We start from the raw sequence: 103,595 nt of genomic DNA on the forward strand, positions 1-103,595 counted from the left end.
ACAAGGATCATGTCGCAATGACTTCAACCTACCAAGTGGCATCCATGCTACTGGCAAAGGGCAACTATTTGTAGTGGATTGTGGAAACGCCCGCATTCAGGTGACTGATCTCCAGAAGAATGTTGTGCAGCAGGTGTCTCCTACGGGATCCGAAAGGTCTTCCCGCATCTGCAACTACTTTGACGTGGCTGTGAACTCAAAAGGCCTCATAGCCCTGACCTGTGCTGCTGAGCGAGCTGTGTTGGTGTTCAGCCGTCATGGACGCCTCCTGCAAACGTTTGGAGGGACATTGATTGGTTCCACCAATGAAGACCTGGATGCTCCCAGAGGGGTGACTGTTATCCGTCAAGATGAGTTCTTGGTCGCTGACATCAAGCGTGGCACCCTAACTTCCCTCAAACTGGACCCTAAAACCGGGGCCAGATTGGAGCGCACGGTGGTGACAGGGTACCACAGACCCTACCTAGTGGCCGCCTGTCTCACGACTGGGCTCATGGCGGTATCTGAACGAGGAAATGAGACTGGACGCGTCCCATGCATCCGGGTCCTGGAGCCCGGCTGGAACACTATTCGAATCCTCGGGGTGTGTTCTGGCTTGGGGCCTGTTCTGACCTGCCCTTGGGGTCTCTGCATTGACAACGATGGGGACGTCCTGGTGGCAGACTGGGGCAAGCAGCACTACCGTGTTCTTCTCTACCCAGCTCAAGGTGTTGGCTGGCCACTGGTGAATGACAGCCTGAGTTGCCCAAGGGGCCTGGCGCTGCTCCCTGATGGCCACATGGTCGTGTCAGACAGCATGAATCATTGTATAAAGATCTACCGCTACAAGTGAACCACAGAGAGTGTCGTAGGCGGAAATAAACCAACACAGAGTTAAGACTAGATATGATACGGCGAGAGGGTTAAATTTGTAATAGCAGGGAGTATAATATTATTTTTCAAGTTTCTTTGAGTATAATTTGCAGCCTTTACCTCGGACCATTGATGAGATTTTGATTGGTAATGGTACTATGCTTATTTCATTATGGTAATGAGTAGCAGATTAGTACAAATTATTTTCATTACATCCATTTGGTAAAAAAGATTACAAGTAGTGTATCAAAGTACTAATGCATGCTTTTGAATTATTTGAGTGTTTGTACTGTACTTTTTCTCAATTGAGCTACAGTAAAGCATGGTAGCCCATAATGCTGTGGGCCTGAATGATATACAATATCATTTTGTGAATTATGCCAAATTTGCAAAACATTTTATTAATCAATAAACATTTTTTTAATCAATAATAAATACAAATTTGAAAGGCATAATCTATCAGTGGATCAAACAATGTATTTACTATAAAGCTTGAGAGGGGCTTAATGATTGTTGTACTATACATTTCTCTGAATAAAAACAATTAAACTTTGATTTAATTTAAATTGTGCAAGATTATGTTGTTACTGGGACTATTGCCAACCACACCTACCCTAGAAGGTTGGTTTTGGGCTTTTAGGTATTTCTCTTGTTTTTCCAAAGTGTGTACTAAAAAAGTTTAACCAGAAAGATCAATAATTTCATTTGAAATACAGATAGACAGAGATTGTGAACCTTGCTCATAGCCTCATTTTGCAACAACTAAAATTCCAATGTACACACACACACAAACGCACACACAGTTACCCAACTTGTCCACCCACACAAATTTCCGGATAAAAGCACGGGCTTTCCACAGCAACAGCTCCGTTCCACATTGAGACTCCACACCCGAGGACTTCATCAGGACTGTACAGCATGGAGCTGCTCACCAAAACTCTGTTTCTGTGCTTAGCACTTGCCCTCACCAATGGAGGACCTGTGTGAGTATTAATGAACTCTTCAATCTTGAAATGAATCCACGCTCTAAATAGGTAAATCATGTCAGGAGGCTCTAGTTCTAATTCTAATCTCGAGATGCTTCACTTGACACATCATGTGTGTGTTTCAAATCTGTGCAGATATTTTATAAATATCTATAAGGGGGTACAAATAAAGTATAGCTTGTAATATAATGAAAACCAAAACAATACATCTGTGAAGGGCTCTTTCAGAGAGAGTGGGTTTTAGTTTCATTGTATCACATTAAACTATATGGTTTATCCGTTATTTTGCACCCGCTTTGTAACTGATTTGGATCATTCATATTTTTCTGTATTTTCTCTTCAGCAGAAATGTGCAAGTCACTGTGCATTCATGTACATGTTGCGTTCACTCTATTTGCTGGCTCACAAAGGTCACCAGCTGGATCAATACAAGAGTGCAAAGTCATTGCATAACTTTGGGGGCGTGTCACTGATTGACCCCCCCCTATCATAGTGAAGCAACGATTTTTGGAAATGAAATGTGATACTATGCTGAACTACAGAAAAATAAGGATCTTTTTTTATCATCCACAGGCCGCCACATGATGCACCAGTAAATGGTGAGATTTTAATAAACACATTAAATCATAACCCTGCTTTCTCACAGGAATGATCCTTTCTCTCTAATGATACACGTGTTCTGTATTAGCCAGTATTTCCGTTGCACTAAGATAACGGTTACAAGTGTTGTCACCTCCATGTTTAGATGCTGCTCTACCAGACCGGTGTGAAGGCATTGAGTTTGACGCCATCACTCCTGACGAGAAAGGAAACACTTTCTTCTTCAAAGGTGTGAAATATTTTTCTAAATATTTTTTTTCTTTTGGAGTTATTGTCTTTATCCATTACCCTTTTGAACCAGGTTGTGTGTCAAATACACTAAGCACCGAAACCAACCCCTTATAACCAACCACACAGGGGGAGCTCTGATCTTAACAGGAAGGAAACACTAGTAAACGGGGGAACCGACTTCGACATAACACCGGTACCGCGGGACGTTGTTCACGCGTCAACAAACACATGAAAAGGACAAGTTTAACACGTCTTTATGCACACCTACTGAACGGGGAGAGGCTCAACACCGAGCAAATAAACAAGCGCGCCGCAGAAAACGTGCTAACGATGCGCGAAGGTGTGAAGACAACGTTGTTACGTCATGCTAGCCGCCCCACAATATGTCACTGTGAGTCTCACAAGCTGAGACTCTACACAGACGAATCAACTTCGCTTTCAACAGCCAGAAACATTAAAGATGTCCTACCTTCACTGTTTTGTGTTCGAGGGCGAATCCGTACTGCTAATGGCTAACGTGGCTCCAATGTCTCCTCGTCAGTTTTGATATTCATATTCATAAATTATTGTTTTTCAAAACAAAAACAGTTGCTTTTAGATGACATTTTAAAACTTATATTGACATATGCATTACATTAGATGAGATTTACAATTACCTGAGAACATTTCAAATGGCAGATTGTACCCGAATGTACCAAAGTGGACCAATTTGTAGATTCCGCCTTAACATGCCTCTACTAAAACCTCTCCATCTTTACTATGATTCACTTTTAGTTCATTAGTTTATCATCATTAAACGATGGCATCATTCCAAACGGATACACCCCATAAGAGTGTGCAGTTTTTATTAGCGATAAATGAAATAGTTAAATAATGCTGCGTCCTATCTTCATTTAATCTCATATGTACTGATGCTTACATATCTGCAGAAATATCACAAGTGTTGCCTTCATTGTGATGCCAAGATGATTGAAAAATCTTTTGAGGCATGTCATTTTCATGCAAGGGCCCGAGCCAGAGGCCCAAACTGAATATATATCGATTGCATTGCAAACTAATTATGTTTCCCTTCAGGCAGCCACTTGTGGATGGGCTTCCACGGGGCGGTCCAGCTTGCCAATGAGTCCTTCAAGGAGCTTGATGACCTCCATCACATCGGCCACGTAGATGCTGCCTTCCGCATGCACAACGTGGAGAACCCAGACGACCACGACCACATCTACTTCTTTCTGGTATGGTCCCAGAGGTGCTTTTGCTTTTCCCAGCTCCAAAACGATGTCTCTGTACCCACACGTTTGCTGATGTTACCCCACAGGATGATAAGGTGTTCAGCTATTACAACCACACTCTGGAGGACGGCTATCCCAAAGAGATCCAGGAGGACTTCCCGGGAGTCCCCTCGCATCTGGATGCTGCCGTGGAGTGTCCCAAAGGGGAGTGCATGGCCGACTCGGTTTTGTTCTTCAAGGGTAGGTTGGACTTCACTGTAAGATATTACTCACACTAAATCATGTTCAAATTAAAAGGAACGCATGATGGGATTAGTTGATTATTTCAGGATTATAGTAAGATCATGCTCCCCCTAGTGGATGGAAAATAGCTGAAATACATACTTTTAGTCAAATGTATGCAGCTTACCTGCAGTATATCTAACAGGTAGTCTAGCAAATATACACTAAAAGGTTTTACAGTTTTAGGAATTCAAGCATATTAATCCAAGATGGAGGTAAGACATATGCTAACAAATTGGTGTCAAAAGAACTGTCTCATATTAGGCTACTTTAAATAGAGAAATAATTCCTAAAACGCATGATTCCCCCCACAGGACATGATGTACATGTGTATGATATCAACACAAAGACAGTGAAGACCAAGACGTGGCCCCACCTGCCCGTCTGCACCTCCGCTCTACGCTGGCTGGAGCACTACTACTGTTTCCACGGACACAACTTCACCAGGTTCAACCCGGTGACCGGGGTGGTGAGTGGCGCCTACCCCAAGGACGCCCGCCACTACTTCATGAAGTGCCCCGACTATGGTGGGTTTGGTCTCTCTCGGTTTGGTTCGAATGATTTTTTAAAAAGCTATTGTCGGGTAATCGTGTAACCGCCTGTGTTTGACTGCAGGTCATGGAGGTGACTATGAAGTCCCAAAATGCAGTGAGGTCAAATTGAATGCCATCACCACTGATGATGCAGGAAAAAGTTATTCATTTGCAGGTAAAGTAAAAAAAAAAGAAGAAAAATAGTAGTCTTTAAAGAAATAGTTCCAACATTTTGGGAAATAGAGGCTTATTTGTTTTCTTGCTGAGAGTTAGAGGTATGAAGCTATAACCAGGATGCTATTAGCTTAGCTTAGCATAAATACTGGAAGCAGAAACTGCTTGTCTTGATTACTAAGCTTTAGCTTTAATATTAAGCTTTAGAGCTACTGGCTAAAGAAGCATTCTTTTTAACTTTGGCAAAGCTAGATGTTGACCCCTTTATGCTAAGCTATAGCTAATCCTCTGCTGTCTCTAGCTATATACTTAACGCACATGTATGAGAGTGTTATCAATCTTCTCGTCTCACTTCCTGTCATCTTACTTAAGTAAAAAAGCGTATCTCCCAATATGCCAAACTATTTCTTTTGCCTTTTTTTTCCACGATTGATCATTTCTTTCAAGCTTACTGTAAAGCTTTCACAAGACTTCAGTCCCATCTGCTTAGGCCCTGTGTACATGCGTCTGGACACCCGTCATGAGGGCCTTCATGCCTTCCCAATCACCAGGGCGTGGAAGGAGATGACCAACGGCGTGGATGCCGCCTTTTCCTACAATGACAACATGTACTTAATTAAGGTAGACTTTTAAATAACCAGCTAAACGTCTATGTGTGTGTGTGTGTGTGTGTGTGTGTGTGTTGACGTTAATACTAAATGACCTCATGTACTGCCAAACCCCTGCAGGATGATCACATTTACATCTATAAAACAGCAGCTCATTACACCCTGATTGATGGCTACCCTAAAACCCTGAAGGAGGAGCTAGGCATAGAAGGACATGTGGACGCCGCCTTTGTCTGTCCCGATCAACACACAGTATATGTAATCCAAGGTACAGTTTCATTTTGTGAATTTTTCGGGTTATTTTGAATGTCTCTTGAGGTATGGCTTAGCAGAAAAGTTTTGCTAAAAATAAAGTACGCATCTATTTCTTCCAACAGGAAGGATGATGAGCGACGTGGACCTTAGCGCCACACCCAGGACCGTGAACATGCCTGTGCCCTTGCCCATGTCCGACATCGACGCCACTCTGTGCAATGCGGATGGAATTTATCTGTTCAAGGGCTCTAACTATTACCGCTACGTGACCCCCATGATACTGGCTATGAGCAGGATGACCCCTCAACCTCTCCCTGTTACCAACGCCATGTTGGGATGTCAGGATTAGTAGTTTCTCAGTCCAACTAGAGAGTGGAATAGAGAACTACATGTGTAAACTTTTCATAAATCCCCCTCCCATGCATCGTGGAGTTAGAGTTGTTTGATGAATAAAATTAGTGGGGAATTTTACTGCATTTTGTGTGTGTTTTTTTCACTTAACTAAAAAGCAAATAATGAGTACTTAAAGTAACTTATAATCACTTTAAAATAGCATCGTAACAGTGATGTAATGTGTTATTAAAAGATTACAAATGTCAGTGAGTGAGCACCAATTATCAAGTATTACGATACTTCATTAGCAATGCTTTATAATGTGTGCTTTGTGAATATATGAGTGCTTATAACTGTAGTGGGCTATGAGCAGATTATAACGCATTAAAATGATGTTCAGAATGCATCACAGTAATGGTCATAGGAAATGTTACTGAATAGAATTTGTGTTATTGGTTTGGGTGTGAATCAAAAACAATAATGAACAAAATCCAATATATATTTATGAGGTGATGACAGAGTTTGTCCACTAGAGGACCTACTGTACAAATGAATGCAGACACGTTCTCTTCATTTACTTGTGTTTCCTGCAGTGAACTGAGCCCTGTGAATCAATTCACAAGCAGTATGCTGCAAAAGACAAGCAATTCGTGGAGAACTCTCCATTCGGAACACTTGAAGAGGAGGCTGGTGGGACTTTTCACTGTTTTTTCAATCAGATGCAGTGAAAAGGTCTGCAGGCGGGTGTGAGGCTCCACCTTTTAGAGGAATTTGCTGGTGGCCAAAACTTAAGTTTTTCACAGGAAAAGCAGCTGGATGAGAACAACCAGAGCGACAAAGACATGCCTCCTTCACTTAACAAGGTTGAGTAGTGGTGTAAAACATGAAGAGGCCTCACAGTCGTGCAACCTGAGAGTGAAGCACTCGTCCAGCTGAGCCACGACAGAATCCCTGACAGATTTGCTCTCGATAAAAATAAAAAAAACAGAAAAATGTTTTATAGTTTTTAATGCTATCATCTGCATATCTGTCATTGTTCTGGGTCTTTATAATTTGTCTAAAAAAAATGATAATCTTCAAATGCAAATTAATGTGAATTTAAATTTAAACCCTCCACAAGTCCACAACGTTTATGTCTCAAAATGGTGGGTGTTAGAGACATATATTTGGTTTTGATTACAAATCATGTTATTTGATTTATTTGTATGCTCTAAAGACTTCTCCTTTACCATATGAATGGATGTTATATTTATATTCGAAATAATGCTTTTCTTTGGGAATTATTTATATTAAGCTGATGATCAGCTGGTGTAAGAGGAAGGGGCAGGACCGAGTCTCAGGTTTAATTGTGTTATCTAGAACGGGACATCGGCACAGTCTTTGACCTCACGTTAGAACTCACGTTAAACTTATGATTTCGTTAAGTTTGATAAAAAGGGAAAATAAATCAACAAAATGATGGAAATGGAATCAACATCTCGAGAGTCATTATTTGAGCCTTGTAACGTGTGAATCCATAAACGGAGTCCCGTAACGTGGCACAGAATAGGACAGGATCAAGGAGCAGGCCACCACAGTGGGTATTTAATTTTTGAATAATCATTATTAAAATAAAAACAGCTATTTTCCCAACTGTCCGGGCTCATATTGGACCATATGGACATGTACGCAGCAGCCTGCAAGAGTCCAGAGGTCGGACGGCATTAGCAGGCATTCAAGGCCTTTTCACTCCCTGGAGAGCTTTTTTGTTCAGCTAAAATCCCTGGGACTTTCAGTGAGCATAAAGGAAGTGCTGGCCTCAGCAAAGCTTAATGGGCGAGGCCATGAGCTCATGAGCTCACACACACACACACACACGCACACGCACACACGCAGGCATAGCAGACAGTCCGTGTTTTCATCGCACACACAGAGCTATCACGTAATATCAATATGTGGCGCTGGTCTGATTCCATAATATATTTATATATATATATATATATATATATATATATATATACATATATTTACTGGTTAGCCTATATGGTAAGAAGAAATCCAAATGTCCTAAATGGAAATGATTCATCCCCTGGGGAGCATGAATCTGATAAATAAATAAAATCCCAATCTGCATGTTAGGTTTTGAGTACATTTTAGCTGGACGTTGGTAACAGTTGGCAGGAAAGGGCACAGGGTCACCAAGAACTTTCTTCCTCTGGGGACCATGAATAGCTGCGGAAAACACAATCACAATCGGCAAACATCACAACTGTAGATGTCTAAATGGCAAACAGCGTCAAATCTAACTCTTAAAAGGAGAGAGAAAATCCAAAAAGAAAAACGCCGACCACGGCAGGAAACAGTTATTGGTACAAAAAAAGTTTATTCAGTAACAGTTCTGTAAACATCTGAGGTAAATGAACATTTACATCAACATGTTCCTTAACAAAAAGGTTCAGACGCAAGGCACTTGTCTTCAAAGACGGTCGCTTTACAACAGGAGTGATAGCGGGCGTCGCTCCCCGGCTTGTTGGGGTGCCATGGAAATCCCATCACACAACGTCTGTTTTCCATCGCGGGATTTATAATTTAGATTCATGGCACATCCGTGGTGTGAAAGTTGGAATAGCCAAAAGTCTCTCAATCGATATTCAGGACAGAAAAGAACAATTACTTCAGTTTCATTTTGTGTCCCAAGTCTAATTTGATAGTGTTATTACCATAAATAAACAAAAATATGTTAATATCCTTCCTCCAAGGACACCCTTTTTTCTTTTCCATTTATAATATCTTCATATCCTCAGAACAGTGGCCTATAACTAACTGTGCAACTCTTTATCTACATATCAAAGGTACTAAGAACAGCTTGGTACAACAAGGTTATGAAAAACATTTTCAGCAATAGGAATAAATCAAATGAACCTTGTTCTCTTTTAGAGACGACGCTCGACGCAACGTCTTATTTTAAGTGTTTATTTTAGTCGTCCTTTCCTAGACCCTTTCCCAGATTCATGAAAGCAACGTTAAACTGAATGTGTGGGTGGAGCCATGATTGATACGCATAATCTCTTTAGTAAATTCCTTAATGTATTGTGATATCTTTGGCACAAATATCTTTGGTTTGTTAAATATGTTTTATTAAAATCGTATACAGCACAGCGAATATTTTCAAGAAGAAAAAAAATGGATTATGTGCTTCAGCAGCTGTCGTGTGCTGAAGTTGTTTATTGGCACCTCAGTTTGATCCGAGACATGTAAACATCGTCATCAAACAGCAACGAACCAGTTAGTGGTTCATCCGATCTTTCGTAAATGTGTTGTACTCGAGTACAAATCTGCATCCTGGCTTGAATTTGTCGCCGCATGTGTCATTTGGTTTGTACGAGTTAAATGGTTGCATTCATGACAAGTTGGAAATCGTACATTTTCAAATGAGCCCTTCTAAAAAAAATACAGCTCGACACGCCACTGACCCCGATGCCAAAACTCAAATCATAGCGTAGCTTCATAGCACAACGGAGGGAAGAGACCACGCAGGGATCAAACGTCACAGACTTCTTCCACATTCCTTTCCCGTTGGGATGTTAGATGTTGTAAAAAATGTAATCTCTCTAACGTTACCGCAGAAATAAGGAGGGAGCCAACTCCTCTTTGTGGACCGTTAGCTAGTTAGCTAGCGTTTTGTTAAGATTAGCTAACTTAAGATGTGACCACATACAATGTAACGTGTCTGTAAAGCCAGTGAGACCAATGTCGTGTTGCTTCAAAATAAATCTTAGAGAACAGACGCAGCCTATCGAAGTATGAAAGGGAAGGGGAACGTTCTGCCAAGTTCCAAGCTATGTCTCGGCGCCAGAGGGGCCTTTTCGAATCTGTCGTGGTACCGATTCAATCAGATGGATAAGTTAAAGGAATAGTTTAATACCCCAACAGGAGACAGTCAGCGTTGCTAAGCATAAGGAATGGAAAACATCCACCAAACTATTCCTTGAACAATGTTATAATTAAAAACATTGAGGATACCAGTTTTGATGATGTGCAATCATTAACAACATTAATACAATATGCAATAAGCAGTTAAGACGTTAGCCTCTGTGCTAATATTGAGCTACCTTAATTTACATCGGCCATAGCTGTAATACTCCAAACTTTGTATTCACTACTCAGCTGATTCACACTTTCCAAGTTGCCATGAATGCAGATGAGCAAAGTTCCCATTGTATAGATTAATTTAAAAGTCTGACATCTGACTCATGCAGCATGACTATTTTTTTCTTATGAGAATGAACCCTAGACGATGTCACGGGTCATTTACCTGGTGGTAAACAGTTTAACTCGACCTGAGCACGACTACGAAAAACACGGAGACCGTGAGATGTGGCTTGGAAAAAAAAGCTAAAATAAGGAGAATTTGAGTTAAAATTTTTGCTCGCTGTGTTCAAATGCTAATTGAGGCACATGTGATATAAACACTTTTCTAGTATCCTCGTAGTATTATTTCAAGTATAATCAACTCATATTCTGATTAGAGAGAAATGCAAAGAGATACAAATCCCTAACACTGTTTGCCCCAAACCACTCCCCCTTTGTTGACAAGCTCAAAAGGGTGCATTCTTATTCCTGAATAAAAACATTTATAATTTGATTTTAATGAATTAAACTTGCTGGGGAGGGAATTCGTAACCGCCATTTTCTGCTTTTGGTTATTGTTGGCAGGAATTAATGAGAAGAACAGGAAAAGTGAACATTCCTATGTGGGATGTCTGTTAAGAACTGACAGAGAAATAAAAGTTAGCACTTTTTTTTGGTGATCATATTGCTTTCTTTCTTTTTTTCAAAATAAAAATCTACTGTATAACCTACAGCTAGCCTAGAAAAGGAACTGAGAGTCCTCCTATACAGAAGTCCACAGTTCTGTAACACACTGCAAACACAAGCATCAGAAAGAAGCCGTACTGATTCTTTATGCTCTGTTCAAGCTGCAGTGCTACTGTAAAGGTAGTTTAAGCCCTTGATCGTGTATTCTTTTATTAAACTACCTCAAGTCTTCTAACACTGGAGTTTTGCATAAAGTGACCGGTGGGGCCAATGTCAGAAAACAAACGCTAAAGCACTTTGGATTTTCTCGGTAAAAGTTGCCATAAATTTGCAGCTTGACCAGAAACTAACTTTTAAGCTAGTTCTGTATAACATCCTGTGGTGCATATCAATACTATCAATCATGATATATATTTACATATTTATATACTTTATATAGCTTACCCTGATCCAGAGATGTCATTTTGTAAACACTGAAACAAGATGAAGGTCACACACACACACACACACACACACACACACACACACACACACACACACGCACATACACACACTCACACACACAGCCTGTGAAGCCTAAGGACTATGTCTCAGGGTGGGACTGCTTTATCTGTCACTGCATCCCTCTCTTCATTGAAACTACAGACTGGCTGAGTGCCGGACGCGCACACGGACAGACTCAACGCAACGCCATGGACTGTTCAGCTCCATCATCACGTCACAAAGAAAAATTAATTGAAAATAAACCTCTCCTCGGATGTCTCCCGGCAAAGAAATTAAAGATAAATGGAAATAAAAGAATATAGCATTGCTGCCTCAATGCTCCCAAACTTAGTTAGTCCAATCAATAGCATCACAATAACCTTTCCCTATTTGTCTATATATATATATATATATATATATATATATATATATATATATATATATATATATATATATGTGTGTGTGAGTATGTGTACACATTTGTGACTCACTATATACCTATCCTGTCCTTATCCAAAGCAAAGTGAGAGTTTGGCCAGTACAGTCAGTGGTATCTAACCGTGAATTACCATATTTCCAAAGAATTCAAACTATTCCACAAAAGGTCGTATGGCGCCAGAGCCACGAGTTGATTAGCTTAGCATAAACACTGTAGGCACAGGGGAAACAGCGAGCCTTTTTGTATTTTTATTACTTTTTTTGTAAGTTTCAATAGGCTTCCTTCCCCTCCTGTACATATCCATTGGGCTTTATTATTGTATGTCTTTGTAAATGTATTTTTTTCTTTCGTACCAACTCCATTTTATTCCAGTTGGATACGAATGAACATGATGCTTTTAAATGTTGGGAAATGTTGGATGGAGTCGGATCTCCTGTGTGCACGGCCGACTCTCCACTGTTCTTCGAAATGACTCCAGATGTGTTGCGAGGAGATTTCTGCAGCGCCCCTCATATGGGTCTAGGAGCTCACGTCTGGCCAAACTCTTGCTAACCCTACATCTAGTTCATAATGAATTAGATTAAAATAAGCCGCCACCTCCAGCTGAACGTGGTCGTGCTTTGCTCGTCTTCCTCGCAGGAATGTCTTTTGCTGGAGGACATGCGTGCGTGTGGTGCATGTGGGGGAAAAAAAGAATGCTTGTGTAGGTTTCCTGTGTGTACACTGCACGTCTGCATGGTTGTGTAAATGTGTGAGTGTGTGTGTGTTTTAGCTACACCGCCAGGTCGTCGGGGCGAGCTCGGGTGCCACCGCTCTTGCTGGGCCGACTTGGCTTCAGGACTTCTCTCGCGGCGGAAGCAGGAGGCGGATGCATCTCCGCCCTGGTAACCACGGTGAAGTCGTCATGGGGGGCCATAGAAGGTGACGTGTTTTCCTCATCCACCGCCTCATCCACCGCCTCCTCCGGTGCGAGCGGGGAAAGAGGGGTGTGACGAGGAAGCGTAGGAAACGTGGAGTGTTGCTCCCCTTGTGGAAGTGGTGGGGAGGTCTCCACGTGAGGAGAGGAGGAGGCGGAGTAGGGAGGAGAGGGAAGAGGAGGAGGGTAGGAGGAGGAGGAGGAGGAAGAAGAAGAGTTTTTTCCTTCCAGGTTGTGGAGCTCCAGCGCCATGTTGCTCCAGTTCTGCTCCATTGCCATCACCTGCTCGTGGCTCCCGACACTCACTTTCTCACCGTAAAAAGAAGTGGGCAGCGCCTCGAACAGGTAGTCATCTGTGTGGAACAACGGGGCATCCATCTTGAATCTGGCGGGCATAGAGGCGGCATTTAAGGACATCACTGCTGGGGGGGATACAGTCGGAGTGTAGGCTCCTCCCTCTTCTGCCCCAACCCCCACCACGGTCACGTACGCCGGCAAACAGTCCAGCGCTGGCGGAGAGGTCTGCTCAGGGATCGTCTCCGCGTCCCCAGGCTTGTCCCCATTCGGCAGCGGCGACTCACCGCCGGGGGCGAACTCATTGGTGACCCCCTGCTTGACTTTCTTCCAGCCCAGGTGGTAGATCTCCAGCAGGTTGAGGAGCAGGGAGACACAGGCAACCACCAGCATGAAGATGATGAAGATTGTCTTTTCAGTGGGCCTGCAACATCAAACGAACAAAACCACATTCACAAATGCATTAATAGAGAAGGTATCAAGAAAAACCATAACAGAGGAAATGCTACATCATTTTACACACGTAATGCTTGATGTTTTGAATAGGAGGGATATCGAGGGATTGCCTCCACGCAGCTCTCCACATGGCGGCCAGCAGCTAACGTTGCTAACAACACAAACAGTGCAAACAGAGCTAACAGTGTCCACCTGAGGACGCTTCCATGGCAGGTCTAGGACAGCGCTATCAGGGGTAACCACGAAGAGCGGCGGTGGTTAACTCGCCAGTGGGGCACACACACAGGGACACACAAACATAAAGTCCTACAGTCTAACCTGGAGATGAAGCAGTCCACAGTATTGGGGCAGGGCCAGCGGCCACATTTATAGAGCGGCCTCAGGTGGAAGCCGTAGAGGAAGTACTGTCCCAGGATGAAGCCCACCTCAAACAGAGTCTTGAAGATGATGTTGAAGATGTAGGTCCTCAGCAACGCCCCGCGGATGCGGATCTTCCCGTGCTCGTCGCGAATCGGCGGCTTCTCCTTCTTCCCGCCACCTCCTCTCGCTCCGTTGTGATAGAGGGGATCGTGGTCCTCCTGGTGCCTCCCGGCCTTTCTGAGCTCCTCCTCCCTCTCCCGCCTCTTCTCCTCCATGCGGACGATGTGCAGCACATGGCCCAGGTAGATGAGGGTGGGCGTGGAGACAAAGATGATCTGCAGCACCCAGAAGCGGATGTGGGAGATGGGAAAGGCCTCGTCGTAGCAGACGTTCTCGCAACCGGGCTGCTGCGTGTTACAAGTAAAGTCGGACTGCTCGTCGCCCCAAACCTCCTCGGCTGCTGCGCCCAGCACCAAGATGCGGAAGATGAAGAGGACGGTCAGCCAAACCTGGAGGGGAAGGATTCAAAGACGCAGTCAATCCAGATGGAGACAGACAAATGGGAAAAGGTCTCAGCTGCTTTGCTTGGGGGGCCATTCAGGTTTCTAAAGATTGTGTGAGAAGGAGGTAAACTTGATGTCATATCATTTCATATTTATGAAGTTAATCCGTCACCTTTCCAATCACAGTGGAGTGTTCTTGAGCATTCTCCAACAGCCGCCCCAGAAAGCTCCAGTCACCCATGCTTCACTCAATTTTCTAGCCTGGAAAGGGAAACAAGAGTCTGTGATGAAGAATGCTGGAAGCCCCAGTGAAGAGGGGCAGAAGTGAGAGTAGAGCAGGAGTACTGTCTGAGGAAAGAAACAGAGACCAGAGATGCATAGGGAATGAAAACGTCTGTATTTCTCTCATGAAAAGACCAAAACCAATGCGCTAGTTGGCCTCTCAATACTCTGCTCTCTGTTGCCGCACACTGAAGATATATAACGTTTCAAAAATGGGTCACATAAATACTCTTAGTGTCATTTTAACACCTGGACACTTGAGCTTTTTAGCAAATATCTCTCAAACCAAAATAAATTGGAACTATTTTCAGGGTGGACTAATACACATTTGGGGCGCTGAGACTAATTACTGCAGAGAAATATGCTACTAGGCTAAAAAGGCTTTCCAGTAATAGAACAGGGCAGAGGTGACAACAAAAAGTATTAAATAATAAGAAAAGGGACTTACTACAATATTGTTGTATTGTCAGTGACAAATCCATCGACCAGAGATCAGAAGAAAAACTATATCTGGAAAGAAGAGACAAAATCAAATTTATACATCCTTTTCAAACAGAAATCAAAAAAAAAAATCAACATTTACTGTCAAATTTCATACACATGGATTAAATCTCACCACTGTCAGTTCATCGTACGACACTACCAAACCTCACGTACATGGGTTCATGTTCTGTGACTCTCTGCCGACCAAAATGAAGACGTTGCATTAAAACCCGCACCCATTCATGACTCCTAAAATATAGGGAGGACAATATGGTTGTGGGGTTTTTCCGAGGGAGCTCTCGAACAGAACTATAAACTGTATCTGTGCATATGCATCTGTAAAAATTGGTGCATGCAGATGCACATGCGTTTTTTTGTGTGTGTACTAGTGTATGCGTGTGTGCGCACCGCAGAGCTGGCTGGCTGGTGGACAAAGGCCGGCCATCTGTGGGAAGTGAAAGAGTGGATAACAGGTCGTCCCAGTTGAATGCCGGACTCATCACATCCCAGGAATGCTGAGGAGGGCAAATGTTTGCCTGGGATCGACTGATATGTACGCACACACAAAGTTGCGGTCACCACACACTACGCCACTGAAGACTTATTTCATCTCTATAAACTTCTATGTATTATTTTTCCCTCACACAACGTAGATCAGCAGTCTGAGAAAGCCCTGAAAGTCCATAAAGGAAATGTAATGGTCCTAATAAAAAGGTGTATTCTGTCACATTGGACCCTTTATACAATAAACGTTTCAGAATCTACTTTCACAAATTCATACATTTGGCAAAATAGAAGTCCACAAACTTTTCCTTGACTTCTCCGAACTGCACAGCCGAGCGAAGAGGGAATAATACTCTCATTAAATAAACGAATAGACTAAGTACTGTAACTGTCTCCTTATACGCCAATGTAACAGCGTCCGAGTACATGTACATGATGTGTTGACGTGATGAAATACCATCTGTCAAGACAGACAATAGAGAAGCTCCCAGATGGACATTGTCCTGGCCGCCGTGTGCTTTTGATGGATCAGAGGTCTTTGTTCTAAAACAGCCCAAACAGTTAACTCTTGGCCTGCCGCGTGCACCCTGAAAACAGTTTTAAGATAGGCGGACATCGGCAATGTTCACAAGAATAAGCACAATTTTGGATATTTCCTCAACCATAAATATGATAAATCCGTTAGATTAACCAAGGCAAATTTACATATGACCGATGTTGAATCTGCGAGGAGTTATGCTACGGACAGATCCTCAAGTGGGCAAGGAAACAAAGAGCGTGCACATAGTGTGTAAAAGTGCATAAAATGCCTAGAGGTAAATAAAGGTGCATACAGTGTATTTTGGTAACGATGCATAAAGGTGCGCGGGTGCATTGAGTGTCACAGAGGTGACTTAAAGAGTAAATATATAGTCAGTGTAAAAAGTGTGCAATGCCACTAATGTAAATAAAGACGCTGAATATTTGTACAAAAAAATTAATAAAAAGGGAAGTCCATGTTTTGGCTCCCAAGAAATGAACATCCATTGAAAAAAAAGCATCCCAGAATAAACAGAGAGCAGCAGTGTGCTATGATGGACATTGGTTTTAAGTACAGCCTACATATTCAAAATACAGTATCATATAAAAAATAATAAAAAGGACATACGTGTACTATATTCAACACTTCCAGTTTTGATGCAAAGTCGGAATCGTTGACACTTTACCAACCTGTTTGAATAAAGAAAATAACGAGCAAACAGACACTTTAAGAGAATAGGGTGGCTGGTAATGATTATTATATCGTACAACACACCCTATTTTACTGTGCAGGATGTGTTTTTAATGATAAATAGTAATAAGTATCAACTTTTAGACCAGTATCAAGCCTCTGTTATAAAAAAAAAACACCCTACTAATTGATGAAATATTAGCGGCTTCCTGTCTGCCCATCTTTTCCACAGGGAAGTGAACGCAGCACGAGAGGTGCTCATAATCCAGCAGGTGGAAGGATGATAATCCCTCCTCTTCCCTCCCACTGCAGCCACACGCCGCAGCCACAGCTTCCACCCCACCTGCTTACCGCTCTCCTCTAAAACACGGCTCTCTCCCGGCGGCGCGCTCCTTCCCTCGCTTCCTTTCCTCCCTCTCCTTTCTTTTACTCCCGCGGGTGGGCTCCGGGCGAGCGGGAGAGGAGTTGGTGAGATTAGTGGGAGGGAGAGAGACACAGAGACAGAGCGAGAGAGAGAGAGAGAGAGCGAGAGCGAGAGCGAGAGAGAGAGAGGACAAAACGACACGAGGCTAGTCTAGTCCCCCAAAAAAAGGGCGCGTGTGGAACCTGTCTCGCGGAGGCGAAGCGCAGCGGCTGCGTCCCGCGTGGCCAAGGCCACGCGCCACTGTCACACATTGGTGTCCGCGTGCCTGGGGGCGCACGAGGGGGTGGTGTGGGGGCCAAGGTACGCGCTTGTATGCGCAAGTTTGTGTATGTGCAGGTCGGGGCAGGGGGACCAGGCGACTCCATCTCATCACTCACGAGCCAGATGAAATACTCTTTCAAACTAACACTACTACTACTAGTGTACTACTACCAAAACTACTATAAAACACGTAGAATCAAAAGAATTTATCATTGAAGTTTTTTATTTAACTTTTTTTTTTAAATTCTGACTTTCATTACTTCTGTATGTAGGCAGTATAAGTGGCATTGGTAATATAAATACCTCATATTTTGCAGTAGCCTATCTGACGTTAAGTCGTGCAGGAAATATGCAGTAATTGTAAAATACAAATGACAAAACCAAAATCAGCCTAGCATTACAGTTAGCATGTCTTTCAACACTTTACTTCTCCTTAAGTAGGCTATCAAGGGTTTTCGTTGTGAGAAGACCACAAACTATTTCACCATGGTAACGTGGTCTCCTCTTCAACATTCAAACATTCCTGTATACTTTGTGTCAGTGACCTGAGTTGGGGGGGCACCATGGACCAGTCAGTCAAAGGCGATGCAGTCACTGCTGGCAACCGGCAGAGGTCAATACAGGAGATCACTTGATGCAGCTGTTGTACATGTGTTGTATTGTTGCCTCCATTTCTTTCCTTTTTCGTCAAAATAGTTTAAATTATTTTATGTTTAATTCAATTTAATTAGTTAATAAAATAATGATTATTACTGTTGTTAAATCATACTATTTGATGAGCATGCAATTAAGATAGGTACATTAAGTAGGAAATGGTGAGTGCATTTATGTTTAATTAATTTTGTAAGTATTGATTCAGAGTATTGTAGAGTTGTCGTGGATTTTATATATACACTTGCACCTGTAAATAAAGTCAATGTCTTAAATGAATACATACAGAAAGATTTGAAATTAATAAGGTATATTATGAAGAATATTCTGGAGGAATGTATTGTAAATTATGTATTGTAAATATTGTAAGATGATCACTGTTTTATTATTGTAACTGTTGGTTTGTAACTGTTACATTTCAAACATCATAGGTCTCATGGAAAATGTTCACTTCTTGAGTTGTATTTACACATGTTGTGGATCATGTGTACCACTTGTAAATAGTCCGTTTCTAAAGTCTTTTAACTGCATGTGTCGTCCACCTTGTTCCTGCTTCCTCAGGTTGAGACAAGGGACTTCTAGTTTGTCCTGTTCTGCGTCCTCTCTCGGCTGGATTTCCTGCATGTTTTCCTCTCCTTTTGACTACAGAAACTCCTGAAAAGGAAGAAGTTGTGGCTTAAGGACTTTCTGCACTTCAATAACTTCGATAAAGGATGAAAGACCTCAAATTTGAATTAATCACCTGAATGTCTGACTGATTAATACCTCTACCTATTGACAGCCTTAGCAACAAGATATACAAGTTCAGCCATGTTAAGGACCATGCAGATAGAGGAGGTAGTGGCCATGAAGACGGTAAAGATGGTTTTCTCGGTGGGACGGGAGATGAAGCAGTCCACCAGATTAGGACACGGCCACTGGTCACACTGCACCAGCCGTGGCATCTGAAAACCATCGTAGACCACATAGAGGGCATACCTGGAGAGACAAAGACACATACTGTGTGCAGATAGGCAACATGTTATGAATGTACCAACCCAGCAACATGGCAGACATGCAGATCATCGTACATGAAACCTCCTTCAAACAGCAACCGGAACACCAGGCTGCAGGCGTACGTCCACCAGAGGGCACCAGCGATTGGAAGTCTCCTTCTCTTTAGAGTCTCCAGATCTTCCTCCTGGCCTTTGCTGCTGAGGAAACCAGTGCTACCAGAATCCTGTCAAACAACATGATATGACTAAATAAAACTAAACAAGATACAACATACAATGTGTTACAACATGACAAGACAAGATAAAGCAAGACAGAAGATAAAGTGCAGCACGGCAAGATAGAGCATGACGCGACACGACAAGATATGACCTGATAGAGCATGACATGACAAGATAAAATATGACACGATAAAGATAAAGCAATTCAATTCAATTCAGTTTATTTTGTATAGCCCAATATCACAAATTACAAATTTGCCTCAGAGGGCTTTACAATCTGTACACATACGACATCCCTGTCCCAGGACCTCACATCGGATCAGGAAAAACTCCCCAAAAATAACCTTTGACAGGGAAAAAAGGGAAGAAACCTTCAGGAGAGCAACAGAGGAGGATCCCTCTCCCCGGATGGACAGAAGCAATAGATGTCATGTGTACAGAATGAACAGCATTTACAAAGTTACATAAACACATTACATGAATATGACAATGTATATAGCAAGACAGACATAACAAGATAAAGTACAGCACGGCAAGAAAGAGCATGACGCGACAAGATAGAGCACGACGCGACACGACAAGATAGAGCACGACACAACAAGATAGAGCATGACGCGACAAGATAGAGCATGACGCGACACAACAAGATAGAGCACGACACGACAAGATAGAGCACGACGCGACAAGATAGAGCACGACGCGACACAACAAGATAGAGCACGACGCGACAAGATAGAGCACGGCACGACACGACAAGATAGAGCACGACACAACAAGATAGAGCACGACACAACAAGATAGAGCACGACGCGACACAACAAGATAGAGCACGACGCGACAAGATAGAGCACGACACGACAAGATAGAGCACGACACGACAAGATAGAGCACGACACGACAAGATAGAGGACGACACGACAAGATAGAGCACGACACGACAAGATAGAGCACGACACGACAAGATAGAGCACGACACAACAAGATAGAGCATGACGCGACAAGATAGAGCACGACGCGACAAGATAGAGCACGGCACGACACGACAAGATAGAGCACGACACAACAAGATAGAGCACGACACGACACAACAAGATAGAGCACGACGCGACACAACAAGATAGAGCACGACGCGACACAACAAGATAGAGCACGACGCGACAAGATAGAGCACGACGCGACAAGATAGAGCACGACAAGATAGAGCACAACACGACAAGATAGAGCACGACGCGACACAACAAGATAGAGTACGACGCGACAAGATAGAGCACGACAAGATAGAGCACGACAAGATAGAGCACGACGCGACACAACAAGATAGAGCATGACACGACAAGATAGAGCACGACGCGACACAACAAGATAGAGCACGACGCGACAAGATAGAGCACGACGCGACAAGATAGAGCACGACACGACAAGATAGAGCACGACACGACAAGATAGAGCACGACACGACAAGATAGAGCATGACGCGACACAACAAGATAGAGCATGACACGACAAGATAGAGCACGACGCGACAAGATAGAGCACGACGCGACAAGATAGAGCACGACGCGACAAGATAGAGCACGACACGACAAGATAGAGCACGACACGACAAGATAGAGCACGACACGACAAGATAGAGCACGACACGACAAGATAGAGCACGACGCGACACAACAAGATAGAGCACGACACGACAAGATAGAGCACGACACAACAAGATAGAAGCATTTATGCTTTTGCCTATATCCTATTGTATGTAATGATTGACTGAATAAAAACACAAAATACAAGATAAATTGAGACATGACAATACACAGCAAACCATGACAAGATAAGGCAAGCCATGACATGACAAGATAAAAGAGAAAGGATGAGAAAAGACAAGACCAGTGAAGACAAAACAAGACAGGACATTATATGACATGATATTACTTGACATGACAAGATAAAACAAGACACATCACAACCTAAAAAGACATGACGGGACATGGCATAACCTGGCACGCCCCGACAGGACCAGGTTTGTCTGCAGACAAGTGAAACCATACACACACACCTGCAGGAGCCTCTTCTTGTCGCTGTGGTTCCGATAGGCCACATACGTTGCAACGAGGAGCGTTGGCGTGGAGACAAAGACCAGCTGAAGACACCATAGACGGATGTGGGAGACAGGGAAGAACTGATCGTAGCAGACGTTTTCACAGCCGGGCTGAAACACAGAGGCGGACACGCAACAATGAAAATATAACAGTTACTTTATCGATGTTGTAGTCACATCTAAATAACAGGACTATGACTATATGACATGTACACGATGACGCCACTGACCGGGGGGTCCTACCTGTAGTGTGTTACAGGTGAAGTCAGACTGCTCGTCGCCCCAGACGCTCTCAGCAGCGACCACCAGCACCATGACCCGGAAAATAAATAGCACTGAGAGCCAGACTTTACCCAGGCTGGTGGAGTGGCGGCTCGCCCCGACTAACTCAGCGTACAGAGCAGGCCAAGACATCCTGAGGACACAGTCAGAAACATGGGAATGACAGCACAATAATACGATGCCAGTTGCCGGGAGAAGAGCGGAGTTTTGTACCAGGTTTGGCTGGTTTCCTTGTTCTGTACCAGGGGAGGCAGTGGCAACGGATGAAAGCCGAGAGGGGCGACAAAACAAAAGGGAAGTTTGATACAAGAAGAGGATGAAAAGGAATGAAAGTGAGAGGAGGAAGAGCGAAGGGCCGGCGCAAGAATTCATGTGAACTGATGATCCTCTCTGCCCACTGTGGACTGTACTGAACTGAGCCCACTCCTCTAAAGACACACTGAGCACACTGTACCACCCCACACTACTACACTACTATGGTTCTCACTGAGCATCACCAGTCACCCCGAACCATAGATTAATTTATTGATTATTGATGAGAGAAGGTAAAAGCTTTTATTGTCTAAAATTCCTATTCCAAAACCAATCCGTCTTTATGCAATTTATGTAAAGAAAATATAATGTCATGTTCTCACCTTGTGTCTGCAGAGTCAGGTTGTTTGCAGGAAAATATTCCACATGGTCCTTTTCTGCACAAACAAACAGCTCACTGTCCCACCACCTGTGGCATAATGTTAGTCAAATAGAATGTTATCGGGTCTAATATACTGAGCAAAACACAAACCTGGAGCTCCTCCTTCCTTCCCATTAATTAAAAGATTAGCTCCCAGTGTCAAGACAGCTAAAATAATATGAGGTGACTTCCTGTGGGCACTTTCAAAATAAAATCTCACAGTGGCAAACCTGTTGCAAAGGTTTTTGGAGTAGTTTTGTGGAGCACACAAATATGACGAGCAAAGAGAAAGAGTTGTAACAATTTCACCCCAATGCAAAGTCACTGATAATAAACCACTATTGGGAAATACGCTGTTTGTCACTCTAAAATACTAATGGGATTGTTTTTGTGTGATATCCTGAGTTTCAGTCACAAACACGGCTCTCTGTGCGGCTCTGCTCCAAAAAACGCCGGTTCCTACAATTTCCACTTTGCATGTCTTTCAATTGACCTTCGTTAGTCTAGTTAATGGTTTCGGTGAAAAAACAGCCAAGAGAACTCTTTTTACGTTTTCTCCTTTGAAAAGCTCTGCCAGAGCCTCTTGGAAAAGTGTGCGTTTATATATATATATATATATATATATATATATATATATATATATATATGTGTGTGTGTGTCTGTGTGTGTGTGCGTGTGTGCGTGTGTGTGTGTGTGGGATTGGGAATGTAACAGGATACAGGTAGTGACCTTTCAGAGCCAGACCATCACTTGGCAGTGGTCCGCCTGCGGGACAGTGTAGCTCTGTGTGCTGCTAATGACTGTGACCGATGAGCGCTTCCCTCTGTTTGTTGAAGTGTGGGAGCAAAACCAACTTCCCCTTTTTACACTGAGGATGCTCACGAAACTGAGACGGAAACTTTTTGAGGAAGCTGTGACAAGCACATTCAGCTTGAGCTCCAATGTTGGGATAGGTTTGAAGACATAGGTGTCTATCAGTTTTCTATAAATAATGAAGCTAGAGTTGCACACACATTGTAGTTAGTCTCCTCTGCAGTCTGGCCCTGCAGAATGAGCAGCAATGATCTCGAGAGGCAGGAAAACATACTGGGCTGAGACAAGACAGGGCGTCTGTGTTTCTAATGGTCATTATGGGAATTACAGTGGCACTTATTCCTGATGCATATCGATGAATGGGTATCAGTGTCAGGGCCGGACTCAAAGACCCACTGTTTGATCTCTGTCAGGACAGACAGAGAACGGGCAGACGGATCGTTTCAAGCGGGTCAGTGCCATCCATTCTTTGGGGAGGTGGTGCTGGTGGTGCTTGTGGGGGTCACACACAGTGAATGAGTAGGGAGGGAGAGAGAGAGAGAGAGAGAGAGAGAGAGGTGAAACAGAGTTGATTGTTAGATTAGCTTCTGATTAGCTCACCAGCAAGAGAACAGAAGGGGCCAGTGTCAGGATGCGTGCACGCACATACACTGTACTACACTCACATATAAGTTACCCAGAAAGCTACACACACACACACACACACACACACACACACACACACACACACACACAGAGTAATGAAGTAGGGGGAGAGCAGCATGTGACTGTGAGTAACGTAGGTGGACTTGGCGGACTGATCCTGGACCAACCAGAATGAAAGTCTGCAAGACATCCTGATGATTTATGTTACTTCCATATTTTTTTGTTTTTCACTTTTTAGTAACATTAAACAGCTTCACGTGATGTTTCTGTTCTACAATGAGATGTGATGAATGATGTTGATCGTAAAAGGGTATGATTATGTTACAATGCACCGGAAACATTAGGCAAACAACGATACGTACTTGACTTAGGCCTTAACCAAGAACTGTATATCTTTGCCATGTGCACTGCGATGCATAAGACCCTCCGAATCACTAGGGAGCGATAAAGTCGTCGACGGACGACGTCAGCTAAAACGACACCGGAAACGGAAACGACTCCGTTCTCATTCTGTTGCTGCAGCTACGATTAGATATCCGAGCAAGGCGGTTGAAGCTATCGCCGACACCTTCGTGCATTAATCAATTTGTGAAAATAATAACAATGGCCCTTGAATCGCGGATTACGCAGGAAGAAATCAAGAAGGAGCCAGAGAAGCCGATTGACCGAGAGAAGGTACGTTAGCTTGTTTACCGTATGAGCTCGAAGCGAACCGGGCAAGCTAGGTTAGCTCTGGCTGCTACGCTAACACCTCGGAGGCTTTTTGACATACGTTAATTATCTATAAACATTAGACCATAAGTCACCCCGTATTGCAGTTTTATTTTGTTATGTTACGTTATGCGCTGGTCAGAAGTAAGCAAAAAAAAACTTGGCCTCTACTGCGTGCTTTTGCTAACTTGCTAGTGCTAGTCTATGGAGCTATCTTAGCATGAATATTCCTCGTCCACCTAACGTTACATAGAAATACATTTTGTAGTTTAGTTATTAAATTGCTTACTTCGAGGTGTTGATAACATTGTTTGACTCACCACTTCCCGCGCGAAATGGAAAACTGTCAATTAAATATTTCGACAAAACAAAAACAAAAATCACTTTTTAAAAAAAAATGTTTCTGTGTAGACACTCAAAACCTGCTAAATGCAACTTCGACAAGATATAAAAACTAGCGGATTCGTCATTTATCCGATTTAAATAAACATTTTAAATTAAGTGTTAGGTTTTTAATGCCAAGCAATACATTCCTGGTTTTATTTGTAATTTGCCTCAGCTCAGTTGTCCACGCTTCGAGTTTGTGTAGTGGCCCCAATAATTAAAGGGAAACCTCAGTGACTGTCACGAGACACTGGTGGGGTTTAGATGACTGGTCCCTTTCCACAGGTGTTTCTGATAAATTGTTCATTAATTTGTCGACGGACTGAGCTGTCCATTAACTATTCTTTAGTACACTATGTACATGCATTCATGTACTACATACATTAGTAGGCTACTATCACGACTACTAACCAATTCCAACACGCATTGAGTTATTATCCAACTTAACTGTATGTTACCACTCAAAATGTCGCATGCTGTAGATACTCGGTGTGACCAGTAAGGGGCGCCAGACTTTTGTGGCGCCACTACTGTAGCTTTCAAAATAAGACTTTCAAAACACCCAGGTGGGATCCAAGTGTTGTATCCATTTCCATGTTTCTGTTTATTGGCTTCACATCAAGTGCCACCAAAGTTAATTACCTGAAGGAACCAATATTCTATTTTAAGAAAACAAATACAAATCATTCATATTTATTAGATGTCCTGTCAATATTGTCTATTGCCGGCTGTTCTGCATACTCTACTTTTTCTTAATACCCACATGTTTGATGCTTATTTTTGCTGCAGACCTGCCCCCTTCTGCTGCGTGTTTTCACCACCAACAGTGGCCGACACCACAGAGCAGACGAATTTGCCCGTGGTAACGTTCCCTCCAGCGAGCTGCAGATATACACATGGTGAGGCCGCAAACATTTTGTGTTGTCTGTGTCAATCCAGTATTTGCCTGCGTTTTAGGCAGAGTTTATTGAATGAGGGGAAAGCTCCTTGGTCAGGAACTAATTTGTGTGTGTATTTATTTCAGGATGGATGCTACTCTGAAGGAGCTGACCAGCCTGGTGAAGGAAGTGTATCCAGAAGCCAGAAAAAAGGGGACCCACTTCAGCTTTGCCATCGTCTTCCCCGACCCCAGAGGGAAAGTGTACAGGTCAGCATCACACTACAACAGCACTGGTTGGCAGGCCTCTTGCTTATTTTGTGGGGAATTTGTGTGCACTGTATATTGAAACAAGTCCCCCCCACCTTTACAGGTTGAAAGATATCGGCAACACTGTATCCGGCAGGAAGGGCGCGGATGACTCCATGACGTTGCAGTCTCAGCGCTTCCAGATCGGAGACTATCTGGACATAGCTATCACACCACCCAACAGAGCCCCGCCCCTTAACACACGCATGAGGCCCTTCTGAACATAACCGCTGACACGTAAACCGACACACATCAAGCGTATTGGGTTTTTTTCCATTCTTTTTTTTTTCTTCAATTACATCATCTTGGATGTTTTTTGCCTCATTTTATAACATGTGACATGTAATAAAGTTGTAATTTTTTTCCAAAGTTTCTGCCCTTTCTTTGTAACATTATGTGAGATTGTATTTGGAATGTAGTCTTTTTTTTATTTATTCGGTGATATTATTTATTGAGAGAAAACATCTGATTTGGTTACATTCAAGATGGGCCAGAACTTTACATAATGAGTCAGAATTTCTGGTGACATGTCTGTGATGTTTTAAATTATCATGGTTGATATGAAACACAAATTACTTCAGTTCTATATCAAATTGAAGGACGGCTAAAGATAGTTTAAGAAAACATACAAAATAAAATACTTTTTTTCAATACTTGAAGCCAAAAAAAACACCAATATGAATTTAAAATGGGACTGAAATGCCTTTCCAGAAAATATTATTTGCATTTAGTGCTGTTGTACAGTAAGGAGAACTTTTATTTCGATAGTTATAACCGGATGTTGAATGTCCGGCGGCGCATGCGTAGTGCCACATACGGACAGCCAACGAAGCAAACAGCCGATATAGCCGACTGTTAGCTAACGAAAGCTGCCGTTTACACACACTTTAACACATACGGTGCAATGTTTCGTAGAAAGCTGACGGCGCTAGATTATCACAACCCCGGTGGATTCGACTGTACAGGTGAGACGAAACTCGTCCAGGTGTTCACTAACGTGGTTAAGAGTTAAGCGTGGAGCCCGGTGTCCCGTCACTGGAGAACTATTCATTAAACAGCAGATTCAAGCTACTTTTTTGGACACGAGATTAAAAAAACCAACATGTTTATGTGTTTTTAATGCGCCACACTTATTCGGCAGTGTTGTTAAATAGAATGTCAGTGTGTCCATTTTATTTCAACATTTTTAACGTCATATTTTGTGACTTCAAGATGAGCAGTTTAGCTAGAAAACACCACAGAACAAAGTGCATTTGATGTGAACGTGCTAACTCCGACTTCGGGCTCCTTCCTGGGCTGCACACACGTGAACCTCCGGTACTCTCAAGTCACGGTAGCCGGTGACGCTCTGCTGAAGAAGGCTCGCTTTGGTGTGAGTTGACCACTTTGTACTCTCCGCGCAGATGAGACGCAGTACAGGAACTGCGTGGTGTGGCTGGAGGACCAGAAGATCCGGCACTACAAGATCGAGGACCGAGGAAACCTGAGGAACATCCCGAGCTCCGACTGGCCCTCAGCATACCAGAAGGTTGACCCCACTTATTTCTTAGTCTATTGGTAACCTCAGACTTGTAGAACCCCCTCGATTATAAACAAATTAGTAATTGTTGTTGCTCGATTTGCTCGTCCACGATTCAAAGTGTGTTTTCTTCTTGTGTGCAGTACCTGCAGGATCTGAACTGTCCCTTCGGGGTTCAGGAGAAGCAGGAGTCGGTGGACTGGTTACTGGGCCTGGCTGTACGGTATGAATACGGAGACAATGGTGAGTAGTAGTGTGTGTGAGTGTACATGTACTGTAAAGCTGTGAGCAGTGCCCACTACTACGCTGCAATACAACCGATGACCACTAGATGGAGACACTGTAAAAAGAATATGTTTTACAATGATGCTCAGTCAAGTTCATTCTTTCACAGACACTGTTGCAAAGCATGTGGAAGAAAACCCAATATGTTATATTCCTGTGTTCTCCAACACATGACACGCTAATGCACTTGATGTTTGTCCTCAGTGGACAAGTATAAGAACTGCGAGCCGCTGGCCGCCTCCAGCAACAGCGACAAAGCGGTGGACCCTCTCCTCAACCTCGACAGTGAGTAGGGAAACACTTCTCAGCCCGTCCCCGCGCACATTCCTTTTCCTTTTCGGTTTCTGCATCTTTTTTTCAAGGTGAAAGATGATATCGTCCCTTTGTGTTTTTTTTATTTATAGGTAGTTCTCCAGATTTCAAAGCAGGAGTGACGGCTCTGGTCAACATCCTAAAGATCCAACGGCATGACGACTACCTGGTCATGCTCAAGGTGTGCTCACACGCTGTGCATGTGTCTTAAACCTCTTGGCATTATGTAGTTATCTTTATAGGGATTTGTCATACTAACCGGTGAGTGTGTGTTTTCATGTGCTCACGGCCAGGCCATTCGTATTCTGATCCAGGAGAGGCTTTCTCCAGAAGCCATCACCAAAGCCAGCCAGAGCGTAGAGGTGTTGTAACGAATGATATCTAGAGATCTCTCTCTGCGTTACGAGAAAACCTGACATGTGTGTGACGCTGTTTGTGTTGCTGTGTGTCCCAGGGTATCCCGGTAGCTTTAGACAAGCACACCTTGGGCTTCGACACCGGAGGTGAGTGCGGGGCCGGGTCGGGAACCCTTCGGCACGCCGAGTGCACAAACGCGTCCGCTAAAACCTAAAAAGTGTCTCCTCAGATGCCACTCTGAACGAAGCGGCCCAGATCCTGCGCCTGCTGCACATCGAGGAGCTGAGGGAGCTCCAGACCCGGATCAACGAGGCCATCGTGGCCGTCCAAGCCATCATAGCCAACCCAAAGACGGACCACAGGCTGGGCAAAGTCGGCAGATGAGAAGAGTGAGGATGACGAAGGGAGGAGGAAAGGGGGAGGGACTGAACCAGCGGGAGTTTTAATTTGATTTTGTTGGACATTCATGAGTTTGTATTTGTTCTGCATGAGATCAGCCTGATGAGATGTGGGGAGGTTTTTGGTGCAAATGCAAACAGATTTTTGATTTAATTGCATTTCAGCACTCATTTCGGCTGGCAGGTGAAGTTTCGCTCTTCAGACTGAGGTCTTACCTTCCGCTCACAATCTCTCCCTCCACAGAAAAGCTTCTGAAATACTCAAATGGACAGTTATATTTGTATCTTTTGTTTCCAGAGCAAACAGAAGGAATAATGTGTTATTTAGAACCGGTTTACGTTTGACGCTGTGTGGGTGAATCTATAAATGCAGCCGAGCAGATGTGGTCTCCTGTGCTTCTTTTGCGTTCCTCTATGGAGCCTCTTCAAAGCAGCGCCACGACAAGTACCAAATCACATTTTATTGTTATAAATATCACATCTTATAAAAGATTTGAAAAGTAGTAGTAGTTAAATGGTGGATGTGGTACGATCTGACTGGGAGTCCGATTAAACGAGTTCAGTCTCTTAAACAACGGCAATGATTTCCCACCCGGAACATTTTTATGTAATAAACAAAAAAAAAACTTTGGAGAATTCACTTATTTGCGAGAGTTAAATGAAAAACGGTCGCTCCCACTAAAGAAAGCAAGTTACACATTTCCCCCGAAGCACTTTACACTAATCCTTTTGACCTGTTTTTATTTGTGTGTATCCATTCTGATCGCAAAACCACAATGAGAGTGAACGTAAAAGCAGATGTGGCCAGATGAACAGATCTTCAGGTCATTCTTCTTTGGCAGAAAACCAACATTAATTAATTGTTCTGTAGCTTTAAAATCGCTAGAAAAAAAAAAAAAACGCAACACAAAAAACTGGCGTACAAAAATACAGTAGAAAAAAAAATGAGGTATAAAACAAATTTACAAAACATTATTTGGGGGTTATATCTTTACGGTGAGATACTTGGGGTCAGGGTGAGTGGAGGGGTTGTAAATTTGCTCTGAAGGTGGATCTGGCAACAGGAAGTCCTTTTTCTTTCTTTCTGAGGGACCCTGAAGAAGGCACTTTGTTTAAGGCGGTCGCCCCAGAAGTTTAGCACCAAAGGACCCTGCAGCTGCTGGTCTGTCGTCAGTGGCTCCCTGAGACACACAAGCAGACATTTAGAGGACAAAATGTCACGTTTCACTTGGCGTTCCATAGTTTTTTGCGTTCTGTTTACGGCTCCGGCTGGAAATGAGGAGTTTCAGGTCAGATTCTCTCTTCCTGTGTGAATCCACACTGACAGGATGAGAGCTCACGTGTGCTAATGACAGAACAAACAGAGCGTCCGTCCTGAACCAAAGCCCAGCACTTAACCTGAGGACTCTCCCCGTAAAGGCTGTGTGTGTGTGTGTGTGTGTGTGTGTGTGTTCAACAATAACATCCTTTAAGCCTCTCACGACCGGCTCCCAAACCCCCTAACAAGAGTGTTTTAGAGCCGTCATCACAGCCACAATTACGCCGGCTCCTTTGAAGCTGTTATTAAAGCGCGAGGCCTCAGATGAGTGAGAGGTGACGCTCCGCTCGCCGCCGCCGCCGCTCTGACCGGACCACGTGCTGTCGTAAGCGGGCTTTTACGCTCTCCGACGGCGACCATCTGTCAAGGTGCTACTTTAGGGATCATCCTGTGTTTAGAGGGGCGACTTTGTACTTTAAAGGGGTTTTAATACGAAGCCTCCGCGGACGTCGACACATCAAACATGACGCAACGCTTAAAATATAGGTAGCGAGTCAAAGACAGCTGTGTAATCATTGTTCTCCTGTGTTTCACACACGGGAAGCCAGCTGTGTGATGACTGCTTGGTGGGCGCAGGCGAAGAAAGGCAAAAACGTGGGCTTCAGCCAATCACAAAGTCGACCACTATTCATCAATGCAGTCTAAAAATATATTTAGCACTACTTGTATTGTGACCGTATCATCCTTGAGACACGTCTCTTGACAGATAGAAATACTCTGCTTTGAACTGTCTGATTCAAAAGATTTATAAAAAAACATGAAATCTATTTCTCCCTCACAGAAAACCCCTGAATCTATTTGCATATTGTATGAATGTATAATAGTTCAAACTTGCACATCGCTACGTCCTGAAGTGCATTTTTTACACGTTGGCTGTGGCCCCTGAATGCACCCTTTTGTTGACACTAGCGTGCTGCTTTGGTGTAATGTTTATTAATTACATTTCCATAAGACGCCACATCCCTGTGTAGGGTTAACTGTGTGCTTCCTTCAGGGGTTAAGGGGACATCTGGTGGGAGTTGACTGATGCAATGACATCACCGCGCACAAGCTGGTACACCTTGAAGTCAGTGTGTGTGTTGTTACACAGAGCTTGAATTACACGTGACAGTGGGTGGTTGCTATGGCGATGCCGTACAGATGAGAGCGCTGGTCGGGCAGGTACTCGTCAGTGATTTGGCCGCTGTCTTTGCTCACCGCGATCACTCCGTCCCTACGAGACACAGAGGGACACACACTGAGGACTGGGGGGAAGGCGGGATTGGCTCATTGATCGGTGATCAGAAGTAAAACGACAGGGAGGGCAGAAAGGCGGCTACCTCCTCCAGTCAGTGTAGTAGAAGTGGTTCCTGTAGTAGACCATGCTGAACGGGTAGTTGAGGCTGGGGTGGACCACTCTTCGGCCCGAACCGTCTGGGGATACGCACTCTAAGCGCTTTGTACCTGGAGAAAAGAAAGACGTGTATATGAAGTGGCAGTTGGGGGGGGGGGGGGGGGGGGGGGGGGGTGTTATAGGGGGTAAAAGTGACCGGTGTTTACCTGCGTCAGCCCAGCAGACTTGTCCAGAAGAAGAGTCGTACGTGAGAGCGTTCGGCAAACCGATGCCGTCAGACACTACCACCTTGCGGTTCTGTCCGTCCACCGATGCACTCTCGATCTTCGGAGCCTCTCGGTTCCAATCCGTCCAGTACAGAGTACTGGAGAGACAAACGGGTGGGGGGGTTACAGAGAGCGTTATTTGCATCATCCTGGCCAGCGGACAAGTGAACCTATTTTTGCAGCTGCGTGTCCTTTTGCATCCTTTTTTGGAACTCATCGCAGCAATCTGGCTAATTTAATGAGACAAGAGACACACACACACACACACACACACACACACACACATACCTACACGCACACAAGTGGGTATGTAAGGCACAAGGGCACAGGGCTCGAGGGACCATCTGCCTGATGCTGATGAGGTCACAGTCAGGTTACTCTGAGCAACATGACCTCTGACCCCGGGCTCATCTGAATACATCAGGAAGTAGAATAGTCACATTCTTCCCTTTCAAGCAAACTTTCTGAATCAAAATCAAATCGTATTTTATCGTTTGCAACATTTCAAAACTGCGCTCAGCGGGACGATAGCGGCACTCCGGGCGCAGTGTGTGTGTGTGGGCTGCTGATGACGGCCTTTCGTCTGTAGATGATGGTGTGCAGGTGGGCAGTCCGCTGGGAACTACAAGTAATACACACCACATGAGCAATCAACACACATACACACACACACACCATGTGTTTATGAGTCTGTAGTGATGAAGGTACAGGCGAGCAGATGTTGGCGTAGAAGACATTTGTGCACATGCTTTTATAATGTGTGTGCGCTTACTTTTTAATACGTTTCTATCTCTCTGTGTGTGTGTGTGTGTGTGTGTGTGTGAGAAACAGCAACATGTGCATGCTCAGAAAACCCAGAGCACATGCTTCATAATAAGTGTACCCGGTGATTACCTTTAGGACTTGGCTTTTTTTCCAGAACACACACACACACACACACACATACAGAAAATACACTTTTAAACTGTCAAACCGATAATGCGTGGTTTGATGATTTGTGCTTTTGCTGCTATGTTTAATCATTTGTATCGAACACACACACACACACTTGATTATACCATTAGTTGCGATGATGAAAAGCAGATGTTGTTGCTGGAGGGCTGACGAATGACGGCCTCATTGTGTGTGTGTGTGTGTGTGTGTGTGTGTGTGTGAGTGTGAGTGAGAGAGAGAGAGAGAGAAGGCACTGACAGCCTCTTACATGACAGTTATCAGACGTGCGTGACTAACGGGACTCTCCACCCAGTTCCCATCGATTGTCTCCTACTGGTTCAGTCATGTTGGGCGACCAGACTCAACAGGAATCCTTTCCTATGAAATGGCTTTGACTGTAATCTGCACTGTACTCGTGAGTTTGACTCACTGGCCTGACTGTGTGTCTGTCACGGCCGTGCTAGCTGGCTAAAGACCATCTGTGGCCTCTCCTGATAGAAAAACACCACAGAGCTGCATCCCGTTCTCCTCCAGGATGTTGCACTCAGTCGCGAGGAGGTGCGTGGGTCATTGGTTTGTTTCGGAGGAGAAGATTTGTGCCTGTATGCCAACCGGAACCCGAAGCTTTGGAAGTCGAATGCTCGGTTTTGTTTTTCCAAAGGACAGACAGACAGACAGACATACAGACAGACAGACAGACAGACAGACAGACAGACAGACAGACAGATGGCTGGAAGAGGGGCAGAGGGTCCTTACCTGGTGGAAGAGACCACGATGATGGCTCGAGGGTTGACCAGGTCTGTGCCGAACAGCGTCTTCCTCCCACTGCCGTCCAGGTTGGCGCTTTCGATCATGTCCGGGTTTGAGTCAACCCAGAACATCAACCTGCGTTTGACGTCCACCGCCAGACCCTCTGGACTGACCAGATCTACATGGGAGCAGGGAGACCACATGGAGAGTTTTGAGATCATTAAAAACACACACACACACAAATGAAGGAGCACCAGTGTGTGTGTTCTTACTCGTGTTAACGAGTATCTCTGGCTCGGCACCAGCCGCAATTGAAGCCCTGTTGATCGTTCTGGCGGACAGATCCGTCCAATAGACCTGGTTCTCTTTGCAGTCGTAGGCGATACCAACAACGATGGAACCCTGGGCACACATGAACATGAGCATAAACATGATGACATATGTCGACATAATGATGACCTCATCGCATCACAAGATTTCAACTGAAAACATCGCTCTAAACAATCAAACAACCACAGAAATCATCGTTGTGCATGAGAACTAACTAAGAAAATACAGACCAGATGTTAAAGGGGGACACATGTATGGAATATGTCCATTCATCTCTTACATGGAGGGTCAGCAGTGTTTTGGACCGGGTTGCGTCTAGGCTGGTCCCGTTGAGAGGCAACGCTCCTATTTTCTGTCCCTGCGCGTACAGCAGCGTGATCTCAGCATTTGGCGGAGGGGTGACATCTGGGCGGGGCAATGGACGCACGGTGGGCGGGGCCACTGATGGAAGGCCTGGGACAAAATTGGATATGTTCAGAATTCTGTTTCAGCCATGATTGGTGGCACCACACTGGCACATTACTGGTGAAGAGACACTCACACGCAGGTTTGACGACGTCATTTGATCGGGTTCCGGGGACCTCCCGTCCGTCCTGGTCCACGCACCAGCAGTAAGTGGTCTCTCCGTAGCACTGGACTGGACTGAGAGACAATTTTGCTTTCTCGAGTCATTTGTCATTTAAAAACATCAATCTCAGCTACTGTTTTTGTGTGAGTGAGTGTGCGGCGTGTACCTGAACTGTCCGTCCGACTCGCACTGCGGCACGTACTGCTGTGGCTCCGGCTTGCCGCCGTAGTGCTCGATCAAGCTGGCCCGCCATCGCTCGCACACGCTCTCAGGGCGCTGGGTCGGAGCCACAGGGCCTGAGGGGGACAAACACGCATATTTTTAAATATTTAAAAAGTTATATATAATACCACAGGGTTGTGCATTTACAATGCCGATCCCATTCGTTTGGAATTCATGTAATTATTTAACCCCATCGTTCGGGTGTTCGTGGAGTTTCTCTAGCTGCAGTGCTTGATGAATGGTGCGGGGAGGTCCCGTGTTTAAAGTCACAGACACACACACACACACACACACACACATCTTGCTTTCGTCAATATTGTTTACCTTGTAAAATCTCTTTAATAACTCGCTTTATAGGCGAGCTTTAAAACTAAACCTGAAACCACTTTGGGCTTCCACTAATGTTTATTCTGGCCTCTCTCTCGCTCTCTGTGCATTTCTGATGCCAGACTGCAGTTGCTGAGACTAAGAAGGAGATCTGGGTAATATCTGAAAGGAGGGCGAGAAGAGAATAGGGAGAGAAGAAGGCCCACTAAAAAATTTGCCTGGTGAGTTTTCCAGCAGCAGTTTCTGCAATCCGGTCTTATGAATCACTTGGTTTGACTTCTATTTGCTGTTCAACCACATGACCAACTGAGTTTAGTGGTCCACGTGTCTCCGACGTCCTTCCCAGAAATGGACAGCATGTGGACTGTCCGCTAAATTAATAATAATTCAGACTTACTGTGTTGGCAACGGGGTGTATTACTTATGTGGGCACACAGACGTGTGTGTGTGTTTGATGCCTGCATCACGTAAACGTCTAAATATGATACAGATGTAACTAAAATTGACAAATTATTGGCTTACATGAGGAATCCCTGAATCACTGTGGTCATAATGAGCAGCTTCCAGTTTTTAGTTTGAATAAAGCCGAACCAACATCTGCGTTTCTGGAGGGTGGAGGTAACACCGCTCCGTCACTCAGCTGCTCAAGCAGCCCGCCTTGTTTTGCTTTGGTCGCCTGGCAACAGCCTGCTCATCTCACCACAAAGTGACCACTTCAGATGTTTGAATGGTCATAAATAGGGTTTATAGCAAGAGGTGAATTTATAGAACGGCCTCTGTGTGTACTCTGTGTGAGTGAGAGGGCGAGAGAGAATCACAGTCACAGAGAGAGAGAGAGGGGGGGGGGGTCTCACCTGGTCTGTCACAGTCTACAGATGGTCTACCAGGTGGAGTCCTGGTTCCTGCTCTCTCCTGTCCCCTGTCGTCTACACACCAGCAATGTCCAGTGGAACCGTGACACTGAAATACACAACAATTAATAACAATGTTATCCATAGTAATAATAAGAAGAACAACAACACACAGACATCCCAGTGTTACCTGTAGAGGTAGATACTGTCCGTTATCCTCACACTGAGGAACGTAGGCTCCAACAACAGGACGTCCCTCTGGACCGGTGGTCTGCACACCGTCTCTGTGGTGCTCACAGTGAGTTTTAGGACGCTCTGGTTCATCTGGGGGGAAAAAATAACAAATGTACAAAAGTTATTAGGAAACACACAAAGGGGTTCTTAGCAAATGTATAATTAATTAAGCGTTATGATTTAATGAACATCTTAAGCTTTTGTCTCCTGATGGCCAAGACTGCTCTCTTTGCTGTGAGAATCTGGTTCTACCGATTCTACGCAGATGATGCGATGCACTTTCATACACATGCAAAAAAAAAATATATTCTTTCTTGGTAATCCTAACCTCTGACTATCAAAGAATCAAAGGAATCACTTGATTTAGTTTTTGGTCAGTCAGAGTTTTTGATCCAAGACTTTCTCGTGTAAGGACTTAATTAATCCTGACCTCTAATCGCCTCTCTATTATCAAAATAGAATTGGATCCTGCAGACATATTTCGGTAGAACCTCATACAACCATCTGGCATCGTGGACATTTCTTGTTCTGTGGCTCTGCAATCTACAACATCTGGCTCCTGGATGAACTATATAGTATGAAGGATTATTTTCATCCTGTACGAGTCATAACTCCTTCACTCTGGTCTTCCTCTCAGTTGAAATACTAAACAACCTTGTTATAGCCGCCATGAACAGCATAACATTGAACATCTTTTGGCAGGATAAAACTCACCTGGTTTGTCACAGTCTTTGGGTGGTGTACCAGGTGGAGTCCTGGTTCCTGTTCTCTCCTGTCCCCTACTGTCCACACACCAACAATGTCCACTAGAGCTGTGGCACTATCACAACAATGAAATAATATTTAGGTATTATGTCTCTCGTTTGTTTGAAGTTACTCAAAGTAACATTAAACGATGCCAACCTGCAGCAGGAGGTATTGTCCATCAGGGTCGCATTGGGGCACATAAGCTCCAACTACAGGATAACCCACTTGACTGGTAGCCTGAGCTCTGTCTCTGTGGTGCTCACAGTGACTTTTAGGACGCTCTGGTTCATCTGGAAACATTTACAAGTTAACAAAAGTAAGAGACAAATTTGTATCAAGCAAATCTCAAGTTGCAGGTCTGGGCGACAAAACACTTAAATCCACATGAGTCATCATGTTGTAGCGAGTCAACATGTCAGTAAACGTTTCACAGACGGGCCTGTTGGACCTCAACGTGCCTCTATGCTGATGACAATCCACTCCCTGGGCAAGCTGACCTCTGAGAGGTCTCCCCATCCTCTCTGACGGCATCCTGACCTGCACAGACTGCGGTCTTTAAACAATGCCTGACTTATCCCGAACACGAGGCCTTCATTACGGCCATGTTCTCGTTCTGTTGGTCTGCACTCTACAGCTCTGCTTGGAGGCTTGTTCAAGCTCTCCTCACATCCTGTACAAGTGAGTAAAAAGCCCCCTTGAATGGGCTTCTTAAGTATTTTTGTCAACTCCAACAACTCATCTAGAATGCTGCAGAAATTATGTGATCCATCCTCAGAGTTTAGATCAATATGAATGTCACCCCAACGTGTGCAGCAGAAATGAGCAATCTCACCTGGTTTGTCACAATCCACAGGTGGTGTACCAGGTGGAGTCCTGGTTCCTGCTCTCTCCTGTCCCCCACCGTCCACACACCAGCAGTGTCCAGTTGATCCGTGGCACTAAAATACACAATAACAACCAACCATTCTTACACATAATAAGCCTTATGAGAGAGCAAAGGCATTATGTTTCTTTACAGTAAAAGTAGGTCTTACCTGTTGAGATGTGTACTGTCCGTTTGAGTCGCACTGAGGTGCGAACACTCCTATTATAGGATACCCCTCTGGACTGGTGGTCTCTACACTGTCTCTGTGCTGCTCACAGTAGGTTCTGGGACGCACAGGCTCATCTGAGGATTTCATATGAAATAATAGTAAATAAATAGTCACGCCAGAGTACAAAACGAGATAACGAGATTGATGATGTAACCGAAATGTAACCCCAAAACTCAAAGAATAGACCCTTTCCCTCACCTGGTTTGTCACAGTCTTTGGGTGGTGTACCAGGTGGAGTCCTGGTTCCTGTTCTCTCCTGTCCCCCACTCTCCACACACCAACAATGTCCGGTGGAGCCGTGACACTGGAGCAATATATATCAAAATTATGCTTACGTTTCTCCACAATACTCAAAGTTGCATGACATTTATGAATAAATCTGTCACCAGATGCTGACCTGCAATGATGTGTACTGTCCGTTGTCCTCACACTGAGGTACGTAGGCTCCAACAACAGGATATCCCTCTGGACCGGTGGTCTGCACACTGTCTCTGTGGTGCTCACAGTGAGTTTTAGGACGCTCTGGTTCATCTGGAGGGATAAAGATGAACAAAGCAGGGATCATATGCATATTCTTTTAGAGTGTGTTCAATAGGAGAACCCTCCTGTCATTCCAAAATGGGATGAAAGGCAGTCAAATACACACATTTGATTAGAAGTAATTAATGTTTTCTTATGCTGTAAAAAGTTATTTTCCAGAGAGAGTAAAAAGAGTAGATCTATATTTCTAATACAGACCATTTATATTTACATAACCACTAGCTATTATGTAGATATGTATTGCATTGTTAGTCCTTCATTCCAACAACAAATGCAGTTGAACATAAAACATACGTTAATGCTGGTTGTGTGGACAGGGCTGTGTTTGTGTAAAGACCTACAAATTAACTTTTAAAAGGCACATTTTAAAAGAATGACTGGGGGAGTGTTTATTGTCTTACTGACATATCATAGTTAAAAGGTGGCTTACGGTCATAATATCCAGCCGGCACATATCCAGCTTGTAGTTATTATAAGAAAAAATGACTTTTGCACCAAGTTTCTCATATTTGTTTAGCTTTATCTTACTTTTTCCTTTATGTTCAACTTCCCACCACACACACAGTCTAACAGTGATGTCACCTGTTTTTCCAAGCATTCCAAGGCTATGACCCAATGACCTCAGTAGTGCACCACTTACAAGGTTAGACACACACTCACATAAACATGCTGTCTGTTTGACTTGTCATTGAGTTGAGCAATTAGGGGGTTCACAGGTCAATGTTTAACAAGAAAGCCTTGGAGAGCCATGACATAATACACCTGCTGACGCTGGTGCTGTTGATGTTGCTGCAGAGGACAAAACAGGTCGAAGCACTCACAGGGAGCTGAATTGAGGGAGAGGTCTATCTATTCATATGTATGTTTGTCTCTCACCTGGTTTGTCACAGTCTGTTGGTGGTGCACCAGGTGGAGTCCTGGTTCCTGTCCTCTCTTGTCCCCTATTGTCCACACACCAGCAATGTCCAGTGGAGCCATGACACTAAAATACACAATAACAACCAAACAAATGCATTTAATTTGTTATGTTATATTAAATGAAATTAAAAAAACTGGTCATCTGTCTGACAATTAGCTGACCACTCATGGAGATGCTGACCTGCAGTGGAATGTACTGTCCTCCTGCATCACACTGAGGTATGTAGGCTCCAACAACAGGATGTCCCTCTGGACTAGAGGTGTGCACCCGGTCTCTGTGGTGCTGGCAGTGAGTTTTAGGACGCTCTGGTTCATCTGAGGAGAACAGCATGACATTTGTTTACATGATGAATCTTAAACTGATAAAACAAACTGGCCACAACTACAAGATAATACTAGTACGTCTTTTTAGATTGATCTGATTGTTTTTTTTCTACTCAGGCCAAACAGCAGCCCTCAGCCGAAATGCAGTAAGCACCGGCTGCAAGCTGAAATCTCACCTGGTCTGTCACAGTCTTTAGGGGGTGTACCAGGTGGAGTCCTGGTTCCTGCTCTCTCCTGCCCCCTAACATCCACACACCAACAATGCCCAGTGGAGCCGTGACACTGCAATAACAATACCAGTAACTGTAATGAATTTATGTACGTTTTGAAATTGAAATTGTAAATTACTGATTTAAAAAATAATATTTTATGCATTAAACCAATTACAAATACTGACTTGTAATGATGTGTACTGTCCGTTATCCTCACACTGAGGTACGTAGGCTCCAACAACAGGATATCCCTCTCTGTCGGTGGTCTGCACACTGTCTCTGTGGTGCTCACAGTGAGTTTTAGGACGCTCTGGTTCATCTATAAAGGAAGAAAACAAAAATGGCTGTTGATCAAATATGTGATCCTTTTTCATCCATCTTTTGACACCATCGTATCCTACTTAAATAATAGGGTTCAAGTAAATTTGTTCATTAGATAATTAGCATTGAAACAGGGGACAGTGGTGTCCCGGCTACTCCCTAAGGCTAAGCTTGGTTTGGTAGTTCAGTTTGATCTTTTCTCCTCCTTGCTGGCGATGATGCACACCAGGATGGTGTCATCTGCATATGTGAGCATTTTTCTTGATTCAATGGCTAGATGTACCACAGTGGATCCAATTTTAGATCAGCAGCTAATGTTACATCCTGGTGTGAAAGTTTATACTCTGGTAGTTTATCATTTTTTGCCTCATTGGCTTTACCTGTGAGTTTACACAGCAAGTTTAGTTTACTGGTGATGGTTATCCAGCTAAGCGTGTGAAGAGCTCTGTCAAGTCTGAGGAAATATCCCTGATGATATCATAGTGATGTCGTCTGGCTTATCTCACCTTGGGCTAGGAGGCCACAAATTGATGTGTGGAGACATTAACATGTGCTGAGTTTCAAAGACATGGGTGGTTACCAGGCAAGGAGGGTCTACTGAAAGTTGCCTAATGGGAAACGCACTCGGGACTAAAAGCCCAACTGTCGCCATTTTTTTTACGACTCTCACAAGTTCCCTAACTTTATACCCTCGTTTTTGAATGGACCCAGAAGAAAGAATGTTCCTCACCTGGTTTGCTGCAGTCTGTATGCGTTGTACCAGGTGGTGTTCTTGTTCCCGCTCTCTCCTGTCCGTTACCGTCCACACACCAACAATGTCCAGTGGAGCCGTGACACTGCAGTAAATAATAACAGCCATAACATCAATAACCAACCATATTTTATCTGTATGAAATTAAGTTAACCTCCTTTTGTTTGGAGCTGATAACGAGTATTTTCAGACACTTCATTTGTGACCAACCTGTGAAGCAGTGTACTGTCCGTTATCCTCACACTGAGGTACGTAGGCTCCAACAACAGGATATCCCTCTCTGTCGGTGGTCTGCACACTGTCTCTATGGTGCTCACAGTGAGTTTTAGGACGCTCTGGTTCATCTGTGAAGGGAAGAAAAAAATTATTATGAAAGAATGTGATTTTGTGTGATATGTTTTCACAAACCTTTCAACCCCATCATATCCCACTTAAATCACAAGCTTCATGGCAAATATTTCATTAAATATTTAGCATTCAAAAAGTGGAATATGGTGTCCCGGACACTTTCTAAGACTAAGCTTGATTTGGAAGTTAAGTTTGATCTTTTCTCCTCCTTGCTGGAGATGATGCACACCAGGATGGTGTCATCTGCATATGTGAGCATTTCTTGTCATTCAAGGGCAAAAGTGGATCAATATTCAGATCAGCAGCTAATGTTACATCCTGGTGTGAAAGTTAATACTTGTTTTGTTTATTATATTTTGCTTCATTAGTTTTTAAGGGGGCCCTTCTGTGAGTTTACACAGCAAGTTTAGTTTACTGGTGATCCGTAGTCCAGCTAATCGTGTGAAGAGCTCTGTCAAGTCTGAGGAAGTATTCCTGATGATGGCATAGTGATGTCATCTGGCTTATCTCATATTGGGCTAGGAGACCACAAATTCATCACAGAAAGTCTGCATTACAGAATCGAATGGAAGTTCATAGATATGAGAGAGGGTCTACTGAAAGTTGCCGGATGAGAACCGCAGGTCCCAGTGGTTTTGAAAATTGACCTGCACTCAGAACTAAAAGCCCAAATGTCTCCACTGTTTTAATTTTGAAATTGTTTTAACATCTCCCACAAGTTCCTAACTTTATACCCTCATTTTTAAATGGACCCAGAAGAAAGAATGTTCCTCACCTGGTTTGCTGCAGTCTGTATGCGTTGTACCAGGTGGTGTTCTTGTTCCCGCTCTCTCCTGTCCGTTACCGTCCACACACCAACAATGTCCAGTGGAGCCGTGACACTGCAGTAAATAATAACAGCCATAACATCAATAACCAACCATATTTTATCTGTATGAAATTAAGTTAACCTCCTTTTGTTTGGAGCTGATAACGAGTATTTTCAGACACTTCATTTGTGACCAACCTGTGAAGCAGTGTACTGTCCGTTATCCTCACACTGAGGTACGTAGGCTCCAACAACAGGATATCCCTCTCTGTCGGTGGTCTGCACACTGTCTCTATGGTGCTCACAGTGAGTTTTAGGACGCTCTGGTTCATCTATGAAGGGAAGAAAAAAATTATTATGAAAGAATGTGATTTTGTGTGATATGTTTTCACAAACCTTTCAACCCCATCATATCCCACTTAAATCACAAGCTTCATGGCAAATATTTCATTAAATATTTAGCATTCAAAAAGTGGAATATGGTGTCCCGGACACTTTCTAAGACTAAGCTTGATTTGGAAGTTAAGTTTGATCTTTTCTCCTCCTTGCTGGAGATGATGCACACCAGGATGGTGTCATCTGCATATGTGAGCATTTCTTGTGATTCAAGGGCAAAAGTGGATCAATATTCAGATCAGCAGCTAATGTTACATCCTGGTGTGAAAGTTAATACTTGTTTTGTTTATTATATTTTGCTTCATTAGTTTTTAAGGGGGCCCTTCTGTGAGTTTACACAGCAAGTTTAGTTTACTGGTGATCCGTAGTCCAGCTAATCGTGTGAAGAGCTCTGTCAAGTCTGAGGAAGTATTCCTGATGATGGCATAGTGATGTCATCTGGCTTATCTCATATTGGGCTAGGAGACCACAAATTCATCACAGAAAGTCTGCATTACAGAATCGAATGGAAGTTCATAGATATGAGAGAGGGTCTACTGAAAGTTGCCGGATGAGAACCGCAGGTCCCAGTGGTTTTGAAACTTGACCTGCACTCAGAACTAAAAGCCCAAATGTCTCCACTGTTTTAATTTTGAAATTGTTTTAACATCTCCCACAAGTTCCTAACATTATACCCTCGTTTTTGAATGGACCCAGAAGAAAGAATGTTCCTCACCTGGTTTGCTGCAGTCTGTATGCGTTGTACCAGGTGGTGTTCTTGTTCCAGCTCTCTCCTGTCCGTTACCGTCCACACACCAACAATGTCCAGTGGAGCCGTGACACTGCAGTAAATAATAACAGCCATAACATCAATAACCAACCATATTTTATCTGTATGAAATTAAGTTAACCTCCTTTTGGTTGGAGGTGATAAAGAGTATTTTCAGACACTTCATTTGTGACCAACCTGTGAAGCAGTGTACTGTCCGTTATCCTCACACTGAGGTACGTAGGCTCCAACAACAGGATATCCCTCTCTGTCGGTGGTCTGCACACTGTCTCTATGGTGCTCACAGTGAGTTTTAGGACGCTCTGGTTCATCTGTGAAGGGAAGAAAAAAATTCTTATGAAAGAATGTGATTTTGTGTGATATGTTTTCACAAACCTTTCAACCCCATCATATTCCACTTAAATCACAAGCTTCATGGCAAATATTTCATTAAATATTTAGCATTCAAAAAGTGGAATATGGTGTCCCGGACACTTTCTAAGACTAAGCTTGATTTGGAAGTTAAGTTTGATCTTTTCTCCTCCTTGCTGGAGATGATGCACACCAGGATGGTGTCATCTGCATATGTGAGCATTTCTTGTCATTCAAGGGCAAAAGTGGATCAATATTCAGATCAGCAGCTAATGTTACATCCTGGTGTGAAAGTTAATACTTGTTTTGTTTATTATATTTTGCTTCATTAGTTTTTAAGGGGGCCCTTCTGTGAGTTTACACAGCAAGTTTAGTTTACTGGTGATCCGTAGTCCAGCTAATCGTGTGAAGAGTTCTGTCAAGTCTGAGGAAGTATTCCTGATGATGGCATAGTGATGTCATCTGGCTTATCTCATATTGGGCTAGGAGACCACAAATTCATCACAGAAAGTCTGCATTACAGAATCGAATGGAAGTTCATAGATATGAGAGAGGGTCTACTGAAAGTTGCCGGATGAGAACCGCAGGTCCCAGTGGTTTTGAAACTTGACCTGCACTCAGAACTAAAAGCCCAAATGTCTCCACTGTTTTAATTTTGAAATTGTTTTAACATCTCCCACAAGTTCCTAACATTATACCCTCGTTTTTGAATGGACCCAGAAGAAAGAATGTTCCTCACCTGGTTTGCTGCAGTCTGTATGCGTTGTACCAGGTGGTGTTCTTGTTCCCGCTCTCTCCTGTCCGTTACCGTCCACACACCAACAATGTCCAGTGGAGCCGTGACACTGCAGTAAATAATAACAGCCATAACATCAATAACAAACCATATTTCATCAGTATGAAAGTTAATATCCTTTTGTTTGGAGGTGATAAAGAATATTTTCAGACACTTCATTTGTGACCAACCTGTGAAGCAGTGTACTGTCCGTTGTCCTCACACTGAGGTACGTAGGCTCCAACAACAGGATATCCCTCTCTGTCGGTGGTCTGCACACTGTCTCTGTGGTGCTCACAGTGAGTTTTAGGACGCTCTGGTTCATCTGGAGGAATAAAGATGGACAAAGCAGAAAAAACAATTACATACACTAAAGTAACTCTCCAGCTTCACTTGATGCCTTTTTATGTAATAGACTGTAGGTGTGCTTTATATATCTCACCTGGTCTGTCGCAGTCTTTGGGTGCCGTCCCAGGTGGCGTCCTGGTTGCTGCTCTCTCCTGCCCCCTAATGTCCACACACCAACAATGTCCAGTGGAGCCGTGACACTGCAATGAGTCATCAAACGTTTCCCAATCAGTACTTCACTCAAGTCATCAGTCGGCCATGCAGGTTCTCACTCCATCCGTCACCTGCAGCGGTCGGTAGCGTCCGTCAGAGTCGCACTGAGGGACGAAGGCTCCGAGACTCGGTCGACCGGCTCGTTCCCCCCCACTCTGCAGGCTGTCTCGGTGCTGCTCGCACTGGCTCCTCGGCCGAACTATTTGTCCTGTAGAGAGAAATAATATATATATTTATATTTTACTGTCCTTTCTTTTCTTTCCTCCCACATCTTTATAGTTGGTTTATATTGGATACGTATAGTTAAATATAGAGCAAATGTATCAGTTATTTCCATATTGCCTATATTTGTTTATGTTCCTATCAAACAAAGTTTATAACAGGTTTCTATAACTATATCTACAATGTTGTAATAAAGAAAGTCATGGGGAAAGCTCCAATGAGGTAAATAAAACAAATCAATACAATTGAACTGTAATAAAAGTAACTGGAAAAAATTAACACTGGAGTTATGGACAATAATGATCCCAAATTGTACAAAACATTATAAAAATATAATAATGAAAATTATAACTTCAAAGCAGATATTTTTGCAAACATATATGAAGCGTCCCAATGCGGCTTTGGATATATTACTTTATCTATATCTGTCATACATTTCTCTTGTAATATTAAGTCAATATAAAAAATTACAAAAATTAAAAAACATCAAAGCAAAGCTTTCTCTCGTATTGAAAATGATATTTGTCGTAATCATGCATCACTCGTATAGTGACAAATACACTGACCTTCCTGCTGGGAACAGTAGAAACCATCACCATGAAACCCAGGCTGGCACTGGCACTGGAAGGAACCCAGTGCATTGATACATCTGGCACTGCTGTGACACGGAGAGGAGCTGCATTCATCTACATCTAAGACACATACACAACAATCACACATGTAAAAACAGAAACTACAAATGTAGTAATTATTTGGCTAACTCCACAATTCTAGACCAATCTAGATGGAGAAATAATTCAGTTCAGAGGTATCTTATCAGTGTTTGGATCTTTTCCAGGCCTTGTGTAAAGTATCTGTCCAGCAGGGAGGGAGGGAGGGCTTGAAGGAAGTTCATCAGAAGTTCACACTGATGGTTGAAAGGAGGACACACACACACACACACCTCTCCTCCACACATTCCAAAGCCAAACACACATTGTGTCACTGCTCCATTTGTCTCTCACTTTCACCCCCCTCCGTTGTCTAATCTCACCCCCTCTTTCTCACATTAGTGCTCTCATTCCCACCCCTTGTTCTCACATTTGTCACCCATCCTCCCCTCTCGCTGCGTTTCCTCGCTTTTGCAGCTGCTGTGGAAGACACGGTGTGCCTGCACCAGGACAAACATGTGGATCCCGTCCAAACTGCTGCGCTCGTTTTTTTGGAACATGCTCCAAAACATCTCGTATGTGGCCGACAAATGCAACGGACGAGGATGAAGACGTGAGAATGAAATGGTCGGTAGCCGCTGTGCAGTGTTTTGCAGAGGGTTCCTTTGTTGTTTGCCCAAGAAGAGCATCACCTTTATCACAATTACAGTGCATGCAGGAGGACGTATGGATTGAGCAGAAAGGAGCATGTGTCGTGGTTTCGAGCTGACGTCAGTTTAGTGGCTTCAGTTCGTTGTTGATGACGTTTTTCAGTCAAATGGTAGCGCCATGGAGCTCAGAGACAAACCACGACGAAGGGCTTGTCAGGAGTTCTAGAGAATAATTAACAGGTGTTGAAACCATTTCAAAAAGCACAAAAACACAGGTGAGCCTGCTGATTGAACTTGAAAGTAAAAAGTTCCAACAGTGGTCTTGCTGGGAATTAATAAAGCACCTGTGCTTACATCTAAATATCCGGCTACTATACATCTTTTTCCTGTTCATTTTAAGCACCGCTAGCTGCAGCACTCTAGAGACAGCCAGATGTCAGTCTGCTACTTGGTTGGTCGTTCCACCGCTTAATAATTTAGTTTAATATCAGAACTATTCGGTGGATTACAGAGAAAGACGCAACAGGCTCCAGACTTAGTTTTTTCTCCAGCCCCACTATCAGGCAGACATGTTTGTACATTAGAGACGAATCAAATCAGCTGCTGCAGTGTCAGTTGCACAGCCTCTAAAGCAAGCTAACATTAGCCGCAAGGAGCTACTGGTCGTACCAGCAGCAAAGCAAACGAGTACTGAAGTGTTGTGATTTAGGGCTGGAACGATTCCTTCAGTGACTCATTGAGTTTCATTTTGAATTGGAACACATCGCAGTTCGATCAGGTAAAATTATAGAACCTTTATAGTTGCAGCCGATAAGACGTATATAGCTTTTATTTAAAGTAATCAGATTGATTGATTTTTTTTTTTATTGATTTTTTTTTAAATTTTTTTTTTTTGCATTCGAAACATGTTTTCTTTAAAACCCAGAATGCAATATGCCACTAAATTGGTTTCATTCGGACAAATAATTGCAATTCTAAAAAGGAAACAAATGAGTTGTTTTTTTAAAGAGACCCCTCTGATTTTCTCTTTTGCTTTATCAAGTAGACATTGTAAATATACACAAAGGATGCACAAATTAGCCATAAGGGGCTTCAAGGAGTTTTTCCTTGCGACTCACCAACACAGGTACGCCCGTCGAAGCCAAACTCATAGCCACCTTGGCACTGGCAGCGGTGGCTACCGGGCAGGTTCACGCACTGAGCGTGAGCGCCACATGAGCTCAAGCTCTCCGCACACTCGTCTACGTCTGCAGTGAGAGAGGGAGAGAAAGGGGAGACAGTTCTTCTATGAACTCGTGTGGAATCCCGGTCTCCCGACATATGTGTGTGTGTGTGTGTGTGTGTGTGTGTGTGTGTGTGTGTGTGTGTGTGTGCGAGTATAAAAGCTGTAAACAATACTGATGCTGTTGTGTTACTATAACATGTGTACGCGTGACCCCTCTTCGCTGGGTGGGCAGATCCATCCTCTGCCTTGAACCATCGGTGACTCTGTCTGCGTGTGTTCGTGTGATGGAGAGAGACAGCACTCTGTACGCGCACGGCCATATAAAGTGCGCACGCTTTACCGTAACAATTGCGTCCGTCCCCTCTGTAACCAGTCGCACACTGGCACTGGAAGTCCTGGCCCTCCAGTGGGATACACTGGGCCGTGGTGTCGCAGTCGTGGTTCCCGGCGTAGCAGGGGTTGACCAGCTCAGGCTCCGTTGGCTGGACTACAAAGAGGAGGAAACAGATTGGTTGGTTAGTTGATTGATTGATTGATTGGTTGGTTGGTTGGTTGGTTGGTTGTCAGTAGCACGTATGTTTTTTGGTGTGATCGTGAATACAGGGTATTTTCCAAAATAACGACTGGGTTTCGTCCTAAACAGCTGGAAGAGACAGCAACAGTATCACATCCGAAGACATATGACAAGAGCAATCTACTCTCTCAAAACACTCCAAACGTCCTGGATTGAGAGGAATTGAGATCCAGATTATTCGTCGGTAAGAGTCCAATGATTGCAGAGCCTAACCAAACGCACATGTCAACCCACTCCGCGCTGCCTTCTCATGGGACGCTTTCCTCCGAGGAAGTCATGTTCTCAATATTGGACATATGGATGATGTTAGACGCACACACACACAAACACAGAAGAGAGACACCCACACAGACAGGGGGATGTGCGTTTCCTCAAACCAAAGCAAGACCATTTAAACAGCAGCCCCCAGACTAATTTCTGGAAATTCAGGGAAGGCAAGCAAGTACAGAAAAAATATGGGACACAATTTGAAAAGAATGGAAAGGACTCGTGAAATATACTTAGAATATAGCGACGCACGCGGCTACTCTGCTTTAAAAAGGTTGAAGTGGCCCGGTGGGAATCGAGCCACGAATCCTGGCGGCGTTAAAGCCTTTCGCTCCCAACTGGCTCGGTTGTGGATTTGTTGTTGAGGTCTAAATAATGCTCTAAAAATGATTTTAAAAGAGTATGCTGGCGTCGCATTTGCAGTTAGATAAAATTAAATGCAGCCCTTCCGATGGACGACCTTGTCGACATCTAAATATTATTCAGAATATGGCAGCTGCTTTACGTTTTGAGGAAGTGGTTTTTAGTGTCTGCACAGTTTTACTTCACGTTGGGGAAAATGCCGTGAGAGGTTTGGAGTCCAGTTGGTCGTTAGGGTTTACATACGAGCAGTTATCCACAAGAATAAGAAAACCAACTGAAAGACTAATATCTGTTTTAATGATGTTTAAGTGCTTTCGGATGGACTTTTTCTTTACCTTCGAGCGCATACAAACAACAACACACAGACACACACACACACACACACATACACACACTTACACCTAAACTAAATCAGACACACAGACGTTAGCCACAGCTTGCTTCCATCTCCTCAGCCCAGAGGCCAATTCTGGCTCATTATGAGAACGAGAGAGAGACAGAGAGAGAGAGAGAGAGAGAGAGAGAGAGAGAGAGACAGAGACAGACTCTTCAAAGTCCTGAATGCACAGATGAGAGGGCGAGATACAAATAAAAAAAACGGAGGGATAATTAGAGAGTTAAAGAGAGAGAGAGAGAGAGAGAGAAGGCGAGCGGGAGAGAGGGGTGGAGAACACACTACACACCATCAAAGCAATGACTTGCAGTTTCCCACCTGTTGCTTTTTTCCACACACACACACACACACACTCACATCCCTGGAGACGATACAGCTGGGCTGGGAGGCTGAAAACACCCACACACCCACACACACACACACACAGGTTTAACAGCGGTGTGTGTAGCTTCAATGGTTTGTTTCCCCGAGCTGTATGGAGAGGCGAAGTCCCGTCCCTCCTGGTGGACCACCATGGGACCTTTTATCTCTTCTCACTAGAGACGGGTTTCTGTTGTGTTAGCATGAGATAGATCGATAATCGATAAATCGATAGATCAGAACAGCATTTATACATACATTTGCACATATAAGTAAAGCAATATTAAATATAAAAATGCACAATATATGCAATGATAATAATAATACCAAATTAACTAACAAACCAATAGTGCTGCAAGATGTAACCAATTGCGCGCGGCACTCAGCAGGTGGAAAGCTTTAATGACCGCGGGGTTTCCCAAGAATTTAGCCCAGTCCGAGTTGACTGCGAGCCGATGGAGGAGTCTCTCAACTGCCGACGGATTGCCACTGCGCTGCCGCACTGGCTTAATGTTGAATATTCTGAGGGGATCACGTGCTTCGGGGATAGGGTGTGCCGGGGGGGACCTGAAGCCAGTGAGGGCGGTGTCTCTCACATTTCTGTTCGCTAACATTTTATTCTATTTCTACTCTAATCACAGCACCGACTGAAACCCATTAAAAAAAAGGCCCGGACCAGCTTTTACAACAAATAACACTCTCCATGTGCTGCTGCCTCTGAGGTTTTAACTAGAAATTATTTAAAAACAAAAATGCAGTTATAAGAAAGTTGAATCACACTGTATGACAGCTGTTCACAAAGAACAACTGTCAACACATACTCAAGTCAGGTAGGTCTGTTCTCTCTCAGTGTCTGAAGGTCTACAATCTCAGATTCTCATGACATCAGTGGGCAGCTATTCTGCCCGGCAACCCCCCCCCCTCCCCCTATAGAAAATCTGTCATTGGCTTGGATATTATTTCCCAGAAAGTGTAAGACACACACACACACACACACACACACACACACACACACACACACCACTTAACCCATGTTTACAAAAACCCTAATCCCCGAAAGCTCTTCCAGCTGTGCTCTGGATGTATCGGTGCGTGTGGATGTGCACGTGTGAGACGTGTCATCACAACCTTTTTAATCAAAGTGTTGACGTTTCAATGACAGAAACTTGGCCTGGATTCAAAAACGAAAAAAAAAGATCTTTCTTTCTCCCCATCTCTTCCTCATCAGGTATATTGGGTCAAAACAAAAAATATTGAGTTTGATCGATGGAATGGTTTGATTTGTGCTGATCAGAAGAGCCCATCAATTCTACGGCTAATAATAGTTAGATAAATGAACAATTCCACACGATACATGTGATTGGTATCAGCCGATGCTGCTTCCAGCAATCACAACCAAAAGTCCTGATCGGAGCCCCCAAAGTATCAGCCTATAAGATTCAAAAACGGAGGGCATCTGTACAAATACCACAGAGCCAAACCAATCTGGTTGGAATACAAAGTTGTGTGCTTTTGGTTTTGTGTTCGGGTCCCACAATGAGGTGGCTATTGTATTTATTTCTCCTCATGCTTCAATCTCATTGAGTGCCGCTGACCTCCATTCAGCTTTAGTCTGCGGGACGATGTCAACACTTCAGATTTCAGTCCCTATTGACCAAACCAAACAAGTCCCATATTCAAAGTCAGCTGTGACGCCGTCTGCAACGGATCCCAGAAACAGCCGAGGATAACACATTGTTTTCCAACGTTTCAGTGTATAATTATCCCTTCGGCTTGCAGCATGTGTGTTTGAAGCTGAGCGCTGTCCAACTCTGCAGCGTGGGTTTGGCAAAGGTTTCAATTACTAGGTGGTCTGGCCCGCTAGTTGTGGCTCTGCATCAAGAAAACCTCATCTTTGACGCCCTGAGTGCGTTCCCCCACTTAAACACTGACAGCGATGGTCCGGAATGGAATCACTCAGATGCTCGCTTCCCCCGGATAATGCGGCATCGTTAGCAGCAGGACAGTGTCTTCCACACACACTTTTTGGGGGTTTTCCATTAGCAAAAGCTATGGATATTACCCGATCTGGTACCACTTCTGTCGAGATTCCAAGCGAGATGAGGTGATCCTAGAAGGTGGAGTTTAAACACTGCAGAACGAAACTGAAACACCCTTAATATTAACTGGAGAAAAACCTTTTGGTGTGGAACTGAATGTATTTTATGAAACCTAATTCAGCGGAGAGGATGAAGATCATAGCCGGATATCTGCAGGCGATGTTTCCATCTGATCCCAGTTGGACTCACCTCCGACTGGGCTGATCTTGTTGGTGATGGCGTATCTCAGAATCCGCTCCTCCTTGACGTACATCAAAAACACCCTCTCCATGGTGATCTGCAGCGTCTCCGGGACGGCGGCGCGGTTGTCGTGTCGACAGTCGCGATATGTGATGTTCTGCTTTAGCTGGAAGGAGAAGGATTCGGCACCGCGCTCGGCCGAAACCACTGAGTACTCCCTCACGGAGGAGGAGGTGGCGACTGGGGAAAGAAAGAAGTAGAAAAGGGTTTTAGGGCATAGAGAGAAATGAAAACGTTGCATAAAATTTGTCTCTTGTGGTTGTTATGGTTACCGGCTGGGTAGTACTGGTAGATCTCTTTAAAGGGATCCATGGTAACTTCCGCTCCAGGGGGCAGGAAGGGCACGTTGCCATTGACTACAGTGTCCACAGTGAGGTGATTGTTGTCGTCGAGGCCGTGGCCCGTCTGGATGATTGACAGGCGCTGGTTGCCGGGGTAGAAGATCACCTCTGCACGACGAGTGAACTCAGCACCTGGTGATGGAATAAGTCGATCGACCGATCAATTCTTCTTCTGTTTGCCTATTTATAGATTATTTTTAAACACCGACGGTGTAGCAGTTGTATATCCTCAAAAATGTTTTGAATCTGTACAGAAAATTCTCACACACACACACGGCTGTTTTCTATTAGAGAGGGGAGGGGGAAGCCTGATATCACATCACATCCCTGGAGACGATACAGCTGGCTGGGAGGCCGAAAACACACACACACACACACACACACACACGAGCGGCTTAAACACACACGGTTTACCTGTGATTTTGAATCCCGCTTGGCTATTGGGCAGCTCCAGAGCAAACAGCCATCCAAACAGCTCTCCTATTGGTGCGAGTGGCATCAGAGCCCAGCCCACTGGCTCAGGTACCTGACCAATCAACACAATGCGTTACAAAAGGGGAAATCCAGAGAAACCAGAGACTTATATGTGGATGAGAAGAGGAGAATTCCCTTTTCATAGAAATTAGATTTCCTTTTCAGACTCCTACCTCGCTGATGGCAGTGTACGCTCTGCCATCGCCCACCACGATGTAGGCGTGAAGATCAATGTTGTTCAGCTCCATTGGAGTCGAACCCACGGTCACTGTTCCGCTCACCTTACCACTAACTCGCTGTGGAGCACCTGAAGGAGCGACACGGAGGGTTACAGCAAAACAACAACAACAGCTTGAACATTTGGAGAAAACATAATGCTACTACATTTAAATATAAGATTTTCTGTGGGTCAACGGTAGTGCTCTAACCCTCGGGTAGACAGTGGCGTCCGTTGCCATAGAAGCCAGGCCGGCAGTGACAGCAGAACCCTGTGGCGTAGTCGGAGCACAATGCATTCTGGGAACACTGCTGTTGGAATCTAGAACGAGAAGAGAGCAAAGAAAAACACGTTTAATGGTTAAAGAAAAGGGAAAAAAGGACAGATGCAGCAGAACCAGAGATATTGTCTTTTTTATTGCACGCATTTCTCTTCTTTGCCTACATCCCCCACAATGCAATCCGACCACATTCAGTACAACAACCACTACAAATAGTTGGATCCACCAACAGCAGGTAAATATCATGTTCACTAGTCGTCACATACCTGGCACATGTTTCCTTATTCTCTGTAGTGTACTGAATCACTGTGAGAGAGAGAGAGAGAGAGAGAGAGAGAGAGAGAAAATAAGTAATAAGAAATCAGTTATACATATAACAATACTTATATAATTAATATCCTACAGTCTCCAAAATTCTAAGGAAAATGGCAACAGGACAAAACAGAGCGTTCAGTAGAATGATGTTGGTGAGCTTCACTACATTTCTTCTGTTTCCAGTATTTACATCACACAGACATGTTTAAATGGAGACGGAACATTTATGGTTGTAAAGATGGACAGAGCAAAGACAGAGGGAGGTATACACACACACACACACGAGCGCACACACACACACACACACACATGTTGAGGCACTACTTGGAGAGAAACCAGCTGTTGCAGTCCTTTCTCCCACACCCACTAATCCACTCAGTCACACACACACACAAACTCACACAAATTCACTGTTTGCTACATGAACTCCCAAAGGCATCTTCCACACCGATATGTTTTCATTTTAAAATGCATAACTCTTGCTACCTCTCGGCCTAGTGTCCGGCAACACTTCTCTACTATGCCCACAGTTTTTTTTTCCAACCCCCTAACATGGACACTTTTGCCAACTCTGACTCCGTTCGGAAACTTTAAGTTGTAGCCTGGCCGGCAGAAACTGAGACTTTTGAAAGCGCTGGTGCAGACGCCCATGCTTGCTTCCCGAATGGCTCTCAGCAGTCGCAACGCATCCTTCCCTGATTCGTCACGCTCCCTTTAACGTGGCCATTTTTCTTGTCTATACTAGCAGCTGTTGTGTGGTTAAATGTAATCCAAGCAAATAAATCTCTGGTCTTGCTTTTCGCCCAGTAATGTTAACAGCTAAGCGACCATCGGCCGAATAGACAATCTACTACCTGTTTACACCGCCGTGCACATGCCCAGTTTATTCCAATGTTCATGAGACATTTTCAGGTGTGTTAGTCTAAGATTGTTTATTGAAAACGTAGAGTGTACGTAGCCTTGGTATGAACTCTGAATAAAGTAACACACACACACACACACACACATGCACACATTCAAATGGACACAGGATGTCAGGATACTTTCCCAGGAACAGCACACACACACACACACACACACACACGTAGGAGACAAATCACTGTGCTTTCCTACACATAAACACACATACGTGCCAATGCTGTCGAGGGAAACCCAAATATCGCAAAGATTTTTAAGCTCTGCCTGAGTTTCATGAACATCAAACCCATGACAGCACCGAGAAAATGCATTTGCGAGTATTGTATTTATTTTCTTAATGTTTAGACATTTCTTAAATGTCACACAACCAGTCCTTTGAAAATATCGTAGTTTTGGCTGGTTTAGTAAGTCTTAAAATCTAGTTTTCCTGAAATAGAGTGCACACAATTAGTTTGAAACAAGACATGAGAACTAAATGAATGAGGGATTGGCCGAATTCCCAAAAATAATCTTTGCTTTTTCAAAGAATTTTTTTTATTACATCACTCCAAACTGAGTTAAATTACTTAATAAGATGAGCTTTTCGACCCTTATGTAACCAGGCAAGTTGCCTGAGAACACATTCTTGTTTACAGCAAAAGCTTGTGGGAGTAGTTGCAGGGGAGGGAGTGTTTGACACACACACACACACACACACACACACACACACACACACACACACACACACACACACACACTCACACCTGGGAGCTGCCCGGCACAACGGCAGTATTGTACTTCCAGCTGCTGAGCTCTGCATGTAGAGGGCAATGTAACGCTACCCTCCTGTTTTTCAAATAACTTAAGCAGACAACTTCATATATATTCATATTCATGCATATTCATCGCCTACCTCCTGTGTCAAAATCAACATCGTCTTCGTCCACGCTGACCACGTGACCTCCAGGGGAAAGAGGTGGTTCATTCCTGTGAGGGGGGTAGACATCCACCACCTCCAGGGGAACCTACAGGGGGAGAAGCCTATGTTTAACTGAAAATATATTTTTACTGTTTGTCATACGTTTCAACTACCTCCAGATGTTTCAAACCACAGCTATGATCAGCGCATACTTTACATTTTGTATACGGTATGTAGTGTATAATGATTGCAGTTTTGCCAGCGTTGTGTTGACACCATGATGCTGTCTCCAAATAAGCGTTCCATCGTAACCACAGAATTTACAAAAAGCATCTCCAATTCTCCAGATTGGACATGTTAATTCATCGTTTTAGAGTTACCTGTGGTTGCTGTTCCTGAGTCTGCTGGCCACCTCCCTCTGGTGCTCTTTCTGGAGGATTGGGGGGTGCATACTGCCTCTCTGCTGGCTCTGAGTTGTACCTGGGTTCAGAGGTCAACGGCACATCTTCAGTGCCATACGCCACCTGATGACGAGTATCCTCCGAAGGGGACGAGGGAGCATCAGGGCTTGCTGGTTGAAGGGACTCTGAGGGGTCACCGCCAGCAAGGGCTGTCTGGAATTCGGGGTCCCCGCCTGTCAGAGGGTAATCCTCTTCTTCCTCCTGGTTGTCAGAGTATTCCTCAAACTCACCATACTCGGCTGTGGTGGTGTCCTTGAAGCAGAAACCATGGAGGGGTCAGAGGTGCTTTTCTGCAAACAACTCTAAAGGGTAAATCAAATGAATTAAACAGAAAAACTAGATTACCAGGGAGAGGCCATGTCCTCGAACTGGTGGGGTAACAAGGAGGCCACCGATGGATGCAGGAACAATGTTGTCAAAAGAGTAACTGTTCCCAGTGTGGAAAAGCCAAATACCTGGAATTCCTGTATTCCCGACCCTAGAGAGCGAGTGAAATGAATTATTTTCAGGTTGAAAGCACAACAAGCATGTTTTTTTCTTCTTCAAAGCTAGCATTACAGGTGTGTTAGCAGCAACAGCTAACAGCTAACAACTAACAGCTAACGGATGACAGCTGCTTTGCTCAAGCCTGCTAGCTAGTTAAGAATTAGCTAACTGTGTTTTTGTATAGCGTAACGTTAGCCTTTCTATCTAGTGTTTTATAATAAGGTGTATGGAGCTAAATAGTGCTTTCTGTGTCACATGATTGAATGCATTTTGAAAAATAACCTTTTAATTATAAATTGAACTTTCTCTATCACAAGAACAGTGTTTTTCTGGCCATTTTGCTAGCCAACTATTTGCAGTGAGTGAGGTCCCCTCAGTTCAGGTGAAGATCAGATAAGTGACACAATTCTAATTTGGTGTTTGGATAGTGTCAGTTTGTTCGCTAGCCAACCCATCGCTTATAACTCTCTTTCTTGTTAGCTAACTCTCGCAAGAACCCTTCACCAAAGTTATCTAATTAAGGTTTCTTTACTTACTGGTAGAGGTTTTTCACACTCTGCTCATCGCTGGTAACGCTGTAGTGAGGTCCGTCGGTCCGGGAGAAGATCAGATATGTGATTTCTCCTCTACTAAAGCCAACTCTGGCAGGAAGCTCTATCTCAACATTATAAGACTCCTAGACACAGAAAATTACATGAACATCATTGCAATGTCACAGTTCTGCAGCGGTAAAATAGCCAAGCTAACCTAGCTGTGACTTAAGGTCTTGAATATAACCAGTTTACCTTAGGGCGAGTCCCAAAGAAGTTAAGGCCACCTTCAGGGTAGAGGAAGAGAACGTATGAATCGGTCTCATCGTAACCAATTACGGCCTGGAACGTATTGACCTAAAAAGAGAGAAGAGAGACCATCAGTGTGAACCAGAATACCAACGGACCAAAACTCAAATGAGCCTCTCGCAATGGTTGTTCAAGTGCAGTTTACTGGTAAATGTTGTTGTCCACATAGGTATATCCAAAGAAGCATAAGGAGAGGACAGAAAGAAGTGAAAGGAAAGAAGGTTTTATTTGATTTAGTTTTTAGAACATACGATTCTTTCATGGGACAGATTTATAGGATTGCAAGTTAAACAAAGTGGTCATTGTGTGTTGTGTTAGTTTAAATGTTCCCTTGCTTCGAGCCAGGTCTTTCAACATATTTTAAAGGACCAGTGTGTGGGTTTTAGTAGCATCTGTTAGTGGTGCGTTGGAGATCTACAATGGCCTTCAAGTATCTTCAAGCAAATGCGAGAGGCCCTCTCTAGAGCCAGTGTTTGGTTTGTCCATTCTGGGCAAATGCGGAAACATGGCGGTGCAACGTGGGGAACTCTTTGGTGTGGAGTAGTGCGAGACTGCAGGTAGACCCTTCTTAGACTCGCTCCCTACGTAGATATAAAGGTCTTATTCTATTTCTGCCAATGAATCTTCCTAAACCATGCACACTAGACCTTCAAGCAACTGACTCAAGAGAATCTCTGGAAATTTGATGAACCACTGTCAGGTAACTACCACTGGTGGCCATCAGTGGCCGCTGTTACGGTCTTAATTTAATCTCTAATTATTCATTAACTTTCACAATACGCAAGTAACACCTATAAGCCCTGTTTAATCAGATAGATGTCAGCATTTCATTGTTGTTTTTTTACACCCTGAGGACCGAAAGCAGTTTTCTGGTAATCAAGACAGTGTCTAACAATCATGTTCAGCTCTGCTACTGTCAGAGGGATGAGGTCACCTCCTCCGGCCCAACCAATGTGAGGACATTGTTCTTACACTCAATGCTCATTATTCTTACACTCAATGCTCATATTTAAACTTCACACCTCTCTGCGGACCTCCTCCCTCCTCCCCTCTCCGTGTCTCCTCCTCCTCTTCCTCTGCTGGGATTCATGTTGAGAATTCTTACCCTTTACCCCCCCTCCTTTCGCCCACGGCCAATTACTGACATACTATAGTATCTGGGTTTCCAAACTATTTTTATAAAGAAATTAAGAGGAAATAAATGTATTGAATAAGTACCAACTGATGAATCTGAGAACAGCGGAGTTAGGGAACTTTTTTACGCCGGTGTCCGGCCCGCTCTGCGTCCCAAAACCACAGTTGGAATAACACAGATTTGTAGAATGAGGGGAAGACTGTGAGTGTTGTTTACCCTTGGGACACAATCAGATTATCGTAATGCGCACGCACAAACGCACACACGCACGCACACACGCACGCACACACACACACGCACACACACACGCACACACACACGCACACACGCACACACACACACACACACACACACACACACATACACACACACAGCTTGGCCTCTCAACCCCCAGCCCAGATGTTGATCTCCACAGCTGTCTTCCTGTGTGTCTGGGCATCTTTCGCAATGATGTTACAACATGCAAACCAGACATCGTTACAATGTGAGGCGTGGGGTACACACACACACACACACACACATACACACACACACAGACAAACACATGTATACAAGCCTGAGCGCAAACACAGATGTTCCACCACCTATATTCCTCCCATGTGAACATATGTGTGTGTGTTCCTAATTGTTTACATCAACATCTTTAAGCTATCTTGTTGTTTGTGGGCGGGGAGGACTTTGTAGCCTCCGGGCTCTTTGTAATTACGAAGGAGGGGGTCTTTCGTTTCTTTTTTTCTTTTTTCCTGTCTTTATGAGGAGAAGAGGCTGGAGCTACAAGAGGGGATCTGCTTCTTCTTTGTCCTTAATATCCTTTCTAATTGTCTGTATTTTTCTTTCCTGCTGTCGCTCCTTTTTGTCCTGGGATGAGGACGAGGTGAGGGATGAAAGGATACCAGGGCGTGGTTGGCAGAGATTGGTCTATTTTAGAGTGTGAGAAATATGAGGAAACAGATAATAAGATGCTTGTTGTGAAAAGCTGAGTCAACAGAAGAATATGTCATTTCGTGAATTTATTCTACCCTATCCACACATAACAGGCAGTCCCTGTGGTGTTTTTAGTGGCTGTATATCTACACTATCGCAACAATAATGAAATAAATTGTCAGGAACTTTGGTGCAGACATTCACGGTCCCCAGAGGATGGACCCTGCTGCCTCTGGAAATCCCCTTTTCCTTTAGAGCCTTGTTGTGGTTAGGTCTGTGAATTATCTCGAGAAACTGGTTTCAAATGTATTTCCTTGTCTCATTGTATTGTAGAGAAGGCAGACCAGATATCTACAAAACTCTCAAGCAAAAGGATGAATATGTGTTTTGGGTTTTTGGGGTGAGCTGTCCCTTTAATATCTGGTGTACAGAGACATGAGAGTGGTATCGATGCTCTCATCTAACTCTTGGCAGAGGAACAAAATAAGCACAGATGACAAAACTATTCCTTTTAATTCGCGCCCTGCTCTCCGGCCCTCTTCCATCTGTGTGGTCACTTGAACGTCGTCAAGGTGTGCTTTACAGACTCACAGCTGGAAGACAACAAAAAGCAGCCAGCACACATCAAAGACCTCCAGACAGCGTGTAGCCCCCCCCCACCACCACACACACACCCCCCACCACACACACACACACACACACACACACACACACACACACACACACATCCAACCTACAGGCATTTCGTTACACCTTTTTTTTAAAGAGTGTCCTCACACTCCTAACATTAGCCAGACACACGCACAGACGTTAATTGTCTCCGGGACACAGCAAATGTTTGTTGTCGGGGCCGTCCTTAAAGGTTTAGGTGGTAACATCATTAGTGTGCAAGGTTTCCCTGGAGCATGGTGGGGCTCTGGAAACACCCAATAGCTTCACTGCAAATAGGAGTACATTGAGAAAGCCGAGGAGCAACTTAACGCACTTCATATGTTCATATTCATATTCATATTTGAAGCGTTGCTATTCCAAGGCTTCAAAGTCAATGTTCATACTTTCATCTCAGCTTGTCATCAATCTTCTCATCTATTGAACACAAACATTTTAAGTAGGTCTCATGTTGGGTTTTGAATTCATGGTAGCTTTTGCAACCATGAAAGATGTCTGTGTACAGTATGCATAGTCGGCTTGTGCCAATAATGGGCTGTTGGATCATACATCAACGACTGAAGAGATGATCAAGGATTGTTATGTTAAATTACAGAATTAAGATGTTGTAAAAATGATCTTTTCAGTTGTCCATACTGTGGATATGAGTGGCGATTGGACAATATGCAAATAGAAACCATCGCACACTGTAGATTTACAAACTCTATGGTCAAAATTTCATATTTTACCAAACTCAAACTGGTCTTTGCGTTCAGACTTTAGCAGAAAAGCGGGCGAACCTTTTAAGTTGACGTTCAGTCTAGTATCGCCGTGTTTTTCTTTTGTTTGTTCATGTTCGGTATTTGTTTATTCGGTAGTCTGGTTCACTCTGTCTTTAAATAGTTTAGTCTACTCAGCCTCACTTAAGATAGTTTGATTGACTTCTCATCTTGCCTGTGTTACCAATAAGTGACTCATCCCTCTGTGACAAATGTTCTGAACCATTATAATTCTCTGGAGCCGGGTCCCACTTTGGTGAGGTTGGATCGACGTACTACACTTTATTTGTTGGTTGCAGCTACAAACCGTCCGAGAGAGAGAGAGAGAGAGAGAGAGAGAGAGAGAGAGAGCAGCTGCAGGCCAGTTGCCAGTCTCACCAGAGTGCTACAAGCGGAACTGCCTACAGCGTGGGAACTGGCACACATACACCGACAAACACACACACACACACACACAGCCCAGGCCTGTAGCCAGGAACAATCTGGTCAGTATTTCACTGTTGTCATGAAAAGCCTCGCTCCAATCTTGTAGGTGGCTTTCCTGTGATAACTTCAGCCGTGCTCCAAAGGATTCCTTGCTCTCCTCTAAGCTTCAGGAAATCAAACGACGTCTGGGCTTACGGGAACTTTAAAAAAAAAAAAAAAAACTTTACATCAACTCAAGAACACAAGGGGGGTAAAAACCATCGCTGCTTTCCCGGAAAAGTTCCCGCAACTACAAACCAGAATACTACGATCGCGCTAGTAATTAGTCTAAAATCTGTGTCCAAGTTAAACCCTCACTTTAGTGTTATATTATGGAGGAGCTGTACAGCCAGAAGGGGATACAAGCACCTTTGTTTCTGGGTGGAGAGGCTCAGTGGTCGCTGGTAAACACAGTAACATATTATGAAAGCTGAATTGTACTAAGAGTGCTTTGAACAAGGATAAGCACATTTCAAGGGGTGCCCACTGTGTCACTGCATGGGGCTCCCCAAGAAACAACAAATAGCACTAATAGAAACAATATTTCCTATTGTGCTACAGAAAGGAAGAAATACAGAGGAGAACTAAATAAAAGGCGAGGGACAAATCCAACAGAGGAGTCCATTTATTCATCCACTCAGTCTCATCTGACCCTCACACAGCCGACATGTAACTTGCCGTTCACATGTGTCTTTGAAGAGAACTCGAGGGGAAATCAGAAAAGAAAAAGAAACAAGTCTACTGTGGTCAAACGTCAAAATCACATTCCATTCGAAAATGCTGCTCGTATACAAAAACGCTCCCGGGAAGGGGAACTTAAAGCCTGTAAAGCATGCCTTCTACATCATGTCATTATGGCAAGCGCACATTAGTCAATTCAGGATTTAGAAATTCATACGAGAAGATGTGTTTTCTCATTGAGAAATGAATTAAATTACCCAGTGTAACATATTTTAACAAGACGTGCTAGCCGCTCTGTAGGCATGTAGGCGTGTCATGCTGTGAGCTAACTGTTAAAGTCACATCGGCATGGTAAACAGTTCAAATTGATGTTTAGCGGCTATAATTCTCATTAGGTTCCCCATACAAGTTTATTGTAGCATGCTAACATTTGCTAATTAGCAATTAACCACGAAGTACGACTGAAGCTGTTGGGACTGTGAGCAGTTTTGCAGGTATTTGGTGAAAAACCAAAGTATTTGTATTGAATTAGCAGACAAATTAGTGTTGGTATCAACCATAGTAATAAAATGGGAGTGGAATGGACATCGCTGTCCAAATCATTGTAGCGTTATGGTCAGAGCGGCGGACATTTTTTATATGTACCGTTGCCATTGTGTCAGTTGTAGCGGGGCTAACTTCTGTATAAACTAAACTGACAGACGGCAAGTCGTGGACTCACTGAGATGAGGTTTTATGGTAACGACGGACACAAGTAGTGACACTACGAAGCGCAGAGAGCCGACTGAGCACATGAATCAAATGGAACAACTTAATGCTTCACCCAAACACTCGTCACAGCACAGGGAAAGCACGCTGCTGTCGCCAGATGAGTGACATCGTTTTTTTTTCAGTTTTCCAGTAACCAGTGTAGCATTAAAGCGTGGCGACATTAGCAAGCTAGCTGGCTGGCTGGCTAATGAGCGGTTAACTAGCTGACTCAGAACTAGCTACTCAGCTAGCTTGCTGAGACGAGCGGTGTAGCTGCAGCAACCAACATGGCGGGTGTCCTCACACAAAGACGGACGAGCAATGTGCCGTTCAAAGCAAAGCCTTGTCGACACTTCTTGAAACACCAACGCACAGAGGGCCCGGTTCTCTGGAGTAAATGGCTCCGGTCATTTGGGCTACATGTTAGCGCATACAACAAGGTGTGTGTTATTAGTTTCAAGAGAGGCAATTACTTTCCAATTATGATAATAGCCTCTTTAAGACTTGTTTCCTAGAAAACACAACCCCACTTCTTTTCTCTCTTGGACTCTACTTTTCTCTCTTTATTTTCCTGTTTTTCCTTCCCTCGCTGCTCCTCCCATCTACATTTCCGACCCCCGAACACCACACGGTCTTCCCCCTCCCCCAGCCGGTCACCCCTAATACACATCCCGACAAAACACACACCTCAGGTTAATCAGCTCGCACACACATACCACTCCCCCCCCCCCCAACGCACCCCGCCCAGCACCTCTGGCTAATCACTTCAAAAGAAAGATGCTATCTTGACCCACCAAAGCAAATCCCAGGATTCGGTCAACACTGGATGGAGACTTAAGTCCAAGGTCCGAGGCTCAAAGAAGATGCAATCACTCATTTGTCCATTTGGCAGCGCTGCAATGAGCCCTAGGTATTGAGACGTGTTGTCAGAGGCTTAATGCCGCGTATCCCCCCCGACGGACTGTTTGAATGTTTCGCTTTTGATCAATCAGGAAGAAAGAAAGAGGAGGCATAAAAGGAACCAGACCGCAACAGTCAAGAGAAAGAACAAACAGATGAGAGGAGGAGGACACACACACACTCACACAGAGAGAGATCTCCTGGGGTTTTTTCCTTAAATCTACCACTCCCTTCATCCCTCCCCTCCCACATGCTACGCACCAGGAACAACAAAGCACTGTTTGTTTGATCGATAAGTTCAGCCCGCCTGGCTTCACTTGGAGTCCGTCCCAAATACGGACTCAGACCAAACCTATGGTTCACCTCTTTGTGACACTTTCTTTTAAGAAGGTCCATCATTTGTGAGGAAGGTTTCTAGAAATGTGGTATTATTTATGAAGACAAACGGAGAAAGTGTTTCATTGCTACACATTTTCAGCTCAGTTTATTCGGACAGTTGTATCGTGTCTTCTACATCTTTGGAGGGAGCTTTTCGAACCCTGATGACATCCCCATGACGTCATTAGGGTTAACAAAGCTTGGTCTGCATTACAAACTGTAAGTGGGAAGCTGGAGAGATGTTTGCATTTAGGCGGGAGGGAGCATTATGGGAAATGTAAGATCCAGTGCTTTTAAAGCTAGGATATCTCAGCTTTGGCTGCTTCAACTTTGACCCTTTTTAATCTGGAGTACCCCTTTAATTATCTGATGAATTGCTAGTATGAACTAATACACAGTATCTCAGCTGAACATGCCAAAATGTGATGTAGTGATTTTGTCTACAGGTAACTACACATACTAAACAAATAAGAAGGGCAAAGCATTGAATGTAAATAATGAATGGGTATTTACCTGGGTTTAAATAGACCTTGTATTCTCAAGACAATTCCCATTTCCCTATAATTAGGACCAAATTACGCACTTCTTTCCGGGACAATTCCTAGAAAATTACGGACGTGTAAATCATGTGTCACTGTGAGAAGGCGGGGGGAGGAGGGGGGTTGACAGAGGTAGAGATGTAAACCAGAGATGTTCACATTGTTTTTTATTAAAATACATCCGAATGAGAGCAGCGCTTTAATGGTAAGCCAAGTTTTGAACTGGTAACTGGCTGACAAACTGGGAGGGTCATAAAGTCCAACAGAGCATGTGAGCACTAATGGTTGAGACGTGTTTGTGTCTACCTGTGTGTGAGGGGATAACGAGTTGGGGGAGGAGGGGGAGCACTTTGATGACCTTTAAAGATGACCTCCGACCCCTTAAGAAGGTTAAGAGGCAGATTAGGAGGGGAAGGGGACTTACAAATGGAACCCGCCCTCCCCAGGCTGATTACAAGCGATGCGCGTCCTCCAGGAATTTGAGATTGTGTCTCCCACTATCACAAGATCCAAAACAAGCTGGGAGGCCTCCAGCTAGTGCGTCCAGTCCCTTACCTTGTTCGAGGGTCCGGCGGTTCGAGTTCGCTCTTCATATGCCGCAACGTCTTCCCATGTTGCGACCACGACGTGCGTTGGCGTGAATTTTGCATCCGGGAACCCTCGGTGTACTTCCTGGGTGAGCAGATGGATGAATGAATGATGGGTGTGGAGGGGGTAAGAAGGAGAACATACAGGGACAAAAGGAAAGATGGAGTGTACAATGGATTGAACTAATGGATGAAGAACTGGAAAAAGGAAGAATCCAAATCTGGAGTTTAGCACCAGTCTGTTCATTTACAATCACACCGTTGTAATTCCCTTCACTTGTTTCAGCGGATCAACAGACCTGGGCCACTCTGTTGAGAACACTGGGCGTCTCCGTCACCCGGTAGTAAATCTGCCCTCGCCCTCCGCTGGTGTCGATGTCGGCCAGAAACGGAGCCACCACGGGGAAGTCCGTGGGGAAGCCGTCGTCAACGTACTGCTTCTCCATCGGCAGGTCCTGGGCTGATATGATGCCGTTGGTCGCCACCTAGAGAGAGAGAGAGAGAGAGAGAGAGAGAAAGGTGCCGTTTAAAGAGGGTGTCAATGGTGTTCCTGTAGATCGCTTGGGACCCCAAAACCCATCATAAATAATAACAGAATCCTCTAGGAAATAGCCGCAGCACCATCGTGACCCCATGGGAGTGTCTAATGAACCCGTATCCCCTCATAAACCACCGGGACCTCCGTGGGCACTGCCGGAGCCCCCTCATGGACCCAAGGAACCACATAATAAACCCCTAGATCCCCCTCAAAAACCACTGGAACCTCCTCATGGACCTCTGGGCCTGGTCCCTGATTGAAACCAACCGTTAACTGGCTTTCCTCTTGATGTATTCTGCTGTGTAATAGGACATGACACCTTCTGATGATGCGTGTCATGCAAAGCAACACTACGGTTTGTAACAGCTTTTTAGTATATTTAACCTTTGAGGTGCTTGTACTTTACTTGTGTATTTCCATTATATGAGTATTATCATCAAAATATATGTATCACAGGTAAAATAACTCTTTATGCAGACTGGCTCATATCAGACTCATATATGTGTGTTATTATTTTTGACAGATGTATTAATGAGTGTGTTCCTTTAACGGCTAATTTGAACTATACTTTATACACTGCTGGTAAACTCGGTCACTACCAAAGACCGGGTCGTGATCCTCATAATTTCTTCTATTAATCTTTTCTTTAACATTTATATCTGCAGTTCACTCTTGAGCCACGTGAGGGAGCCTAGATGTTTGCATTGCTGCGATAAATGTAGCCTAACATTGAACCTAATATGAAAAGCTAGCGCGCATTCTGTTTGTTTAAAAGGTTAGAGGAAATGAAAAGAATCAGATTGCCCGTTAACGCCGCCTAACTGCATTTATTTATTTGATTGATCAAATGTACATCCCATATTTTCTTAATATTTATAGTTAGGGCCTATTGTGAATTGGGTCACCGTGGCTTGACATTTTATAAAAAATGGGTCCATAGATTGGCACTAACATCACATCATCATTTTATAAATGATGATATTTTAGTACTTTGAGTCTGCAAAGTAATACATGTAGTGGAATAAAAAGTCTCTCTCTGAGATGTGGAGTACAAGTATAAAAAAGCATGACATGAAATTAAAGTACCTCAGAATTGTGCTTCACTTTCCACTTTCCTACTCTGCATAATGAGTACTTTTAATACTTTTTTAATTTGCATTTTACTTGAGTAACTCAGAAAACTGCAGTACTTTTATGTGTAATGTTACAGTGAAGTATTGCAACTACCAGCACAGCGGAAGTTATTACAAGCACAAGTTATTCCTGATCACCATCTGTTGAGCAGCAGTGGATTTGTAATTAATTGTGACGTCAGAATATGAGATTTATTTCATTTTGTAATAAAACGCTTCATTTGCAGCTGCAAACATCACCTGCAGAGTGTTAATGACTCTCACAGGAGGGTCCTTCTGTGCGCGGATAACGACAACACGCACGCGCGGGAGTGTTAATGAACGTCTACTCACGTATAGCTGGTAGTACCGGGAGTCGTAGAAGTTCAAGGGTCTGGGCAGGAGCAGCACTCTGGAGGTTTCATCGTCCCCCTCCGCCAAAATCTGATCCCCGCTCAGGGCGCCGTACGGGAACATGTCGGCCCTCCGGATGGCGGAGACCGCGCACACGCCGCAGCTCCAGCACAGAAGACACGCCGCCAGTATTCCGCCGCTCTCCATCGTGTTGTCGGGGCCGATCGAGGCAGCTGGGAGCAGGAGAGAGGTACAGATGGACTGGGCAGCGAGAAAGACGAGGAAACTCTCCTCCTTCTGTCCCGGCTGCGCACAGTCGCTGATGCTCTGCGGGGAGGGGGCCAAGGGGGGGGGATGCTCAGGCCCGCTCTGATTGGTCGGAGGCGGGCTGAGAGTGACAGCAGGGCCGGTGCTGGAGGTAACATCTGGCTCGCGTTAGAGAGAAGACAAATAGAGCGTTTTTTAATCCGGATGTAACTCTATCTGTTTCACAACAATGTAAAGGAGACACGCTAACACACACGGTCGCGCGCACACACGTGAGAGTTCCATTGAAACACATTTCACAAAACTAAAGTGCATCCTATTTATTTAATTATATATAGACAAACTTAATTATAACGTATTCCCTCAAGATTAATGTGTGTGTTTACATTTTAGAAGGTAAAGGAATTTAAAACCAATTATTATTAGCACCTATTTTCCCAGTTAAATACATTTGAATCAATCACAGAATTTACCTTACATAGTTTTCCTTATTTTATCTCACGAGGTTATTTATTTATTAAAGGCAATGGATGTGACCTTAAAATAATCTAACTGGTGCGCCACCTAGTGTCTGTAACAGCATTCGACAGTATAAGCACAACTGAATGTCAATTCATCCATCCATCCATCCATCCATTTTCAATACCGCTTATCCTCATTAGGGTCGCGGGGGTGCTGGAGCCTATCCCAGCTGACATAGGGCGAAGGCAGGGGACACCCTGGACAGGCCACCAGTCCATCGAGGGCACATGTAGGGACATACGACCATTCACTCTCACATTCACACCTATGGGCAATTTAGAGATCAATTAACCTGCAGCATGTCTTTGGACTGTGGGAGGAAGCCGGAGAGCCCGGAGAGAACCCATGCTGCCACGGGGAGAACATGCAAACTCCACACAGAAGGACCGCTCCGACCGGGAATTGAACCCGCGGCCCTCTTGCTGTGAGGTGACAGTGCTAGCCACTACACCACCGTGCAGCCCTGAATGTCAATTCATTAAAAGATAATAATAATCAGCAACCAAATCATTTATATCATTCTTTAATTCTCCAAAAAAAGAATGAAGCCACTTACTATTAATTTATTTTCTTATTTACGTTTACCTTACTATTATTACTATAATTTGTATTTACTTTTGCCCTCATTAATATTTATGTAGTTATTTTTCTAACTCATCATTATTATAACCCTTTATTTACCTGTTCATTTATTTCTCTGTCCTCCCCAGACACACCTTCACATTCCTCTGGTCGCAGTTATTCATAAATGAACACTCTAATTAAAACAAACAACTAGATAACTGTACCATGTTCAAATCATAACGTCTGTTTCATACATCTTGTGCTGATGTCTGTATATTTTGTGTGTACACACACACACACACACACACACACACGCACACATATATATTAATTTTTTTGTCTGAAGAGCACCCGAGGAGGGATCCCTCTCAAAGGAGGGTCAGATACATGAACTATGTGTGTACAAAACAGAGAATACTAAAATTAGAAAAAGGGTAAATCAGGATGACAATATTTGTCGATGGATAAATGAAGAATATAATCGGGGAGGACATTGAGCAACTTCCAAGTGCTGCCGAAACAGGAAAGTCCTGAGCCCCGCGACCTCCTCTCCACCTGGAAAAAGAACGGACACACAAACACACAGGAGGAGCATACATTTTTAACAGAGGCAGCCCAGGCTCAGTCTCCTGGACCGGATCCAAGACATCTGGAAGGAGGCACCGAGGAGGGCCCACGGGCCAACACATGAAAAGCTAGTTTCAGCACAGGCCGAGCATTCAATCACATTAAAATTCCTACACAATCAGCAAACTGCATATTCAATTAAATTAAATTAAATTCAGTTTATTTTATATAGCCCAATATCACAAATTATGAATTTTCCTCAGAGTGCTTTACAATCTGTACACATACGACAGCCCTGTCCCAGGACCTCACATCGAATCAAGAAAAACTCCCAAATAATAGAAAAAACCCTTTCATGGGAAAAAAGGGAAGAAACCTTCAGGAGAGCAACAGAGGAGGATCCCTCTCCCCGGATGGACAGATGCAATAGAGGTCATGTGTACAGAATGAACAGCATTACAGAGTTACATAAATACATTCAATGAATATGACAGAAAATATCATGCAGTACATTAGTGAGTGACGTGCAGCGTTGTCTAGTTCTGGTTTCTGACTAACAGCAACATTAAAACGTCACGGATGCAACGTCATAAAAATGTGTTTATTTCGGAAAACACAAAGTTGATGTTTTTTCCTTGTGTATGTTAAATTGTGGGGGTTGTTATTGGAAACATGGCAAGCCCTGGCTTCTAAACCGACACACTAATATACTAATATGCAGTCAGTGTTACAGCAGAAGCTTGTACTAACCCAGAGCAGCCTGTAGGTGGAGGCCGAGGTCCGGCTGAGATCATTGACTACACAGATTTGACTTTGTTTACTCAGTCTGGGGAAACTATACTTGTGTCTTACTTTGTGTATGTGAAAACTATTAAACTGTCTTTATCCGCCACGTTATAAATGATCACATCACATCAGCCAAACGGCCCTTGTGTAATCTGAGCTCAAACACCGCTGCGTATGAAATACACAATCGATCGCATTTCCCTCACACTAATTTGAAAAGTGGAATCATCTGATCCGATCATCTGCATTTCAGTGTGTGATTACAGGGTTAGGGTAAGCTGACGTCAGATATTCACCAAAAATCAATGAACTCATTAATGATTCAGACGAGGACCATTAGCAGGCACACACAGACACACACACACACACACACACTGTTGACATAAAGGAGTGATGAGAAAAATTAAGCCTCACTGTGGGGTTCTGTGTGTGTGTGTGTGTGTGTGTGGGAGAGAGCGAGGCAGACAGAGTGACACTAACAATTGTCAGCACTTCAGCGGATGCCGAGCTCTCAACAAAGGCTGTTTACCAGCAGAGCCGGCCAAATAGGAGCTGTGGGTTGGGTCCGTCATTAATGGTTGAATTGCTTCTAAATAAAGAGCACAGACAGACAGTGACGATCGCCACTCAAGACGCCCACCTCAGTAAATTGCATCATCATCTGGGTCAAGATCCCCTCAAGGACGAATAGGTATGTTTAAAAAAAAAAATTGATTCTTGGCAGAGTTATGGATCATGGAAACAGTTGCCGGACATAGTTTTGGTACAAAAGGAAAGGGAAAGAGAGGGAAAAAGATTATGAAAAGCGGAAATAAAAGAGAAGATCAGAGAGATGAATCAATGAAGGGTCAATGAAAGGAATAGAAAAGTTAAAGAAAAGGAAAAAATTAAGGAAAAGAGAAAATGAAAAGAAATAAAAAACAATGACAATATATTAAAAAAAAGGGAAGTGAAGCAAGGAAAATATACTATAGGAAATTAAAAGAAATTAAATGACTAGTAATCAAAGAAAAGGGAAGAGAAGGAAAGCAAGCAAGATACAGAGGAAAGGTAAGAAAAGGAAAATAAAGAAAGGAAAGAAAAGGGAAGTAAAATAGAAGGGAAAACAAAGAAAACAAAAGGAGAGAAAAAGCAAAAGAAACGAGAGGAACGTAAGGCAAAGGGAAAGGAAAGGTATTTTTGCGCAGCGGGGGCAGAGGGCAAGGTAAGAGAGGCCTCTGCTGGGCGAGGAAACAAATATAGAGCAGGGGTAAAAGGAGAGAGAGAGAAAAGAAGTGAAGCAACAGTGAGAAGAGGTAGGGAGGAAGGAGAAGTTAAAAACAACCTTTAGAAGGTGACGAGTCAGGCTGTATGTGGATGAATTACTGCGTGGCCTGCCTGTGCCATAAGTTATATACTTCATAAGCATCAACATGTCGGAGGTCCTTCCAGAGAGGGACAGACGTGTGCAGAGAGACAGCCCAGAAGGGAGAGAGGAAGCAGCGACGGCATAATGGTAAAATGTCACAATTCAGAAGTCATTAATGGGCCTGAAAAAGAAAGAGAGGCACTTGAGTGCTTTCAGCGAGCGTCGCGGCCCATTCGAGGATGCTGTCTGGCGTTCATTACACATTTTAAAATGGTTCAAATGGTGCTATTAGCATGTCGTCTTAATGGACGATGGGACCATTTGGCTCACAACGTGCGGTGGTTGCATCTTGTATATGTATATATACATATATATATATATTTTTTTTTTTCTTCAGATATTTTCATATATCTCCTCCTATGAATCGCCACCTTAACGTGGTGGAGGAGTTTGAGTGGCTCAGTGATCCTGGGAGCTATGTTGTCCGGGGCGTCAGCCCCTGGTAGGGTCTCCCAAGGCAAACAGGTCTCGGGGGAGAGCCCAGACTAAGAGCGGTTCAATAAACCCTGATGAATAGCAGCCCACGGATTGTAGCCACCTTGCCCGGACAAGGGAAACCGGGGCACCCTCCCGGAGCCAGACCCAGGAGGGGAGCTCGTCGGCGAGCGTCTGGTGGCCGGGCTTTCGCCCATGGGGCCCGGTCGGGCTCAGCCCGAAAGAACAACATGGAGCAGCTGTCACCCTGTGGACCCACCACCCGCAGGGTGAATTATCGGGGTCGGGTGCTATGCAGACCGGGCGGCGGGCCAGGCGGGAGACCTGGGCGGGCCGATCGCCGGCGGCATAGACTAGCTCTAGGGACGTGGAACGTCACCTCACTAGCGGGGAAAGAGCCGGAGCTGGTGCAGGAGGTGGAGCGGTACCAGCTAGATATAGTTGGGCTCACCTCCACGCACAGCATGGGCTCTGGAACCAAGCTCCTGGAGAAGGGTTGGACTTTGTCCTTTTCTGGAGTTGCCCAGGGTGAGAGGCGCCGGGCGGGAGTGGGGATACTCACGAGCCCCCGGCTGAGCGCCGCTGTGTTGGAGTTTTCCCCGGGGAACGAGAGGGTCGCCTCCCTGCGCCTACGGGTTGCGGGGAGTAAGGCTCTGACTGTTGTTTGTGCTTATGCACCGAACAGCATTTCGGAGTATCCGGCCTTCTTGGAGTCGGTGGGAGGGGTCCTGGAAAGGGCGCCGCCTGCCGACTCCATAGTTCTCCTGGGAGACTTCAACGCTCACGTGGGCAATGACAGAGAAACCTGGCGGGGCGTGATTGGGAGGAACGGCTTGCCCGATCTGAACCCGAATGGTGTTTTGTTGTTGGACTTCTGTGCTAGCCACAGTTTGTCCATAACGAACACCATGTTCGAACATAAGGTGGCTCATAAGTGTACCTGGTACCAGAACACCTTAGGCCGGAGATCAATGATCGACTTTGTAATCGTATCATCTGATCTGCGGCCGTATGTCTTGGACACTCGGGTGAAGAGAGGAGCAGAGCTGTCAACTGATCACCACCTGGTGGTGAGTTGGATCAGATGGCGGGGGACTCGGCTAGAGAGACCTGGCAAGCCCAAACGTGTAGTGAGGGTGAACTGGGAACGTCTGGCAGAGGATCCTGTCCGGGAGGTCTTCAACTCCCACCTCCGGAAGAACTTCTCACAAATCCCGAGGGAGGCTGGGGACATGGAATCCGAGTGGACCTTGTTCAAAGCCTCTATTGTGGACGCGGCTGCTCGGGGCTGTGGCCGGAAGGTCATCGGTGCCTGTCGTGGCGGCAACCCTAGAACCCGGTGGTGGACACCGGGGGTGAGGGAAGCCGTCAAACTGAAGAAGGAGGCCTTTCGGGCCTGGCTGGCCCAGGGGTCTCCTGAAGCAGCTGACGGGTACCGGCGGGCCAAAAGGGCTGCAGCGACGATGGTCGCGGAGGCTAAAACTCGGGCATGGGAGGAGTTCGGGGAGGCCATGGAGAAGGACTTTCGGTTGGCCTCAAGGAAGTTCTGGCAAACCATCCGACGGCTCAGGAAGGGAAAGCAGGGTCTACCCCAGGCTGTTCTCAGCAGGGGGGGGGAACTGCTGACCCGGACTGGGGACATCGTCGGGCGGTGGAAAGAGCACTTTGAGGAACTCCTAAACCCGGCCAACATGTCCCCCGGAGAGGGGGCAGCGCCGGAAGACTTTGGGGTGGATTCACCCATATCCCTGGCAGAGGTCGCTAAGGTAGTCAAAAAGCTCCTTGGTGGCAAGGCGCCAGGGGTGGATGAGATCCGCCCTGAGATGCTGAAAGCGCTGGACATTGTTGGGCTGTCTTGGTTGACACGCCTTTTCAGTGTCGCATGGGGGTCGGGAACAGTGCCCATGGACTGGCAGACCGGGGTGGTGGTTCCCATCTTCAAGAAGGGGGACCGGAGAGTGTGCTCGAACTATCGTGGTATCACACTGCTCAGCCTCCCGGGAAAAGCTTATGCCAGGGTGCTGGAGAGGAGGCTCCGACCGCTTGTCGAACCTCAGATTCAGGACGAACAGTGCGGATTCCGTCCCGGTCGTGGAACAGTGGACCAGCTCTTTACCCTCGCAAGATTACTGGAGGGGTCCTGGGAGTTTGCCCAACCAGTTTACATGTGCTTTGTGGACCTGGAGAAGGCTTTCGACCGGGTCCCTCGGGGGTTTTTGTGGGGGGTGCTGCGGGAGTATGGGGTGCCGGACCCGTTGGCACGGGCCATCCGGTCTCTGTATGCCTGCAGTAGGAGCTGTGTTCGTCTCCTCGGTAGTAAGTCAGACACGTTCCCGGTGGGTGTTGGCCTCCGCCAGGGCTGCCCTTTATCACCGGTCCTGTTCGTGACCTTCATGGACAGGATATCTAGGCGCAGCCAGGGGGCGGAGAGGATCCGGTTCGGGAGTCTCGGGATCGCCTCTCTGCTGTTTGCGGATGATGTGGTCCTGTTTGCCTCCTCGGACCGTGACCTCCAGCATTCACTGGGGCGTTTTGCAGCCGAGTGCGAAGCGGCAGGGATGAGAGTTAGCACCTCCAAATCTGAGGCCATGGTGCTCTGCCGGAAACCGGCGGATTGCTCCCTCCAGGTGGGGGCAAACTGCCTACCCCAAGCGAAGGAGTTCAAGTATCTCGGGGTCTTGTTCACGAGTGAGGGTAAGGTGGAGCGGGAGATCGATAGGCGGATCGGTGCGGCTGCAGCAGTAAAACAGGCGCTGTACCGGTCCGTCTTAGTGAAGAGGGAGCTGAGCCGGAAGGCAAAGCTCTCCATTTACTGGTCGGTCTACGTTCCAACCCTCACCTATGGTCACGAACTCTGGGTCGTGACCGAAAGAACGAGATCTCGGATACAAGCGGCCGAAATGAGCTTCCTCCGTAGGGTGGCCGGGCTCAGCCTTAGAGATAGGGTAAGGAGCTCGGACATCAGGGGGGAGCTTGGAGTCGAGTCGCTGCTCCTTCGTGTCGAAAGGAGTCAGCTGAGGTGGTTCGGGCATCTAGTTAGGATGCCTCCTGGACGCCTCCCATTAGAGGTTTTCCGGGCACGTCCAACTGGTAGGAGGCCCCGGGGAAGACCGAGGACACGCTGGAGGGATTATATCTCCCGGCTGGCCTTGGAACGCCTCGGGATCCCCCAGAATGAGCTGGAAAGTGCTGCGGGTGAGAGGGAAGCCTGGGTCGGCCTGCTGAACCTGCTGCCACCGCGACCCGACCCCGGATAAGCGGGTGATAATGGATGGATGGATGGATTTTCATATATATTATACTGGGTATAGAAGATTTGCAGTATAAGTCGCTGGTTCACAGATAGAAAAACAAACAGTCATATTGATCCCGATGGGAAATTAAGGCCTCAAATCCACGGGATTGTGGGAGGAAACCCAGGAGAACAACATGTAATCTCCACACATATAAAGACACACAGCAAAGCAAACACAGGACAATGGTATATGGGATGGGGGCCCTCACATGTCCACCCACACAGCAGGCTGCACAATGTTTCCCAAACGTCACCATTGTTCTTGTTAACATTTATCATGTTTGCAGGCCAGGACATCTTCATGTACATAGGAGACATCGATGTACATGCAGTTTTCTTTTTTATTAAAAAAAGAATGTATGAAAAACACAGAGACAAAAAGGTAGAACTTGTGGTTATGTCACTGTCTGCAGGAGAACTTTACACAACTGTAGGGTTAGGGTTTTTTCTAAAACTTTGGTCTAAAATTTGAATATGTCTGGTTTCTGTGGATAACAATTACATTTTGTTCAGCAGAAAATGATTTGCCAGCAATTTAGGAGGTTGATTAAATGGTCGTTTAAAAACCTTAATATTTGTTGTACTGTTGGACAAAACACCATGACATCACCCTGGGATCTGGGGCCATTTTCACTATTTTCTGGTATTCTGTCCACTAAATCAGAATAAACTTTTGTTTATTTATTCATTCATCCCTTTATTAATTGGCCAGGGATAATTCATACCAGTCACATCAAATAAAGTGCAATCAAATAATGTAAATGTGCGGATGTGGGAATTGTTCCCTAACTCAGGTAAACAGTGTGTGGCGTGTATGTGCATAATTTATGTATGTGTGTGTGTGTGTGTGTGTACGTGTGCATGCATATACACGTAGTGTTTAAGAGTATGTATATTTATCTATGTGTATCTATCCATCTGTTGGTGTGTGTGTGTCCATGTGAGGGTGTATATATAATATATAATATATATATAATAAATATATATATTTACTCAGGCAATAACTTTACCTTAACGTAATGACGTCACGGCTGCCGTTCGGTTTACGTTTGACCCTCGGGAGGTAACGTAATGGCTGCGGTAACATTAACCCATTTGGCGCCAAACGCAGAAAGTGGCAAACGCACCTTTATCAACGAGATATCACTTTAGTTTTTATTCCCCCTAATATTACCAAACTGATAGATTTAAGTTAAAAAATATACTTAAAGTCACTCCGCAACGTTAAGCCTTTCTACAAGCCGAGGGAGCCAGGAAGGTCAAGCTACAAGCTATTAACGTTAGCTAAATTACATTACAATTAGTTAGCTAACAGCTATCCAGTCAATTTACATTGGTTAGGTTCAACTTTAAGTGGCACAAACTAATGAAAAAGTCAAACTAGAAAAACATTTGATGCATTACGCATTTATCTTGATAGCAGCATCCAATTTGATAATTATTTTAACTTAAATGATTCTACTAACGTTGGGCTTAAAGTTAGTGGTGTAGGCAACATTGAGCTAACGTTATCAGCTATAAGCCTCAGTTAACGTTAGCTAAGACACAGTAGACAGCCTTAACGTTAGCTAACTACTTTTCTTGGTGGCAATTAACTCCTGTTAAAGTAAAAATACAATACAGCAATTCATTTAAAATGTGTACTTACTGAAAACGGAGAGCATTGGATACCCTTAGACAGCCAGGAGATAGAGCTAATCTTTCCGAGTGCTGCAGCTGCTCAACACTTAAGTAAAAATAAAAATGATATGGGCTACATTAAACTGATGACAATAAAAATACAAAAAATGATTTTGTCTTCCACTAATGTCTAATGCATTTCAGACCATTTGCCCCAATCAAATTGTTACTGTTAGGCTATGATTGCAATTTATTTGTTATCATCGATTTTACATGGAGATTTTATTGTATTTTAGCATGTTCTATATAAATTAGGTTTATTTTTAAATCATCCCTATTTTAAACAATATAAATAAAAGGACTTTCTTATCATGTAATTACTTAATTATATTAAGTTGTACTTAAGTTATGTTTTTAAGTTATGCTTACTTATACACAAAATAGTTCCATTTAATCAAACATTCTTAGTTAAAGTTACTCAAAAAGGAAGAACATGTTACACCAACTTGACATAATTAAGTTAGTAGAAACTTTTTCTAAAACTTTGAGTATACACTACTTAATCTATTTAATTACTTTGGCCGTTCGGGTTTACAGCGTAGTCTTCGAAGCCAGGTGTCAATTATTTAAAATTGGGAAATTATTCAATATTCCTGAAATTGCAAAAAAAAAAAGATGAACCTATAATTCCTAATGGCACCTTTTCAGCTACAACACCGGCTCTCTCAGCCTCTCAGCTGTGCGCACCGCGTGGGTGTATACCCATCCGCGTGACGTCACCGCATCCACCGTGTACCCCGAGCTAATGCATCCATACCTCCCCACAGTGGCGCGCGCCTCGCCCTCTCTACGCGTCACCTTGTGTTTGCTTTAAACCGGAGCGGCTTCATCAGTGAAACAAAGGACACCTCGGGATACACGGACGCGGACTGAGAAACACGGACGCGGACGTGGTCTACGCCGCCCGCGTAGGGGGTGCGGGGGGGGGGAGGCAGGTTGTAAAATAGATGAGAACTTCTTTGCTCGGGTGCGTTCCACCCGGTTCCCCCGCGTGGGTGACAGTCGTTGCCTGGCGCGGGTTGTCCTCATTCGGAGCGACCTTGAGGCAAAAACTCCGTTGAGCACATATGTAAGTAACTTACACTTTGCTTTCTGACTGAATCACGCGCACGCGCTCAGAGAATCGGTATAAGTATGTAGTGGATCTTCCATTCGGCACAAATTGTACACCTTTGACATCCAGTTGCGTTGCTCCGTCGTCTCAGAGCTCTCCTATCCGCCAATAGAACAGTGGTATTTTTGAATTATGCTTTTTTTTTTTTAAAGGACCGAATCTGTGACTTTTGGCAACACTTAAACTTTACCAGGCATCACCAGACACGTCGGTCTGAGCAGTAGGTGAGTCACTTGTTTGATCCACTACACACACACACACACACACACGCACACACACACGCATACGCACACACACGCACGGTGAAAGTGAAGGCACACACATGCCAGTGGAGCAGATCGGATGTGTATTGTTTTATGAGTAAGATCTCAACTACAAATTTGAGCAGAAATCGCATGTGAAAACTTGGACTGCAGCTTTCCAATTCTTGCCTGTCAGCTGATGTCTGTTAATGGGTGAGACCGAAGAGGAAGCACGTTGGGTTTCACACTCACACTGGAGCACAGTTCAAAATGCTCCTTTTTTATGTTTCTGTGTGGGATCACTTGAGTTAGACAAAGACATGAAAAGCATGTGGAGCGTGTATCGACATTGTTGACATGTAATGAAAACAGTCTGAGGGCCAGATTATGAAAAAAATTATGGAACATCTGCCCGGGAACGTAAACAAACGCTGTTGCCAAGCATCTTGTGTTCGGTGAAAGATGGGCGGCCACGGCTGCCAGATCAATTTGGGAAACTTTGGTTTCTTAAATTTGGATTTGAAAGGAAGCAGTGAGAATGTTTGACAAAACAGTAAACATTAAAAGTTATGTGTCAACGCTTTCTGGTTGCTAATGCCACTCGGACTGCAACTAAACACTACGTTGTAAATATGGAACTATTTGCCGATTCATCTTGTGCTGACCAACTGATGGTTGCTCCAGCTCTAAATCCCAGTTGTTCTTCCTTCCTTTCTGTTTCACCAGGATGGCTGCAGACTACTTTTTAAGGACGCTTTTTTGACTCTTTTTTTTTGTTGGGGGAAGAAGGCAACATCTTTTTTCTAATTCACAATCCCAGTCAGTTTTCAGCCACGCGATGGTTCAAGACTTCAACCTGTGCCACAGCGAGCTCCACATCGACACCAGCGAGAGCCCGCTGATCAGTGCCATCATGTTCGCCGCGGGCTTCTTCGGCAACGTGGCCGCCCTGGTGATCCTGGAAATCCGGCGGCGCAGAGACAGGAGGGCCGGGAACATGTGGCGGCGTTCGCTGTTCCACGTCCTCATCACGGCGCTGGTGGTCACCGACCTGGCGGGCACCTGCCTAATCAGCCCGCTGGTGCAGATGTCCTACTCGCTGAACATGACCTTAGTGGGGATGGCGCCCAAGTCTCACGGCGTCTGCGCGTACTTCGGTCTCAGCATGACCTTCTTCAGCCTGGCCACCATGTCGCTGCTCTTCTCAATGGCGCTCGAGAGGTGCTTCGCCATCGGGTACCCTTACCTGTACAACCAGCATGTCACCAAGAAATGCGCCTACATCACGATCCCCGTGGTGCTTCTGCTGTGCACGTTATTCTGTCTCCTCCCCTTCGTCGGGTTCGGTAATTATGTACAATACTGCCCCGGGACGTGGTGCTTCATTGACATGAACCCCCAGTTCAGGGAGGACCGGGTCTACGCCAACCTGTACGCCACTCTCATGCTGGTGCTGGTGCTGGCCACAGTGGCGTGCAACGGCTTCGTGGTGTACCAGCTGTTCCGGATGTACCGGCGGCGGAGGAGGAACGGCGGATCGGTGACTGCGGCCGTCAGGTCCAACGGCGAGCGCAGGACGATGTCCATGGCCGAGGAGGTGGAGCATCTCATCCTGTTGGTCTTCATGACCATCATCTTCATCATCTGCACACTGCCCTTGGTGGTAAGAGTGACTTGCATGCTTTTACACATTCTGTGAAAATACACACTGGTGTACAGCTTTTCTTTTTTTAGGCAAGTTAAGGGGACCAGGTCGATTACTGGAATGTGAATATTGTGTGCATTTCAGAGAATCTGAAACATGTCGTGGACAATACCGACTGTAGCTCTTTCATTTTAGGATGTATCCATTTATCGAGGGAAACTAGCTACTGCACATGACAACATATCTCTTTTTGTCAGCTTCCGCTTTAATACCACCAGTCCGCCACTGAAACGCGACCACAATCTTTCTCAGACATATGGCAAAATGTCCCCCACATACAATGGGCTCCACATACTTATCTATATGCGGCCAAGTTGTAGACAGGAAACTCTGCATCGGTGCCGTTCCACAGCATGTCGGACTCAGCTGCTTATTCTGATATTCATCCATTGATATCATGAAAGTGTAGTGTAGAATAACTGAGATCTGACTTTTTTTATTGACTTTTCCATAAGGTGCCACTGTGGTGGTTTCGATCCATTATTCAGTGATGAAAGTCAATAGAGAAACTAGATAAGAGAATCTGATATATATTCTGTAAATATCCTGTATTTTCATAAAGAAAACAACATGCTTATAAAGTAGTGAAGGGAGCAATCTTATCATTAACAAGGACGATACATAATTGTGAATGTCCTGTGAAGAATCCGGGATTTGATCAGTTATGTCATCAGGAAGCAATTAGGACGAGGGTCTGTCTCAGGATTCTACAACAGTAACCTTTTCATATGCCCTGGTTGCAAACAGCCTTAAAGGGGAACAACTCTTACATTAGTAATTCCTTTATGTTATTTCCATGGCTTAAGATAGTTCGATCAATATTGGTGAACTTGAGTTACTCGCTCTCAAAACCTGAAACCTGAGAAGTCACAAACTTGTGATGTCATGAAGTCTGGAGCAGAGGTGGATGGATGGATGATTGAAGGGTGGATGGATTGATTTGAGCGATGGGTAGATGGGTGGATGAATAGATGGGTGGTCCAAAGCACAAATTTAACCAACGACTGACTCATCATCCACTGATCAGCCATGTTGTGGTCTCAGTAGGACTCCTGGACCACCAGCCTGTCACCACCCTGGTTCACAAATTGTCCCTTTTGGATTTCAAGGGTTAAATCAATAACTCTCCCGGCAGCATATGATGTTGTGCACTTCAACACGGGAGCGCTAAATGAAAGTGCCATCTGAGCGCTGCTGCCTGGAAATGTAGTCACACAACCTTCATTTCTGCGATGATTGCCACACTCTGCTGCCCCACACTGGATTTAATAGCATCCGCAACATCCCAAATAATGACCACACACTACTTAATGACCTCTGTGTTGTTACTGTAAAGCTCTGTCGAGTCTCAACGTAGTCACACTAAATTACGTATATTTTATCACTTAAAAAAACGTGTGGAGGTCTTTTTCATTACATTTATGAGTGGGAGCGGCCTGTGGTGGTTTTTAATGGATTATATGAGGACTAGCACATTTGCACCAAGCCTCCTTATTATGCCACAACGCCCTTCAAGGTCTCTGGAATATAAGAGGCGTAATCACTGTTGTGTTAGTAAGTCAGGGTCGGATGTAATTAGCTTTTTCCTCCACTGCCTTTTCAAAAGCATTTTTAGGAAAAGCTTCACGTGGCGTTTTCTTAAATGGCATTTTCCACTTCAAAAGTATCAACATGATGTTTTCTCTAAAATATGAATGTTGTAAATGGACAGACCGCCAAGAATATGTGAACTTAATGAAAAAGGGGGAAGCCCTTTATCACACAACCTGCCTTCTAGTGAATCCTCTCAAAAAAATAGAGACTATATTCAATATTATTATAGATTCTATTTCCTTACATTAGAAAACAAGGAGAATCCCTTTCTATTCATCAGACATTCAGTGACAGTAACCAGAGCTTTCACCATATAATAATTCTTCTTATACTGGGAGTCAGATTTCCACCGAATGGCCACATGAGCGTCTCCATCTGTTGCCCTGCAGGAAGACGGAGAAAACCTTTCACCATATTTCATTCAAAGCGTACATTATGTGATTATGCCGAGGGGAGGGGGGGGGGGAGTCATCCACCCTAATGTTTACGGTGCCTTTCCTTACCATCTAGATGAAAGTGAAAAAAGTCATGTCATATTTTCTGTGTTTATCTGTTGGTCCATGGATGTCTTGAGCAGGGCATTATATACTGGAGGACATCAGTGGACGTTTACAGCAGACGCGTCTGTAAATTGAGTTGGTGGGGAGAGAAAAGCGTCGCTCAACACTTTAGAATAGTGTTCCGACCACTTGCTGCAGTTCAATGGCTTCAGAGTCTCACAGAATAAAGTAGGGCTGCACAGAACGTCGTTTTTGTTCCCTACATAAAAGTCATCAGTGTGTAGCCTCTCTTTGTGTGTGCGGCAAGCCAGAACTCTTTGACTTGCAAAAAAGTTGTTTTTGAAAGGCTTAAACGCCCACGAATATCGATCGAAGCAAAACATTCCGGGAGATAAAAACATGTTGTGAATCTTTTATTTATTTATTATGATTTTTGGGACACACGCGTCGGAAACAATACGGGAATCTTTTTTCTCCAAATAGTACGAAACAAATTAATATTACTGCAGCCTGATCTTAATACGCAACTGTGCAACAATACTGGCTTTAAACACAATACACAGACATAAAACTATCTGGTAGAGCCAGGATAAGTGAATATGTATATCAGCTACAGGAAGCTCGACAGGCACAGCGCCAGGAGCTCGTATTTCACTTGGTATTGATTTTTATAGATGTTTTATATTTGCTTTGTGGTCACATGCATGCCAAGGCTGCACATTCAAGCATTCTAACACACACACACACACACACACACACACACACACACACACACACACACACACACACACACAGTAAAGTTATATTACATTGCCGGTTATCTTTGATTGCATTAAATATTTAGCCTTTTGGCACAGAAAAAGAGACGCGTTGTTTGAGAGGCGGCGAGACAGACAGGATACATAAAAAGGATCAAATTGGAACAAAGTCATTGAATTTAAATGCTGCAGTTCCAACTACACTGATTTTGAGGACATTGTGTGCATAGCAAAATAAAGAAAATACATTTGAACCCATAATCAGGACATTGCAGTTCTATATGAAGGCGGCCATCTTAATGAGTTGAAATCATTGACTTAACAAAAACAGAGACGGCCAAGAGTGCTAGCCAATCAGAGGGCGGGGCGGGTCTTCGTGGAAATCAAACTACCGTGCCAACCATCAAATTCTTCAAGAGTTACTGGCGTGTGGGGAACAGACAAGCATGCCTCTTTTGAAATGTGGATGTATGTGGAACAGGCTCTCACATCATGAGAAACAGCCGTGGGGGAGATTTTCGCCTGTGACTCAGCACACAAGTGTAAATATGTTTTTGAAAATTAAACTTGTGCATCCACCCCGGTTACACACTTTTATTACGCTTCCTGCCGGTGCTGGGAGAGGACAAGAAAAAAACGCGCTCACCACGTGAGCTGGGTTTCACGACCGAGCCACGGCTAAACAAAAAAATATGTCCGCACACACACAGACAGGAAGCAATGAATGAAATCAGCTACTCAACGGCGGTTGCCATTTCCAAAAAGGTCAGCGACTCACAGCAATGTGTGTGTACCACAGTGAGGTGGAATGACGTTTATTATCTTGCCTTTAGCTCCATCTAATTTGCTTGGAGGACGGTTGAAGGCTGCACATATTTGTCATTTCACAAGACGGGCGTTTATTACCAAAATTACGTTCTACATTTGATTGTTCTGCTACGCAAAGGCAAAACCCAGCTCATTTTATTCCTTCGCTCTCTGTCCACCTTTCAGATCCGGGTTTACATCAACTCCATGACGAAGAACCTGGAGGAGTCCCACCTAGAGGACCTGAAGGCCCTGCGCTTCATCTCCATCAACTCCATCATTGACCCCTGGGTCTTTATACTCCTCTCCCCCAGCGTACTGCACTTCTGCTGGGCCTCGTTTTGCCGGCCGCCCCTGGAAACGTTCAGGGGCTCCATCTTTAGATCATCCATTGCCAAAGAGCATAACCCCGGCAACCTTGAACTGTCCCGCCCGACGCTGGAGGAAAACGAGCATTTCCATTCTGTGGAAACTCTATGACCATAACTGCGCTTTGGTTATTTCATGCCTGCATGTATTTATTGGATGGCGCACTGGTTGGAAGCAGAGAGGCATCCTTCCCATGGTGGTGTTTCTTATCTAGTTTATGAATGTATTTCCATCAGATAATGGCCCTCTCTGTCTAACTTACAAACATTTGAACCACTCCTTCCAGCTGGTGGCTGCCTGCATCTTCATATTGTGAAAACTCGACATCTTGCCTCCTTTGCTGCATGTATCTTTGTGTTAATAAAAAAAGAAAAGTAAAAAAAAAAAAAAGAAGCTGCTGATTGGAGCGGGACGAAATAAGAGACTTCATTCTCGTGCGAGTGCTTTTGCCTGTGTTGTTTTCAAACGGTTGGAGAAAAAGCCAGCAACATGAGGCCTTCTCTGACTCAAACTGGAGCACTGACATCGACATGTTGTTTAGAAACCATCATAAAGTGTTCTTGCGAGGAGAAAGAAGGATTCTTACGTGTCGACCGACAGTGGCCATTAGCAATCGCAGAAACTGATTAGAAAGCAGAGCCTCCCCCCACCCCTGTTAATCAAATAGATTAAGTATTAGAAGGACCAGCACGGTAGGCTTAGAGACATTCAGAATTACACCATGTCTAATTAAGAGATTAAATTCTATGATTAAGGTTATTGATTTGTGCTCTCTATGCCCATCTGATGATGGGCATAGAGAGCACAAATCATCAGAGTGGATCACCCATCAACGGGGTCAACCACAACCTCAGCCACTAATGTTTAGCTCCAGGATGAGCACATTCCGACCAATGGGGATCATGATGGTCATGTGAGACAATAGTTTGGTGGGATACACGTTCATGTTAAAATAAAGGGGACAGAATTCTAGAAGGACGGATTTGTGCAACAGGTAAGCGAAGCGATGCATTTAGAAAAAAAGAAAAGCATACCACGATATGACATTCACACAAGTGAACTAAAATATTTGATTTGAAATTTTCGGAGCATGATTCTTCTCTTGATCTTTGGAACATTAGCTCATCACCTCTGAACTTTTCAACCACTGGTCTGCTTTGGAAACTTTTCCCCTTGCACGCCTTTCCAGATCCCTGCTGGAAAGGTCAAAGGGCGAGAAGCCTGGAGACACTTTTTGGTGTACAAGAAAGCTTCCCCCAAGGAGGGAGTGATGAACACAGTTATGGTTCTGTTGAGGATGTACTTTTCATTTATACATGTACAGCATTAGCATATCATATTAAATATTAACAATATTATATAAACAGTTATGCTATATAAATATATATATATATATACTGTATACAGCAAAGAACAAATGTTTTCACATATAAAATATATAATGAATGATGGCACCCAATTGTAGCAAACGGTGGAACTTTTTAAAGAGCAAACAAATGAACACATTTAAAAAATGATTTGATCACAATACTTTAAACAGGTCAGGCTCTCTAGATGTTAATTATGATTAAAAGGTGCAATATACAGGATTCAGCAAACGGTTTGTTATGTGAAGATATAGTCGAGTAATATCTAGAGAATGAAGTCATACCCTCTGTTGACATAGCCGCACCTGTTTTCACTGCATGTTAGTGCATGTGAGCGTGCCCCACTGGCTAGCTCATGGCTGTGCCCTGCGCTACTGCGGTGGTCGCGGAAGCGTAGCACCCACCCTCCAGCTCCGCCTCATGCTGTTAGCTCCGTCAGCACTTAAGTCATAGTTTGCACTGTTAGCGCCGTTAGCTGCGAGTTGCCAGCCCTGCTGAAATGCTCTCTTTCACAGCACCTTTCAAAGAATAAAGCTTGTTCTGTACTTAGAGGTGACAGGGACCCACAAACTAAAACATGGTCCGAGTATCGAGCCTGTTCACCTATAAAAAATGACAATGTTTTTTGTTTTTTTCCAGCAGTCATTTTTGACTTTTCTTTCTGTCACGTAACCTAAAAGTTTTTTGGAAACTATGAGACGAGCACCCTTTATTCTTACTCATCCACTTTACGGCGGAAGTGCCATTCGAACTGCGTTGGTTTTACTAGCGGAAATCTTGAAATGGTATTTCCAATGTGCGTCCAGGGGCCCATTACTCACGTGGGACTAAGGACGTCCATCTAAGAGTGCAGGTAATAGCACAAATGGAAAAGGTCATGATTTGGTGATTTGGTGATGATTGATCACTGAAAACATGTTGAAGCATGATGAGACACCACTGGTTTGCTGCCACACCCACCAATGTATCACAATATAATGATGTCATTTACTCAACCTAAGGTTTGTTACATGGTGGATTCATTCCGGGTTCAATTGCAACTTTTACAGCATCTCTTCCTTGGAAATTCAAACAGAGAAGAGAATATGCTGCTGCAGATTTGTTTGCAGGATCTTTCTCACAAATCTCTCTCTCAAAAAAAATATATATATATATTTGTGTGACTGGTTACGGCAGCATGGGTCCAGTTCAAATTGAAAGAGATTGGACCTTGTATGTTTTAAAACTGGGAGAAAAAAGAAAAGAAATGAAGTTCTCAGCGATCAGAAAATGTGTCAGGTAAACTTTGGGGCTGCGACCCTTAATTTGAAGGTGTCATGGGTGTGTGAGAAAGTGTGTGTGTGCGTGTGCAAGTGTGTGTGTGTGTGTGTGTGTGTGTGTGTGTTGTGAGAACAGCGGTTTATTGGCCCCACTTGTCCGCTGTTGGTTCCGAGGTTGGCATGAAAACATTTCGTTGTTTATAACGGCGTCTTACTGCTTCCTGCGGTTGTCATGCGTGAGTCTCGCACCTCACGCGAGCGTTCTGTTATTACAAATATTCCCAGGTTCATGCTGGTGCGTCCATGTGCCTACAATAGGTGTTAGCTTGCGTCACAGACAGAACTAAAATGTGGTGTCAAACCAGAATGCTCCCTACCTAGATGTCGTCTACTCTGTAATTATAAAGCACTGTAGATGGAACTGAATGCACTGAATGTCTACGTGTGTGTGTTTTATGGCTGTAAATAAACATCTCATCCACCGTATATTTGCTGTCCGACCTGCTTTGTAACCCTTTGTAACCCTTTTCACACAAACACACACACACACACACACACAGTTTGGAGATGGGTTCCAGATGCGGCGTGTATTTCAAAAAGAAGTGTGTATTTCAGTTTCTCTAAGACTGGCTTGAGGAATCCCCCCTCGCACACAGAAACACACACACATACTCCTCATGCCGCGTGTTTTCCGTCATGTATGTGTCGGAACTCAACATTTTCTGTGGTTTAAGCTAAGTAGGCCGATGAATGGAGGGTAAGTATTAACCACATCAGCCTTTGGGGCCCTTTGAAAATCACAGGCTGTGTCTGCACAAAGGAATTGTCTTGTGTGATCCGAGCTTTGTTTTGCCTGCAGCCTGCAGTTTCGTGATCATACATACGTATATTAATGGGTATTGTCAAATGATATTTAAAAAAACTAACTAAAAGAGTTATAATACGACAATCGGCAGAAGCCACATGACCACAGACGCAGACCTTTTTCTTTGGTACCAGCCGATTGCTGTCCCACACAGTGAGAGCAGGAATCCATCACACGTTTAGCCGCAGACCGCTAAAAGAGCACAAATAACGAGCATCTTTAATTTTGAGAGCATTTTACATTTGAATGCGAGACATCGTATTTTCCCGTTGTAGCCTTGATTTAGTAACTTTTTGAAATTCTGCTATTTTTCCACCCGGGTCTCATTTTCATTCTGATGGGTCACACTACTTTGCACTCACAACTTCCACTGTAGATATTTGGGAAACGTAAAGTAGCTAATACCTCTTAATACTTCCTCGGGCAAGTTGTCGTCTAACCAAACTAGCCAGACGCCAAATGTATGCCAACGCTTTATGTCTGCTCAATCTGTAAATAAACCCCGTAATATGGCGATAATATGACACAAAAATGGCCACAAAATAATAATTTATTATTCCATGTGTTGTATCTTGTGTATTATTATTATTATTATTATTATTATTATTATTATTATTATTATTATTATTATTATTATTATGTGTTATATAAGTAAAATAATGTCCTCCATCAATGATGCCCCCTTTCTAAGCTCACACCACCCATCGAACTGCGTCCATTATGGGATAGCGGGACCAAAGTGTTGAGTCAGTCCGACAAACCTGTAATGTCGAAAGCACACGTCATGTGATTAAATTGTAACATTGTTTACCCCCCCCCCCCCCCCCCCCCCCCCTGTAATTACCCATAATTCACTATGTATCCTGCTCGCTCTGTCAAATGAATGTCCCACCAAAAAACAATTACATCCAACCGCCCAGCCAGACATCAGGAGCACATCAGCATAATTTAGTTTATGCCACATAATTGATTAGTTGATTAATCAACCCTGTCTGTTTAATTGGCTAATGCGGTGTCTTCTTGTGTTGTGATTAGGTCAGAGGAAGGAAGGAACTGACTTGTGTGTCTAGCTTGTATGTGAGAGCGTGCAAATGACTCTGTTCATTCCTGATAGTGGCACCTTAATATTGGAGGCTGACCTCTGATACCTGAAAAAAAAAAGCCAGGGGGTGTTATTTGGAGTTCAGTATTTTTCATTTCATGCCACCCGGTGTGGTCATGTTTGTTAGAGAAGTTCATTGTGTTTTTTGATGACATAATGCCGGTTGTCCTCATCGAAAGCCTGCTTTAATATGAGAAACAGATGGTGTCTGATGAAAGCAGTTGAAATGTCAGTTAAAGGCTAAAAGGTGAAAGCAGTTGAAACGTCTTTTTTTTTTTTTTTTTTAAACCACCAGACCACGTCTTAGTCATACCAGAAGACTTTTAATGTCAGTCCGCCAACACTATCAAACTGAATAATGTATCTAGTTAGTTTTTTAGGTTTTCTGATGAACTTCTTTATTAGTCAAACTGAAATTAGTCAGTTTGAATCACATATACTGGACCTGCCCACATTCACACAAGTTGTTGATGAATAATATTGTTTTAACAATTAGAAGATGCTCTCTCAACTGCAGTTTGGTCAGCTTCAACCCAGGTAGACAAAGTACCACAAAGGGTTACAAACTTCTTGCTGCTCGGCTTTTCCAGCCCGACTTTAGATTTCCATTTGAAAATGAACACTCGTCTTCTTCACCGTGATTATAATGAAGGAACATTCTTCTGGCAATAGCCTTTAAAATAGCCCTCATTAGTCATCAAGGCTTTTCTCACAGAAATCACATTCAAGTCACATTATAAAGATATTTGAAACCACAACATCGTCAGCTGAGAACCGCTCTGCCTCAATTTGAAAGGTTTCCTCTTCCTATTTAAAATCCAACTGTGGGGAGCTAAGTGTCCCTTGATAGCAGATAAATACTGTAAAAGACAACTTTTTATATATAAACACACCATACTTCATTACTTACTTAAAGGTAATTTAGCAACTTTCTAAAAACACATTTGCTGACATGGAGGGCCAAGACTCCCTTTTGACATTTGTATACAAACTGAACACTTTATATATAATTCATACATTATTTGTTAATTGGACACGTATGAATAGTTTTCGTAAAAAGTATTAAACTTCCGAAGGTGCAAGATTAAACCATGTTTACATCTGATCGAATGTAGGCCGCAAATATTAGCATGGCAAGCTAACTAGCTAACTACCTCGAGCAACGAGTCAGCTAGCAACAAAAAACAACAACTAGTACCTAAGAAACAACAACAACAACAACAACAACAATGACGGTCTTTAATTGACTCTACAAGTCTACAAATGAGGAATGCTGACTTTTTGCCTGGAACAATACTTAAGTATTTAAGCATTATATCATGTATCTGCTAGTTACAGCTCATACAATCTGCTAGAAACAGTAGTTACACTTAAACAAGATAAACGGATATTAGCTATGAATGAGGAGCCTTCGTTTGTCTACTTTTGTGTGAATGTGTGTGCAAATCTGCCTCTATCATCATTGTAAGCTACATATATGCATCCGTGTGTTGCTCCCTCCAGCTCTGAAAAGTAAAGTCCACTGTGTTAATGGGGAGTAACAATAAGCTAGATGAAATGTTGGAAAGGGTGTTCAACATCTGTTTTGTGTCTCTCTATCTCTGAGTTTCTTAACAGCTGTGGAGTGATTTGTGGAGGATATATAAATGAAAAAGGGGGGGTGATGGGGACGTGATGGACATTTTATCTTTTTTAACTTGTATTGCACTGCACTATCCGTAAAAATTGGCTTGCACACATTCATGTGTAACGAGCCAACATGTTGGAAACTACAAGCTCATTTAAAGGCCACCGCATGTGTGAGAAGCTACAAGGAAAGACGTGTCCGTCCACGGCTTCAACAACCGCAGAGGAGCGGAGGCGTTACTGCTGCAAACCAGGTGTTCCTGTGCCTCAGAGGGAAGTTGTGGAATTAAAGTTTTTTTAAAGTGAAATGTTTCCCTGGCACACAAATGAAATGTAGTGGCGGACTGAGGCAGGCCGGCAAGTCAAGTAGCCATGTGAACCCCTGGGGAGGAGAGGACAAAGCATGCCCATGTGTAAATATGTGAAGGTTGCACAGAGGGTGGAGCCTGAACGCAGACAAAAACGAGGAAGCAGCAGAAACAATGCAATGATTTAATTTTAAAAAAGTGCATAAATGCTGGAGGAAACATCAGGCAGGGACAAAGGCAAACCGGTACAGAAGCTCCAACATAACTGGAGACAAACGAAACAAAAGTCTCCATCTAAACCGGGCTGGTTTAGATGGGGACTCAGTGACAGGGGGAAGTGGGAGCAGGTGAGCAGGGGCACAGGTGACTACGGAGTGTGTGTGTGTGTGTGTGTGTGTGTGTGTGTGTGTGTGTGTGTGTGTGTGTGTGTGGGGGGGGGGGGGGGGGGGGGTTAGCTACGTTAACCCAAATACTGACAGTAGTTTTGGTGTCAAGTCAATCTACCTTGAGGAATACTTCAAGAGTTTCATGACAGCTTATCCATCCACCCACTGAAGTCTACTTCGAGTCATTCCTGTCTAACGGGCAGTTGAGAAATACACAGTATGTTCTCTCTCTCCGTGAAACCACTTCCTCTGCAAAAAAAAACAACCACAACCACTCTCCTCCACTGTCGTTGCGACATCGATACATAGCTCATGCCTAGTTTACAAAACGGAAAAGGTGGGCAAACACCAAGACGACGAGAGCGAGCGGTACGGTGGTAAGTGTGAGAAAGGATGGATGAGCCAGAGAGGGATGTCCCTCCCTTTTGCTTCAAGAGAAAACAGAGGTAGGATGACCGAACTCCTAAATGTCCACTATCACACACTGCGATGACAAAGCGCCTCTGGACACGTGGAGCAGTCAAATATAGCAGCGCACAGATGTTGTTTTTTAGAACAGCAGCGCAATGACAACATCAAATTGCTGGCACACACACACACACACACACACACACACACACACACACACACACACACCAAAGACAAATGCGTAAACATGTTTATTGCATTGTATTGTGACGTAAAAGAGGCCAATGCTAACTGAAGTTAGCGTCTCGCCAAATTCTGATCACTTCAGATGTTTGTGTGAAATTGTCTTAATTAGCGTATGAATAACAAGGACCTTTGACCACCAAATTCTAATCACTTTATCATTTAAGTGTTGCGTTCTCGAGAATGGACCGGATGGACAAAGCACGGCACGGAAACATCATCAACATAGCAAATATTTGTGTTTAATAGATGGTTTAACTGGCTGGCATCTTTTCTGAACAGTGGGACATGTAGCGAATCACTACTGGTGACTACTGTCAATGAGGAGGCTAGTGTGAAAGCGCTTTGAGTGGTCGTAAGACTAGAAAAGCGATATACAAGTACAGGTCCATAACCATAACACAGTAACAGCAATGATATCAGTCCTGTTTAAAAGACACGGACACTTTTACATTCATACTAGAATAACACTGATTAGCGTGATGTGCTGACGATACAGTGTTGTGGCCGTTAGTTGCTATCTGTTCTTTCAGGAGTTTTATCCCCTCCCCACCCCCCTCGCAGGATGCACCTGTTCAGAGAGGAAAGCGCAACATATCTGAGCCTCAACGGCCGGACGGCTGAAAAAACTGACAAAGACAGTAGCAAGTGGCCAGAGTTGACTCGGTAAAAAGTGTGTTTTGTTTGTGAGAGCTGACGCGGTGAGAGGGCAGTGGTCTAGACATGTGTTGTCTGGGGGAGAAGCTAAGTGCGTGTGTGTGTGTGTGTCGCCATTTCTCGGTTTTATAGCAGCTCAAACAATAAATCACTAGTGTAAGAGCAGAGTGACAAATCAGTCCGAAAACATTCTCCTCCAACTCTGATGATGTGACGATATTTTTGCTTCTTCATCGCATTTTTATTATCAACGCGTGACATGGTGCGACATCGCCGGTGAAAACACTGTGAGAGTGATCTGTTTTAAATAAAGACAAATGTGCATTTGTTTGGGCTGCTCTGTGAACCGTGCACACCGGTTGCTCTTTCTGCTGGAATATATTAAACCACACTTAATGGGACAAACCATTAAATCATTATTTTAATTATTACTTTATTATTATTTGGCGGAGAAAAAACTGTGAAAGAACTGCATATTGAGCACGAGAGGTGAAAGTACAAACACCTAAAACTTCATAAACGGAAAACTAAAGTATTGTTTTCTGACTGACAGCGGATTTATAGCGGATATATTTTGCAGTCCCAAAAAACACAGCAATAAGCAGGTTGCATAAAAGCTACCTGACTGTTACTAGAATGCACCAGTCGGATTCTTGGAGACACATTCCATAATTGTTTCTCTGCCTCGTTGTTGTAATGGTCCGACCCGGTCCTGCCCCTCATACAACATTTGATTTACATTATATAATAATTTGTGGATCCAATGAGTGGTATTTTTCTGCTGTGCTGAGTCACTGCTTTGTTGTGAAATGGCCCGTGACCTCAGGTGAGCGTGATAGCGATGAGCCAACACCTGGGCCAACGCCAGCCAGTGAGCAGAAGGAGAGCGCGAGAGCGTTGTTAGTTCTGTGGAAGTGAACTCCAACAAAAACTGACAAAACTCTCCCGCTCTCCTTCCGTTCGTCCTTAAACCCGACAACTCCGGTGAGATTCTGAGCCAAAGGCCAAAGGTCAAAGGGTGCGCCTCAAACAGGTCCAGTCGCACATTATGGTGTACATGTGTGTGTGTGTGTGTGTGTGGGGGAAGTGTGCTTGAGATGTATGTGAGCCAACAGTGAGCCCTGTCAGGACCTGCTGTAAAAAATGGATTAATGCTGGCAAACACACACACACACACACACACACGGTTAAAGCACAAAGGGAAAAACAAAATAACTTTAAAATAATAACTCTCTTTTCAAATTAAATTCTGTTCAATCGGTTATCTGTAAAAAAAATAAATAAACAGCAGGATCTGCAGCTTGATAACAGAAAAGTGTTGGTCTTCCCTGGAGACGATGGCAGGCGGATGCTTCTGCGGTCTTCCTGCTGTTGTTTTTGTAGCCACGCTGGGGCTAAATGGACATTATCGATTGCGAATTCGCGTCTCTTTTCCAAACCAAACCAACGAAACGACGAAGATCAGTGAAGACGTCTTCAGAGGTCTGGACAAGACTCTGGATGTCACATCTATGTTTCAGCTCTCACATCCAGGATTGTTTAATTCTCTCTGTACTTCCCAAGTGGCAACCTCCGGTTCTGAAGAGAGAAGTGAAAACATTCTTTCTAATGAACACTCCTCTGGTTGTACAACCAGAGGAGTGTTCATTAGAAAGAATGCAGGTACAACCAGAGGAGTGTCTCAGGTTTGAGAAAATGACTCTCCTGATTTATTCCCTGAGTAAACATTGTAAACATGAGTTTATGGTCTCAATTTCTAGTTTCAAGTCTTCTTTAATACAGCATGATGTTCATTTCGTAAATTACGCTCCATTTAGAGTCAAACAGACCATAAAGCGGAGTATGTTTTAGGGCGGGGCTACCTAGTGATTGACAGGTCGCTGAGTGTCGACATGTCTTCCCACGCTCCGTTCATTCTGGCCCTGAAACGCGACGTGGTGGAGTGTGTGTGTGTGTGTTTGTGTGTGTGTCAGTGAATGTGATGGCATAATGATTGTCGGATTTCCAACGGTCCTTGAACACATTGTGTGGGATAAATGCTTAAAGCAACCAAATAAAAAATTAGAAAAGGTATATTACAACCAAAATCACTTTAAGTCTCGAACCAAAATCCTATAAAAAAAAAAAAATATATATAACAATAAATTCTGCACTGGTTAAAGAAAAAGCGACTGGAAATCGTAACTTATAGAAATGTAAATACATAAATATATCATGCTGTAATGGAGACGCATTTGTCAAATAAATGATGATGACATCAAGGCATCAGTTTGTCCAATACCAAACAACTTCTGAAGTAAATAAATGCTTAACATCTGGATGGAATATGCAGTATGTCATTACATTTCCTGGGGAGTAAAAAGGGGGACAGGAAGGGAACTGTTGTCAGATTGACAAACTTTAGATATCATTCTTCTGGAAGTCATTCTTCTGGAAGTCAGCCTCTGTTAATAAATAGGTCAGTTTCAACCGGCTCCAAGCTTAAGTAAAGTGTGTGTGTGTGTGTGTGTGTGTTTAAATTAAATGCAGTAGGTGGTCCCCGCTGTGATAAAACTGCTGCTACAAATAAATTATGGAAGAGCTCAAACCAGAAATAAAGTGCATGTACGCCAGAATAACAATATCATTTGTTAACCCACGAAGCTATTCATAAACATTGACATGACTCCATTTGTCTGTTTATTCACTCCCTTCCCTCTCTTTCCTCTGCTCTCCCCCTCACACATAATCCTCCTCCACCTTCCTCTGATCGCTCTCCATGTCTACCTCCCTTCCTCATCCATAAATATTGATAGACCTCTCCTTATCGCTCCTTCTCTGCCATGTCTGCACTCCTAACCCCTCGGCGGCCCCCTGGTGAATTACGGCATAAACCAGAGGCCCTCAAACAGCTCACAGGTTTCCCATTCGCAATGTGTAAGTCTTCTGTAAGACCTCCTAACGTCTATTCATAACCACTTTTCAAAATATATATAACAACAAATGCATAAAATAGGCATATTGTTTGTATTCATAGAAAGGAATTGTGTGGTGGCATTATCTCCTTTCCGTTGTTGAAGGATCGACCAGTGGATCCTCCGCTCAAGGAGCACCTTTCCTTTGTTGAAGGATGGACCAGTGGATCCTCCGCTCAAGGAGCACCTTTCCTTTGTTGGAGGATGGACCAGTGGATCCTCCGCTCAAGGAGCACCTTTCCTTTGTTGGAGGATGGACCAGTGGATCCTCCGCTCAAGGAGCACCTTTCCTTTGTTGGAGGATGGACCAGTGGATCCTCCGCTCAAGAAGCACCTTTCCTTTGTTGAAGGATGGACCAGTGGATCCTCCGCTCAAGGAGCACCTTTCCTTTGTTGAAGGATGGACCAGTGGATCCTCCGCTCAAGGAGCACCTTTCCTTTGTTGGAGGATGGACCAGTGGATCCTCCGCTCAAGGAGCACCTTTCCTTTGTTGAAGGATGGACCAGTGGATCCTCCGCTCAAGGAGCACCTTTCCTTTGTTGGAGGATGGACCAGTGGATCCTCAGCTCAAGGAGCACCTTTCCTTTGTTGGAGGATGGACCAGTGGATCCTCCGCTCAAAGAGCACCTTTCCTTTGTTGGAGGATGGACCAGTGGATCCTCCGCTCAAAGAGCACCTTTCCTTTGTTGGAGGATGGACCAGTGGATCCTCCGCTCAAGGAGCACCTTTCCTTTGTTGAAGGATGGACCAGTGGATCCTCCGCTCAAGAAGCACCTTTCCTTTGTTGAAGGATGGACCAGTGGCTCCTCCGCTCAAAGAGCACCTTTCCTTTGTTGGAGGATGGACCAGTGGATCCTCCGCTCAAGGAGCACCTTTCCTTTGCATTTAGACAATTCCAACAGCTGTTATCAAGACTTTTCGACCGCAGCCTTAATGTGTTTTAACACAAGGGATAACTGCATTCTTTATGAAACTCGGTTCCAAATCCGCAGTCTATGCGGCAAGGACAGGTTAATTTGCATTCCTAGAAAGCACTCGGCTGAATTAGTAATGTCAAGTTTGAACATGCACAATTTGTTCCTGGGATTCTTTGTTTCTTTTAATAAAGTGCAACCGTGTAAACCTTCCACAGCGTTAATGTGTTTCCTTCATTAATCCTACCTGCCTCCATCTTTCTTTACCTCTGCTCTGTCTGATGAACTCAGGTACATCTACACCACCTGGTTTATTTGAATGGCTTTTTTAAACTGGATGTTATTTCACATAAATGATATTCACATGGGTTATGTTGTCATAATATGTTTTGGTTTCCTACAAGTAATACACTCTCTTCAAAGCTACCAAACAGTAACATTCTCATGACGAATGTAAAACACACTTCATTTAAACTCTTGAGAAACAGCCCTTTCTCTCCAGCACTCATCTGTTGGTTCAACCGATGGTGTAGAAATAGATGCAGCTGCTGGAATTCAATAAAGATCAAAGAATAAGAGAATAAGGGGTTCAGTTCAGAGACAATCCTGAAAACCCTAACCCTAACCCTAACCCGCACACACACACACACACACACACACACACACACACGGATAATTTATCCAGTGCACAGATCAACATCATTCTTTAATCACCGACTAGAATAGAGAAATCTCTTGATCTCGTCTCACCTCCGTTCATCGCTCCCCGATCATAAATACATCACGTGAATAATGAATGCGTGTGCGTGACCTGTGAGATATGAGAGGCCCTACTGAGTCCATGACTTGCAGCTGGATGTGCCGTACATTGAAAAATAAATAAATACCATTGAGAAACAAGTTTAATTTCAATAAAGAGGGCCTGGTTTATTGGAACAGTGGGACAATAACAGGAAGACATTGTAGAGATTTACAGAGATCAACACTTACTGTATAGATCAACCCCACTGCCCTCAGCCCCGTTTGGCACATCCTGCTTGACCTCTCACCTGAACTAAAGATTGACACATTGACATGTCAATCAACCGGCCTTCCCAGTGGACGGCCGGTTCGCGTGGCGGTTGGCACAATAAGTGGAGGTCAAAAAGAAGGCAGGATGTCAGCTCTGACCTTTGACTTACTGTCCCCCAAAGGGACAACCAACCCCGGCCTTTGGACATAAACAGAGTCCACACCATCCTGTCTTTACGTTAATGTAAAAGTGATGGGCAGACGCCTCCATTGTTTCCCTTGAAAACAATTAAATAGAAGAGGAAAATGGAATTATGATAGGTTAGTAACCAGGATGAGACGACTGTTGCACGAGTGACTAAGATCAAGACAAAGGGCTTTTAGGTCCTCAGATTTGATCACTCAAACTAAATCAATTAGATTTAAAATGGCGTGTAATATGGGACCCATACCGCCGCCCACACATGTGTTGGAACAGGAATGTGGACACAAAAGAGAGGTGAGAGCTCTGACGTCATTAAACACACACACACACACACACACACATACACATACACACACACACACACACACACTCTCATCAAGAACATAAACGCTGCAGGACATTCCAGAGGAACAGAGACAGAAGAGGATGTTTACCGGGTCGTACATGTGGAGACACAGAGGAGGATGTTATCTCTGCTGTAGCTTCATAAACCGTACAAAAAGACACAAACACACACACACAGCACACTGTATTGACCCTTATTATTATTATAGGAATTACAATGACATGCAAATGCTTTGGACAGAGTGAGCTGAAGTTTTTCCCCATATTGATCCAGCAAAAACCCGACGACGCTGACGACAGACCAGAGTGTGCATTAGCTACATTACAGTAAAGCTGCATTGTAGGCATAGAGGATGGTATTTATAAACGATAACAAATCAAAAATCAACCGCTTTAAAAGCTCTCACGGGGTGAGGCGAGGGGCGTAAACAGCTGGAAGGCATCGTGGAGGCGGAACCTCGAGTGCCTGATATCCGCGGTGGAGCTCAGCCATGTAAGGAAGGCCTTCTCTGTTTTTCTGCACATTAGCATGAAATTATGCTGCCGTTGCGTAATAACCAACACAGACATGCCCAAGCTGGGAGACCAACAGAGGTTAATTTTCACCCTGGCATTGTGCTAAAGAGAAGCATTGCTGATGTTTGTTGCTTTCTGGTGTTTACTGCAGCATTTTATCTTCCGTAAAGAGAGGAATTCACTTTTTCCACTAACACACATCCTCCAGTGAGCGGCGGGTAACCGAAACCTTCTGTGCGGCTTCAGATCGTGCCGGTTTTTGGTTCAACTTGTATTTACTTACCAAAAAAGCCGCAAGAATTTGGGTCCAGATGCGTGAGGAAATAATGATGTCGGCCTGTGAATAATTACACGGACAAAGTGGGATAAAAAAAGTCAATGGTTGATCTTTCTATTATCCCATTTGACTTTGTCAATTCTTGATGAATAGTTTTGTTCTTTTGGCTCGTTTTAAAAGGTGGAAAACTTAATATGTGGCTTCCCGATTCATTATCCATCATCACTTCCAAAACAAGTGTGTGCACATTGTTACGATTACCAATTTCTGTGTGGAAAATGGCCGGTGCGTGCCGTTGGTGCATTCTGGAAACCCTACAGCCTGAATACTTAACGGCGTCATCGCTAAGGAACGCCACACATTGATCAGCTGGCGGATTACTCTATAGGACGGGAAAACTGTTGCCACGGCTACCACTGATACAGGATCGGCATGTAATAGCTCAAAATCTCCATTTACAATTCATTCTGTCCGACGCAATCAACGTTTATACAAAAGGGTAACTTCATCTTTAATAAATGACTTTGTACGGTTATACCTCAACAAAAAAAAATAAAAAATCTTTGAAGGCCTTAACTGTTTTGCAGACTATATTAAAAAGTGAAGCAGTCCAGTGATCTCTGACAGAGTTGGGCACTCCTTGTGCTTTCTCAGTTCGGTCCGCTGAGGAATGTTGACTTCTGCTCTTCCTCCTTCCCTCCCTACTTTGTAATTAGTTTCCAGTAAAAACATTTGCCTTTTAATCCACGCTGAATTTTGGAAAACTCAGAGTAGGAGAGATCTTAATCCGTCGACCCTCGTATAATGTTATCGCAGCCGCGGGAGCAGAAATAAACTTAAAAAACAAATATTAGCAACGCAACATTGCTTAGATTATTTTTTTGGGGATATACTCTGTTGACCACCAATTACGTTTTTCTCCACATGGAGGTCAAAGGTCAAGGACACTCCAACCGGATGGACTCAGAGCCAGAATGGAGGCCTCAGGTTGCAGAGTCGGGCGGCCTCGTGAAATGGGCCATATTTGGATAATTCATGAAAAGGTTTACCTCTCCACTCGTGAAACGTTATCGCGGAGATTTACACATCAGCTGAGCTCAGCTCGCCCTTTTTCCCCGTTTCTTCAAAACGCGACGCACACCGACTGTAAAAGCCTTGAAGGAAGGATGCATCGAGAGAGGGACAGTAAAGGAGGCCTGAGATGAAAGGAAGGAACCCAGAAGAAGTGCAATAAAAGTCGATCTCCCATCATGTTTGGTCTGTAGAGAGACTGTGAAGATAGAAGGCCGTCCCTGTTTATGTGACACTGATTTACAGCAGCAAAAACATTCAGAAAGAAACCGACCAGAACTTCATCCGTTGTAACGTAACGAGGAAACATTTTTAACGGATGTATTCTGTTGAGGCAGAAGTTGTTTGTTTTTTTTAAACGCTCGCTGTCAATGTTTTCCACTCGTTTCCTCAACAATATCAACTGTTGCAAAGATAACATCCACTCCTACTCATACACACACAAGCACACACACACACACACACACACACAAACATGGTCACGTGTGCACACATACGCATAAACACAACATGCGTGTTTACGCTGCGCGTCCTCCAGTGACCTCTCTCCTTCACTGCATCATTGTGGCAACGTGATGACAGCTTCCTGTTTCTCCTCATTTCAGTATCAGAAGCTGTGAAGATTGAAATAACTGGTTGAAGGGGGAATGAGGAACCCCCCCCAAAATAGTAAAAGACGTACACACACACACGCGTATACACACACACACACACACACACACACGCGCACACACACACAGTTCAATGGGTTTAAGAGGATCATGGATTTGGAGCCAATAAGAGTCTGACTGTGGGAAAGAGACGTCCTCCACAAGTTAATTTTATGTGCAGACACTGAAAAAGGTTTTACATAAAAGGGGGTTCTTCAATATATCAGCAGGTCAACCCAAAAAAGATATGTCCACAAAAATGTGATGATCTCCCAATCAAACCAGAATCCCCGCCTCGTGGTCAAGTTTCCGTTTACATCCACGTCGGTCCATCCTGTCATCATTTCATCCTGACATTTGGCTGTCATAGTTAGCGTATAGATTCTCAAGCTAGATTTGTGAGGTCTCAGTGACGTTTTGACCCCCATCAGTTCATCTCGAGTCCAGCTGGACGTTTGTGGGAACAGGATGCACGACCCGAACACATAACGCATATTAAAAACATCTCCCACATTCTTTCAAAGTTACGCTCCAGGGCCCGTGTTACTCATTTAATGCCACGACTGGATTAAAATAGGGAACCTGGATTTCTAACAGCCAGGAGAAGAAAGAAAAAACTAAACCTCCGGCTTTATGCATTTGGCTGCCAAATCTCTGCGAAATAATAGCGAGGAGCTTTTATCTTCCTTTACACACACACACACACACACACACACCTACAGAGCTTTTGTGTAGCGTCCCAACAGCTGCTGAAAGGTGTTGTACTGAACTGCGGCCGGGAGCTGGAGGGAGGAGAGGATGTATCTGCACCGTCAGTAGATGCTGAACTCGACCTGTCAGTCGGTCTCAGTGAGAAGGTATCCGTGTCATTTTGAAGAAATTCTAATCCTCGCCTGCAAATGACGACTGTATTCAAATTCAAATGAATCTGTAGCCCAATTACCGGATTAATGGATTCAACATCAGTGAAATTGTGGAAAATATGAATTTACTTGCCGGACTCAGTGGCTCCTAAAACGACAGCAATGCAAAAATTATTGTAAAACACTACGAGGGGAAAGAAATCAAACCCCAAAACCCTAGAAAGGTGAGAGTCGTTTTTTCTGACATCATCCGTCTCACCACACACTCCGACAGAAACGTCATATTTCCTGACATCTATTCCTCCACGGTGGGAGTGTTGTTTTCCTCTTCCCGGAATTGTGTAACAAATCCAATAAAAGCCTTTTAGCTCTCTCACAGAGATGCTTACACACACACACACACACACACACACACACACACACACACACACACACACAGCTCTGTAAGAAGAGGACCTTTTCAACACACTTTTAACGAATGCCGCAGTCATCTTCAGTGAAAGGTTCTTTGGTGAATTAAAATTAAAATTAAAATGTTTTCGTTAGCTGAGCGATGAGTGACTGAGTTTATTTAGTGGAATCCAAAAGTGGTTTAAAGCTCAAAGTGAGTCAGACGCTAAATAATATATATTAAAATGTGAAAAAATAAATGGTCAATATAACATCATCTGCATCTCTGTAGTCTATGATAACTTTTACATTTCTACATATTATTGAAAAAAGAGAGGCAAATCTGCACATAGGGGTCCACAACCGGACCCCATATGTGCACACGATGCAGGTCCTGGGTGGCTTAATGACGTTGTTGGCTCGCCCTCTTGGCCCCCGTAGAGGCCGCCGTCAGCTGGGCCTCCGCAGACGTGTTTCCACTTATTCTTTATTAGCTAGACGTGGAAGCCGTCAAACTCCACGAGGTGCAAATTGTACAATATTGTGCAATAAAATCGAGACAGAGGTGAGGGAAATGTCAAATAAGCATTTTTTGCAGAAAAACACACACACACACACACACACACACAAACACAATCCTGATTGAAGGGCTGATGCGGTAAAGTAAGTGAAACCACCTCTGTGGGTAGACGAGGAGAACTATTTTGGGGACTTTTTTGTTACTTTACCTCATGGAGAAATACAGAAATTAGGTTCAATGAATGTACAACATACAAATTTAAATTCTAACTTTTGATTCATTCTTTCCCAGTGACTTCTTTGTATATTTCAGGGTTTCCTTCTGGCAAACTGATTATGTCGTTAGCCTCAGTCTGGTGTGTGTGTGTGTGTGTGTGTGTGTGTGGTGACGTTTCTTTTCCCTGAAACATTAACTAATTAACTAAGTGAAAAAAGAAGCCCGTCAGAGTGTCACAGTCAGAGGTCAGAGTGTGAGGTCACCATCATGAAGCCGAACATTACATGTCATGGAAATGGATGCATGAATAAAGTATACTCAAAAGATTCAATATACAGAGTAAAAAACAGAGGAAGTGGAGGAGCTGACATTTTGTTTTTACTGACACAATATTACAAAGACTAATTCTACATACTCGTCCCACTTTGACTCATAAGTATCCCTTTGCTATAGTTTTATTGCAACATCACTTCTTACAATATTGCAGAGAAAAAGGGGAAATGGCACTGCGAGGTTTCCATGGCAACGCACCAATGTTCAGCTGGCCAAACATTAGCAGTGACTTCTCCGGAGCTGATGAATTAAACATACTAATAAAAAGATGGAGCGTAGCTATGTTCCCACATGTACATAAAATATATTTATATACGTATATATTTTTGTCATCGTCGCAGTGACAATATTTTCTGTCCTTTAAGTAATTTATTTATTAGACATTTCAATCCTTTAAGCTGCCTTTTCCCACAGCAGATGGCAGATGTTTTTTATGGTTCCCACTGCATTCCTGTTTTTACGGAACAGTGTACCGAGACAAAAAAGGGAGAGGCCGCTACAGACTGTTCGTTCCAGACTTTCAAGTCCAACATCAAGACGTTATTGCCCTCATCTCTGAGTCACGTAAGGAAGTGAGAAACGTTTTGGTGCACTCACAAAAAGTTTTCAAAACGTCCAGCTATCGTTTTGTGATCGGCTCAATTAAAAAACACGGGGGGAAGATATTCTCGGTAGCGCCTGAACGTTGATGTTGACGTGTAGACATGAAGCAGCGAGATCCTCCGTGTGTGTGAGAACAAAGAGGAATCCCGTAGGAGTTTCAGTGTAATCATGGTTGAGAATATGATAACAATCTTGGAGTATATATATATATTCCCACACAAAGCCACATCGAGTTCACACACACACACGCACGCACGCAAGCACACACACGCACACACACACACACACACCCACACACACGCACACACACACACGTACACACGCACACGCACACGCACACACACACACACCCACACACACGTACACGCGCACACATCCCCCCCCCACACACACACGTACACACACCCACACACACGCACACACACACACACACACACACGTACACGCGCACACATCCCCCCCCCACACACACACACACGTACACACACCCACACACACACACACATCCCCCCCCCCACACACAGACACACATACACACACGCACACGCACACGCAAACACACACACAGTAACATGCGAGACACGTTAATTGCACAGTGAAGGATCGGTCAAGACTCATGAGGATGCAAATCTCGATTATCAAAATAAAAAAACAAACAAACAAGCTTATCATAAGTCCCGGGGACGGAGAGCTATTCTCAGACACAACGAAGCAAACAAATATGATCTTCTCAGGGTTTTTCTGTGTTCCTGCCTCCACATCAGCG

The 103,595-nt window shown here is 44.1% G+C and overlaps 7 protein-coding genes and 1 long non-coding RNA gene across 10 annotated transcripts; 5 read left to right on the top strand and 3 right to left on the bottom strand.

Annotated features, from left to right (window-relative positions):
* Positions 1-1,717: 1,717 nt before the first annotated feature.
* hpxb (hemopexin b) lies at positions 1,718-6,226 on the top strand. Its single transcript, XM_034553099.1, has 10 exons — positions 1,718-1,835; positions 2,412-2,437; positions 2,584-2,667; positions 3,744-3,901; positions 3,985-4,138; positions 4,495-4,707; positions 4,796-4,888; positions 5,378-5,508; positions 5,616-5,763; positions 5,873-6,226. The coding sequence occupies exons 1-10, from the start codon at positions 1,771-1,773 to the stop codon at positions 6,097-6,099; spliced, it is 1,299 nt and encodes a 432-aa protein (XP_034408990.1). The 5' UTR covers positions 1,718-1,770; the 3' UTR covers positions 6,100-6,226.
* A 6,348-nt stretch (positions 6,227-12,574) lies between these two features.
* On the bottom strand, positions 12,575-14,572 carry LOC117740358 (gap junction alpha-3 protein-like). The gene is made up of 4 exons (XM_034546718.1): positions 14,504-14,572; positions 13,787-14,337; positions 13,025-13,436; positions 12,575-12,763 (listed from the first exon to the last, which is right to left on the bottom strand). Exons 1-4 carry the CDS (start codon positions 14,570-14,572, stop codon positions 12,575-12,577), a joined length of 1,221 nt encoding a protein of 406 aa, XP_034402609.1.
* A 4,341-nt stretch (positions 14,573-18,913) lies between these two features.
* On the bottom strand, positions 18,914-22,451 carry LOC117745029 (gap junction beta-6 protein-like). The gene is made up of 5 exons (XM_034552991.1): positions 22,370-22,451; positions 21,696-21,867; positions 21,403-21,563; positions 19,217-19,336; positions 18,914-19,124 (listed from the first exon to the last, which is right to left on the bottom strand). The coding sequence occupies exons 2-5, from the start codon at positions 21,864-21,866 to the stop codon at positions 18,914-18,916; spliced, it is 663 nt and encodes a 220-aa protein (XP_034408882.1). The 5' UTR covers position 21,867; positions 22,370-22,451.
* A 1,902-nt stretch (positions 22,452-24,353) lies between these two features.
* On the top strand, positions 24,354-26,515 carry sap18 (Sin3A-associated protein). Its single transcript, XM_034552239.1, has 4 exons — positions 24,354-24,540; positions 25,750-25,859; positions 25,985-26,107; positions 26,211-26,515. The coding sequence occupies exons 1-4, from the start codon at positions 24,469-24,471 to the stop codon at positions 26,365-26,367; spliced, it is 462 nt and encodes a 153-aa protein (XP_034408130.1). The 5' UTR covers positions 24,354-24,468; the 3' UTR covers positions 26,368-26,515.
* Positions 26,516-26,931: 416 nt separating this feature from the next.
* rtraf (RNA transcription, translation and transport factor) lies at positions 26,932-29,399 on the top strand. The gene is made up of 8 exons (XM_034555434.1): positions 26,932-27,111; positions 27,550-27,674; positions 27,809-27,908; positions 28,155-28,235; positions 28,355-28,443; positions 28,556-28,624; positions 28,717-28,765; positions 28,849-29,399. The coding sequence occupies exons 1-8, from the start codon at positions 27,051-27,053 to the stop codon at positions 29,001-29,003; spliced, it is 729 nt and encodes a 242-aa protein (XP_034411325.1). The 5' UTR covers positions 26,932-27,050; the 3' UTR covers positions 29,004-29,399.
* Positions 29,400-31,433: 2,034 nt separating this feature from the next.
* On the bottom strand, positions 31,434-67,421 carry nid2a (nidogen 2a (osteonidogen)). The gene is made up of 47 exons (XM_034546730.1): positions 67,128-67,421; positions 65,423-65,608; positions 65,092-65,208; positions 57,284-57,385; positions 57,035-57,174; positions 56,358-56,490; positions 55,932-56,264; positions 55,546-55,657; positions 53,687-53,726; positions 53,352-53,461; positions 53,097-53,230; positions 52,864-52,975; positions 52,381-52,581; positions 52,058-52,288; positions 48,152-48,298; positions 47,705-47,833; positions 45,853-45,978; positions 45,136-45,272; positions 44,946-45,051; positions 44,695-44,828; positions 44,468-44,573; positions 43,555-43,688; positions 43,324-43,429; positions 42,411-42,544; positions 42,180-42,285; positions 41,267-41,400; positions 41,036-41,141; positions 40,170-40,303; positions 39,949-40,054; positions 39,630-39,763; positions 39,407-39,512; positions 38,388-38,521; positions 38,189-38,294; positions 37,931-38,064; positions 37,729-37,834; positions 37,053-37,186; positions 36,864-36,969; positions 36,106-36,239; positions 35,919-36,024; positions 34,682-34,811; positions 34,489-34,589; positions 34,228-34,400; positions 33,890-34,019; positions 33,624-33,795; positions 31,875-32,032; positions 31,655-31,778; positions 31,434-31,548 (listed from the first exon to the last, which is right to left on the bottom strand). The coding sequence occupies exons 1-47, from the start codon at positions 67,332-67,334 to the stop codon at positions 31,434-31,436; spliced, it is 6,306 nt and encodes a 2,101-aa protein (XP_034402621.1). The 5' UTR covers positions 67,335-67,421.
* A 9,950-nt stretch (positions 67,422-77,371) lies between these two features.
* On the top strand, positions 77,372-86,806 carry ptger2a (prostaglandin E receptor 2a (subtype EP2)). 3 transcript variants are annotated; one of them, XM_034553757.1, is made up of 4 exons: positions 77,372-77,720; positions 77,918-77,989; positions 78,734-79,670; positions 83,557-86,806. In XM_034553757.1, the coding sequence occupies exons 3-4, from the start codon at positions 78,846-78,848 to the stop codon at positions 83,848-83,850; spliced, it is 1,119 nt and encodes a 372-aa protein (XP_034409648.1). In that variant the 5' UTR covers positions 77,372-77,720; positions 77,918-77,989; positions 78,734-78,845; the 3' UTR covers positions 83,851-86,806. The 3 variants fall into 3 exon arrangements, with proteins under 3 accessions (XP_034409648.1, XP_034409658.1, XP_034409666.1); XM_034553767.1 differs by lacking the exon at positions 77,918-77,989; XM_034553775.1 differs by lacking the exon at positions 77,372-77,720 and having other exon boundaries at positions 77,981-78,220.
* A 4,069-nt stretch (positions 86,807-90,875) lies between these two features.
* Positions 90,876-96,042, top strand: LOC117745675. Its single transcript, XR_004611258.1, has 3 exons — positions 90,876-91,098; positions 94,756-94,876; positions 95,020-96,042. It is a non-coding gene; the product is annotated as an uncharacterized LOC117745675 (long non-coding RNA).
* Positions 96,043-103,595: the final 7,553 nt, after the last annotated feature.

This window comes from Cyclopterus lumpus, chromosome 2, assembly GCF_009769545.1.
Source record: "Cyclopterus lumpus isolate fCycLum1 chromosome 2, fCycLum1.pri, whole genome shotgun sequence".
NCBI classification, from domain to species: Eukaryota; Metazoa; Chordata; class Actinopteri; order Perciformes; family Cyclopteridae; genus Cyclopterus; species Cyclopterus lumpus.

What these genes read in the sequence shown, in the direction of transcription:
- LOC117745029 (XM_034552991.1), bottom strand. Translation starts at nt 21,866, where the DNA reads ATGTCTTGGCCTGCTCTGTACGCTGAGTTAGTCGGGGCGAGCCGCCAC. An exon ending in TCACCTGTAACACACTACAG is followed by an intron (nt 21,564 to 21,695) that starts GTAGGACCCCCC and finishes TCTGTGTTTCAG; the next exon opens with CCCGGCTGTGAAAACGTCTG. An exon ending in AGGCTCCTGCAGGTGTGTGT is followed by an intron (nt 19,337 to 21,402) that starts GTATGGTTTCAC and finishes TTTCCTCAGCAG; the next exon opens with CAAAGGCCAGGAGGAAGATC.
- LOC117740358 (XM_034546718.1), bottom strand. Translation starts at nt 14,572, where the DNA reads ATGGGTGACTGGAGCTTTCTGGGGCGGCTGTTGGAGAATGCTCAAGAA. An exon ending in GTGGACTGCTTCATCTCCAG is followed by an intron (nt 13,437 to 13,786) that starts GTTAGACTGTAG and finishes TTGATGTTGCAG; the next exon opens with GCCCACTGAAAAGACAATCT. An exon ending in CTTCTTTTTACGGTGAGAAA is followed by an intron (nt 12,764 to 13,024) that starts GTGAGTGTCGGG and finishes CTCGCACCGGAG; the next exon opens with GAGGCGGTGGATGAGGCGGT.
- ptger2a (XM_034553757.1), top strand. Translation starts at nt 78,846, where the DNA reads ATGGTTCAAGACTTCAACCTGTGCCACAGCGAGCTCCACATCGACACC. An exon ending in TCTGCACACTGCCCTTGGTG is followed by an intron (nt 79,671 to 83,556) that starts GTAAGAGTGACT and finishes TCCACCTTTCAG; the next exon opens with ATCCGGGTTTACATCAACTC.
- nid2a (XM_034546730.1), bottom strand. Translation starts at nt 67,334, where the DNA reads ATGGAGAGCGGCGGAATACTGGCGGCGTGTCTTCTGTGCTGGAGCTGC. An exon ending in GACAGTACACTGCTTCACAG is followed by an intron (nt 42,286 to 42,410) that starts GTTGGTCACAAA and finishes TATTTACTGCAG; the next exon opens with TGTCACGGCTCCACTGGACA. An exon ending in TAAAGACTGTGACAGACCAG is followed by an intron (nt 39,764 to 39,948) that starts GTGAGATTTCAG and finishes TGTTCTCCTCAG; the next exon opens with ATGAACCAGAGCGTCCTAAA.
- rtraf (XM_034555434.1), top strand. Translation starts at nt 27,051, where the DNA reads ATGTTTCGTAGAAAGCTGACGGCGCTAGATTATCACAACCCCGGTGGA. An exon ending in CCCTCTCCTCAACCTCGACA is followed by an intron (nt 28,236 to 28,354) that starts GTGAGTAGGGAA and finishes TTTTATTTATAG; the next exon opens with GTAGTTCTCCAGATTTCAAA. An exon ending in CTTGGGCTTCGACACCGGAG is followed by an intron (nt 28,766 to 28,848) that starts GTGAGTGCGGGG and finishes GTGTCTCCTCAG; the next exon opens with ATGCCACTCTGAACGAAGCG.
- sap18 (XM_034552239.1), top strand. Translation starts at nt 24,469, where the DNA reads ATGGCCCTTGAATCGCGGATTACGCAGGAAGAAATCAAGAAGGAGCCA. An exon ending in GAGCTGCAGATATACACATG is followed by an intron (nt 25,860 to 25,984) that starts GTGAGGCCGCAA and finishes TATTTATTTCAG; the next exon opens with GATGGATGCTACTCTGAAGG. An exon ending in CCCAGAGGGAAAGTGTACAG is followed by an intron (nt 26,108 to 26,210) that starts GTCAGCATCACA and finishes CCACCTTTACAG; the next exon opens with GTTGAAAGATATCGGCAACA.
- hpxb (XM_034553099.1), top strand. Translation starts at nt 1,771, where the DNA reads ATGGAGCTGCTCACCAAAACTCTGTTTCTGTGCTTAGCACTTGCCCTC. An exon ending in ACCACATCTACTTCTTTCTG is followed by an intron (nt 3,902 to 3,984) that starts GTATGGTCCCAG and finishes GTTACCCCACAG; the next exon opens with GATGATAAGGTGTTCAGCTA. An exon ending in AAAAAGTTATTCATTTGCAG is followed by an intron (nt 4,889 to 5,377) that starts GTAAAGTAAAAA and finishes CCATCTGCTTAG; the next exon opens with GCCCTGTGTACATGCGTCTG.